General features: G+C 31.9%; 8 protein-coding genes and 2 long non-coding RNA genes across 19 annotated transcripts in view; 7 read left to right on the forward strand and 3 right to left on the reverse strand.

Annotated features, from left to right (window-relative positions):
- Positions 1 to 2,793: 2,793 nt before the first annotated feature.
- Positions 2,794 to 7,267, forward strand: LOC123909546 (LRR receptor-like serine/threonine-protein kinase HSL2). The gene is made up of 2 exons (XM_045960407.1): positions 2,794 to 6,353; positions 6,567 to 7,267. Exons 1-2 carry the CDS (start codon positions 3,632 to 3,634, stop codon positions 6,944 to 6,946), a joined length of 3,102 nt encoding a protein of 1,033 aa, XP_045816363.1. The 5' UTR covers positions 2,794 to 3,631; the 3' UTR covers positions 6,947 to 7,267.
- Positions 7,268 to 16,502: 9,235 nt separating this feature from the next.
- LOC123905241 lies at positions 16,503 to 17,513 on the forward strand. The gene is made up of 2 exons (XM_045954863.1): positions 16,503 to 17,263; positions 17,390 to 17,513. Exons 1-2 carry the CDS (start codon positions 16,503 to 16,505, stop codon positions 17,511 to 17,513), a joined length of 885 nt encoding a protein of 294 aa, XP_045810819.1.
- A 3,154-nt stretch (positions 17,514 to 20,667) lies between these two features.
- Positions 20,668 to 24,649, forward strand: LOC123908511 (cysteine desulfurase, mitochondrial-like). Its single transcript, XM_045959166.1, has 2 exons — positions 20,668 to 22,234; positions 24,256 to 24,649. Exon 1 carries the CDS (start codon positions 20,852 to 20,854, stop codon positions 22,226 to 22,228), a length of 1,377 nt encoding a protein of 458 aa, XP_045815122.1. The 5' UTR covers positions 20,668 to 20,851; the 3' UTR covers positions 22,229 to 22,234; positions 24,256 to 24,649.
- Positions 24,650 to 31,641: 6,992 nt separating this feature from the next.
- Positions 31,642 to 32,621, reverse strand: LOC123909516 (EPIDERMAL PATTERNING FACTOR-like protein 2). The gene is made up of 3 exons (XM_045960358.1): positions 32,260 to 32,621; positions 32,129 to 32,163; positions 31,642 to 31,887 (listed from the first exon to the last, which is right to left on the reverse strand). The coding sequence occupies exons 1-3, from the start codon at positions 32,369 to 32,371 to the stop codon at positions 31,642 to 31,644; spliced, it is 393 nt and encodes a 130-aa protein (XP_045816314.1). The 5' UTR covers positions 32,372 to 32,621.
- Positions 32,622 to 46,276: 13,655 nt separating this feature from the next.
- LOC123910070 (homeobox-leucine zipper protein HAT22-like) lies at positions 46,277 to 48,110 on the reverse strand. Its single transcript, XM_045961106.1, has 3 exons — positions 47,532 to 48,110; positions 47,331 to 47,410; positions 46,277 to 46,742 (listed from the first exon to the last, which is right to left on the reverse strand). The coding sequence occupies exons 1-3, from the start codon at positions 48,096 to 48,098 to the stop codon at positions 46,451 to 46,453; spliced, it is 939 nt and encodes a 312-aa protein (XP_045817062.1). The 5' UTR covers positions 48,099 to 48,110; the 3' UTR covers positions 46,277 to 46,450.
- Positions 48,111 to 66,565: 18,455 nt separating this feature from the next.
- LOC123908051 (branched-chain amino acid aminotransferase 2, chloroplastic-like) lies at positions 66,566 to 73,015 on the forward strand. The gene is made up of 9 exons (XM_045958555.1): positions 66,566 to 66,943; positions 67,023 to 67,274; positions 67,839 to 68,015; positions 68,100 to 68,231; positions 69,703 to 69,801; positions 70,297 to 70,413; positions 71,588 to 71,683; positions 72,289 to 72,401; positions 72,506 to 73,015. Exons 1-9 carry the CDS (start codon positions 66,647 to 66,649, stop codon positions 72,618 to 72,620), a joined length of 1,398 nt encoding a protein of 465 aa, XP_045814511.1. The 5' UTR covers positions 66,566 to 66,646; the 3' UTR covers positions 72,621 to 73,015.
- A 6,202-nt stretch (positions 73,016 to 79,217) lies between these two features.
- On the forward strand, positions 79,218 to 81,060 carry LOC123908703. The gene is made up of 3 exons (XR_006809667.1): positions 79,218 to 79,744; positions 80,141 to 80,222; positions 80,760 to 81,060. It is a non-coding gene; the product is annotated as an uncharacterized LOC123908703 (long non-coding RNA).
- A 4,394-nt stretch (positions 81,061 to 85,454) lies between these two features.
- LOC123908612 (transcription factor RAX3-like) lies at positions 85,455 to 87,313 on the forward strand. Its single transcript, XM_045959298.1, has 3 exons — positions 85,455 to 85,946; positions 86,105 to 86,234; positions 86,403 to 87,313. Exons 1-3 carry the CDS (start codon positions 85,811 to 85,813, stop codon positions 87,121 to 87,123), a joined length of 987 nt encoding a protein of 328 aa, XP_045815254.1. The 5' UTR covers positions 85,455 to 85,810; the 3' UTR covers positions 87,124 to 87,313.
- A 25,541-nt stretch (positions 87,314 to 112,854) lies between these two features.
- Positions 112,855 to 115,527, reverse strand: LOC123908533 (1-aminocyclopropane-1-carboxylate synthase 3-like). Its single transcript, XM_045959200.1, has 3 exons — positions 115,244 to 115,527; positions 114,559 to 114,851; positions 112,855 to 114,160 (listed from the first exon to the last, which is right to left on the reverse strand). Exons 1-3 carry the CDS (start codon positions 115,388 to 115,390, stop codon positions 113,164 to 113,166), a joined length of 1,437 nt encoding a protein of 478 aa, XP_045815156.1. The 5' UTR covers positions 115,391 to 115,527; the 3' UTR covers positions 112,855 to 113,163.
- A 27,121-nt stretch (positions 115,528 to 142,648) lies between these two features.
- Positions 142,649 to 144,179, forward strand: part of LOC123909519 — a 6,008-nt gene continuing 4,477 nt past the window's right edge. For 6 of the 10 annotated variants that reach the window (XR_006809944.1, XR_006809948.1, XR_006809949.1 and 3 more), the window contains exons 1-5: positions 142,659 to 143,093; positions 143,172 to 143,216; positions 143,329 to 143,380; positions 143,510 to 143,562; positions 143,676 to 143,734. This is a non-coding gene — a long non-coding RNA (uncharacterized LOC123909519). Of the gene's footprint in view, positions 143,094 to 143,171; positions 143,217 to 143,328; positions 143,563 to 143,675; positions 143,735 to 144,179 lie in introns of all 10 variants that reach the window. The other 4 variants (XR_006809942.1, XR_006809946.1, XR_006809950.1 and 1 more) reach the window with 2 other exon arrangements.

A 144,179-nucleotide genomic window follows, 5' to 3' on the forward strand; every position in this document is an offset into this window, starting at 1 on the left:
TCTCCAACTCTTAGCATAGAAATGAATGTCATCAAAATTATCAGAAAAACATAAACTTTGTGAAAACATTATGTAAGTTCCGCATTTGCCTTTTGGCATGAAACCTCACAAAAATCCTCCCCAATGAAATAAATAAGAAGAAGCCTTACGATTTCTTAAGAGGTTCACATTGAGTATAAAAAAATAATCAACTACGTAGTATTAATAAAGTTATGAGATTTTCTGTTAATAGACTAGTCTTTTAAATTGAACTCTTTTTATTAGTTTAAATCGTAAACACAACCAATTTTATTTTCTCATCACCTCTACCAAATTTAATAGAATCCCACATCCTAGTTTCCCAACACCACTAATCTTGTGGGCTAGCCTCTTCAAGAGATAAAGAATATTCCCTTCCTTTTACTATGCATAGAACTAATAGGGTTTGACGCAAGATCATTCCAATTAACTCAGAAAGAAGTGGATGACACACATAAGAAAACAATATAAATTAAATTTGTTTCATCTTAACATTTATACATGACGTACATAGGCACCACAGTGCTGCTAGTTTTCTATCACCAACTTAATATAAAAAAAAAAACATTTAATTTTGGACGATTATTTGACTAAGGAGTCCAATCCAATGACCAAATGACATAGTATTCTCACTCTACGATATTCAAGTCAAAAAAGTTATGTCTTTGAATAAAAGACTAATATGACTTGATCTTTAGGGACTCCATTGCCCCCACAGGTGACTAGTGAGTGAGGCTCTTATCTTAACACAATAATGATAGCAGGGGGAGTTGAACTCATGTCTCACGGTAGGATAACGAGATGCACTGCGGTAACTAAATCACACAATACGTAGTAGATTTCAGCCATCTATTTTAAATCGGTCGATTCGATCAAATAACATCTTTAGAATATTTTTGTCAACTAGACCAATCTACATATATTGATTCAATGTTTTTTATTTAAAAGAAAATCAAAACATTCATTGAAATCAGGATCATCGAATCTCGATCCAACGATCACGAATATGTTGAATGTGCGAACATATCAAATTATTCACCGCAGACAATCCAATTTCCTTCTTTAGATGCTAACTAGGTTTTATTGATTGGCAGTGGCAAAAGTGAATATGCCAACTTAGTTATAGTACTCATTTTAAAACTACTAGCAGTCACAATTAGGAATCACATCATAAACCAAATGGATGAATTAGTTAACCTAATTCTTCCTTTATGCTTTGATTAAAAATTATTTTATGCTAAGTTTAACTATAGTGAGCTATAAAATAAAACTAGTGCTTAATGATACAAAACAATAGGATTGTCGTTTACCACATTCAAATCAATAACCAAATGATGAACTATCTGGACCCATATCAATGCTTATCACAACTTTCAATTATTTTACCTTATCAAATTCAATGGGGGAAAAGATCACCGACAAAATTCAATAGTAGTGGAGTATTCAGTAGTAGTACAACGTTAAAGTCAACAAAATGCATGTTTTTTCTATGGGTTTCATTCTTTTAGGTGCTGTATTTATTTGTTGCTAAAGGGGTCCAATGATGAAACCTCCGTTAAATTCATAAGACTTCATTCCAATAATTTCATTGATGTTTCAAAAGAGTTACTATAGATTGTAGGAGGAGTGCTACCAACACACTCTTTAACAAACACACTCTATTTTATTGGTTAAAATTTATATGGGTCCCATAAAAGTTATATGGATCCACATTTTTTTATGGGACCCATGTGAATTTCAACCAATAAAAGAGAGTGTGTTGCTAGCATTATTCTAGATTGTAGTAAGTAGTAACAATGTCTGAATTTTTTTTTTACCATATTTCAGGTACATTTGAACTATAGAGTCGAACATCGAACCTCCGCCAACTTGCACAAAATGTTCAAATTTTTTACCATTTGGACTAATCAAATTGTTGATAACAATTAGCCAATTAAAGCATTAGCTCAAGTGATTAATTGAGATGATAATTTGACTAATCCCTAGTGGGCATCCGCAAAAAATACCCACAACGGGTAAGATAAAAATCTGCATTTCGAATACGGGCACGAATATGGATAATTGCCCATAAAAATGAGTGGGTATGAGTGCGGGTACGAGTATCTTAGTACCAACTCGCCCCATACCCATATAATATATATATATATATATATATATATATATATATATATATATATATATATTTTATTTATATTATTATATAATATAATATAATATATTTATATCAGTTTAAAAAAATAAAACTCTATTAAACTCCTATACATTTTTAATAAAAATGTTTATTTATAAGATAATGCAAACACAATGTGAATATGTCAACAAAGATATAAACTTTAGCATGAGGTTAGTAATGATTTTGTTTATAGTTTTCATTAGACAACATTAAAATCTTTGATTTTTTTTTTAATTATATTAAAATGATATGATTTTTATAATTGAACGATTTATTTTTCGAAAAAATGCGGGTAATCAAGTTTGATTTATGGCTGAAACAATTATTGGTCTGAATATGATAAAGAAAGAGAATATGAATTGAAAATTATGAATACACGAGCATGAATGGCTAGAATTGAGCAAATGAGCGTTTGTTTAATTTGAACCCTCGGGAACATTGTAAAGCAAAGTGGAGAGACAGCTGATTCTTCACGGCAATGCAGAGCCAGCAGGAACAGATTCTTCCCAACCATTTAACTTTTGTTTTTTTCTTTCAAAATAGTGTTTGGAAATTGAACTAAGATTATAGTACATACATAAATAAATGTCATTTTCCTTACTAAGCAAAATATTCTCCATCTACACTATACTGTATCTCTCTATAACAAAAAAACAGAAAACAATACTATATTACGGATCAAGATTCCCTGCTGTCCAAAAATACGAAATTTTCCAAGCAATAGATCTCAGCCATTTGTTTCTGACCGAACTACTAATATTATATTTTTAAAAATTAGTACTAAACAATCTCGACCTTAATTCAAGACCAGACAACTGAAAATCATTACAGCAACACGCACTAAGTAACTGCGTGCAATCCTTTTCCATATATTACTAGTACTAGAATTTAAGTAAGGGACAATAAGAGGAAAGAGTATTAGGTTCCTAGATTCAAAAATCTTAAACCACACAAAACATTATTACATTATTAACATGTTTAGCAAATTATCTCCAAAATGTTTAACACAGAAAATTTTTCATAGGTAGTCCCAAATTTCTCCTATCCCCAAGAATGATTCATTCTTGTTCTAGAAGTATTACTATGTTATCCCTCTTACACTCTCTCCCTTTGCCTCTGTCATGTTCTCTGCTTTTAGTTTTTCATGCAAAATTCTCATTACTTTAATCTAAGTCCTTTTTCCACTTTTCAAAACAATCCAAATCCTAATCACGTTTCCCTCTCCACTTTCAAACCTCCCTCACCACATCATCAAAACCGCTGAGAATTAAATGCACACTTTTCCCCCTAATAATCCCAAAAAACATCACCCTTTTTTGTTGCTACACACAACAATTAAAGTAAAGTGAATCTTGTGAGAACTGTCCCTATTTTCATGCATGAAAATCAGAAACTCACTCACGAGGAATATCACTAACTAAGATTCTAAGAAGTGTATGTATGACTCAAATTCAAACTACTATTAACACCTTCAAAACTTCATCATTCTCATCATTTCTCACTCTACCAAAATTCTACAACATGGAAAAAATACTCATTCTTATTCTTCTCTTTTCATTACTATGTTCAAGTGGAAGCACTTTTTCACTTTCAAGAGACTATGAAATTCTGCTTCATGTCAAGAACACTCAAATTGATGACCAAAACAAGAGTCTCAACAATTGGCTTCCAAACACAGAACACAATCCTTGTAACTGGACCGGTATAACCTGTGATTCACGAAACAAATCAGTTATATCCATCGACCTCTCAGAAATCGGCATTTATGGCGATTTTCCCTTTAATTTCTGTCGAATTCCAACTCTCCAAAACCTATCACTTGCTGTCAATTATCTTGGCAATGAAATTTCCTCACATTCCATGCTACCATGTTCACACCTTCGTGTCTTGAACATCTCCGATAACTTATTTGTCGGAACCTTACCGGAATTCAACGCAGAAATCTTTCAATTAAGAGTACTCGACGCCTCAACCAACAACTTCTCCGGTGATATTCCGGCTAGTTTTGGCCGGTTTCCACACCTGAAAGTACTCATTTTGTCTAACAACCTTTTCACCGGTGACATTCCGGCAAGTTTTGGCCTATTTCCGCAACTGAATGTACTAAGTTTGTCCGGTAACTTTTTCACCGGAACAATTCCTTCATTTTTAGGTAATCTCAGTGAATTAACTCAATTTGAACTTGCTTATACAGAAACAATGAAACCAGGTCCTTTACCTTCTCAACTAGGAAATCTTACAAAGCTAGAAATTCTCTACCTTGCCAATATCAACCTCATAGGTAACATACCAGATTCTATTGGAAACCTTATTTCCATAAAAAACTTTGATTTGTCTCAAAATTCCTTGTCTGGTAAAATCCCAGAAACCATTTCTGGTATGAAAAATGTTGAAAAAATTGTACTATTTGATAACAATCTTTCTGGTGAAATTCCACAAGGTTTAACAAATCTTACAAATTTGTTTCTATTAGACCTCTCTCAGAACACTCTCACCGGAAAATTGTCGAAAGAACTCGTTTCAATGAATCTTTCTGTTATTCACTTGAATGACAATTTTCTCAGTGGAGAAGTTCCAGAAAGTTTAGCTTTGAATCCAAATTTGCAGGATTTGTGTCTTTTCAACAATAGCTTTTCAGGGAAACTACCACAAGATCTTGGAAAATACTCTGCCATTGAAGAAATCGATGTTTCAACAAATAACTTCATTGGAGAGTTACCAAAGTTTCTCTGTCAAAAGAAGAAGCTTCAAAGACTTCTCACATTCAAAAACCGATTTTCCGGTTCTCTTCCTGATGAGTATGGTGATTGTGATTCTCTTCATTATGTAAGAATTGAGAACAATGAACTTTCTGGTTCAGTTCCAGCAAGATTCTGGAACCTGCCCAATTTTTCTCTTCTGAAAATGGATCATAACAGGTTTGAAGGTTCAGTCTCAGGTTCAATCAGAGCAAAGGGATTAATCAAACTAGTTTTAGCCGGTAATAGGTTTTCCGGTGAGTTTCCGGTAGGTGTCTGCAAACTTGTTGAGCTTGTGCAAATTGACATTGGAAACAACAGGTTTACCGGTGAAGTTCCTACCTGCATAACCGGTTTGAAAAAGTTGCAGAAACTGAATATGCAGGGGAACATGTTCACCGGTAAAATTCCTGGTAATGTATCTTCATGGACTGAATTAACCGAGTTAAACTTGTCGAATAACCGGTTCACTGGTTCAATTCCACCGGAACTTGGTAATTTGCCTGGTTTAATATACCTTGATCTCTCCGTTAATTCTTTAACGGGGAAGATTCCGGTGGAGTTAACAAGCTTAAGGTTGAATCAGTTCAATGTTTCTGATAACAAATTGTCTGGTGAGGTTCCTTCGGATTTTAACCGCGAAGTTTACTTATCGGGACTAATGGGTAACCCGGGTTTGTGTAGCAATGTAATGAAAAACTTTCATTCTTGTTCAAAACATAGACCCTTTTCAGTTGTTGCAATAATTGTTTTATCTGCTTCTGTTGTGTTGATTTTTGTATCTGGTTTATGGTTCATGAAGAAAAAGTCGAAATCTTTCGTTGGAAAATCTAAACGGGCTTTTATGACAACTGCATTTCAGAGAGTTGGGTTCAATGAGGAAGATATAGTTCCTTTTTTAACCAATGAGAATTTGATTGGAAGAGGTGGGTCGGGTCAGGTTTATAAAGTGAAAGTGAAAACGGGTCAAATAGTTGCTGTGAAGAAACTTTGGGGTTGTGGAACACAGAAACCTGATATAGAATCTGTGTTCAAGTCAGAGATTGAAACATTGGGTAGAATTAGACATGCTAATATAGTGAAACTGTTGTTTTGTTGTAGTGCTGATGATTTCAGAATTTTGGTTTATGAGTACATGGAAAATGGAAGTTTAGGTGATGTTTTGCATGAGGGGAAGTTTGAGGAATTGTTGGATTGGTCTAAGAGATTTGGAATTGCTTTAGGTGCTGCTAAAGGGTTAGCTTATTTACACCATGATTGTGTTCCTCCTATTGTTCATAGGGATGTTAAGAGTAATAACATATTGCTTGATCATGATTGTGTGCCTCGTGTCGCTGATTTTGGACTTGCTAAGACGTTGCAGCGCGACGCAAGTGAAGCTGCTATGTCTAGAGTTGCTGGTTCATATGGTTACATTGCTCCAGGTTAGTTTTCATTTTACTTGTTTATTATTATGAATGAAATTTTTTGTATCTGAAGCACAAATACTTCTGATTAAAAGTGTGTCTGGTGTCCGACACATGATTATCAATGATTAATTCATTTTCATAAATTATTACTTGTGTTGATGTGCCCGTGTTGTGTTTGATATTTGTGTCTGTGTGATAATATCTAATACCTAATTGATTGAATTGCAGAATATGGTTATACATTGAAAGTGACTGAGAAGAGTGATGTGTATAGTTTTGGTGTGGTGTTGATGGAATTGATAACTGGGAAGAGGCCAAATGACTCATATTTTGGTGAGAACAAAGATATTGTGAAGTGGATAACTGAGATTGCTATATCAACATCTCATGAAGTAGGAGGAAGTGACAACATTAGAGGAGGCCTAAATTGTGTTGTGACAAAGATTGTGGACCCAAGATTGAACTTGGATACTTGTGATTATGAAGAGGTTGAAAAGGTTTTGAATGTGGCTCTACTTTGTACTTCAGCATTTCCAATTAATAGACCTTCAATGAGAAAAGTGGTTGAATTGCTTAAGGACCAGAAATTAGCTCGTCTCAAGTCATGAAATTCCATTGGACTTTCTAAGTGAAAGTGATTGATGTCTTTAGTATGTTGGAAAATTTTCAAATTTTGAAGGAAGTTTTCAACTTATATTTATTGAGGACTTAATTAGCTATTATGAGTGATGGTTTACTCACTCTAAGTATGTAAATCTTCTTGTAAAGATGGGGCATGAGAATCTTGCCTCGATCAAAGTTAAGAATTTGAGAACTAAAAAATTTACAACTATATTATTTAGTATATTATAAGTGAGTATTATATTGTGTAAAAAATGTACAAATTGTGTGATTATTTTTATCTTAATGTGATGATCTGTGGTACTTTAACCGAACAAAAATAAGTTTATGCAATTCTTAGCATGTCTTTGATATGTATAATGTGAAGACAACTAGTAGACACAAGAATTGCAAAAATGTAGAGTATAGTTATTTAATATGACTGTTAAGAATTCCCTCTTAACAAGCTAGCATTCCCTCTTACTTGTGTAAATAGCAAGTGAAGATGGGGTTACGAAGTCATCAAATTATTTCGTTAAAAAGAAAGAAAATTAAAGTCATCAAATTCAAGTTTCAAAACCTTATATCAATTAGAATTTTACTTTTTGCACCCTCGGCATACATGCGCGTCACCTGGTATTCCGAAATTATTCACTCGCTACTTAGAAAGCGAGTGTGTAAATAGCAAAAATTGGGGGGGGGGGGGTAGATAGCAAATTGCAAAATGAGTTCGCTTTCTAGAATGCGAACTCCTTTTTTCATGATTTTTTTTCATTCTATGGGCCACATACGTTGGGGTTGAGTTAAAAATATTGTCACTCGCTACTTTGAGTGCGAAAAAGTGCTCGCATCCTAGAAAGTGAGAGGGTTAGTTTGGTCATTTCGGAGGGTGCGAAAAGATAGATTCTATCAATTATTACTACTGTGTCATTTTTCTTGATGGGCTCAAGCTCTACAATATCTTCTTTCTAAATGGGCTAGTCTCACCTTTGGTCTAATAAGACAGTTTCTCTTCTCACCCTCACGTTTCTTTTCCACCTCCAAAATATTCATAAGAAATTCGAAAAACGTTTTTCAAAATTTTCTGCGTGTTTTGCAATAGAAAATAAATGTGGGGGGTGGGAAGAGAAAATTTTGTCTAATAACAACTATAGAATGAGCTAACAACGACTATAGAAGTGAGTGATCTTTTTACTATAGAGGTGAGTTAGTAAAAAAAAATATAAACTACGTTACCCGACTGAGAAGGAGACAGAAAGGGATCACCTGACCTTATCTTGAGTGAGATCCCTGAGCCTCACATGCACCTCACCGGTTTTTCAATACCATCCCCTTGTAACGTAGGATGCGAGTGTGTAAATAATAAAAATTAGGGAAAAAACAATTTGCATCTTAGAATGTGAACCTTATAAACATGATTATTATCATTTCATCTATTTGTTTCAAACATAATTGATCATCGTGTCATTCCTAATCTTTTTTTTTTATGAAAGGCCTAATCGTTAATATCGTGTCTTTATAGTTTATACTATTTTTTTTTTTGGTTTTCACTATCATTATTCGGCTCACCGTACCGTCTAATCTGGTTCAATATTCAGTTCTAACATCAAATAGTTCTAATCCCCTCCCAATTGCAATTGCGGAGGATCGAACCGTGATACTATTTTTTTTTTGTTAAATAGGTTAATGGTTATAAATTAACATCTTAAAATAAATAAATGATCTCGAATTCAAATTCCTTTTTTTTTTGGTACAATCCTTTTTTCAATTTCTAACCCTATATATAAAATACAATATATTCAATAAACAGCAAAAAAAAAAAAAATTAAATAAAAAACCCTAAAATGGTAGTAGTAATGTGACGTTACAAGCTTTTCCGGTATGAGTCAAAATCCAAATCAACCCTTTTTTGAGTACCGAGTGAGAATAGTCAGTCACATCACAGCAACACTCCGTTTTTTTCGTTTCATGTGTTGATTGATCAGAAATTAGAGCAGAGAAGACATTGCATTCTAGGCTTCTTCTAGCTGTAACACACTAGCAACTTAGTATTACTAGTAACCAGTATTTCCCTCACTGTGATAAATGTTTCAAGCAGCACTACAATCCATGGAGAACAAGAACAAGAATAACAAACATTCATCTTTTGAACCCCAGGTATGAAATTTAACTCATTTCTTGTCTATTTTTTTTACTATGCTCAATCTTTCCTTATTTCTTGGTATTATACTTTGATTACTAGTTTGAAGTGATGAGAGGGAAAAAAAAATTAAAAAATAGGAAGGAACAAGTGAAAGATTAGAGGAGTTTAAATATGAGGACTTTAGAGGTTTTTTTTTTTTTTTTTTTTTATAATTTGTGAAACTCAAAAATTGAATTGGAGGTTCGTTTTGGAGGATTTATATGAATTCTTCAAATTCAATTTAAGTTGTTATAATATTCTCAAAATTAAAAATATATACTCCTCCCGGTCCGGTCTAGATACATCAATTCTACCCAGAATCTAAAAGGTAAACTTTTTCATGTATAAAATGTGAAAAATTTCTTTATTTCTATTCTATTTTCCTCCATCCAAAGTCCTCCCTCCCCTCCAAACTCACAAACAGAGGGGTTCCGGAGGGTGTTTGGAAGGAGGGAAAGGCACCCAAAATTTCGGGGACGGCCCTGCTCGCAAACAATTGCATATATTGCAATTTGATTTGTGTAACCACTCTTTTTCATTTTATTAACAGAACAATCAGGACAAAGCTGAGGCAAATATGACTCTTGGACAAAGTAATGCTTCACATGACAATGTGCCTAACTCAAATCAACAACAACAAACATCAATGTATCAGTGGCCTTATTATACTTCTCAAAATTCCACACAAGCACCATGGCAGCAGTTTCCACTTCCACAACAAAGTCATGTGTTTTGGCCACAATTGTTTGTGACAAATATCCCTCCTTTTTTTCAGTCATTCAATGCTAATGGCTTGCAAGCTATTCCTATTGTACCTGAAGCTACTTCCTCAACAACCCAACATTTGGTTCCAAATATGTCTTATCATGTTGGATACACATTTCCTGGCTCTTTAGGTATGTATGTAATTGTTGATTTTTGTATGACTTGTAGTTACTTAAGAATTTTTGCATTATATTTTGATACCTATTTTACCAAATATTACGGAACTAGTAGTTTTTTTCCTATATATAGCGTTGACACTTTAGATTGAATGTGTGCCATGTGTTCAACATTGATGCATTATTGGTGTCGACATGTTTTTCTCAGAGTCAGAAAAAAACATTATGGAACTAGTAGTTTTTTCCTATGTATGGAACTAGTAGTTTTTTCCCATATTGACACTTCAGATTGAATGTGTGTCTGGTGTTCAACATTGATACATTATTGGTGTCGACATGCTAGCGTCAATGTCCTACTTTTACCAAATATTATGGAACTAGTAGTTTTTTCCTATACATAGCATTGACACTTCAGATTGAATGTGTGTCATGTGTTCAACATTGATATATTATTGGTGTCAACATGTTAGTGTCAGTGTCCTACTTTTTCCATTGTAACTGATATACTACCATTTTATATTTTTATGCTACATTATTGTAAGCAACTCAACTGTGAAAAATAAACATGTAACTTAATTAAGATGTAAAGTTTGATACTTTCTTTACAGTTCCTTGGAATCAATCTTCTTGTTTGGCTCAGATGAACCAATTACAACATCCGTATGTTCCCAATGTTGTTGAAGCTCAGGTGAATACCTCTTCCCAATTCTCGCAATCAAATTATGTTCATTATTTTGGTTTCTAGTTCCTTGATGAGAAATATGAACAAGTTTATTAATTCTTGCAGTCAACGGAGACTGCTAAGTTATGGAGTATGGTAAATAAATTGCAAGCTGAAGTTTCTGATTACAAGGCTAGACTAACTAAGCTTGAAGAAGAAGTTTCATCACTCAAAAAACATAAAGTGGAAAAGCCTATCAATGAAATTCTGAGCACTATTCCGGTAGGAACAGCTCAACCGCGAAAGAGAGGGAGGCCTTCTAAGAAATCATCGAACTCAATCAATGCATTACACGGATCTCAACTAGCTCACGGAAGAAAACCGGCACCAAGTCAACCTCAGCTTGTGATGAAATCACCCATCTTTAAAACAGTTGTCCTTGAAAAGGTGGAAAATAAAGAAATATCAACTCATTCTGCTAAACATATTGGGAATACTGGTAATGTGAATCTTGATTGGACTTATCGAACACCTTCTCAGGACTCTGCAAGACATGTGTTAAATGCAACACATCAACAAGGAGTGAACATAACTCATGGACATAATTTTGAAAACGCTTCTAAAGAGCAGAAAGATGGTAACGTAGGATCAACTGAAGATGAAAATGAGGAAGAAACGGGAGATGAAGAGGGCACTAGTTCTTCTGCATAAGATATTGGTGTAACAAAAGGGGACGGCTGCACTATGAGTAATGCCAAAGCAACTAGTTCAAAATGTTTATCTCCCTTTAATATGTGATCGTACTTTTTTGTATTAAGTAACTTAGCATGTAATTTCTTGACAATAGATTTGCTGGATTATGGGATCACTCAGCTTAATGTTGATAGCTTGATGAAAGGTTATCCTGAATTTTTTGGTCATATTGTGACTTGTTCCTTCAAATGAGAGGGCACTTGATAGTCAAATTAGAGGTCCCTTTGATTGACCATATATACTTTTTTTTTTGTGAATATATTTTTTGGGTGGTTTTTAAATGGGTCTTGAACTCTTGATAACGAGGCACGTGTTAAGAAATACCAAAGTGAAATTTAACATTAAGGAAAACATGCTTAGTTTAACTCTACTTAACATAAGAGAAATGTTATTTAGACATTTGAGACAAAAATACAATATTTAGGGACAATTATATCATTTCATATCATTCCCCATTCCACCATTATTATTTCTTCTCTACCAATTTCTACCTTTTTATTAGGGAAATAACATAATTGCCCCTAGTAGATGTTGTATTTTTATCTAAAAGTTGTGTCTAAATAACATTTCTCTTAACCTAAAAGTTTGTTAACCAATGCCCCCAACATTAATTAAGGTGACAAAAAAAGTAATTTTATATTGAAAATAATACTTTATATACTTTTAAAACTTTGACTACACAAATTTTATAACATTTCTTCTAGACATCAGGTAAACAATACTATGTGAATATCTAGTTATATAATCACATCGGAAATTGATGTTTTAATAACAATGTAATGTCAATGGGTCGAGTAAACCCATTTCATCTTAACCTCCATCATTTTCTCTCGTTTTCAAACAATTCAATGGAAAATAGGAATTACCAGCAACCCCGACAACAACCTCGAGTATTGAACATACATGTATTCCTTCTACGAATGTATGAATATTTCTTCGATCTTACCGGAACACCTCAAATTCACTTCAACCTCGATTCAGTCAACTTCATAGCATGAGTCGCATGCATCGTCATCAGGTAAATAATACTGTAAGTCTCACATGATGCAATTTAAAAAGAATACCATGACACATAATTTTATTACCCAAGGCTGCGCAGACTTCTTCTTTTAAAAAGAATAAAAAATAAAAGCGCCGCCTAGTCTTACTCCTTCTCAAACCCTCGCCACTGATCCCTACACCCACCACCGATCCTAGCTCTTCATCTCCCTCTCTAAATGAAACTAATCCAACCATATGGAAACCTCTTGATGCCATAGTTCTGCGGTGGATTTATGGTACCATATCCACTGACCTTCTCCATGTGACTCTACCACACAAACAGCTTGGAAACGTCTCTTCAACATCTTCTTTGACAACAAGAATTCCCTCGCGTCACCATGGAGCAATTTTGTGATACCATAACAGAATTATGTCTCCGGTGTTTCATTATACAATAATGACATGATATTGAATGGGCCTAATTATTCTCTAACTAAGGATATGTTTGGATTCAACTTATTTTTGAGCTTATTCAAATAAATAAAGTTTTATGTTAATTTATAAGTTTTCACTAATAAAAATTGTATTTTTATAAGTTATTTTCTCATAAACTACCTTAAAAAGTTTATAATAATTCATAAAAACTTATTTAATTACATTAGCTATTTTGCATAAGCTTAAAAATAACACAATCCAAACGTACCCTAAATATAGAAAATACTCATAATTTATACGATGAATATTTTATATTCTCTTTTTCTTTTTTGGTACAAGAATATTTTATATTCTTTTTTTTTTTGAAGCATTTATATTCTTTTTTTTAATCAAACAAACTTAATGCATTTCATTAACTATTATATGTTCGATACATAACAGAGGCATAAGTTATGGTGCATAAGCAAGGTTTATGCACACCATGCATAAACACCCCAGATTGCTTAGCGCGCCCCCAGTTTGCTTAATGTGCCCCCCAGTTTGCTTAGCGCGCCCCCCAGATTGCTTACCGCCCCCCAAATTACTTAGCGCGCCCCCCAAATTGTTAAGCGCGCCCCCCACCCCCAACATAAATAACACAAAACCATTCCACAAGCAGAATGGTTTTGAATTACAACCCTCTAAAACCATTCGACAATAAAAATGGTTTTGACATTATAAGTACATCTAATTTGAAACCATTCCACAACAAAAATGGTTTTGGGGGACGCGCGAGAAAATTTGGGAGGTGCGTAAGAAAATTTGAGGGGCGCGCGAGAAAATTTGGTGGGCGCTAAGTAAATGGGGGCGCGCTAAGCAATTTGGGGGTGCGTTAAGCAATTTTCATTATTTATGCATGGTGCATAAGGAAAAAGCTTTTGCACCATAACCACTGAATAATATCAAATCTATGGAAGCTATCCCAAGAATTGACCACCCTAACAAGAGTATGAGCAACCAAATTCGCTTGCCTCCTAACAAACTTCACCTCAAAGTTTAGAAAAGACGACATAAAAATAATAATATCATGAACGATCTAATAATTCTAAAACTAGAAGAAACTAAAACTTGCATTTTATGTATGTGTAAGAGTCGGGCATATATATCAATAAACCTAAATTAAAAATTTGTGGAGTTGATCTACTCAATGAGATCTTTGAATTCAACGATTGGATTGAAGAAATATAATGTCGATATCGAGTTATTAAGCGGAGTAAGTCAATGGAGACTTACTCTTGGAGTCAACAGATCCCTCGTCATATATATATATATATATATATATATATATATAGGGTTTGTTAATTTATACCCACCTAAAAACATGAAGGTCTAAATTAGCAAGGTGCACTATCAAATGTTAGTTGGTTCAGTGGTGATTGACGCTGAACTTGGTAGGGAGGACCACGGTTCGATCCCCGCAACTGCATTTGGGAGGGGATTGGAACCAATTGACACCAGAACTTGCCCCGAACTCTCGACTACTAGGACCCCCTTCCCCTAAGAACCAGAGGGTTAAAACAAAAAAAAATTAGCAAGGTGCACATTTTCACTTTGGACAAAAAAAATCTTGACACGTAGTTATTTTACACTAAAATATTAAGGGTTAGTTGGATAAATATTACTAAATGTTTATGCACTCATTTACTAATTTAGACCCACTTAATTATAAATATAAACAACCTAAATAAGCAACCTAAAAAATAAAAAATACGATTTTACACAAACCAAACATAATAGCTTATTAAGTATGTGAAAGTGATTCAATGGCTACAGTGAACAATTCTTATTCCCAATCTTCAATTTCCTGCATTCATTCATACTAAATTGTTCAATTTCCTGCATTCATTCATACTAAATTGTTTAGACAACAACAAATAGTATATTAGAATGAATAAATAAGAAAATATAGATACTGACGCAGTAGGAGAAAGATGAGCGAAAACGAGACGATCACTGTCGTTGATATCAAGCAAATACGCTGCAACCTTCCCATGTCATTCTCGATTTATTATTTTTACAAGACATTTTTCTCAATTTTAAATTCTTCAATACAATATGTAACAATAAAAAAAAAAAAAAACATGTTTAATGTCTTTTAAAACATAAAGGGATTTATAAATAAAGTGGGTGTAAATTAAGGAACATTTTAAATGAAAGTTATAAAACTATCCCTCAAGTTACTAGTTTTAAATAATAAATACCAATGATTTTTTTTTGTCTAAAGTGAAAAGGTGCATGTTGCTAATTTAGACCTTCATATTTAAGTGGGTCTAAATTAACAATAAAACAACTCATTAAAAAAACCAAGGCTTAAATATCATATTAGTCACTATATGTTCCCGTTTTTTTGGTTTTAGTCCCTGTATTTTTTTTTTTTAAAACAGTCCCTACATGTCCAATTCATTTTGGTTTTCGTCCCTCCCCTATCAAAAATACTGATGTGACTAATGACATGACATGTGGCATGTTGACGTGGCAAATGAAGGACTAAAACAAAAAAAAAGTTATTATCGAAGGACCAAAACCAAAAAATAAAGTTTAAAATCCCTAATATTAAAAAAAAATTGTTTTTAGTTTAACGTTTTTTAATTTTAAAAATAAATAAAAAAACAATTTTTTTTACGTAAGACAAATTATATTATTAACAACTTGTTAGTGCCTTGATGGTCACTTGTTATTAGTTTATGCAATATTAAGGCTCCGTTTAGATTAACTTATTTTTGAGCTTATTCAAACAACTTATACAATATAAATTAGGCTTTATGCTATTTTATATGTTCACACTAGTGAAAATTGTATTTTATAAGCTATTTTATCATAAACTACCTTGACAAACTTATAATACTCCCTATTGGTGAATTAAAATAAAGATATAATAGGAAAATAAGGTGCAAAAATACACTTTCTTAATATTTTTTTTTCTAAAATGTCAAGTAATTTGAAACGAAGGAAGTAATACATAAAAATTTGGTTTTGGTCCTTCATTTGCCACGTCAGCATGTCATATGTTATGCCGTTAGCCACATTATCATTTTTGAGAAGGGAGGGACGAAAACCAAAATGAATTGGACATTTAGGGACTGTTTTAAAAAAAAAACATACAGGAACTAAAACCGAAAAAACAGGAAAATACAGGGACCAATGTGATATTTAAGAAAAAACAATTTGAAATTTCCTTATATAATTTGAAACAATAAAACAATTTTTTTTCTAATACGAATGGAGTAACATTTTTTTTTTTCTAATACGAATGAACTAATACGAATGGAGTAACATTTTTTTCTTATATAATTTGAAACAATAAAACAATTGTTTTTTCTTTTATAAATGGATTGAATATTTCCTTTTAAACTTTCTTTTACTATCCAAACAAATCATTGAAAAAAACAAACACTACCATATAATTTTTTTTATTTTATCATATTGTTTTATCAATCAGATATGAGTAACAATCCTATTCAAAGTCAAACACATAATAAACACACACATTCTCTCTCTAAATCTAAATCTTAATTACAAGTACACAACAAACACCTCATTATTCTCTCTCCCAAACACACATTACTAATGTGAGATGTGATTACTATACGTAACGTAACTAGTAACGCCATCACTCATCTCATCTTTCAACAATGACCACCACCACCACCTTCAATCACAATCAAACAACAACAACAACAACAACAAAATCATCATCAATTTCGTCAAAACCACCTAGACCAAAACGAAGAATATGTTTCTCATTCACAACATATGCAAACAACCTAATCCAACATCTCAAATCATCCAACATCATAATCGAAAAAGGACTCACCGAATCAGAATTTTCACTTCTCAAATCAAAATTCAATCTCAATTTCCCACCTGACCTTCGAACAATTCTCCAACAAGGTCTTCCAATCTCACCAGGTTTTCCCAATTGGCGTTCTTCATCAAAACAACAAATCAAAATTCTTCTTAATCTTCCAGTTTCATCCATCCTAAGACGTGTTAAAAATAACCGTTTTTGGCATCCTTCCTGGGGTCCACTCCCGAAAGATCCAGTGTCAGCTGCGGAGAAGATTTTATCTGATGCTCCGCAGCTTGTTCCGGTCTTTCGGCATTGTTATATATGTTGTTCTCCTAATATTGCTGGTAATCCTGTTTTTTACGTTGATCATGGTGGTGATGTTAGGTTGGTGAGTAATGATGTTGTTGGATTTTTTCGGGATTCGGGTTTTTTGAAAAGCATTGAGAATGAGGATGAGATGGATCCGGTTTGGGCAGCGAGGGAGGCGAGGAGGATTGAGGTATGGTCGGAGGTGGCGGATGGGAGAGGGGAGAGAGGGTGGAAGTGGTGGTGGGATGATCGGAAGAGAGAATTTGGTGGGTGTATGGATGGTGTTTTGCGGAGGTTGAGGGAAGGTGGTTGGAAAGAAGAAGAGATACGTGAAATGATGATGATGAATGAAGAAAAAGAGAAGCGTGAGGAGCACGTGAGTGTTTTGGCATTGACATTATTGCGTGCGGGATGGAGCAGGGAAGATGTGGTGTACTCTCTTGGGGTTGATGTAGGAAAATCATGGTTGGATTTGGATTTTGAATCGGAAGAAGAAGATGTCGCCGCCACCGCCGTTGTCGGCGTCAATAAGAATAAGCGATGAGCGTGTGGCATTTTGTGACTTGTTAGACAAATTAGAGGTCACCATACTTTATTTATTTATTTTGTGAATATTTTTTTTTGTAATTAAACTAATAGTAGTAGTAGTAGTAGTAATAGTATATTAGTAGTAGAATATAAAAAGATGATATTCGATTTTGGTAGAAAACAAAATTGTGGGGCAAAATGGATTGGTGTTTGGCTTTGGCAACGCATATTTTGTAGTTTTTTTTTTATATGACTACATTCATACAATAAATTGATTATTATTTTAATTTATATAATTAATGGTTGAGTTGAATTTTTTAATTTGGTAAAAAATGTCAATTTTTTTAATTGTATTTGTTTATCTTTGGGTGGAACTTATTAAAATCATTAAAAAAGGTAAATAATATGAGGTGAATTCATGAATTTTGTTGAATGAATCAAAGTTTTAGTGTAACTAGCGGTTGTGTGAGTTGGTATTCAATAAAAAAAAAATATGTGCAAACTTTGAAGATTTGTTGGGAAATTTGTTTGTATTGATTAGATTTTATTACTGCTTTCTCTATTATTAGATCATGTTTATAATTTAGTGGACAAAGTTTTGTGGAATATATATGGAGGAAGAAAAGTTCAATTTAATTTGGGTGGTTTGTGTTTAAGCTATTTGGAGATTATGCAATGACATTAGATTTCATCAACAATAGTTGAATGTATTTTTGTCTCAAAAATAGTTCATTGTATTTATTACTATTTATTTCCTTTTGGAAACGGAATTCCTCATTTTCTGCCATGAAAAGAGAATGGAATCAAAGCAATTTACATGGATGTATGAGTTTCAGTTTCTAACTTGTCAAACTTGTTGAACCATATATAATTGTACAGTACAATGTAATGTAACTCGTTTAGTTTTGCCTTACGTTAATTACCGAAGCAGTTTAGAGGGGTTATTAAGTTTAGTCCAATTTGGGGTTATTAAGTTTATTTCTAGAAGATCGATTTTGTGCAAATTCAGTCATGCAAAACATGGAGTTTGACTACCGACCAACAGAAAATGGTGCCCAATTTATGCTAAGTGACAACTGCTGACACACTTGGCTTAAATGTATAATTTTTGTTTCACTATTTTATTTAGTTCTTTTACTTTTTTTTTTTTTTTTTACAAACATAAACTCTTACTATCATTTTTTTATATACTGTAATAAGTTTTCAATAGAAAGAGGTACGTAGTCCCTTCGTCCTAATTTGATTGATATAGTTGACTGTTTCACGCATGCCGAATACTTATCGAGACGAATCAAACAACATCTTATATGCTAATATATGTTCACTTTCCATTTAAATTTATTATAATTTTACATTTATACAACTTCTTTCCATTTCAATTTTTCCTTTTTTTTTTTTTCTGACTGACTGATGTTCAATTTTTCCTTTTATGATTTTTTTTTGTTAAATATGTTTTTGGTGGGATAACATCATATTTGAAATCATATTTGAAAGTGATTCACAAATTTTGGTTGATTTTTTTTTTCTTTTCTGTTTTTGGTACATGAAGAGGATCTTGGTTGATTTTATTCATGCTAATTAAGTAATAGTTTTATATCATCATTAATAGAATTACAAAGAAATCAAAAGGAGAACAAAAATTCCCATAACACAAGCTACTAACAAATGACTAAACTGATGCAGACAAACCTCAAAAAACATGTTTTCATCTAAAGAAACTCCATAATTAGCCAATGGTGATATGGAAATGTTACTATTTTTCAAGAGACATCCAATGATAAATGGAAAGATTACTATTTTTACCACCAATTCCAATCCAAAGTCAAGAGACATCTAATCTTTGCTATCAATGATCTTCCCATCAGACTCCGGTCTCTGCCGCTATTAAGCACCATTCACCACCTAAAGATAATCCACTCCAAACCCCCTTTTTTTTTTTTTGTTGTATAAATTGGATTTTCTACGCGTGTAATTGTAAAAACTAATTTATTTAACATTATGATCCTCAAAAACACAATTAGATGATGTTAGCTTCTTTTAATTTATAAAAAAAAATCCTAAATATGATATCTGTCTTAGGCTTTGTTTCGTAAAAAAAAAAAAAAACTTATAAGCTCATATGACAAAAAAACACTGTTTATTAAACATATACAGAAAGAGTTTATAGCTTATTTTACTAATTTATAGCTTATTTTCAAACGCTGTTTCAAGTTGCTTCTGAGCTTATAGCTGATCATTTTTCATTTCAATTTTACCTCTGACATCTTACTTGAAAAAAATTAAATATTAATTAAACATATTTGTTATGTCAATTCATACTAATAAAATAATTCAACCGTTAATTTTACCAAACATTACAAATTTAATAAGTTAACTTATCCGCTATAAAATAAAAACTAACTTATAAACTATTCATTATAAATTCATGGTTTTTTCTAATCTACACTTTCATAAATTGAGGGTATATACTCATCAACCAATGAGAACAAGCTATATGTAAATCCACATGTGCAAATTCAAAAATTTGTTACAAGTTTATTGTAGGTACCATATGTAAATCCACTCGTTTGGTTTGTTCTTATTGGTTTTTTCTCATGTAAATTCATTCGTTATAAACTAACTTATCAACTATCCGCTATTTTTTATGAAATGCTTAAACAAAACATTAGTGTTAATTTCATTTATACGATAGAGCTAGAAAGAATGAGTATATCTCATGTCCACAAGTCCAAGTTCAGCTGACAGAAATGCCGAAATTATTAGTATCGAACATTGGGTTCGGTGTTCGAATTCCGGTCACTACATTTTTTTTTTTTGGTGAATCGATCACTACATTTTATATGTGTGACTTTCAATGACTTTTTCATTTTGTTTATTAAAAAAAATATATATATATCTCACGGTTTTAAGTCCATAGACGCTGCAGATCTGGGGGCATGAACATTCCAGACACTTCAATATAGTCATATATGTAGGCTTATGTAATTTGCCGTTTTATGCTATTAACATGGATGCTGTGAGTTTGTTTGCAGATTCATCCTTTTTATTTTTAGCAAATTTGAATTTGTATTACATGTACTCTATCAGTTTGAATGAATGAATATCCTTTATTTTTAGTAAAAAAAAAAAAAAAAAGTCCATAGACGCGTCGAAAAATTATCCATCAATTTAATTTTGTTGGTCATAAGTACGACAACAACACAACTGATTTTATTAAAAAAACTAAAACCTAATTTAATCAAAATCCCTCAAACTTGGGAAACCCTTGTTCCTCATTGCTCATTCTTCTTCTTCAACCAAAAAAATCCACTCTTTCTCACTTCCAATTTCCCAAATCAAACCTAACTTTCTCAAATGACTTCAAAGTTACTCACTTCAATCCTCCGTAACCACCTCACCAAAAAACCCAATCTCCTCCGCCGCCAACCGTTTTCCACAGCGGCGGCAGAAGCCTTATCAGACCCCCCTCAAAACCATGAAGAAACCACCTCCGGAATCACCATGAAAGGTGTCAAAATCGCCGGCAGACCACTTTACCTCGATGTTCAAGCAACATCACCTGTCGACCCACGTGTCCTCGACGCTATGCTCCCTTTCTATCTCTCACGGTACGGAAACCCTCACTCTCGTACCCATTTTTACGGTTGGGAATCCGATAACGCCGTCGAACACGCTCGTTCGCAGGTTGCTTCGTTGATCAATGCTTCCCCTAAAGAAATTGTTTTTACATCTGGTGCTACTGAATCGAATAATATTTCAATTAAGGGTGTTATGCATTTTTATAAGGAGAAGAAAAAACATGTGATAACTTTGCAAACTGAGCATAAGTGTGTGCTTGATTCGTGTCGGCATCTTCAACAAGAGGGTTTTGATGTTACTTATCTTCCTGTTGAGAAGGATGGGTTGGTTGATTTGGAGAAGTTGAAATCGGCTATTAGGCCGGATACTGGACTTGTTTCTATTATGGCTGTGAATAATGAGATTGGTGTTGTTCAACCTATGGAAGAAATTGGGAAAATTTGTAAGGAGTTTAATGTTCCTTTTCATACTGATGCAGCTCAGGCTTTAGGGAAGATTGTTATTGATGTTGATAAGTGGAATGTGAGTTTGATGTCATTGAGTGGTCATAAGATTTATGCGCCGAAAGGGATTGGAGCGTTGTATCTTAGACGGAGGCCTAGGATTCGTGTTGAGCCGCAGATGAATGGTGGTGGACAAGAGAGAGGGATTAGGAGTGGGACTTTGCCTACTCCTTTGGTTGTTGGGATGGGTGCTGCTTGTGAGGTTGCTATGAAGGAGATGGAATATGATGAGAAGAGGATTTCGGCGTTGCAACAGAGGTTACTTAATGGGATTAGAAGTAAGCTTGATGGGGTTGAGGTGAATGGGAGTATGGAAAGTCGATATGTTGGGAATCTTAATTTGTCGTTTGCTTATGTTGAAGGGGAGAGTTTGCTTATGGGATTGAAGGAGGTTGCTGTTTCTAGTGGTAGTGCTTGTACTAGTGCTAGTTTAGAGCCTTCTTATGTTTTGAGGGCGTTGGGAGTGGAAGAGGATATGGCTCATACTTCTATTAGGTTTGGTATTGGGAGGTTCACTACTGAGGAGGAAATTGACAGGGCGATTCATCTCACAGTTCATCAAGTCGAGAAGTTGAGGGAAATGAGTCCACTTTATGAAATGGTGAAGGAAGGTATCAACATCAAGGATATTCAATGGTCGCAGCACTGATTATTGGTCAGTTTTTGGCTGCCTTTTTGAGTTGTTTTGAAATTACCTGTAGTAGTATTTTAGGATGAAGCATGCTCATATATGGTTATGTATAATAATAAGTTACCTAAATTAAGTTGTGATGACAGAACTGAATAAAAACTCATGTTAATAACCTATTGTCAAGTTTTCTTTTAGTTTGTTTGCTTTGTGCCTTGCTGAATTTGGAAGATGTATTCCCCATTACATATGGTGTATTCTTGTTTTCTCGTTAATTCAATTTTTCATTCTGTTCAATTGTTATCTACATATCAGATAAAATAAGTGAACAAATCAGTGAATTATAAATAAATACCCTGCTGTTCGGCTCATTTTAGTCAATATCTACGAAATGTTTTCTGTATTTTGAAACTCTTCAATGCACCGTGAATTGTTTTCTGTGTGTGAGAGAGTGCAGTTTCTAGAGTTTTTATTTTTCCTTTCTGTGAGGCATGTATAAAAAATGGTGGCATGTTGATAGTGTAAAAGCTTTTAGGTAATATATTTGTTGTCTTTGGCATAGACCGTAGTTGGTGGACATTGACAGACAGAAGTTTGAGTGTGTGATGATATAGAATATAGGGGAACTAGAGCAGTAAGAGTGTAAGACTAGTTAGAGCAGTTAGTTAGTTAGTTAGAGGAGTATTTTGTATAAATAGGTGGATACAAAGATAGAGAGGAAGCATTTAGTATTGTAAACATTTAGTAATAGAGAAGTGACTGTGTTGTAGAAGGCAAACCCTCGGAGGAGATTGTAAGGGCCCATGTACTTCCCTTGTTTCATGTTTTTATTTTCACTTCAACTAATAATCGTAAGAAATACTTTCCTCACTATCTTCTTTTACAATTTTTGAAAACAGATAAAGCATTTATTTTGAAAATGCCAAAACATTGTTTTTCATTATTTTTGAAAATGCATTCTTCCTAGTTTGCTTTCTACCTTCTCTATATCTCATGTATTCACTACACGAGTCTTTTGACAATTTAAAATGAACATGCATTTTATAAAATGAAAACTTTAGATGTGTTCATATTGTAAATGAGACCTAAACATTTAGTAATAGAGCAGTGGCTATGTTGTAGAAAGGGGAAACCCTTGGAGGAGAGTATATCTCTCTTCGAAATAGGGATATGCAAAAAAACTGGTCCACAAGAACCATTTTACAAAACCCGGTGCACCTATTTAAAAAGCCCAAATTGTTTTTCATATAAACTGGCCCAGTCTCTTTCCATTTAAACCACAAATAACCAGTACGCAGATTAAAAACCAATACCCAAAAGACAAAACCTACTGTACTCTCCAAAAGGCACATAATATGCTCTCAGCCGCCATCATGTCACTCCCACCTGCGCCAGTGCTTCATCTAATTTGTTCCCTTTCGCGCAGTTTTGTTAAATAGTGGCACTATTGCACAGAGGAATTTGAACAAATCGTTGTTGTCACACGAGGCACTATTTAGTACAAAACATTGTGAAATAGCAGCTACAACGGTGCTATAGCACTGTTGCACAGTGGAATTTGAATAAACCGCTGTTTTCCGCCATCTGGAAATGACAGCATCCCTTTCTTGTCATTTCTCTTTTAGAAGAAATCTGCAGTTGCCGGGAAATTGGAAACAAAGGCAGTGTCATAGATACTTAGTTCCGAACCGTTGATGGAGTCTGAAAGTAACAGAGAAATCATTGGATTGGAAACCATGTTTTAATCAAAAACTGGTTCTGAACTGGGTCCAAACCGGTTTGAAGCTGTTTCACACATCGAGTATGGTTTTCTATAATACCGATTCGGTTTATCAAACCTGAACCAAAAAGTTGATTGATTTCTGTGGTTTGGTTAACCATGCACAGTCCTACCTCCAAGGGTTTCCTCTTCACTGCTCTATTACTAGATGTTTACAACACTAAACGTTTTCTCTCTATCTTTGTATCTTACTATTTATACAACATATTCCTCTAACTAACTAACTGCTCTAATTACTTTAATTACTCTTTATTCTACATCCTAACAGAGTGCAGCAAGCGCGGAAGCTAACTGGGAATGCTTTGGTGTTATGGGACAGTATGGTATTTTGGAGAATGTTATTCCTTCATCTATGAAGTCTCCAATCAATGATGTTTATGAAGTACAAGAATAGCATTGGGCTTTTGTTTGTTGAGGAGGATTAAAAAAATGGTGCAAGTGGGAGCTTGAGTGATTTGGTGAAAATAGTGCAAGTGAATCTGAGGCCAAAATTTTCTGTTCTCTGTTACTCTCTACTGTATTTTAAATTAATGAAACAACTTAAAGCAGCTTGTGAACACATGTCGCCATTTTCTAGTAGGAATGAAATCAAATAAAAACAGAATTTGTATTAACAAAGTGAATGTGAAAGATAAATCAAAGCAGTCTGACATTACCATTCATTTCTTGTTCTTGCTTCTTTACATTGTCAATCTGGTTATGATTATTCTGTGTTTTGTATATTATAAAGATGAATGGCCAAATGGATTGTTAGTGGTTTATAGGTAAAACTACTTAGAATTCTCTCCTTTTGGAATTCCTTGACTACTTAGGAAAAAACAATTTAAATCCAGGAAGCTTGTTTAAGTGTAGTCCCCTTTCCACATGGAAACGCCAATGCACGATCAATAATTCCAAAGTAATCATGCTTCTTTTGTATTGGCATGCATTGCCTATGCTTATGTGTCTTATTGCATGCAAACCCTTGTAGAGTCTCTTAGTAAATGCATCATTCTCCCGTAATAAATTGCAGGAAGTTAAGCCGGGTAGACCTTACAAGAAGGTTTTAGGTGTTATATGTGATACGAAAGTACCGCTCAAGTTAACGAGAAAATTTTATTGGACAACTTTAAGACTGGTGTTGTATAGTATGGGATAGTGTTGGGATGTAAAAAATCAACGCGAAAATAAATTAAGCGTAGCAAAGATGAAGATGTTGTGTTGGTCTGTTGTAAAACTAGACGAGATTGGATTAGAAATGACAATATTAGAGTTGGCGTAGCACTTATAGTAGAAAAGATGTGTGGTAATGAGAGTAGAATGGATGGAGGATAGTCAAATCGCTAGTGGTAGAGGAAGATCCAGAAAAAACTATACGAGAAACTATTAAGAAATATCTAGAAATTAATGTGGTATACGATTGAACATTATGACGTTTGATCCATGTAGATGTCTCCACTCAGTGCGATAAAGTTTGGTTGTTGTTTGAGTCCAATTTCACAATTAGCTATGAGGATAAGGTTTCAAAAGTGCTTTAGAATCAATGTGTCTGATGGATATTGAAGTTAGATCTTCCTGTACTAATTTTTACCGGTGCTATACCTCCTAGTCTTATTGAGTTGTGCTGCCCTTATTAAGTTATTATAGTTTAGTGCTTCAAACTCTGAGCTCAAACCATATAAAATCAAAATAAAATGTGAACGAGGCTACATTAGAGCGTTTAGATGAGATAACACGAGTCTTTTCTAACTTAACTAAGGTTTTGGGTTCGATCCCTAGCTTGGGCATGCGGCAACGTTAAAACTCTTAGGGAGAGTTTGCCGCCCATTTTGGGTCCCACTAGGCTCGAGAGATTAGTCTCTGCAGTTGCACGCATATGATACTTGATTTACGTCCAAAAAATGTGAACAAGGCTGGATAATGGATATCTAGGGCAAACTTAGGCACATTAAAAAATGTACAAAGAAATATCAGAGTTGGCCAACATGGTTCTGTTAAGATTTATAGAAGACTTTGAAGATTGTAAATAAAATAAATAATGGAATAACTTGGGATAGTAAATGATATCTGTCTACAAGAGTTTCAGTGTGATTGGAGATCACAGCCCTGATTCATTGAGTTAGTCTTTTGTAAATGTCTACAATAAATTCATAATGGATTCAGGCCTTTTCTGAGATTCCCTATGGTGGATGAAGTTACATCATACCCCTGCTGTAGTTTCTTTAAGTAAATGAAATAGGCCACTTTTCATCCCTTTATACTTCTAAAAAATAACACATTTTTGGAAGTACACTTTCGAACGGCACAAAGTATGTGTTCTATGGATATTATATCCGAAATCAGGATTGAGATCTCCTGTCATAGATTATCACGTAGTTTAACGAAGTACTTAGTCTCACTTGTTGATTTGGGATCGGACGGTCTTAATTGAACATCATTTTCAACACATTAACACAATCTCTACCATTTGATTGGGATTGGACCACAGAGAATAGTAACTGCGCTAACGCAGTTATTGCACCAAATCCGATTCCTCGAAATCATATTGAGGGTGAGAAAAGTGTCTCCTTTGAATTATAAAGCCCAAGTTGTATTTGGTAAAGGGTTTATTTGGATGATCATAGGCTAAGTGTGTTATAGTAAATCTGCAGAGTGAGAATAATGCCTGAAGATATAGTGTCTCGATGCTATTAGCATAATCACAATGCGCGATTTTGACAAAAGTTACATTTTGAACCTTCAACAAAATCACGGTGTTACTCTGATTTAGCCAAACTTACCGTCTATCTAAATGTACATACAGTATTGCTATTTGGTGGTGAAAACGTGCACAAACAAATATGTTATAAAACCATTTGCTTTATAACTTAGTGGAGGTTCAGTAGTGCCATCAGCATCTGATAGGAACTTGAGTATGAGTGCTGTGTAGTTCAGACAGAGCCCACCACAGAGGGATGGGGCAATTTCAAAACCATGTTACTGATATATACAGCACACAAAAAGTTTATGGGAATTGGAATCACAGTTCCCTTTCTTCCACAGTTCCTTTTCTTCATTTGGTCCCTAATAAAGCTTTTCAGTTCTGTTCTGTGTCTATCTTGACCTTTGCACCAAAACATTCTCTTTTATCAAATGATTCAAATCTAGTTTATCTCTTAAGATAGATATGGTGTTCGTGTGGTTCATTGTTTCATACCTCACGTGACTGCTAGTGCTAGCTACAATGTACATTCTTCTTCCCCTTGATATTAACTTCTCTAAGATTGTTTAGATCAATGCATATTCACTTTTAATCTTAAGGTTCTGTTGTTTCTGTTATCTTTTTGAGTTAATTATTTGTTCTTTCTGCATTCACTTTAATAATGATTTTGTCATCATAAAACTGTTCAAATACCATACAATAGGTGTCATAGAATTAGCTTTATTTTAACCTTATGTTGTGTCTTAAACAAGATCAATTTATGGTGATACTTTGATGATCTATGTACATTTGTTTCTAGTTTGCTTCACGACAAATGGATTTTTGAAAAGGCAATACTGTTGCAACTTACATTTATATAAAATAAAAAGATGCCTGTGTGCAAATCAATCAGTCCTGAAATCAATTGACATTACTAAACCATTATTGTACTGATGATGGATATTCAATAAAGAACATGTAGGAGTATAGTATGGTCCCAAAAAAACATTGATCTATAATGGACCAACCTTCATTGATATATTCAAAATGATATCCATTTAATTTTCTAATATACTCCACACGAGCGCGCGCACACACGGGGATTTGTTAGAATACATTCGTTGGTATTTATGAAGGTGTGTTTTAACTAGCAACATACTCTTAAGGTGTATTTAACCATATTTTAGTTGTAATTTGCTAAAACACACCTTCGGCGGGTGTATACTAGCAAATCTCAGACACACACGATGACCAATTCTATAGGATATATGTTGACATGTCTAAATGTCTTGCATTATGCTATCAATAAATTTCATCACTCAAATCAAATATGATGAGATTTATTGATTCAATGGTGAAAAACAAACTCATACATGGTGCAAGTCTATTTCATTTATGTGTCTTAGATAACTTATCAGTGAGTGAACCTAGTTATCCCGATCGACAATTTCTTGATATATCAAGTGTGATAAAGTTTAAGTGATTAATGAGCTTTGGGAATGACCAATCAATTGGAAGTACTCGAGTTTGAATCCATGTTGACACAATTCATTTTTCAGGTTTTATTTATCTTTTAGTCGAACTCTAAAAATTAGGATTCATTTCCCCTTTAAATTGAAGGATTAACACAAAATGTTTCTAATTTCTCTAGATACTAAAATTAAACTTCTAATCACATACTTTAAAGGTCCTACCATTGACCAATTTATTTGTCAATAACTGAGATTCATTTAAGGGATTGACCTCTTTTCCCGCACTTTAAATCATACTATACTTACACCTCATAATAAATTATTGATCATCTACCAACTTTGTCACAAGTTTTCTTTCTTTTTTTTTTTTTTAATTTGAGAAAAGAATTCAAGGAATATATGATGAGTATAGAAGTCTATGACTATATATGTTCTCTTCCATCGTTTCAAACTCCTAAAATGAAGAAGGTAAATCCTGTAAAACTCCCCCGCAGATTTTGCTATACTCAAAACAGCTCCTGCCTTCTTAACTATTGAATGGAAAGTGTGTTGCATCAATGTGACTCCTATGGTCTTGTCATGTTGAATACAAATCACAAAACTTCAGTTTTCTTCATTTAAACAGTAGTAGTTCACTTCAAATTCAATAGCATGATTTTGGCAAAAAATGTGAAGGCAATTTTCTAGTGGCAATGAAATAAGTTTAGCCATGCGCATGCCATTGATATCAATTATCATATCATCCACCAGTTCCCTTCAGTGACTAGTTATCAGTGCCAATTTCCATTTGACTACACAATGTATATAGTGTGATATTCTGGCGTGTAGCTCACAGTATAGAGAGTCAAACAGTCATTGCCATTCATAACTAATCTTTTTTTTTTCAACCCTCAAAAGTTGTAACTCAAATGTGACCTTCAACATTGTGTTAGTATTTTATTTGGTCTACAATACCAAGAGTATCACAACATGTGTAAATCCAAACACATAGCAACTTTTCTACGGACACAATTTCAAATTAATTATATTTAAGGGCGCACACATAAATAAATAAAAATTAAATCATAAGTTCAGTCAGAACATTTGATATCAATAATCCTTTTATATTTTTTAGATTCGGTATGCGTGGCCAAATATTTAGTTTGTGCTTTGTCTATCTAAGTACCGGTGCGCTCCCAAACACATTATAAAACTTTTGAAGTTGTTATTTATGGAAATGGATTAGGAGCAGTCATGTTTCTTGTAGTCAAGGTGCAGTCACTGAATCATAGCCGTTTGATTAAAATTTGACCGCTCAAATTTAAATGCAACTTTAATTTTTTAAAACATAAAATTCTGACCTTAGATCTAAACTATCCGATCTTGATTAAATAGCAATGATTATACTTAATGCATATAGTTATGGGTGCTGACTGCACCTAATCCAGGTCCGTTATTTATCGCTATTCATGTAAAAAGTAGTTATTCCTTAAAAAAATAATGTCAAAAGTAGTTATAGATATTCACAAAAGATACTATTTTTTCTTATCTTATTAGTACTTGCTAAATTTAGTCTAATATATGAAGCCAAATCGGATATGATTGATAGACTAACGGGAGTGGCGATAGGTCTAAATTTTCTTGGCTTAAATGCAATTTTATCGTTCTTATTTTGAATAAATCAGAATTTTACCTCCTTATTTCACTAAAACGGTAATTAATCTCTCTCTGTAACTATAAATTTAGTGGAGTTTGATTATGTGGAAATTTAACTCAATTACGGTCATTTTGGTATCAGTTTGGTGGATTATTGATCAAAATTGAGTTACCAAAATTGAGATACCAGTTTGCTTCTGAGCCTCAACTTCAAAGCTTTGCACAGAACTAAATTTTGATCAACAATTCACCAAACTGATACCAAAATGATCGTAATCGAGTTAGCTTTCCACAAAATCAAACTCCATTAAATTTGGAGTTACAGAGAGAAATTAATTACTGTTTTAGTGAAATAGGGGGTAGAATTTTGATTTATTCAAAATAGGGGATAAAACTGCATTTAAGCCTTTTAGTTCATACTAAGTGATAAGTGATTATGCTTTTGTTGTAAAATATTTTTAGTGGAGATTGATATTTTAGGGGTAGGGTATGGGATGGGACAAAGCATATGAAACATCTAATTGAAGCAACTTAATACTCCCTCATGCCTCAGGACAAATAGAAGAGAATCAATCTCTTTTCATATTTTGGAGTGATACCAATACAATAAAATATTTAAAAACTAGAATATTCAGAGGCTAGCATAGCATTTCAAGATTATTTGTTGTTTCCTCTGGATTTCATGTTGCAGGCTTTTGCTCTCTAGCTAAATACTACTTGTTAACAGTATGTCTCAATCAAAAAATTCTAAAAAGATTATTCTTAGGTGAAATCCTTTTCAACAAATAATGTAATCTTCAATTATACACTTCTACTGTCATTTGAGCAGTTTTTTTTTTTTAATGAATTTGGATTCCTTTGTAGTCTGATCATGTATTTACGCATTCGACACATTAATGATCGTTCGGTTGTGATCAAAATCGGGCAATCCAAAAAGTATTGGCAATTTAAATTTAGTGATTCAAAATGTCAAGCGTAAATTTGGACTCTCCAATATTCGATCGAACAATCACCAATACTCCAAAGGTGGAGTTCTAATTGCAAGGGAGCTAAGTTCGTTTCTTAATAGGTTAGCGTGGGAAATAAATTCCCTACAAATAAATAGTGACTGCAAGAAAATCTCAATTATCTAATCAAATTTTTTATTGACCGAATTTTAAATTTCGAGTGTTCGATTTCAATCAAATGACCTTGAACACACTAAGAGTGTGACTCTCCGATTGAATCGATTTCGCATTAGCATTATGTATGATTTTTTTAACGACAATGCTGAATGCAGCGAAAAATATTTTCACGTATACTTTCACGACATGAAGTGCAAACTAGTTATTGGCTAATTATCACAAATACGCCCCATGATTTCCGTCAAAGACAAAGGGAAAAGCAGTTTAGAAAATTTAGCATGCTCATAACGTACTTCACGATGTGTTTCGTGAATGAAAATTTCGCTGGATATAGCACTACTCTTTTTTAGTCACGTAGATATATCATAAAAGAAATTGAAAAAAAGAAAAGTTTCAGATACAGGGACCCCAAGAAATTTAAAGGTAACACACTTGTTTTATTTTTTTAAGCTGGCAGAATCTGTTTAGAGCAACAAAAGAACTAACTCAACTACCAAACTGCAAGTTACATGTTGGTCAATAATGATTAGCCGCCGCAATTCATACAACTAAATATATTTGACATTTTTACTTATATTTAAGATCGGATAAGGTGTAGAAATTTTATGTGGTTACTCAAACAAAGGACATTGATAGCTAGGTAAAAACTAAAAATAGAAAAACACTTAAAAAAAGAAAGATACTATATTGATATACAGAGTTAACAAATTGATTAACATCCTCTTAATTATATAAATGAACTACATTAAGGAACAAATTTGAAATCATGGGTTGAAAATAATGTTCCCACATTTGCATTTCCAACTCATGGGCTTGTAGTTTGAATTATCTTGTCTTCTAGAATAAGCAATTGTAGACAGAGTTGAAGGGTTAATCTTTCCATTAAGTGCTCTAGGATTGGTTGGAACTTGAATAGCCTCACAATGTCCACAGAATCTGCATCTTGTTTCACATCTTGGTGGCCTTGAACCTATCTGTTTCCTCACCATCACCTTGTTATCACCTAATGTCTGCACAAATTAACATAAATTAAATTCTTTCTACATCAATAAAGTGCGGTTCGGTAGTAAGAATTTGACTTTGTAGTATTACTTTAATTAATAAAATTAGAAGTACATAAATATTTTTAAATGTAATTAGTGTATATGTGGATGAGTGGTGACTTTGACAAATTTACGGTAGCACTGTGAAAACTACGCTGAATTATCGTGATTCTGAATCTAAACATGAACTATACTAAACCAAATTTACCTGGTGAAAACCATTCTGATTCAAAGTCTTTCTACCTGTTAGAACAAAAGAAACAAAAAAGAAAATGTTAGTTGAAGATGGAATTTCTTTAGTTTGTACATTTTGGAAGATTAAAAAATTGTTCATGTTACCTTCAGCAACAAGTCCCTTTTGGGGGAAGCTTGAAATTATGAGAAAGAAAAGAGAAATGGTAATGAAACAAAGTCTTTGACCAAAAATGACATGTTGATATTGAATCCTCATTTGGAGGAGAAGTCTATAGATTAGAAAGGGTGAAGTGAAGGGAGTGATAATAAATGATGAAGCAAATAGCACAAAGTGAATATGACACCATACAAAAGAAGGAAGCTATATATTGGTGAAAAAAAGAAGAGGCTTTTATTTATGTTTGAAGTGATGGAACATAGAAAGACAAAAGAGAAAAATGCAGAGGGGCAAGAAAAGGAGGAGCCACGAAAAGGGAAACACACCTCTCCTTCGATTTACGAGCCTCTCTCTATCCAAACAATAATCCAAGAGCAAAATAAATCAATTTTTACTCCTCAATAAATTTCATCCTTAAATTTTCGAAATGTTAAAGACGCACCACATAAATTGTGAGATGATATGAATATGTCTTTATAAGTGAGAGTAGTTTTGTTTTACAAACCGGTTTTGTAGAGTTGAATTAGGTACAACTCCCAATATTATAATGGTATCAGAGCCTCCTCGCCCTGAATATGTGTTTATAAGTGTTATTAAATTCGTAAAGGTTACATCAAATTAATCCTCCATCAACGTGGACCATTAATGATGACATGGACATTAATTGCTTATGTGTCCTTCCACGTTAACAATCACTTTTTCAAAACTACTTTGATTAATTTTGAAAATGGGATGTCAAATTTTTTCACTATCCACAATGGTTCAAATTTCATTGTTTCCATAAAACGACTATATCAAGTCAATCTATGGATTTTTACAATTAATGTCAAATCGGTCCTTCTGTCCAAATTACTATAAGCAAAACATAACACTTCATTTTGGTCCTGAGTTCGATCCCTGGTTGGTGCGTATGGAGAAACATTTGTTGAGAGAGGTCAACCCCTTAAATGGATCTGAGTTACCACGATGAGATTAGTCTCTGCAGTTGCGCACAGAGGATACCTTCGGTTTAAAAAAAAAAATAACACTTCATTTAAAGTGTAACTTTTTGTGAACTTCATTTAAACAAAATTCTTACTTTAGAAAAATCAACTTTTTCCGAAACTATACTTTGACAATTCATATGGTTTATAGGGGGTAGGAAATAAAAGTAGGGGATAGGACAATATTTTGGACCTTTTACATCACTGAACTCTAAACTTTTGTTTCTCAAAATTTGGGCCTTTTACATCACTGATCTTTTTTTTCTCAAATATGTAAATGATAATAAGACCCAGTTATTGCTGCCTACCACCCTACATTTTACAAACCGCATCCTCCTCATATTCTCAACAGTATTCTCAGTACTTTGGTCTTCTTAAAACCACATAATATATTTTATTTTCTTAACTTTCCAGATATAAATATTTAATTTTTTTTTTAGATTTCACCACCAGTTTAATTTGGTTCGATGGTCAATTCTGATATCAAGTGGTTCCAGCACCCTTTCGATCACAGTTGCGGGGGATCGAACTGTGGTCCCCCCTATCAAGTTCAGCGTCAATCACCATTGAATCAACTAACGATTGATAATATTTTAAAACTTTAAAACTCAATTATTTTTACCTTTAAAAAGAGAGTAGACAATGTAGAGATAGGAAATAATACACACAAAATGAGCAGCGAGGAAAAATGCATGGATTAAGTACGAGAGATATTCTACGCATCCCAGTGGGATAAGTACATGTAGTACTCGACCCAAAATCCAAATTAGAAAAGAAGGAAAACCCACAAACAAAAATACAATGAATGGCATGTTAATCCAAGAATAACATATAGTGAAAATTATCCATCAGCATACGCACATTTGCATGAGTGATGTGAGGGTCGCGTAGTTGTCAAAGAAAAATAGTAGCGCGAAACATTATCCATGTTGGAAGTCTTGTGAACTAGAGCTGTCAAAGGGGCTAGCTCGAATGGGCCGGCCTGCCAAATCCAATTTTTTCCGGGCTCGGGTCTTGAAAATCCTAACCCAAATTATTTCTAGGTTTTTTAGCCCGGCCCGACAAAGTCCGATTAAAATATGGGCTAGCCCGAATGGGCCGCGGGCGGCCCGAAAAAATTAAAAATTAAAATATAAATATAAATAATTTGTTTTAGATGGTTTGAAATTAGTTTGTAATATAAATTATAAAACACCGTCCGCTACTTAAGTAGCAGATGAGTAAAAATAGGGCACCCAAGAAACTCGTAGGTAGCGGATGAGTAAAAATAGGACGTGCGAGAAACTCGTACGTAGTGGATGAATAAAAATAGGGCGCGCGAGAAACTCGTGCGTAGCGGATGAGTAAAAATAGGGCGCGCGAGAAAGTCGTAGGTAGCAGATGAGTAAAAATATGACGCACGAAAACTCGTAAGTAGCGGATGCGTAAAAATAGGACGCGAGAAACTCGTAGGTAGTGGATGAGTAAAAATAGGGTGCGCGAGAAACTCGTACGTAGTTGATGAATAAAAATAGGGCGCGTGGGAAACTCGTACGTAGCGGATGAGTAAAAATAGGGCGCGCGAGAAAGTCGTAGGTAGCAGATGAGTAAAAATATGACACGCGAGAAACTCGTAGGTAGTGGAGGAGTAAAAATACGGCGCGCGAGAATTATTATATAGCGGATGAGTAAAAAATAGGACGCGCGAGAATTATTAATGCTATTTATATGGTTGAGTTTTTTAGCACTAGAAGTAAAAAAAAAAAAAAAAAAAAAAAAACCGGGCCCGCCCAAAAGCCCGACTACCCTTACCGGGTCGGGCTCGGACACTAATTTTGGTAGCCCTTTTTTATCCGGGCTTTTTAGCCTGGCCCGACGAAACCCGAAGCCCGACTGGCCCGAAGCCCGAAATTGGCCGGACTACCCGTTTTGACAGCTCTATTGTGAACAATAGAATTTGTTACCTATGAGAATGATCAATAGTGCTATGACAATCTCACAGTGAATTTGTTACCTATATAAGATTGTCTTTTTTTTTTTAGCTATTGGGATGAATCAATAGTTGTTCACGAGTTTGAACTGAGCCCAGTTCAAGCTAAAAATTAAAAAAATTCGTCGAATTCAAGTTACATTTTTGAGTCAATTTAATTTTTATCAAATCGAGTCAAGTTAGATCCAATTTGACTCGAGTCATTTCCAATTTATCCGTATACTATACTTCTACGTGATGTCTTTATCATAGTGTAAATACTAAATAGTTTTAATGTACTATGCACATGCTTGCTTGTGTTGTGCTCATATTGTGTGTGTTTTTTTTTATGTGTGTTATTAATAACCAATAATGAATTGGTTCAAGTGGTAAGCGTTTTTGTTCTTTTAAGAATGTAGTTAAGGGTTTAATTTCTAACTCATGAGTATGAATTCAGTTGAGATGACAAAAGCTACCTTGTGTGTCTATGGATATGTGAATCCAACTAATTCTTTCAATCACGGATACCAATCACCTTTTTCATCTATTTAAAGATTCATCAACAAAAGTGATATTGATATCATCTAGAACTTAGTGAAGTTGTATTCATTCATTGGAAATGTCGCAATGAAGGGTGGATCAAGTTTATTTGTGACGGAGCTCTTAAGAAATATGTGGATCTTGTTGGATGTGTGGTAGTTTACTGTGGGATTCAGATGGTCAATGGATACAAGGATATGACTCTTCAAATGCCGAAATGTGAGGCATGTATGCTGGAATGGAGTTGGATAGAAGAAAAGGTGTTACACACCTTATTGTGGAAAGTGACTTCAAACTACTAATTGACATGGTTACAAGGAGATGCAATCTTAATGGAGTCACCCCATTCTGATTAGACGAATTCAGGAGCTTATCAACATGGATTGGCTGGCAAACTCACTTTCAAGAAATTGATTCAAATCGCGTCTCATTGGAGCTTAAAAACGCTTAACCAAACATATACAAAATGCCACCACAATTCCAAGCATTTCTGACCTAATATGAGATGATGAGACAGAGTGGGGTTATATGTTTATTGTTTACATTGATATAACTGAATCATTAAAACATTTAACTAATCATACAAAACTTCCATTTATTGTGCATGGAAAAGAGACATTAACATAAGTTAAAAAAAAATCAATTTATGATAAGCATGCAAATAAGCAAATGCAAGACATCCATTAGCTGTTATCAAACAAAGAGACAGCTCATGCACAAACATGTCAGATCACAACACTCAAAAGAATCCATATTTTACAACAATTCTTATAATGTTCGATACTTTTTCCCTTCTTTCTCATAACATCCAAACAAGAACAAAAGGAATATCAGATTCCTTTTAGCCCTTTAGAGCTCCTGAAGTTAATACTCTCAGAACATCTCTGTTTTCTATGGTCCCCACATGTTGTTGCTTGTCTATGTGTCTGCGAAGCACATACACTGATACGTCAACAACACCGACAATAATTTTGAAAAATAACATAATTCAACGAAATCACACATGTGTCGGTGTCATGTTGATCACCGAGACATGTCTGCTCCAGAATACGTCTAATCTGAAGAATGTCCGTACTTCATAGCTCTCTGTGCATGTTTGTATTGAAGGTGAAATTGCTAGATTCAACATGAGCCACAGCAATGACAAAAGTTATACTTTAGAATTAGAGCTTCGATAAAACCACGGTGACATTGTGATTTGCTTACCCCCACCGTCAATTCAAACATACACCTTGTCTCTACCGATTATGCAGTGGATTAGCTCCTGATGGCACACCTCTCTTGTCTTCCAACTCTGTATTGCTACTTCTTGATAAATTTTTACGAGACGAAGCAGAACTTGTGAAATTCAATAAACCACCCGCAATACAAAGAAATCCAGAATTGCAGAAGATTAGTAGAATCAGTAGCACAGAAAAAGCACTCATTTCACTTGTTAGCATCACAGAATTTGAATCAATTATACTAAAAAAAACTATACAGCTACTATTGTCCCTTAACAGTGACAAGCAAGAAACAAAAACTTCCAACAATGGATAATATAAAGCGGTTCTGGTTATGCTGTAAACCTTTATATTGGGGCAAAATGCGGAAATATGTCAATTGCCTTTGTGATACTGTTGCAGAGACTACAAAATCTCTTATAAATTGCAGTTGCAATTGCGGTTACAATACTGATGTGAAGACTTCAAAATCTCTTATATTGCGCTCGAAATAGCAGATATGATACTTTTGCAGGTAGACTTCAAATTCCTTTATATTGTGGTCGCAATTGTGGTTGCAGACAACAATTTAAGACCTTGTCTAGCAGAAATGAAAGAAAAGAAACTGCAAAGACTTGGAAGATCCAGCACAAAATTTCAACAGTTTAGAAAGAAGAATATGCAAATTGGAATGAAATAAGGAGAGAAAGTAACAGGACAGGATATTATTTTTGTCTCTTAAAAAGAACTAATTTTGCTTAAGAGTGATGATGATAACTTTATGAAAAAGAATGCCAAAAACAAACAATAGAAGGATTTTATAACTCTCTACCTATGTAGTCACTACAGTAAATTGGTACTTGAGTGAGGGAGGGCAGGTTCAAAGGACAATTATCAATATCTTATACTCGCTCCCTTTCCATCGGACCAGGATTGCCTACGGTCCAATATTCACGTTGTTTCACATAATAATAAATTTGGACTGTTTATTTGAGATCAGACGATTCAGAACACTGACATAGTAAAACAACCTCAATTGTCGTCTATTTAGATTGGACGGTTTAGAGCTATAACTGCGTCACACAGTTAGAAATTAGTATAGTATGTGATATTTTAAGAAGTGTGCATGATCTTGAAAAAACAGTATTAAAATATTTAATTGGGCGAGTGATGGGCATCTTGGAAGTTGGTGGCAGCTAGTTATTTTGGAGAAAGCATATGAATCACACGCCGGTGAGAGTTTGTCCAGCATGACAATATAGGATTGAAACTTTCTATTTGTTTTCTTCATGTTAAGACAGTATGATGTCTTATAATATGATCACATGCACCTGCTTTTTGTAACCACTTGATTTTAATATTTTATTTAACAGTAAACTACAAACAATAGCTCCCATTAGAAAGTAACGTACTAACTACATTTGTTGAATAGCTGCCGGGTACACTATGCATTTGTGTCACCAATGGAACTTATAGATAATTAAACTATACTCATTAATTATTGAGTGCATAAATTTAGGCAAAATTACACTACAAGTCCTTTATCTTATTTTTTTGTAACAGTTTGGTTCTTTATCTTTTTTTTGTAACAATTTGGTCCTTTATCTTTTTTTTTGTAACATTTTGGTCCTTATCTTATTTATTTATAAAATATAAAGGACCAACGTGTTACAAATAACAAAAGATAAAGGACCAAACTGTTACAAAAAAGGGGACTAAAGTGTTACAAATAAAAAACATAAAGGACTAAAGTGTTACAAATAAAAGATAAAGGACCAAAGTGTTACAAAAAAAAGATAAAGGACCAAAATGTTACAAAAAAATAAGATAAAGGACCTGTAGTGTAATTTTGCCATAAATTTATTATTATTGTATTTAGTGTTTTTTGTCTTACACAAAGCAATAAGCTCGTGCTTAGATGATATGACGCATATCTTTTCTAACTCAAGTAAGATTTTGGGTTTGACTCATAACTTGAGCATGCAGACTTTGCAGTTGCATGCAGAAAATATCTGGTTTACGCCCAAAAAAAATAGTAAGCATTCATTGAAAACTCACACATAACAGTGAAAGGTTTCGATTTTGAATTCGGCATTTGCTCTTGTTTAATGTAAATTAGTGACAAAAAAAAGTAATGTTTCGTACCGGATTTCCTTGTTCACTATGAAATGTGAATTCGATAGAGTCTGTTGCGTTAAAAACACACTTAGAGCAAGTGTACTCTAGCGCAGAAGTAGTATAAAAGATTATCGTATCCACAGGGATTAATTAACAAACACCAAACTAGTTAAGATTATTTATTATTTAAACTAACGAGTAGTTGAATTGTCATGATAAGTAAAGAGAAAATAATGACGTGTAAGAGTAAGAACAAGAATAAAAACGTGAAGTTTGTAAACCAGTAGAGAGAGGTCTAGGGTCATGGTTTCACTTGCAATATTCGGTTCCCTATGTCTAGTTCCATTTGAATTCCTTTATTTTAATTCAATTACCAATCCCTTTACTAAAACTATTAATCCGTTTGGTCATTCGTGATTAATATTCTTTTTCCTAAATTAACCTTTGTTTGGTCATGCAAAGAGTTGAAATTTAAGAAAAGCATAAAGTGCAAAAAGGTTGAATGATTGGAAGACTAAAATCAAAGTTTGGTCATGCAATAATTATAGTCTCATTTATCGTATAGGTCCATCAATTAACTGCAACGGTCGCTGATCAATCAATTGATTATAAACATTCATAGGTTGATCATTCCTACTTATGTGATCAAATCAATAGGATAAAATTAATTGAACAAAATACTGAAATTCAAATTAGAAACTAGAACATATAGCTAAGACATAGCAAAAGGAATTTTAATTGCAAGATTCACCATAAACCCTAGAATAGTATTTAGCTATCCATAATAAAAAAGAACACTAACATAGAAATTGAATTCATGAAATTAAGAGTAAGAAATAACCCTAGAATAAAGAAAATATGTTGCTCCAAAGTTCCAATCTTCAATCCAAAGCTTCTCCAATTTTCCCCTCTCAGCCGTGTATAGAAGAAAGCATGATTTTCAATTGAAACCAAGAAGCAGTATTTATAGCTTCCAATTGCCGCCTCTGTTCCAATTTTTCCTTCTACAGTAAGTCTCCTTTTTCACTTTAATTCCCTCATGGCCAATTCAACTTGTGCTGCCTGTGTTGTTGTTGCCAGTGACAAAATTTCCTTCTGCATTAAGTCTTTTCCCCTTTGATCTTCACCGCCTCGGTAACTTGTGTTAGCCACTTGACGAAAAAGACAAGATCCTAGCATTGGGCCATCGTGTGCTTCATCTTTTGGGCCTGAAACATTGTTTTGTTTTTATTTAGTTTAATAATAATAATAATAATAATAATAATAATAATAATAATAATAATAATATAATGTATATCATATTATTTTAAGTGATTCAAAAATTAGATTTGCATCTTTTTATCTTTTCTTCTCTTTTGTATAATATAGAGCAAATCAAGTGAGTTACTTATATAATAATAAATAATTACTTTAAATTAACACAAAAAATATCTACATATAATTCACTAAATCAGAGTTTATCAGAGTCCAATCAATAATATGATGCATGGAAAAATTGTCATGGCAACCAATAACCAAAGGAACACACTAATAATCGCGAACAAGATAAACAAAGTGAAGCAGGAAGAACAAGAAGAGAAAATACACGCAATATTGTTTACCGAGTTTGGTTCAACAATAACCTACGTCTAGGGAAAATAGCAGCTATCCGTTCCAATAATTCAAAAGAGTAACGTTACACAAAAGATTCCAAAGTAATTACAAGATTCAGTCTTAAAACTTAATTCTACCATTTCCCTGAATTTCTTCTCATGATCAAGAGACTCAATTTAATATAGAGTTCTTCAAGGTGAATCGAATGATGATTCAATTAACCCTAGTATTTTTGTCAAGAGAAGTTTCTATAAACAGTTTGAGTGCTCTCAATATAATAGAAAAATAAAAGTCTTAAAATATATAAGACTACTCCCTAATTTTCATGGAACTAATTATATATTCCATCATGCATTTATGACAGTTTGTTAATAGTCAATCGGGTTTTTTTTCATTAATATCTAATTCTTGATTAGAAAGAATGGGAGGATCTTGTTTCTTGGTGGTTAATCCCACAACAAATAACAGTTTCAATGTCTTTGATTGGAGATTGGCCATTATGCTAAAGAGTGTTTCAAAACAGCCACTCAAAAAAAGAGAGGGAGTTGCAACAGGGACGGATGCATTAAGGGGCATCGTGTGGCTAAAGCCACACCAAATTTTTTGATATTTTTTTTATAAACATATATATAGATATATATTGTATTAAATATTGTCTTCGGATACTAATTAAATATATTAATAAGGAAATTTTATCTTGTATTTTGTGTATTTAATACTTTAAAAATAAACTACTACAAAGTTATCTTATCAATATTAATTTTATCTTTGATTTCATCTTTTAATATGTTTAACAAGTGCCCCCAAGTACTGTTTAGCATGACTCATAAAAAAAAGGTTAAATTGGACAATTGGTCCCTTAACTATTTATGGGTTTTATATTGGGGCATTAACTAATTAACGTTACAAATCGTCCCTTAACACGCCTACCAATATTACTCATAAATAAATCATTGTCATTTGGAGCTTTAGATGTAAAAAATTATCACCGTATTTCTTAACATCGCCCACCCTCCCCATAGCCACCACTCACCAAATTTGAGTCCCTTATTATCATTTGAATCTGTAGATGTGAAAAATTATTGAGAATAGTTGAGCTTAATTTATCCAAGTGATTTTGTAGATGAGCCAAAAATGATGGTGCGACATCAACTTCAAAATTATATTAGAAATGTTTAATTTCTGGATCCATCCCTGAGTTGCAACCTAATTAACGGTTACCATCTCAAACTAAAAATGATTTTGGATATGAAAATCATCACACAAGACCTACATATAAGTTGGATGTGAAATTTTGCGTATGTCTTTTGTAAAAAAATTTAAAACTTGAAAGCCCCAAATATTGCTTAACAGATTATGGGGGGGTTCCATTATTGATATGAAATATTCTATTGGGCCCAACCGTAAATGTTTGCCAAATATTACTATTGAGATTTACTTTTGTCACCCTATTCATTTTTTCGCACGCTCTACGAAATTATAAAAATACTTATATCTATTATTTACGTAGCGGAATACCCTACCAATTTTTTTTTTTTTTTCACGTCCACTACTTAAATAACGAATGACATTTTTAACAAATTTCTATAACGTAAGACTCGCGAGAAATCAATAGAGTAACAAAAGTAATTTTCATTGCAATTTCCTCTCGAGAGTTAGTTTACCTGAAGATGGGTAATTTAATTGGAGATTATGGAGTGGTCCTATCCGGAGATTATGTAGTGGTCCTATCCGGTCACCTTTAACTAGTAGATTTAAAATATTTTGGCCCAACATCATTTTATCATTTGGGTTGTCATAACTACAAACCACCTAATATTTTAATTTTGAGTGTTTCATTTTGTGCTCTCTAAAACAACACAATTCGTATTTTAAGAACGAATTTTATAAAATCTAATATTTGTTTCCACCTCACCATTCCTTCATCCCCTGTGAAAATATTTATAAAATTTACTAGTTAAAGTGTGAATTTAGTTCGCTACTTAAATATCGAATTGTGTTTTTCGAATTTTGCAGCCTTTGATACTTGTAAGTTATGTTGTAAAGGGGGTACTTTTGAAATTTAAGAGGGTGCAAAAAAAAATACACTCTTTAATTTTATTCTTTCTAAAGTAGCCAACCCTCATATGATGATGGTGATGATGAGAGGCATATTAGCAGTTTCTTGGAAAGTCTCCTCTTTCTCCTGAAGGTCTCTATCACAAAATAATTTATTGGTCCACAGTATAATGAGTGATTTGTGGAACTAATTCAAATTCAATGCATATAGTATTGTACTAGTATTATCCTAAATGAAATCCATCGTTTTTTTTTTGTGGTTATTAGTAATGAAATCCATCGTATTGATCAATTGTTTTGAAATTATTTTGGAACACAAAAGCATACACCTTGTATATATTTGGTACTATTTATTGTATTTATATGGTAAACAATAGAAAAGGATTATCTGCAGTGACATTATGGTCCAGTTAAATCTTAGTCTTCCAACTTTTTGTTTTTAAGCAGTCAAAGTCAATTATCACAATTTTGAATGGTAAAGATTAAAACTGGATTTTCTCATGTGATATTTTCACCGGAGAGAATCCTGATCCGGTAAACAATATCACCGTATTTATATGATGAACAAGTACCATTTTTTTATCAATTTCTTTTATTTTTATTTTATAAGTATAGGGATTTAGTTTTGTAACACAAAAATTAAGTTATTTCATTAATCAATTTAATTATTTCATTAACCGTAAAAAAAAAATTGAAGGAAACAAATATATAGCATTTTATTACTTATTAAGTGTTCAAAAATGTATGATGAAAAATGTATCTTGTTACCACTTTTTTTAATATACATCTCACTAAACCGTTTCATAACTTCACTAAATTGTTTCATTTTTTTAACATGGAAGTCGTTGGGGGATATATGCTCCTCTCATATAGTGGTTAAATATATTTTATCCTTTTCTGAAAATTTTACTTCATACTCACGCAAACTTGAATGTCGAAGCACTTGCTGATACACAACCCCACTCTCATTCACCAGAATGAAAAATAAGCATCACCGACGAAGTCATCCAGGTAAGTCACTTCTATATACCGTATATCTGATCCATCCACCTACATGTACGATAAAAACAGTTAGATGTTAGGAACGTCTCTCACAGTTCGTATAATCGTATTGAATGGTCTAGTGTCCATTCAAAGTTGGAAATCCAATCATGATAGCGTGGGGAACACGTCTACGGTGTGTGGGTAATTAAGGAGAGTGGGTGGAATAGATCAGCACCGTTGAAATTGGGTATAAGGGAACCTGAGATGACGTGTGAGGCGGAATTTATGGGTCCAGGTTTATATTTGCTAAAGAGGGTGGGTCACTGAAATCCCATGTTAAGATTTTGAGAAAGACTCATTCCCATTGGGCCATCACGTGGGGGTGTGGCCCATTAGTTCCCTTAAAGCCAAAGCATCTCATCAGAGGCTACCACATACACATGTTTATTCATCTATCTAATTTACCTCAAGTATCAACTAATTTAAAAGATAGTATTCTCTTATCTTATGTGCTTAAATGGTATTCCCTCCGTCTCAAAATATAAGCAAAAGTTAGTCAACAAAAGTGAATGTATTTGGTCCAAATCTTTAACCAAATACATCAAGTTTCTTTGACTCATTTTTGCTTATATTTTGGGACGGAGGGAGTACTTACTAGAGATATTATTGGAGTGTTTGAAGTTCGAACCCCGGATTTTACATTTCTCCACATTTACATGTGTGAGTCTAGCCACTAAGCTATTTGAGAAAAGAAAAAAAAAACTCTCTTTAGTCTTTTTGTCAAGTACTAGCTATTAGAATTTCATCTTTTTAAAATGAATAAGTGAAAGTATCACATTTTTTACCTTTCAGATATATTAAATAACTGATGTAACTTATCTACGTTATAGATAAAATACATTAACTATTTAATGTAATTAAAATATAATATTTTTTTTTCGAACTAGATGTAATTTTTATTTTTTTCAAAGAGTGATTCACCATCAGTCCCTTTCTATGTAGACAGCACTTTCCCCTCTCTCTCTCCCTCTCATTGAGCAACTGATTTGCAGACAAAAACACGTGAGCTAACTTCCCCAATATCCACACCACACCTTGGACCTTTCTCTAACTTATTGCATGTTTGTTTCAGATTTTTTGAAATTCTTTTTTATTGTTCTTCAAAAAAAAATATTTTATTTTTGTTTGTTTCAGATTTTTTCAAAAAATATTTTAGTAAATTTTTTTTTTCATCAAAATGAAAATTTATTTTCAATAGCTTTTATCAAAATTTATTTTTTTATTATTCATCATTTTTCACCATCTTAAAAAAATAGATTTTAATGATTGTAAACAAACGGCAAATATCTTTATATTTTTTTTCAAAATCTCTGCAAAAAAAATAATTTTCTTGAAAATGATTTTCTTCACAATTTTTTTTTTTTAAAATCTCAAACAAAACATGTCCTTAATCTCAAGTCTCAACATCCCGTCCAACTCATGTATTATACTAATCAACATTTATCATTTAATATCTTGTGTACGCAACATCAGAAGAAACCTTTATAAGCGATATCCATCGTTAGTTGGTTGGTTCAACTATGATTGAAAGAGGTTGAAATTACTTAATGTCAGAATTGATTCCCGAACCAGATTAAATCGGTGGTAAAAGTAAAAAAAAAAAACTTTATAAACAATATTTTTGTTATCAAATAATATAGTGGTTAATATTCCACCTTAAGCTGAACATATAAAATTTTTAAGATTTAAACTTTTCGACTTCTATATATATAGGGTATGGGTTGTCTCCGGTGAAATTTTCACTGGATTCCCTTATGTGTGCATCTATGCCCTCAATTATCTTTTTTTGGTTGACCAACTTGTAAAAAAAAAAAAAATGGATGATCAGAATTTCATGGGAGAGAAAATTAATGGGAGACGATCAATCCCATATATATATATATATATACATAGACGATTGGTTAACCGGCTAAGCAATGTAAAGAATATAAGTGATATTTGTTATATATTCCACAAAATCATATATTATAGAAGAATATAAGTGATATATTCAACCGAACTCAAATTATCGGAAACTTCTTCTCAAATAATATTCAATGTTTCATACTATAAAGCACGCAATAAATTAATTTCAACGAATTCTTAATAAATTATGATTCTTCTGCTTTTGTTGGTATGTGACATTGTTAATTTAGATCAAACAAATGTAAGCACGTGGGGAGAAGTTAGTTTCAAAAATGTGTCACTACTAATTAATCATTATTTTTTAATTAAACTATACTACTTATTTTATTTTATTTTGACAAGAACTATACTATCACTATTTTTACATGCACTATTACACGCGTCTGGATCAACTTATACGTACGTGTGTGTCACATATAAATATAAATAAATAATAATATGAAGTGAATTTATTTTAATAAAATTGGTAGAAGTCCCAAAAATGAAGCTACCATAGAAATCTAAAAATAATTAAGGGGAAATTTTTAATAGAATTTGGAACAAGGTATATATATTCTATGATATGATGATATATAATATAAAAATATAAAAATACATACAACAGGAAAAAAAATGCAAAAAAGTAATTATCATTAGCAGTTACTATAATTTTCTACAGTATTATATAGCTAATTAACTAATTACAACGTACGTACGTTTCCCTAGCTTAATTAGCTAGACGTATCAATCCCTCAACCAAAAAAATACAATGATTGTAGGGAGAAAATACTACATGTATTTAATTTCTTTAACAAGCTGCGGAAGGATTATTGAAAGGATTATAGAAGTGAGTATTGGGAGCCATGGTGAAGGCAGTGATCTTCTTATTCGAACCGCCACCATCCGCGACGCGGCCGAGCCGGTCGCAAGAGGGGCACATGGAGAGTGTAGCTGCAGGCATGGGCATGTATAAAGGTTGTGCTTGCTTCAATGATTTCAGCTCTTGTAACTCTTTCTTTAATCTCCTATTTTCGTCCGTTAACGTTTCACAACATTTCTTCAAAAATTCGCAATCAACCTCCGTTTGTTTCAGCTTTGTTCTGCAATATCCAAACCAAAATCTTGTTTAATAGTCTCTTTGTAAATTATTTTACAGATACATCCGATTAAATCATGACATGTAGACATTTGAAGCAATATTTTATGTACAAATCTATAAAAGCAACACTAAGATATGATTTCATTAGATATGTGTAAAAATATTTTACACTGTCGGTGTATAGTAATTAATCCCTTAATGATTATATGGGTATTTTTTGCGCATATAATCTAAAAATATTTACATTTAAAATTTCAGATTAGTTGCAAGAGTTTTTTTTTTTGTTACAGTCGTAAAGAGTTTAATCTTAATATACAAAATCTATAAATGTAAAATGATATATTAATTAATTAATAAAATTTCTACCTTTTCCAATATTTTTTTTAAAAAAATCTCAATATAAAAATTAATGGAACCGCTGATTTTTTATATTTAAATAAAAAAAATTGTCCTCTTCGCATAGCTCAGTTAGAAATATCACATATAATATACAAGGACCGGATTTAAACCTAATACTCTACTTATTCACCTTAATTAAAAAGTTAAAATTATAGTCACTAAATTATTTTAAAAGAAAAAAGTTGAATACCTTGCTCTCCGATTCTGGAACCACACTTCAACTTGTCGAGGCCTTAGATTCAACTGCTTTGCTAAAGCTTGTTTTTCTTTCTGAAAATCCAATAGAAAAGAAGAAGAATATTATTAATAACAAATTAATTAAATTGATATATTACTCACTGATAATTAATTTATTAGATGCTAGAAAATAAGGAGAAGGATATATAATTACCGGATTAAGAGTGCTTTGCAATTTGAAGCTTTCTTCCAAAAGTAAAGATTGTTCTTTGGTAAGCCTAAGTTTCTTTCTAGCATTAGTAGCATCTTCATCTTCATCACTAACTCTTGAAGAAACTCTCTCTTCTTCTACCTCTTGATCTTCTTCTTCCTCTCTTTCTCTCTTCACTTGCAAGACTCTCCCATTTGAGAAAGATGAAACAACAACACTATGAGGTGAAGAAGTTTGGTTAATTCTATGGATGTTAGGACTCTCTGGGGAGAGTCCTAACGTTAAGGATGGCTCGGTGGAGGAATAGGGATTCTTTACGGTGGTGGTGGTGGTGGTGGTGGTGGTGGTGGTTATTTGTTTTGGAGTAGTAGAAGTATTCAAAGATAAGCCTAGAACAAGATGAAGGGAATTTTGATCATTAAACCCCATTTGATAATTGAGAAAAAAAAAATAACTATGAAGGAGGTGTTTTAAGGTTGAAATGTTTTGTATGAAAAAATGGATATAAGGTATGGTTTTAAAGAGAGGGGGGAGGTGGAGAATGAGTACAAGACTTTTCTGTGGGGGCATTGGGTGGGTGAGTGGGTGGGTGGTTATGATTATTATTAATCATAATAATAATAATCATAATAATAATCAAAGGGAGGAATAAGTAGGGAAATAATAATGAAGAAAAGTCTTTTCTATATTCTTATACAAAGGTTGACCATTTGAAAATCTATCACTAGTGTTACTATTGTGACATTATTATACTCCATCATTCCCATGATAATTGATAGTAATTCCATGTTTACTAAGAAAATATCATGATAAATAAAATTAAGAGAACGTTAATTTTACTCAATTATCTTTATTAATCATCATTGATATACTTTTATTATTATAAATATAAAATATCACACTTATATATTATGGAAAGTTATTGTTCCCACAATACATGTCACACTTATTTATCTTACACATATATGAAAAAAAAAATATAAAAGAATAAATAAATAAATAAATAGCAAGTTTATGAAATTATCGTAATTACTTAAGTGATGTAGTATTCATAAATTTTATTATAAAAATTCAATATAATTAATTATAATGACTTTATAGTGTGTATAACTAAAAATGAAAAAAAAAATTATATTAAAAAAATTATTTTTAAAAGTAAATGTTACACTTATTATAGAATTGAGGTAGTAATTATTTTATTTGAAAGAATTGAGGTAGTGATTATAATAAGAGAAAACTTGGAAAATGCTCTGTTTTTTTTTTCAGTAATAGGAAAATGCTCTCTATATAGCTATTTCCCCTCACTCACATTGTACCCATTATTACTACCACACTTTCTTAAGTAGTAGCTTCACTTAACATTAATTGTACCAATTATTGCCCTCCTTTACTTGTGTCACTGCTACTTTAATCCTTCTAGGCTTTGTATTTATGGACTTTGTAATATATCATTGAATACTTTATTAATTTAATAGATGAGATGAGTAGCTTAATTCGTTGAAGAGTTAAGCGTTAAAGGTATTGGAGGTCTATAATTCAAGTTATAGCAAAGGTAAAAAAATTAATATAATAATTAATATACTAACAATTTAATTTTTATTTAACAAATTGTTAATTTAATATATAGTTAAATATTGGTCTGTTAGATTTGTCTAATATGAACCTTTGTTAAAGATTGGATTTTGTAATGATAAAATTAAAAATATTATGAACTAAATAAATCAATTTTTTTTTTGAAAAGGCAAAAATGGCATTAGAAGCATCAAATATTCTAAAAGTGAGTTGCTTTTTTTTTTTTATAAAAATAACCAAAGAAAATAATTTTTACATTTGCCCTAAACTAAAATACATCAAATATTTAATAAACCTAAAGTGTGAGTTGATTTTTTTTATAAAAATAACCAAACAGAATAATTTTTACATTTGCTTCTTTAATATAAGCTTTATTATTCTCCTAGTATCCATTTTCCTCAACAAAAAAAAAAAAAAAAACCATCTAGCTATATGCATTAACTTGGGTCATAAAATATCTATCTATATCTATATGCATTAACTCATCCAAACATTGCTTCATAAGTTATTTCCGAAAATAAATATAGCAATAAAAAAAATCAAAAGCATGATTAGAAATAGGTGTATACATAAATGTAAACATGTGTGTTTGTGACAAAGTTATGTAACAAACCCACATGCCCTGTCTCCCACTCCATACATGTCTGATTGAACTAGCTAGTTAGAGATGGGTGTCATGTCACTTTGCTTACCAATATATTGCATTACTTTTCTAATGAATAATGTGGAAATTGAGGGATGGTGTTATTATTATTGGACATTTTAATTTCTTCTAGCTTATTATGAAGATGTGTAGGATTAGAAAGTGATGTGCACTGTTTGTTTGTTTTCAATAGGAAATATGATTAAAGAAAGTAGGTGCAACACACAATTGGAGTTTCAATGAGTTATAATGGTGCCAGAATATGATTTATCAACAAGAATTCGGATCTTTGCTTAACTAGAAAGTTGATGTGGAGTGTTTGGGACCTACGTAATTTTGTATTAGTACTATATCTCTATAAGAAGTTCAAATAATGCATTGCATGTCGGCTATGTTAAGCCAAAGTTAGGTATGTCACTCATACTTAATGATAAACCTAAAATAATTTATCAGCAACAAATAATTATATACAAGAGGACATCAAGATATCATTGTGGCTTAAATCTTTTGAATCCATTGTGCAATTAAGAGATTTTTTATGAAAGTATCTAACTGAATTTATTGAAAGATTAATTTGTTTTTTTTTTGTTTTTTCTCTATGGTGGAGACACTTAACATGAATATGATAAAAATTGTAGAAATAGTTTAAATAAAGTATAGTATAATATTAATTAATGTTTGCTTCTATAGTAAGATATCATATATCATCATTAATATAAAATACTTTATATTTTACTTTTAAGAAAAAAATAATTTTACATTGATAGATCACATAAATTAAACTCTAACTCAAAATAGTTTTCTTAAGAATGTGGTTGATCTTCTAAAATATAATGAACTGGATGGGACAACTCCAGTTATATTGTGTAATTGTCTTTGATCGTAAAATTATTTTAACGACTGAGCAAATTAGGAGGCAAAGGGACAAAATACAAACATAAAAATTGTTCAATCATAAAAGTTTGTCATGTTCTATTCTACTATGTATTGTGGTGTTCTATCGAATACTTATTTTTCAATAAATCAAATACAACCTAAAATAAAACATTAAAAATGATATAATACTTGAGTTGCTTCAATTCTCAACCACTTGGTGTCCCAACTTATACGTACGTGTACGTTTATGAATTATTTGTCCCATTTGATAAAACAAATTGTTTGTTAATGAATTTAACTAGCAGGACACCCGTGCGTCCGCACGGGTGTCGCGGCGTTGTCGCTCCTCACTTGGTAAGATGAAAGGATATAATATTTGGTAAAAAAAATAGAAAAAGAACAATGGTAAAACCATCACAAAAAAACTTTAGGTCTCCGTATTAATTTTGGAATATAAATATAGATAATGTAGAAATTATGAAGAAAAAAAATAGGCTGTCTTATTAATATATTAGTAAAAACATAGGTGTTGAAAAATCACAAAAAAAACTTATGTCCATGTATTAATATATGAGTATAAATATAGTCCCGTAAAAATTATTAAAAAATAGGCAATCATATTAAAATGTTAGTGAAAATATAGGATAGGTCTCGCAACAGTCATCAAAATAATTAGGTCATCGTATTAAATATGAGTATAACCAGAAAAATTGTAAAAAAAAATAGACAACGTAATTTTTATTTTATTTTTGTTTCAAACAACTTAATTAATATATAATTAAAAGTATAAGTCCCGTAGAAACCACACAAACAAAAAAGTTTCCATATTAATATATGAGTTTAAATATAGGTCCCGCAGATGTTATAAAAGAATGGGCAAACTTATTAATATGAGTAAAACACATAGGTCCCCATGTACCAAAAAAAAAAACACATAGGTCCCCAGAAATCACACAAAAGATTAGGATCTCGTATTAATATATAATTATAAATATAGGTCTAAAAAATAGTAAAAAATTGAAAACTTCACTTAATAACATAAAATAGTAATTTATTGGGAAGTAGATTAAAAGATTAAAAAAATAGAAAGATATAATATTTGGTAAAAAAAATAGAAAAAGAACAATGGTAAAACTATCACAAAAAAACCTTATGTCTCCGTATTAATATTTGAATATAAATGATAATGTAGAAATTATGGAAAAATAGGTTACCTCATTAATATATTAGTAAAAACATAGGCCTTGTAAAAACCACCAAAAAATTAGGTCCCTGTATTAAATATATGAGTATAAATATATCCTTTTAAAATTATTAAAAAATAGGTAACCTTGTTAATATGTTAGTGAAAATATAGGTCTCACAAAAATCATCAAAATAATTAGGTCACCGTATTAAATATCAGTATAATCCGTAAAATTGTAAAACAAAATAGGCAACTTAATTAATATATAAATAAAAGTATAAGCTCCGTAGAAATCACAAAAAAAAAGTTTCTATATTACTATATGAGTATTTTATAGGTTCCGTATATGTTATAAAAGAACGGACAAACGTATTAATCGTATTAATGAGTAAAAAACATAGGTCCCGCATAAACCACGCAGAAGATCAGGTTATCGTATATTAATATATGAGTATAAATATAAGTTCACAAAAAATAGTTAAAAAATGTAAATTTTATTAATAAGAGTAAAAACATAGGCCCTGCGTACGTGTATGATATAAACTGTTGTTGTTTTGTTTGGCACACCTTGTGCCAATCAGGACTCATTATTAATAATAAAATTCATTTTAGTTTGTTCAAAAAAAAAACACAAGCACCGCAGAAATCACACAAAAGATTATATCTTCTGTTAATGCATGAGTATAAATATATGTCAAGAATGAGCAACCTTATTAATATATTAATAAAAAAAAATATATGGCTCGTAAAAATGAACAAAATAATTAGGTCCTTGTATTAATATTTGATCTAGTATAACCCGTAAAATTATAAAAAAATAAACAACTTTATTAATATATGATTAAAATTATAAGTCTCGTACAAATAAAAAAAAAGGTTATCTTATTAATTGATGAGTATAAATATATATAATCCTACATAAATTATTAAAGAACATGAAATCTTATTAATAAGAGGAAAAACATATGCCACTTTTTGCTTTTTCATAGCCGCCCCACAACAACAACATAGTAAACCCTACTTTTTGCTTTTTATTCTTGTTCATCTTTCAAAGAGGGGTGATTTTGGATCAATTTTGATCTAAAATCACCCCTTTTTGATTGTTTTATATTTTTTTTATTTAAAGGCTTTAATGCAGTTTTTGTCCCCCTATTTTCAATTTCTTGAAGTTTTGATCCCTCTATTTTAAAAACCAACTTTTTGGTCCCCCTATTTTAATTTTTCTTGAGTTTTGATCCCCACTCCATTTTAGGGTCAATTTTGATGACATGTCAAGGTCATTAATGACATGACATTGCACACTTGGCAAAAACATTATTTATGTCATCAATTTGGTATTTATCTTGTTTTCTGGATTAATGTTTGTTCTTCATTTATTTTCTGTAACTCAATATTAAAAATATGATCTTCCACTCTTTGGGTTTTCTGGTTTGTTGTTGTGGATGAAACTTATTTTGAAGGAAGGGTTAATAGTAATGGAGTGAATGATGGTGTTGATATAAACATATGACGAAGGATGGCGATGGCGTTGAAGATATGATTAAAGAGAGGGATAAAAATTATCAATCACTAATTAATATATTTAACTTTTTTTTATAGATTCTTTTAATTTTCTTAATATTTAAAATATATTTATTGAAATGGAAGAAAAAGTTTAATGACATGAATATTGTTTTGGCCAAGTATGTCATGTCATTAATAATCTTGACATGTTATCAAAATTGACCATAAAATGGAGTGGGGGACCAAAACTCAAGAAAAATTAAAATAGTGGGACTAAAAAGTTAGTTTTTAAAATAGGGGATCAAAACTTCAAAAAATTGAAAATAGGGGGACCAAAACTCCATTTAAGCCTTATTTAAATAAGTGATTTTTCACACATTCTTATGTTTCATTTGAGTTTTCTTTTGTTGTTCTTGTCTGATGTTGTTTTAATCCCGTCTTAGTGCAGAGTTTTTTGTCTTGAGTTCGCGTCTTGGTACGGTGTCCGGTTAATTCCGTTGTAGTACAATGTTTGTTTTGTTCAGATTTGCAGATTTGCTCCGATTCAGATTCAGTGCAGATTCACACGTACTCTACTTACTTGAATAAATGAATATTGTTTCTTGTTAGTCTAAAAAAAAAGAAAAACATAGGTCCCGTAGAATTCACACGAAAGATTATGTCCCCATATTAATATATGACTATAACTCGTAAAATTATAAAAAAATAAAATAAACAACTTTACTAATATATGAGTAAAAATATAAGACCCGTAGATATATCCATAAAAATTAGGTTCCCGTATTAATTTGAATATAACCCGTAAAATTATTTAAAAAAAATAGGCAACATAATATTTTAGTCCTTTTTTTTCCCCAATAATTTTCTTCCGCATAGAAAAATCTCATAAGAACGAAAGTCATATCTTTCTTATTATATCTTTCTTGTGTGATTTGTTTATGGTTTTGTTTCTCTGACTCTTTGTAAACTTTTGTAGTTTACCTCGGTACGTCTTGTGTTGGGGAGGTTTTCTATGTTACTATATCTCATTTTGGTTTGTTAAAAAAAATATTAGTCCTTATATCAAAAACAAAAAATCTTTAAAAAAAAAAAATTTCTAAAAAATGTCATTTATTTTTCAACTATTTTCAACTTTGTATTTAATTTTTACTGTTTTTTTTAAGCTAAATGTACCATTCACGCGCAACTGTAGAGAATAATTCTCTTGAGGTAACTGACAATTTTTATTGTTTTTGTCTCACCATTTTTTTACGGGAGTTTTTCAGTTTTTCTCCCACCATATTCTTGTATTAAATTAATTAAATTTATTGAGTTGAACTACAAATTGAAAATTAACTTAATTAAATATTGGATTGAAGTCCATAAATAGTGAATCTAAAATAACGAAACATAAACAATAAATGATAAAATTACACTAAAGAAATGGTTGGACTCAAATAAAATATCATAAATAAATGGAAACAACACCATGTACCTCTATATTGTAAAAAAAAAAACCATACATTTGTTGTCTTATTTGGTATAATGCACTTATGACGTTGAAATAAAGAATTTCATTGAATCTCTCATTTTATTTGTACATGAATTTTACTCTCTTATTATAAAAATAAATACTCTCTTATATTGGTTCCAAAAATATAACAAATTAATTCATATGACTTAGTGGTAAATCTAATAAGAAGTGTAACTAAAAGGTTAAGGGTTCGATTCCTACTAAGAAATTTTTTAGCATTTTTCTACTAACTTTTTTTAATAAAGACACAAAATAACCCTGAATTGATTATGTGTCAAAAAATGAAAAGGGGCAAATTAGGAATTTCATATGTACCTTATTTTCTTATATAGTAGAAGTTATTTTTTTTAAAAAAATTAAATGGATTTAATTTATATGAATTATTAGTGTAATTGATTTTACACTTGCATTCAAAAAACACATCGTAGATATTTGTAAATTATTAGTCATAAAATACAGCGGTTCTTTTTGGTCTCTTTTTTAGTAGAAAGAGATGAATTTTCGTGATGAAATTCAACACTAAAAAATCAACCGACTAAATATATAGTTACTAGAGAGTCACACAAAGAGCTAATTAAATGAAATTAGCTCAAATTTTAAGCTGCTGAATGTAAAACCGGAATCGAATAATTCGTTTTTATGGAGGCACAAAAAAAGTGATCGAGTTACTAGTAATTGAATGAGCAGTATGTTAGATGGGAATAAGGCCACGCATCTCTGGATTTAAGTTCAACGGGATGCATCATCATGGGTACACTAAAAGTGGGCAGGTACGTACAAATGATTATTTTGAAAATAAGAATGCAACTTGTTTATCTTTTAGAACCTGAATCTAATTCCAATCTCATCTTTATATTCTTAATAACAAGGTCAAAAAGTAGACATATTAAACACCTTTATTATTATTATTTTTATGCCAGAAACAACACCTTAATTTCAAACCACGTACAATTATTCGCTCTATCTCTTAATAATTGATGGTATTTACATAATAAAAAATTGTTTAACAAAATGTCAATTAACTCTGTAGTTTTAGACTTTAGTTGATTCTGTTTGTAACAATGTTATGTACATCACTTTTAAACTATTATTTATTTTACTTTTTATCTATGATAATGAATTATACCATTAGTAAATAAGAGTAACTTATTAAAATCATAATTCTTGTTTCCATTTCCTTTATCACATTTTGTTAATATGTGTAAAATAATACAATAATTATTTCATCTATGTTGTTTGAGCGAATTTTGGCTTTCATTCCTATAATTTGTGTTAATTTTGATTTTCATCCCTATAATTTGTAAAGTCGGCATCCTATGGATACATGGCGGTGGTCCAGTCAATATTCTTGCCACATCACCATTTTTGTGGGATAGGATCATGTTAAGAACTAAAACCAAAATAATTTAAAATTGTAGGGTAAAAATGGAAGGATTTTTGTTTACAAAGACTAAAACTCAAATTTCTTTAATTTTACAGGAATAAAAATACATTTTACCCATTGAATTTATTTCTTACCTCATGGATGAGTGTTTATGACGTCAGATATATGTTTCCATCGATTAGTATTTATTTGATTTTCACAATGTTTTAAAGAAGAGTCGACAGTCTATATACCCGGCTTCATTTGAATGGAATTTTTTGCTTAATAAAATAATCTCCATAGATTAAAGGTATTAAAAAGGCCATAAATCAAAATTTGTTAATGATTGAACGAGTAAGATAGTCAGTCACGTAGCAAATAATTTAGAACAAGATTATGTGGAGCTTTTGTCAGCAAGTGGATGAATACTAAAAAGAAAAGTAGAAGGGTATAACCGTTGCTTTTGTTTTCATTTGGGACCCAACCCCAGGTAGATAGAATTTGACTTTGAAATAGTGAAGAAATTATTAAAATTTTAAGAATAAAATTGAAATGGTTTCATACATATATATATATGGACGTGTGAGCATGAGATTGATATATTAATTTTATATTACATAAAGGAGTATATAGTATATATCAGGTATATATTATTCTACAGACAAAATAATGGGATGATTGGGTATAATCACAATATTCATATGATAGACTAATTATATGACTAAATACATCCGTAGTGTTGGCATTAATCAAATCACTAATTTAAGCAACCTGATTCCACACACACACACACAACAAAATGACATAAAACCAAACAAACAGGTGGTGGTTCTCATGTCATCTCCACTCTTAATTATCACTAAATAATATATGTTTGAAAATATATACCGTTATATTATGTGTATGTGTAAGTTTTTTTTGTTTTGTGTTAACCCTCCAAGTTGTCAATTATTTCCATCAAGAATTGAACTCGAATTGTTTGATTAATTTTATTTAGGAGGAACTCATTAATCATTTGAGTTTATTATCTTAATTTGTGTAAGTTTTATTTCAGTAAAATAATTTTGTGATTATTTTTTATAGATCTTAAGAAGAGCATGTTATTTTTGTGTTTATTAAAATTATGAAAGGGTTTATGTTGATCTCTTTCATTAAAAATGTTTTTCTTCAGAAAATAATCTGAATATTTTTTCGCTTTAATATACAAATTATTTTTTATAAAAAACTTAGACACTAACTAACGTAGCTAAAACAAATAGTCCTAATTTGTAACAAATATCAGTGTAAAATTATAAGAGTATATATAATTAATAATTAGCGGACCATCTTAAAAATTGAAAATTGAGTCTAACTCAATCATATTCATATCTGATATGAGACTTCTGAAGACACTCCCTCACATCTAGTACTATAGGCTTGATGCGTGGACATAATGTCCAAATAACAGGTGGCTCAACAGACCTTTAAAATAATTTAATACTATCATCTTAAAAATTAGGATTTGAGTCTAATCCAACTAACTTATAAATTGAAAATTGCATCTTATAAACTTTATTCAGAACAATTCACATCCGATCGATGTGAGAATTCTTAATATATTTTTACACCGAGTGACCATAAAGTTAACTATGACCATTCAAAATATTTATCGTTCTTCTATTAATTAATGTGTTACAACTCGTTGAATCTTACACACAGCACACAAACAGTGTCTAAATCTGTTGAAACGCATGAAAATTTAAATGCAGACAATGTAGAGAGATTCTATAAATGAAACCTAATTTAAACTGTGACCATAAAAACAAGTGGCGTGTAAAGATGGAGGGCACGAGGAAGGGATGATGGTATGTATGAAGAGTCCTAAACACATGGGACCACCAATGATTTGGTATGATGGGTATTTGATTCCGTGGGGAGGTAGATGATTATGGAACGTAGAATTTGGGATCAAGTGATGAGAATTTGTCTTTGAAAGATAAGGTTTTGTTGATCATGTTTTTGTTTTGTTTGTTCCTCACTTTAAGGTCAGCCGACCATGTTGCTTTCTTGCTCTTTCATCCATTCTTTAATTTCGTTTTTTCTTATTTTTTACCTCTAATTAAGTGTGTACTTATATTAATATATATTAAGAAAGTTGTTTAATTTTTTTAATCTTTTCCTTCTTTGAATGTTGTATGTCACAGCTTATCGTTCGTACCAAATGTCTTATTCAAGGAAACATTGTCCATGCCTAACTCAGTCGGCAGGCTGTACTACAAGGCTCCACTTACAATATTAATATATGTTAGCCCACAAAAAAAATATTTCAATTTAATTTAAATGCACTAATATAAAGTTGAATAAATATTAAGATATATGTATGCGGGTTGGTTCGATTTTGAAAAATCAATCCAAAATTCGATCCAGCAGTTTTCACAAAAGAAAATCCAAACAATTTAAAATATTCAATTTTTTACATGTTTACGTTTTTTTTAACAGGTTTACTAATTTTATTTGGATCGATTTGAATTTAAACACCCATAATCTCTGACATACCGGTGTTCAGATGAGATTTTGCACTTCCATAGCAAAAAAAAAAAAGCAAATAAAGAAACAATCCGATAAAATTACACAACAAACATTGTAAAAAAATAGAATATTTAAAGAAAAAATATATAGATGAGAGATAAAATTTACTCCATTTTGACTAAATACACCATTCATTTATCTTGCTTTAACCATATTTTTTTAATAATATATAGATGTAAATATTAGCATGTAAAATCTTGTTTGATTTGTTTTGATGAGTATATCAAATTTTTATAATTTTTACTAATAGAAAATTAAAGATATTAATGATTAAAATTGTACATTACCATACGTGCGGTGGTCAAATAGGTCTCATATTTTGGGTTGGAAGGAGTAACTTTTAGATTAAAAATTAACTACCAAAGAATTAGTTGGTAATTGAATTAAAATAAAACTAAAAGCTTTAAATGGAGCAACCAAATGATTTATTTGTTGTCAATTGAGTTGAATTGGAATTATAAAAAAGGAGTGTAACAGTATCTTTAAATGAGGTTTTTTGGTTTTTTTTTAATGTTATGTTATTATGCAAAAGTGGAAACCGAAGGGTTGGAGCCTTTGAGGTATTACAAAGTGTTAGACAGGATAATTGAAAGATTTGGGCGCCTAAATATGTTGCTTATTGTATTTTGTTTTAATATATTAAGGATAAGGATTGTTACAATTAATTTATTAATTAGTAGTATTTCGTGACATAATTTTTTAATATGTTGAAAACTCTCATGCATGCAGACAATAGAAATGAGCCAAGGAATATATTATTTCATAATGTGTGAACTTTAATTTGTTTAATGGATGTGCTAGTTTTAACTGCATGTGTTGGAACATGATGTGAAATTGAAGAAAGAAACTTGGTAGAGTATAAACACAAGCTATGAACTAATGGAGTGTGAATTTGAAAAAAGGAGTTTTAAGTCCCACATTGGACGGAACACAACACTTAGTAGTGTTTATATATTGAAAAATTGCACCTTGGGGTGTGCCTCAAGGGATACCCAGTTTTGTAAACGGGTGACCACGCACTCCTTGTCAAATATCACACACACGCGCGCCGCTGCCGTCCGGCTGGCTCGGGCCGGGCTTGGGTCTTGGTGATATATTAATTTTTTTAAGAAAAAGAAAAATTTATTTTTTCTTTAAGTGCGTGAGCTTTTAATTTTCGCAAATGTTAATTGTGCGTGAGACCAAGTCATCGATGCTGTGTCAGCGCATATCCGTTGCTCAGTCAAAAGTTAAAAATTCGTTCCTACAAATCTGGTCACGTTTTGATCAAATTTGAAATTCAACTTATTCCTAAAATTTAGAAAATCAGTTCCCCACTATCTCAATTTCGGTATTATAAATAGCAGCCTTGTTCATTGTTATTATTCAGTTTATACAAGTCTCTGATAATAATTTTTCTTTCTTCTCTCTGCTTGCTTTCTTTCACGCAAAATTTCTTTCTTTCTTTGTTGGTTCATCGAGTGGCTTTGCAGCCATAGAGAATTGATACTCTTGTATCAATTATTGAATTGATTCATCGAATCAATAGAGAATGGTGTATCTCTGCCCGAATTCTACAGTGCAGTAGCAATTCAGTATTAAAAGTGTGAAAGCTGTTTTATCCTGGAGACTTCAAGGTTGATAGTCTACTCTGCACAATTTTGAGTAGTACCGTGAAACGTCTTAAAGAAAGCGTATTCACCCGAGACTCAGCTGATAATATTTTTAGAGTAGTTGCTTTTTTCAAAAAAAATTCAAAATAAAAAACAACAGCATGTCATTAACTTGTTATACATAATCTTCACAAACATAATGCTACTAAATCATTAGACTAAAAGTAATTACAAAGTTATACTAATCTGGGACTAACTATAATAGTGAGCAAAACAGACCTCCACCGCCAACAACGACGGGCAACACAGCCGGAATCACACCATTTTGCACAGCAGCACCATTTTTGACTGCTGCGGCAGCACCATTCAAAGATATACATAATATTCACAAATATAATGCTACTAAATCATTAGACTAAGAGTAATTACAAAGTTATACTAATATGGGACTAACTATAATAGTGAGCAAAACAGACCTCCACCGCCAACAACGACGGGCAACACAGCCGGAATCACGTCATTTTGCACAGCAGCACCATTTTCGACAGCTGCTGCAGCACCATTCAAAGTTATACATAATCTTCACAAACATAATGCTACTAAATCATTAGACTAAAAGTAATTACAAAGTTATACTAATCTGAGACTAACTATAATAGTGAGCAAAACAGACCTCCACCGCCAACAACGACGGGCAACACAGCCGGAATCACGCCATTTTGCAAAGCAGCACCATTTTCGACAGCTGCGGCAGCACCATTCAAAGTTATACATAATCTTCATAAACATAATGCTACTAAATCATTAGACTAAAAGTAATTACAAAGTTATACTAATCTGGGACTAACTATAATAGTGAGCAAAACAGACCTCCACCGCCTACAACGACGGGCAACACAGCCGGAATCACGCCATTTTGCACAGCAGCACCATTTTCGACAGCTGCGGCAGCACCATTCAAAGTTATACATAATCTTCACAAACATAATGCTACTAAATCATTAGACTAAAAGTAATTACAAAGTTATACTAATCTGGGACTAATTAAATAGTGAGCAAAACAGACCTCCACCGCCAACAACGACGAGCAACACAGCCAGAATCACGCCATTTTGCACAGCAGCACCATTTTCGACAACTGCGGCAGCACCATTCAAAGTTATACATAATCTTCACAAACATAATGCTACTAAATCATTAGACTAAAAGTAATTACAAAGTTATACTAATATGGGAATAACTATAATAGTGAGCAAAACAGACCTCCACCGCCAACAACGACGGGCAACACAGCCGAAATCACGCCATTTTGCACAGCAGCACCATTTTCGACAGCTACGGCAGCACCATTCAAAGTTATACATAATCTTCACAAACATAATGCTACTAAATCATTAGACTAAAAGTAATTACAAAGTTATACTAATCTGGGACTAACTATAATAGTGAGCAAAACAGACCTCCACCGCCAACAACGACAGGCAACACTGCCGAAATCACGCCATTTTGCACAGCAGCACCATTTTCGACAGCTGCGGCAGCACCATTTTCGACAGCTGCGGCAGCACCATTCAAAGTTATACATAATTTTCACAAACATAATGCTACTAAATCATTAGACTAAAAGTAATTACAAAGTTATACTAATCTGTGACTAACTATAATAGTGAGCAAAACAGACCTCCACCGCTAACAACGACGGGCAACACAGCCGGAATCACGCCATTTTGCACAGCAGCACCATTTTCGACAGCTGCGGTAGCACCATTCAAAGTTATACATAATCTCCACAAACATAATGCTACTAAATCATTAGACTAAAAGTAATTACAAAGTTATACTAATATGGGACTAACTATAATAGTGAGCAAAACAGACCTCCACCGCCAACAACGACGGGCAACACAGCCGGAATCACGCTATTTTGCACAACAGCACCATTTTTGACAGCTGCGGCAGCACCATTCAAAGTTATACATAATCTTCACAAACATAATGCTACTAAATCATTAGACTAAAAGTAATTACAAAGTTATACTAATCTGGGACTAACTATAATAGTGAGCAACACAGATCTCCACCGCCAACAACTACGGGCAACACTGCCGGAATCACGCCATTTTGCACAGCAGCACCATTTTCGACAGCTGCGACAGCACCATTCAAAGTTATACATAATCTTCACAAACATAATGGTACTAAATCATTAGACTAAAAGTAATTACAAAGTTATACTAATCTGGGACTAACTATAATAGTGAGCAAAACAGACCTCCACCGCCAACAACGACGGGCAACACAGCCGGAATCACGCCATTTTGCACAGCAGCACAATTTTCGACAGCTGCAGCAGCACCATCCAAAATCATTTTTAACAATGCCATTTATTGTTGGGTCTTTGGGTATTAAACAATCAAAATAAAGGGGTCTTTGGGTATTAAACAATCAAAATAAAATAATGAGAATTTTTTTCGGTTAGGTTGAGGGAAAATGAAATCCGGAAGAAAGAAGAAAGCAAGAACTTGGATAATATAAGAATGAGGATTATGAGAACTTTGGGAGAGGAAGAGAAACGGCGGCAGACTAGGAACTGTTGTTGTATAGAGATAGTTTAAATAAATAGTTACTTTACTCTTTTAATATGATCTCTTAGATTGTTTGTTGCCACATGTTATCCATCCAATGGTTGGACTGGACTAAATGGAGGTAGGCTTAAATAGAGCATAGTAGTACATGAACTAACTCCATCAATAAAGGTGTTGGGTCGGAACAATGGAAGGGTAAATATGGAACAAAGTAAAAAAAATTACTCTCAGATGTCATTTTATTCTAACTTCCTATATGCCAACAAAATTTAACCAGCAGTACAGAAGAAACGGATAATGGTAAATATTTTTATCCTATAATAAGTATCTCTCTCATAAGCGTAATTTTATTTTTAAAATGACAAAAGTAGTCATCAATAAAGGTGTTGGGCCCACATAATTTTAGAGGAACAATGCATCCTATTCCTATCTCTCGTTCCAAAATCACTCGGTCGGTGCCTCAATGTGAGTGACTTCAAGTCACACATAAAAATCCCTTGCGATTGGGCCCAAAATTGGGCTTAGAAAATAAATCTGCTATTTACACCATATATATGACATAAAAACCTACCTACCATGAGAAGAAGAAAAAGGCCCGCTAAATAAAACTGGGCCGCCACGAAAAATATGTACCATAAAAAAATAGTTATGGATGGATCTAAACAAAAAATTCTGAAACTTATTTGTAAAATCATAGATTTACCTGAAAATTCTTCTCTCTCATAGGATTTAGTTACCTCGAAGAAATTCTTCTTATTCCCCGGAGAAAGCTCTTTCTTATCAAGATTGATGAGATTCAATCACAGAAACCGCATCTTGCCATCTGATTCTTTACCCAAGTTTGGGCTATCTATAGATGCACACAATCTCACATACATAACAAAATTACTTGATATAATAAAAAAATAATAGGACTACCCAGAACAAAAAAAGAAATTACATATTTTATTTCTTTCTTTAAGAAATTAAATACCAGGTCATCACATAGAACCATCTCAGTGTGGTGTTTGGTGGATTTTGCATGACGAACTATCCATAAATCCTTCACTCTTACATCAACTCTCCATAGTGATTTGCTATTGTCAATGTCCCTTATTTTCTCAAAAGGCCTTTGTAGGACAATCATTTTGTTCTTCATTTTTTCCTGTTTTTTTTTTCCATGGTCGCAGTTCTAACATGACAACATATAACATCAAATATACACACACAAATAACATGGGTAAACAACTTGAAAATTTTAAACAAATAAACAGCTACAATCATTCAGATCTATCAATAAATGACAACATCATTAAACAAAAAACAAATAAGCAAAAGAAAATAACTTAGATCTTTTCATAAATATACACCAACATGACGAAATAGTTTTTAAAAAAGTTGGTTGGTTTTTTGTAGAGCATGCATGGTTTTAGATTCATCTTTTACGAGAACAACATGGTCTAATATTTTTTTAAAAAAAATTGTGCTTTTTTTTTTATAGAGAATCCATGGTTTTAGATCTAACATTTGAAGACAACTTGGTATAAGTGTAGCTTAAAAAATTACTACTCATTTAAATAGGTTGCATGCATTTAGATCTAAAAGTAATACAACAACAGTTCAAAAAAAAAAATAGAAAAAGCTACACTAACAATGCAAAGAAACCAACTTTTGATGGATAAATATTTACATATTTAACAAAATTTACCTCAAATCCAGTAGATAATATCACCTACATAAACACAAAAGATTTGAACAGTACCGTAATCAGTCAGACAAAAATTTATAAGAACATCAACAACCAAAACGAAAAAAAATGAAATTGGTGTATATTCAAATCTGGGAAGAGAGGAAGAGTGAACAAAGATTGAAGAAGAGGAGGAATGGAAAGAAGAATGAGTGAATATGATGAAATTAGGAGGGAGGGAAAGATAGTGTAAAGATTTGGTTGAAGTAAAAGTGATGTGATGTTGTTAAGTGTTGTTGCTATCGAGGAAGAATATACACTGTTTACAAAAGTTTTTCCCTCTTTTCCAAAGCAACATCACAGTTACATGTGTATAGAATAGAAGAGCAAATGAACAAAATTGGAAGAAGGGTAAAATGGTAAAGTGTTGACACATGACAGCAAGATAAGCCATCAGGGCAGAATTGTCTTTTACACAAAATCTTCTTTTCTAATTTTAGTATTGATTGATATCGTTATAACGAATACGAATTTTATAAAATCTACCGTTGGATTGAAAGTTTGTATCATATAGATTATCCATGTTAAATTTTAAAGAAATTGAAAATCATATGATATGTTATTGAGACCCATCAAAATTAATGGTATTTAATAAAAAATCATAAACTGTTAATCTTAATGGATCTCAATGACATATCATATGGTTTTTGATTTATTTAAAATTTGACATGGATGATCTATATGATACAAACTATCAATCTAATGGTAGATTTTGTAAAATTCGTATTCGTTATAATTATATTAATATTATTAACTTGTGCACCATGTACGATTTGCATCACTTGTGCATGTTAGAATTGTCCTTCATTCATAATGATTTACTAATCTTATAAATTAATGTTGAATGAGTTTAATTTTAGTGGTTAAAAATAAATTGGACTTCAAGTTAATTGTTTGTAATTGGTGTAAAGTAAAGTTTGTCTCGATGAGCTTAACTCAGTTGGTATGAACATCACATATATTATGCAGGAGCCGATGTTTGAATCTCGGACACTCCACTTATCCACCTTTAAGGTGAGATTTCCACCCACTAGGCTACTAGACAAAATAAAAAGTCTTGCTAACGAACGTCTCCGAGACACTCTTTAAGCATTCAATTTAAATAATTTTTTAAACACTACAATTTTCAATTCATTGATTTTACGTATTTTCATAAAAATTCAATAAAGAATTTAAGGTTTTAAAGTGTGTCCGGGGACACTAGTTAACATTTACCTTGTTTATTTTTTTTTATTTTTTTTTTCACTAAGCCTTGTTTAAATTTAAATACACGTTTAAGTTTAGAATTTACCATGGAAGTCGTTCGCTTCCTAGATAGTGAACAAAGATCCATTTTCACTGTGTAAAAGACGAACGTTGTGTTTTCAAGATACATTATAGGGGTGAAACTACTTCCAAATGGTCACTTATTTTCATCCTCGCGATCCAGGAAGCGTGCATCTCCTCGCGGGATAAATAGCGAGAAGGGTATTATAGTAATTTCAGGAGGTGACTGAGTCAATCTAAGGGGTGCGAAAAGTACAAATCTTATCCCATACCCTACAAATTGTACTTTTTACTCTGTAAAACTCAAATGATGTCCAATAATTTTAACAAGAATAACCTATTTTACCCTACACCTCCACTTTCTACCTACAAACGCAAATTTTGAATTTGTGCATTTACACTATTTTTGTGTGCTTGAAAAGCCTAAATTTCTTAAAAAAAAAAACAAAGACAACATTATTTATATTTCAAAAATATTAAATGTATTTTTTATTTTTGGTTTATTTAACTAGTACCCCAAAAACATTAGTTAACATTTTTCATATTTTTTTAATATATATTTTTCAACAAATTAGAATTTGTTTAATAAATAATTGTTTTGTTGACCAGGTTTAATAAATAGGTTAACCAGTCACCCCAGCAACATTAAAAAACAAAATACTATATGATTTAGTTTCAAAAATAAATATTAGAAAAACCTTTAAAAACCCAATCGGGCCACCGGCATGGTCGAGATTCAGCAACCCTTGATAGATCTGACGGGTCAAAACGAGGAAGGTTACCCTAACTTTCCCGCAATAAAGTTAGAGAATCTCTTTCATTTTCTTAGTTCGTACAAAGAAAAGAGAGAGATTCATAGAATAGAATATCATCGTGTCTGTCTGAGAAGGAAGATTGAACGAAAAATGGAAAGCAGCGCCGCACTTACGAGCAGCATTCGACTAACTTCTTCGATCTGCGTCTCTCGTCATTCTTCCCCTTTTCTTTCTCCACCCAAACGTTCTCCCTCCTTTTCCCTCAAGGTATTTTCTTTTTTTCCATTTCCCCTTCTTTCCATTCTTATTCCTTCCTCACGTTTTTTCTCTCTCTCCCTTTTTACAGCTCCAAAACCACTTTCCTTCCAATTCCCAGAATGTTCTCCAAGCTTCTTCTTCTTCCCTCAGACCTTCCGCTACTGTTTCCGCGATTGAGTTGGCAGACATAGATTGGGACAACCTTGGATTTGGTCTTCAACCTACTGATTACATGTATTTCATGAAATGTGATCAAGGTGGAACCTTTACTAAGGGTCAATTAAAGCGTTTTGGGAATATTGAATTGAATCCTTCTGCTGGTGTTTTAAACTATGGACAGGTTCTATTATTATTAGTTGACTTTATGTACTTTTGCTTTTGACCTTAAACAATAGTAGTTTGTTCAAATTCCGCTATGCAACAGTGCCTATAGCTCCATTATAGTTTCTACTTGACAAGAATTTGTGCTAAATAATATATGCCAAACAATAGCTACCGGTTTAAATTCAGTTACACTATAGCGCATTATAGCCTCTATTTAACAACACGAGATCTATATTTGGTTTTGAATTTGTTTTAAAGGAAACTTGTTGGCTTGGATTGAGTAGATATCATATTGTAACTGTAATAGTGTTTGTTTTCTTTTTAATTTAGTTGGGCCGTAACATTTTGAAAAGTCAGATAGATATATGATATATGATGATAGAACATTGTGGCGTTGTTTGATCCTTGTAGGTGACCCTATTTAGTGGGATACGGCTAGGTTGTTGTTGTGACATTTTGACAAGATCGATCTATTTTAATTAGAGTTGAAATCTGATTTGTGTACTTTACATTTGGATTGAGTTTGTTTTGTGTGTTCATTTGGTAAAGAATGTGTTTTTCTGGTTCACAAATATTGTAGGGATTATTTGAGGGTTTGAAAGCGTATCGTAAAGAAGATGGGAATATACTACTCTTTCGCCCGGAAGAAAATGCTTTACGGATGAAGATGGGCGCCGAGCGGATGTGCATGCCATCACCTAGTGTAGAACAGTTTGTGGAAGCTGTGAAAGATACAGTTTTAGCAAACAAACGTTGGGTACTATTGAACTTATCAATTTGGTAGACAAATTTTAGAGTTGTTTTGATTTCTTAAGCTTGATTAGGTGAATTTTTGTTTCAGATCCCCCCTCAGGGTAAAGGTTCCTTGTACATTAGACCTTTGCTAATGGGAAGTGGAGCTGTACTTGGGCTTGCACCTGCTCCAGAATACACTTTTCTAATATATGTTTCACCAGTTGGGAACTACTTCAAGGTAATGCATCTGTATTGCTACATTAGAATATGAAATCTTCATGATGTACTAAGTTTATATATGAATCTTTTTCATTCTTTTCTTTAAAAAATAGCACAATTGGAGGCTAGTTCAAATTTTTAAAAAAGAACACAATGGGTTTTGGGTCAAAAGAGCAAAGGCTGGGTTCGAATCAAAAATTTCAAAACAGAATGAAATCAGAATTTTGGATGGAAGTAGAGCAAACAGAATGCTGGGTCCAAAATATATGTGGAGTTTGTGCTTGGTTGATGCACTTGTTGTGATGGATGGATATTGGGTTTAGGCTGGGTTTATGTTGATGTTTGAACCTGGGTTCATCACAGGATTTGTTTTTTCTCTTATTTAGCTGCATGGGGGCAGGGGTTGTCTCCAGTGAAATTTTCACTGGATTCCCTCATGTGTGCATCTATGCCCTCAATTGCCTTTTTTTGGTTCACCAACTTGTAGAAAAAAAAAAGTGGATGGTCACGATTTCATGGGAGAGAAAATAAATGGGAGAGGATCCATCCCCGCTGCATGGTTTTGTCACGTCAGTTGGGTAATTTAGTTGTAAATACTACTCCCTCTAGTTCTTAATATAAGAAAAAAATTTACTTTTTAAATTCATAGAATGATTGATGTATTTGGTATAAAAAATGGACCAAATACATCAATCATTGTACGAATCTAAAAAGCAAAACTTTTCTCATATCAGGACTAGAGGTAGTATATATTAGATCTTCTTTCAGATTTGTCAACTTGCAGCTGGACTTGTTGTGATTTTGTGTGTTTGACTATGCTCGAGTCCACCCCTATGAAGAAATGAGTTTGTATGCTGTTAACCCAATTGCCTTACCTAGAATTATTAACTTGTACAGTTCCCGTGTCCATTCGCAATTTTGACATTGTTGAATAGCTTAGAGTTAGGGACTTGTAAAGTTTTATAACAACTGGGATGCAGCACTGATAGTGATACTATGATAGTGATGTGAATCCACACAGAATTTGAGAAGACTTTATTTATCATTTATTCAATGATCAAAATCAACTAAATGAAAACATTACACTACATACATATATACCAATGGACTATGACTACCAGCTGTCATAATTGCTCTAACTGATTCTAACAGAATTGAAACTGACTTTAACTGACTTAATAATGTTAAATACCTATTCTCACTCTCACTTATAATAAATGTTAACAGAAATTTAATATTTATATATTTTTTTGTGACTGAATGGCTTGAACTTTCACTTTGATGGAAACCTGTAGAAGCATTTAGGGGTCTATATCTATATTCCATAATTTTTCTTCTTTGTAGACTTACACCTTAGGATTTTCTGTAAGATGTTATCATAATAATAATTGTCTTTAATAACATAACCAATCACACTCATCTCTTTCTAAATCTTGTAAGGTTGTAATGTTATCTTTTCAAAAGTTTATGGAGTATCAATTTAATTACAGGAAGGTTTGGCTCCAATCAATCTGATTGTGGAGAGTGAACTACATCGTGCAACTCCTGGTGGCACTGGAGGTGTGAAGACCATTGGAAACTATGCCGCTGTAAGATAGATTGCATTCCCTTATAATTTTCAATTTGTTTGTCTCTGACATGTGGTTGTAGTTGTTCTCTCTGGCTGCCTTAAATTTAAAACCAACCGATATAAATGCATCTCATTGGACTTGATGAATTAGTCATTTGTTTCTTTAAAAAGGACTAGAGGTAGAAGATTTCAGTATGATTGTCTTCCTCATTTCTTTTTAATTTCAATTAGCACTTTGTTTTCAACTAAATGCCAACAAAATTGCTTTCTTGTACTGACTAAATGAGCATATGCATGGAAATTGATAATTTTCTTGTGCCACATTTTTTTTTCCACTTTTTATGAGTTTTACATTTTTTTATTGACAGAACTGACCTTTATGAGAAAAATTTAAGAGGTGGCTTGAGTTAATCTGTTTGATTTCTTAATTCTCATTTCTTGACACTGACATAGCTCGCCTTTTGTAAGATCCTGAATTTCTCTCACTCTGCCCATGTGTGATTATTCTTCTTAGGTTCTTAAGGCACAGTCTGCAGCTAAAGCTAAAGGTTACTCTGATGTTTTGTACCTTGACTGTGTGCAGAAAAGATATTTGGAGGAGGTTTCTTCCTGCAATATATTTGTTGTTAAGGTATTATATTTAAAGAACCAACTAGCATAAATGTACAATTCATATTTTAGTTTTTGCCATTGTTAATTTACACGACTTTTACACTTGCACACATGATATTACTTTCCACCTTCTCATTTCTCTCGCAATACAAAAAACAATTTACCTGGACGTATAACTGCCGTAATAGTAAAATCATTACCTCACAGTAATCAGTATGGCAGCCTCTTCAGCACCCTTACTACTTTTCTATCGTTTTCCAGAATGAGCTTCATCACTTGATGTTTTGGTACTGTACTTGCAAAATCAGTATGGCAGCCTCTTGGCCCATGGTGCTCCCTTATTTTTTTAATTTTTTTTATAAGCAATCATGGTTCTCCCGTATAGCTTGTACCAGTTGATGCCTCTGCAAATTGTTTATTTTTAACTTATCACCTTCGTGAAATTAGAATTCCACGACTTGTAAGTTGTATAACTCATTTTTGCTACGATGCTAAGAGCATTATTTTGAGTGAGTTTTCCACAGAATTCTACAAACATATTATCTTATTGCTGACCTGGTAGGTTTTATCTTTGGCTCTTTCACACTAATCTGAATAGATTTGTTAATCTTACATCATCATCTGTCCAAATGATGATTGATCATCTGTACAGATGATGATTGAGTTTCTAAATCTTGTATTTGTTAGAAGTCCCACATTGGCTAGAGATATGGCATAGATAGCATTTATAAGTGTAGTGCAAACCTCAATTCTCAAGCTAGCTTTTGTGGTTGAGTATAGGCCTCCCAAATTCTAATATGGTATCGGAGCCTATCCTAGATCCATTTGTTGTTTGTTGTGGAGACCTCCCATATTTGGGCCACCCGTTGTTGATTCCACGTTCCAACTTGTTCAGTCCTGGACGTGAGGGGTGTGTTAGAAGTCCCACATTGGCTAGAGATATGACATAAATAGCCTTTATAAGTGTAGTGCAAACCTCGACTCTCAAGCTAGCTTTTGTGGTTGAGACGTTGAGTATAGGCCTCCCAAATTCTAATAGTATTCTCACATGTTTTCCTTATCCTGTATTCTGGTGTAACTTCATTGTTACTATTGTGTATATAATAACTTCCTTTGCTCCCAATTATTGTTTTGGAATACTATTTCATTAGAGCTTAATGCATTATGCTGTCCTAATTTCCATATGCTTTCAGGGTAACGTTATTTCAACTCCATCTATCAAAGGAACTATCCTGCCTGGCATTACTCGAAAAAGTATAATTGATGTTGCTCGAAGCCAAGGATTCGAGGTACTAGATTTTCAGTCGAGGATGAATATTGTATCTGATATCTGACGTTCTTTACATTGCATTTCTTCCTAACCTATGCTTTTGAAATTAAACTTAAAAAAAGAAGGCAACGAAGAATCTTTTCATAAAATGAAATTTATAATGAAGAATATCAATCTCAATCTTCATATGATTTTGTTCTTTTTCTGTCCAGTCCTTCGTTGAAAATATTGATTTGTTTGATATGATCGCAGTTAACAATTCAACACTTTGCCAATATGATGTGTATGAACAAATTTGTCATGTAAAATAGCTTCTCAAACTTCCGAAGTTAGATTGCTCTTTGTTCAAGTATTTTTCACCTCTATGTCTTAGTCTCTGTTTATTTGGTTCACAATTAATCAATGATTGTTACTTTTCTTCAATTTCATTTTTATTAACAACAATCTTGCTATTCAGTCCAAAAAAAATAAAAATAATCTTGCTATGCATTTTCCCAGAAAACACTAACGAGACGGGGCTTACATTTTTGTATTCATATACAGTAAACTTTGCTTCATGTTTCTATTGGTTTTAGGACAAAGTACACAAACATGTTCACATGTTCATCTAATGTGTGTGTACAGGTTGAGGAGCGATTAGTGTCGGTGGACGAATTGGTAGAGGCCGACGAGGTCTTCTGCACAGGAACAGCTGTGGTTGTATCACCTGTTGGCAGTGTTACTTATCATGGCAAGAAGTAAGTCATAGTAATTTCAGAAGACAATCTGTACTTGGTGCATTAGCAAAGGACAAGGTTATTTTGAATTAATGGTTGACATTTACTTTTCAATGTTTCTGTAGGGTATCTTATGGAGATGGTATCGGAGCGGTTTCACAGCAACTTTATACCGTCCTTACTAGACTACAGATGGGTCTTGCAGAGGATAACATGAATTGGACTGTTGAGCTGAGATAAGAACATTGAGAATAGCCTGCCTGCACTGCATCTTTTTCTGAAATCATTTTCTTAAATTTTGCTTTTATATTTGATGAGGTTCTGTAGATATACTTTTGTGTGTATTGCTATTTATTTAGTGAACTATAGCAAGCAGCACGTAAAAAAATAATTCTGCATGTTTATTTTCTTGCCAGCTGGGGCAGTCATTATCGGCAGGTTAGTTAACCTATTTTGCTTGAAAATTAGACATTCTAGAAGCTGTAATTGTGTACCCTAGATATTAGTTGATGTTTTTGTTGTTTTGACTATTTTTTTATGGGAAGTAGAGGGGTAAAAAATGACCACACCAAAAGCTTGCTCTACTTACGTGCCTAATGTTTGCGAAATAAAATCAGTTAGTCGAGTGGCTGCAATGGTGTTGGATTTGAATTACAATTATGTGAAGGAACAATGCATTGTGGAGTATGACTTTTTCGCTTTTAGTTAGCTTCTGATATTTGAAGAGATTCATGTGATATTACAAAGAACATTATGGCATACATTGACAATGAGTAACTCGAAACATTTGAACATTTCTATTACTCATTTTACATGCAGTTTAAGGGGAATGATAGCATCATTTTACGTTATACTTGTATTCATGTAATATAAAGACAATTAATATAAACACAATTGCGATTGAAGGGACAAAATCAACACCACTGAAACAAACTGATGCAGAATGTTGTGATTATAAGCAAAAGAACGTTACTATTTGTTGCGAATGACATAGTTACAATGCTCCTGTATTTGTTATAAGCAGCATTTCTCTAATAAAAAGCAATTGATGTGCAAGTGGTAATGCTGGTTTAGGACCTAACCACAACCGATATTTTTCTCTCTTTTGTATTAAAGTTATGGTTTTCTCATACTATTATAGCAATTTTTTGTTCCTTTGGTTTAAGATTGTTTTTGGCTTTTAACTTTGCTGCTAGACGCTATAGGGTTCTTGTCTGACTCTGATTGTTTGGTGGATATGAAATATAAAATTTTTTGTTCTTTCTTGGAGTTGATTAATGGATAAAAAACCTCAACTTGCAATCTATTTTTAATTAATGGATAAAAAAGTCAATCTTTTGAAAATGTATTGCTAATGATCACATTGTCGTAATGGTAGATAACATTTGGTGGTCTTATTTTTGGGTAGCAGAAGGTTTTGTTCATATTATAATTTCTAGGTCTAGCTGTATTGCTCTTTGTTCCATGAAATTGTAGTTAGTTACCGGTAGCTCTTTGTTACATGTATAAAATTAGTGAGCTTGAATATAGTGAAAGAGACTAGTCTTCTCTAGCATAATAAACTAATGATCGATTTTTTTGTCTAGTAATCTAATGACTAAAATTTTAACTTTTTAAGATGAATAAGTGAAGTGTACGGTGGTTCGAATCACAGTCTCTACATATATAATGTGATGTCATGTATACATTTAGTGACTTAAATAATTTCAATTAGAATTACCTACATATAAACACATTTAATGAATTTGTTTTATCCTGTTCCACCCTAATGATATAACTAATTATTCTCGAGAATTCGATTCAAAATATAATTTATGAACTAGGATTTTCCGCTGACTAAAAAGTACACAGTTTCGCACAAATACAACAAATTTTAGCCATTAATTTAAAATCGGTTAGTTTACAATATAATTTATTACAGTAGCAGTCTATCTAATTCAGAGAACCAAAAATCAGTTTCACATTTATAAATTCAACAAAGACAATTGACACGTGTCTGCTGGGCCGCAGAGTATGCCACTAACAATATGGATAAAATTTTGATTAATTAATAGTAGTAGTAACTTGGAATATCTAAGGCTGTCTCATATGCCCTTATCTTTTTGACCTATGCTCCTTCATTTTTAATTTTTACACTTTCTGACTCCCACAAAAGCAACCAGAAAGAAGAAGGAAAAGTATAAACCGCGTAGCTGACCCGTGAGTGACAACAACCTTTTTCTTTGGAAGTGGATCCTTCCTGATATGACACACAAGATTCACCCCTTTTCTTCTTTCGATCAATGAATTCTATTAGTCAACTAAAGTATATTATGGCCACTTCTTCTCATAGAGTAACCCAACCTTCTCTTCTCAATCTCAACAGCATCCTTTGGTTTGCTACGATCACCTTTTGTCATGCTTACATAATTTGGAAAATTTCTCTTAAGTCCTTAAATATGAGCTAAAATCCTTTATACATTCTTTCATAACCTCACAATGTATGTTTCAGTCAACTTCGACTTCCACCTCAAGTTTATACTGACTTTAACGTTAGAGTGTTTTTTTGCAAGAGTCTCTTTTCTCGTCATCGGTCACCTCCAACGATTGGATTCAGACCTATAGCTCAAAACAATCCTCCCATTAATCCACCAATGAGAACATCTCTTTTATCCTCTTTGGATAATTCTAAATTCTATGTAAAACACCTCTCTTCAATATATTTTTTAAAAATTCCCACAATATTCCTTCAAGATGAAAACTCATTCGTAGATTTACTCATTTTTATGTTTTTATACTACTTTGATATAATAGTTTCTCACAATTATATATTTTTGGGATATGATTGGATATAAGTGTGTAATTTTTTATATTAACATCGAATACTACTGTAATAACTAAAATTTTATTCATCCAACCGAACAAAATTACTAATTTATAAACTTTAAAATTTTAAAGTTTAAGTTGAATGTATATATTTAAATATATTTTTATTAATAAATTTTAAATAGAAGATATTTTTAAATATAATTTTTTTAATATATTTTTATTTTAATATAATTTTTTAAATATATTTTATTGATCGTGGGCTGACTCGAAGTCTAATGACTACCACACTGACCCAATTTTAAATAAACTAGGGTTAAAAATGTCCGATTATCTTTGGGCTTATTTTTTAACAGGTTAGTCCATATAAATTTAGGGATTAATAGATTGATCCGACTGTCCCAACCCATTTTAACAACTCTAATTGTAGTTTAAAAATTACTAAATTCTAATTAGACATTTACTAATTTGACAATTCATTGAAATTAGTTAAATTTAATAAGAAATTTATTCATAGTCTTCAAATCAGATTAAACTGGTGGTGAAAAATAAAAAAATAATAATTTAATTACTTGAAAATACATAAAAATATAATATGGGAGTTTTGCTACTAAAAGTCTAAAACATGAACTTCATTAATTTGCTAGTGAATTGACATAAAGCTTTAGTAGCACACTTATAGAAATATTCATAGGTAGAAACTTCGTTGGATTCCACTAATTATGTGACTTTACTAACCTTTCCATGCATTTGGATTAATTTTCAGCTTCACACTTGATCGTACATGTTTGACAAAGTTAATTTCCAAATTGACATAAAACAAAGAGCGACACATATATTCTAGAAACTTAACTAAGACAGCGACGCTGCAAGTTAGAGTTGAAAATTTACAAGCAAGAAAAGAAACTAGAAAAATTGGACGGGGAAGAATAAGTACATTGTGGTGTACTAGTTGATTGATTCATCACTTTGTGAAAAATTAATATACCCTTAAAGACCTATTACTCTTACTATTATTTTGTTGACTAATTTTAAGATGATTGTCTCTAAGAGACATGTTAACTTCATATCCTAGCTTGTTCAAACTTGACTTACGAGTTTCTTCAAATATGAACTTTTTTTTTTTTTTTTTTTTAATTTGTTGATAGAGTAACAAACACTACATGAAAATATTTTTGAGTTCGGAACCGGGTAATAGAAAATTTTAACTCTATCAATTTCAATATTATTCGTTGAACTAAGTTTTTCAGATTTATCAAACACATTTTTTTTTAAACAGTCAAACACATTTCAAAAGTTAGTATTTTAGTCATTTTGTTTCACAAATTTTAGATTTTTTCTTTCACAATTCAATTTGAGGCTTATTTATTACGACATATCATATTCATTACCGAACTAAAAATACATTTTCTTTTTGTACAAAAAAAAAATACATTTTAATTTATAGGTAAAAATACATTTGATGATTCCATATTGTTAATTTGAATTGAAAACATTGGATTTCTAGAAAAAGAAGTTTTATTTGATTAATTAAACTAAAAGAAGTTTTTTTTTATTGGTGTTTCTAGTTCAAATCAACATTGCAACATCATCGAATGTAATTCTTTATCATTAAAAATATGACAGTCATAATAAACAACCCATAAACTTAAACTTATTTTTTAGGTAAAATCCTTAACGTTGTGAAAATGAAGAATACAATTATACTTCATTTTAAATATAGTGACTATAAAATTATACCTATAGGAAAAAGAGTACAAAGGGGATAACCCATAACAAAGGGGACAAACCCTAAATCAAAGCAACAAAAAAAATAATCTCACAGGTGAATGTAAACACAATACAAACGGAGGCAAAGCAAATGACCACGATAAAATAAGGGTGACTGTCCAAACGAGGAATCAACCCAATGTACTTACCTAATACATTAACCATAGTAAGAAACCACTAAACCAGACTCGATCCAAGATTTGTAGTTTAAACATAAGGAAGGTTTCACCATCCACTCATAAGATACATGAGTGCCCCGAGGTCTTACCTAAAAGTCACTTCCACGAGGCGAGATCAATTTTATCTGCCTATATAATTGGTTCAATAGTCATCGTCTTTACCAAAAAAAAATTACAAGACTTCCAAATGAATCACGCAACCGTATGTTTGGCCATACAAAATCCAACCTTAAACCTTCTACGGAGAAGGTTGTGAAGAGTAGGTGCTCCGTCAAGAAGCAACTTTTGGAAGAAAACAATAATCTTAACAGGGGTTCAACTCTTTCAAATTTTAGACGTAGTCCTGAAGCATCTCTACCCCAAAGCCGAAGTGAATTGAAAACAAGCCCTCAAACACTAGTAGAAATATGACATATTACATAAGCATTTTACATCTGCTGAACATATGTCAGATGTGAAAAGCTATATGTAGTAGTCTTTTCATCTGGTTTCAATATCCACAGAAGTGAAAAATATATAGACAAGACTTTTTACATCTGGTTTCAATGTACCAGAAGCATAACTGAACGCGGTGGCAATCTTGTAATTATGATAAAATTATCTAAAATATATATATATCTGGCCATATTTAGCCACAGATGTAAAAAGTCAGGTTGAATAAAAAAAAAAAATTAATATTTTTGGAACCAACAAGTGAATGAGGTAGATAGACTAAAAAAACGCAATCTGAATACCAAAAAATAAAACAAAACGCAATATTTCTCTCTCGACCCAAATCAACTCGCGATGAACAAACCCTCAGCGCCGTCCTCTACCGCCGACAACGATTGAACCCTCAGCAACCTAAAATCAACTCACCACCACCGCCTTATCTCAGTTGTCCTCTCTCTCTCTCTCTGTCACTCGTCAAATCGAAGCTTCTCACTTGAACCCTAACTCCAAATCGAAGCTATAAGGGAAACGAATTGAAAATTCTCTCCGCTCTCACTATTGTCCTTCTTTTTCCGGCCTCTACTCTCACGAATCGAAGCTTGTCTTTCTCTTTCACTATTGTCAAACCTTCTTCGATTCAGGTACTCTTCTTTCTTTTTTATTCTTTTTTAAATTTTTTTTTTCTGTATATTCATTAATTCTGGAATACTTGTAGAACTATTTCTAGTAATGTTGCTCTTTTACGGGATTCCTTTTTTTTTCCTACTTGTTTCTACTGTTTCTACTTGATTCCAGTTAATGTAGAATTCAGTTAATTTACAAGTATATGGAATTCAGTCCTGTCCTTCTAACTTTTGTAATTTTCTTTTTAGTTTATTAGTTTAGTAGCAATCTATATGAACTGTAATTGATGATGAGATATAGGAATGCTAGAGTGGATGAGATGGTTGCAAATTTCCACCAAGAAAAACATGAGAAGATTTCACAAAAGATAAACTAAATTGCATTTTAGGTCTCTCAAATGTTCTAAGCAGTAAAATTTTCAGTTTTAGTTGAAAATTATGTCTTTGTATTTTGTTGTTCAGTTTACTCACAAATGTTTATGACCTGGCAAACGGTTTATATACATAGCATGAAAATAACACATTTAAATAAATTAAAAACATTAGTGGATCCATGAAGATTATTTTCTTAATTAGTAAAAACATGTATGTAAATATTGCTGGTTACATCACTAGTTTCTACATGTAAATTGGATGCCAGAACAACATAAGGACCTAAACTTTCGATATAAATTGATCATTTTTCATTACAGGATTTCATTACATGATACACTTACAATTAAGTTACTTAAAAAAGTTGTTTATTATGTTAAGCATATGATTCACCTATGGGTAGTAGATTCTATATTCATTACAAATTGTGAATGAAAATGAACATAAATGCTCCTGGGTTCTATGTATTTGTTCCTATTTACTCTAGTCTTTAGAACATTGATAGAATAGTAGAATATACTATTTTCTATTCTAACAATTATTGTTTTTGGGGGGTGGGAGTCAGAAGTTCAGCCATGGAGTGGAGTTTGTTCTTTTGTTATCATTTAATGCGGGTGCCTTAGATAACCAAGTGGAACATGCATTAGTGTCTCTAGCAACGGTGATGCCGGAATCTCCTTCCTTGATTGTACAATGTACACAAGGTATGTTTTCAGTTTGACTAACACTTATTCAGATGTTGCCTTGTTAGCCATTTTGTTACTGGATCTTTTAGCATAATCAGTTGTCATATAATTCTAGTTTATATCAGAATAATCAGTTGTCATATTTTCCTAATCCTTTATGTTTGAACTTTTAAGCTTAAGTAAAATGAATTTCTATCCTACCATAATATGTTCAATATCAGAGACCTTTAGGGGGTCTTTCCTCAAGTGGCACGAACCGAGACATGTGATGATATTCTTCAACAGGTCATTTTTCTATTTGGTTATACCGGGTTAGTGTATAACTATTTTGATTTGGTGACTATTTTGATTTATTTCTCATTTAGTTTCATTTGGATTTGTGGGTTTCGTGCAGGTTGATGACCCTCGACTTATTCAAAGAATTTCAATTGCAGCATCAGGCAGGCGGTAGCTACAAAGACTAAGACGCCTCATGATGCATGTGATAGACTGATGTGGTTTTGCTACCTATTCTCTTTATCTCCGTTTTCCTTTTCTTGTTTTTCTTTTGTTTTGCCTGGAATGATTGTGAAAGTTACTGTGGCCTGTGGGTAATGGTTGCCCTTTGAATGTACTCTCTTGTTACTTTAATAATTGGTCAAATTATGTATATGTTGAACTAGTAAATTAAATTAGAAAACTGGTAATTAGTGGTAGTGGAGATTTTTGGTTCCTTTACTGCATTTCCCTTTATGCATAGTTGCAAATATTAGTATAATCGAGTTACATGAAACACATTTTGTTGGATCTGTTATTTGTTTTTGTACTCAATGACTTGAATTTTTTCTTCGGCTGAAACTATGGATTTGCTTACATTTTGTTGGATCTGTTATTTGTGTTTGTTCCTATTACAGGTACAAGAGAAGCAAAGATTGATTGATTTTGCAGAAGCACTTCGTAGTAATGTAGTATCACTCATAGTTTTCTTATAAGTGGGTACATTTCACTAGAATATTGTAATCTGCATCGTATAATTTAAATATAAGTTATACTCCATAAAGGTAAGTTTTCAGTAATAACAGAAAGATACTGCATTCTGATAAGTAGGTACAATTGGCCATGCATAGAGTAGACTATATTGCCTATTATTCCATTGACAAGTATGCTAATTTATGAAATATAGTATGCATGACTTGAATTGGTTACTTTTTATGTTGTAGATTAGTTGAACGAGGTCCCTTATCACATCTTGGTTTAAGTCTGCTACTTGTATTGAAACTGATTGTTAAAGAAGAACAACACATTGATGATGAATTTGGTTGTTGAAAATTTATGCCTAAGTGGGATTTTTGTTGGATAGAATGTTACAGTACCTTATTTTATAGATTTAGGCATTTTAAAATGAGTAGCTTAGATGTTATTCATGGTTGCTCTGACATGGTATGTTTATTATATATATGAATAAGTTGATAATGTATATGTAATGGATTTGAGCCATGTATGTATAAGTAATTATATATTTATATATTGTAGGTGTTCAATGATCCCACAACATTAACAGAGGAGGAGCTGTATGATTTGCGAAACCGCTGGGCAACTTGTTTCCTTGACCTATATAATCTTGAGGTAGATTATGATGATGCCGATGAGAAAGCTTAGGAGCTAGCTAGGTTTGTGTGAAGTTACAATGAATTAGTATTAATTATGATGATGTTTTGATTTGTATTTTGGATGGATTAGTATTAATTATGATGATGTTTTGATTTGTATTTTGGATTTCAATGATTGTACTTCAATGACATTATTACTATATATATGTTGAATGTTGAATTTGGCTATGGATGTTGAATGTTGAATTTAAGTATTATGTAGTTATGTTATATTGTTGGCATTGTGGGTTGGATTTTTTTAATAAAAATAAAAGATTTAAAATATAAAAAAAAAAAACGCAGGTTTTTGAAAAAAAAAATTAAATAAAGTTAAGATATCACATCTGGTGGACTTGGTCAGATGTAAAAGGTCCAATTTAATTTTTAAAAAATAATATTTGATTTTCGCCTTGGTCAGAGGTAAAAAATGTTTTTTTACATCTGACTACGCCAGATGTAAAACGTGTATACTTACTAAGTCTCGTGCGCCTACATCTGACATTTTTCAGATGTAAAAAGTGTTTTTCGCCAGATGTAAAAAAGCTTTTTTCTACTAGTGAAAAAAGAGATATGTTGATTTAACTGAGTATACTCCACTGAGATCATAATCGCACAACCACCTATACATCAATCCTCATTCGAAGTAATGGAGACTGTTACAATGTCCAAATATCCAAAAGATCTTACTATGCGAAAATATAACATAGTATTATAAAAACAATAGTGATTAAAATTAGCTAAAAAATATAATCTATCTCAAAGTTTTTCAATTTCACTAAAGTACTATTGTAATTAGATATTAATTAGAGAATAGAGACGAATTTCAAACTTTTCTCTTTAAATTTTAATTGCTCATTAAGTGTCCATATAATTGTGTTTTTAGCCTATAAATCATATAATTGGAGGATATCACATTGTACAGGTTTTCTTCACAATCTGATTGCTCTAAAGAATAATTTCTGTACTAATTAAAGAAACGTTACTTTTTCTACTAAAAGAAACATTACTTTACTTGGTACTTGGTGGCATATTCTTTACACACTACTAGTATTTACTGCTACACTTTCATAAAAAGTATTGGAAGACATGTTCAACTTCAACATTATTCTGTTAGAAAGCACAAAAGAACTAGGTAAGAAATATACCTTAGTGCTAGTTTTCGTATAGATCTGTTACATTTTCATAGGACCTTGTCAAAAAGACACTTTCATACTTATTTACTAGGTCCACCATTACGTAATCAGAACATGGAAAAAAATGTCCCTCAATTTCATTAATTTCTAGTATTTTTTTTTTCACCTTACTATAAAAAGTTTGTTAACTATGGTTAGTTTATTATCATGGAAAGACAATGTAAAAGAGTGAGAACTAAGAAGAGACGGTGGCCTAACGCTAATACTATGTCCTTACTTTTGTTGAAATATTTGTCTACTTTATATAATTTCTTCTACAAACCTTAATTTTATAACATATAGTATAAAAATTCAACAATTCTTGCTTTAAATAAATGTTTTATTTGACTTCTATACATGTAATTTGTAGTGAATGATCACCAATTGAACATACTTAAGCTGCCACTAAATTGGATCGAGATCAGATTATTAAAATTTATAACTCGATATTTTAAATATTTTGTTAGATTAAAATTTAGATCATCTGATCACAATTCAACAACTACTCATTCGTTGCATGCATTCAGTAGTTATAAAAACCCTACGAGCCTCTGCCCCTTCTATGAATTGAAGGTACAACCTCGATTGTGCTAGCTGGATTCGATAGGGCGAGGTGAGGATGTGATGTCTGAGTGTTTTAGGTTGAGGATAAGTTGTACCTCTTGGAGTTTTCTCTCTTTATTGGTTTCTACTCTCTTTTTTTTAGGTGGTTACTCTGAATGGTGAGGGGTTTCGATTTTTTAGAACTTTTTCGTATGTTTGCAATTTTCTTGGGTTTTTTCTTTTGAGTACTCGCTTTTTGTACTTTGAGATTTATTTTATTTATAATATATATTTTATTTGTCATTCAAAAAATATTATAAAAAACCAAATTCGTAATTGTTTTTTTTATCATAAAATCCATTGGTATATAATTATAATTTTATGACGAGAAAAAAACACTAATTAATTAACTAGTGTCTTATGTCAAAAAAAAAATGAAAATTAACTAGTGTCTTATTCGTACACAAGTTTCTCTATGTGGTCCTTACAAATGAAATAATTTTTCTCTGTTTCTTTCATTTTCTGATTTCTATAAATTCTTCTTTCTATAGGCAATATGAGGTTGGTCCATTTAAACAAAAACTTCTCCCTGATTAAGACAAGTTCATGAATTTTGTTCAAGTCTATCCTGACAAGAAATAGTAGCCTAACTAGATGTGATAAAAATGGCATTCTTGCATAAGAGTATGTAATATGGCAGGACCATTATAATATTTATATAGATGCATAGAACAAAAGTCAAAAACATGCTTAAATATATTACTCTTGCAAAATTAGTGCTTGTTATACATTAATGTGTTTTGAAATAAATAGATATATAGCATAAATTGAAAAAACCACAAGTCTCATTGAAAATAGTTAACTATGAAAGTTTTAAAAATGTAGCACCAACCCATTATCTTACATATCGATTTTATGAGAAAGAGTTAAACTCATAAAAATCTAATTTGATATTAAAGTTTTTCATTCGAGACATCCATATAATTAATCATGAACAAATAAGCCAAATAGTATTTGATGTGATCAGAAGTTTCTTGAATTTGGAAAACATTTGACCAAGTTTCAAATTTACATATCAGTAATTTATTTTCGGTATTAATTCTTCGGTTTATAAGGGAAAGGAACCGGTTAATGCAGAATTCGACCGTGAAGTAATATATATTTTAATATTTAAAAGTTAAAACCCAATTTTTTAATAACAAATTTTGTAGGTACGTACATTTTTAATCTTCTACGCGTCACATAGCTCACCACCGAGTGGTCATCACCCTTAATTTTTTATTTTTTTTTTAAAACAAAATATATTGGTCATGTGTTCAAACTTTGCTTCATATTAATATTTCCTTTTGCCTATAAAAAATCTGAAAATTAGTCTATAATTATAGTGGAAATCCTATTTGTTGACTATCATATTCAGAAGAGTATTTCATTAATGTTTTCTTTTCTTTGACAGAATTTATTTATGTTGTCTCGATCTTGTCCTTTTCCAAATAAAGTATGGTAAGATATGATCCTAGTTGCATATGTTTTACTACATTTTTCTTTTTTAAGCAGCAAAAAGATATGATCTTAATTTGAATATAAGGAATATTCTAACTCAAATACAACAATTTTTTTTCTCTTACCGAAGATAAACGTAAATGAAAAAGATAAAAGCCTCACGAACCCCACTAAAATGTTAAGCTCTTAGCCTATAATTCAATGTAACAACTAACAACACACCATCTATAAAATAAACATAAATTGTCTTTTATCTTTGTCATGAAGCATTTTTAAGATATAATTATAATCTTTTTCACGATATCTATTTTTGAATTACAAATATATAAGAAATTGAATAGAAAAAATCATAAAAAAAACTGAACAGAGAAGATTAAAAATACAAAAAGTATTTTTTATGATGTCGTCGGTGACCACCGCCGGACATAAGACGGTAGTCAAGTGTCTAGGATCAATTTAGTTTTAAGTGAAATTCATTAACCAACTATTTGAATCCCACCCCAATAACATGATTCAAATTGGACGTTTTCAAACAGCGAAAAATCATATTTTACTACTATGAAAAATCATGCAAAAACCTCTAAAATTGAAGAGTAATGATATTTGTTCACCCACTTAATTTCTTAACAAAGTTAATAACTCATTTTTTCTTTTCTCTCTCAATCCACTACATCTCCAACATATCACATCGCCCTCACTATTTTTTGCTATCTCAAAGGGGTTAATTTAGTGGTCTTTGTTTATCTTATTTGAGTGATTACTTCTTTTTAGTGTATGAATGTTCATATGAAATATTTCCCAAAATATAATACCAACATTTTTCTTTGTAAATAAGTGTAATTAAGAAGAATATTTTTAAAACAAGCATATGAATTCATTAACACATTTACAAACAGAGACATTAATAAAAAAAGGTTAAGAATAAATATACAAATCAATGTAATTGTATAAAACAAAAAAGATAGAACGCATGTCGAAATTGTTAGACCGGACATCATGAACAGGATTCGAACCCCAACTCCCTCACTTATGTGTGTGTAAGTTTATAATAATTTTATCATTTCGTCTATTAAAAAAAATAGAACACTATTAAAAAAAATCAATCTATATAATATTATAAAATGTAAAAGAAAAGACAATTAATAATAATTTGTTAATAAGTCTCAATTTTCACCTTCCAATGTAGATGACACAACCTCATGCGTAACAAAAGAGATTCCTCCTCTAGGCATTATTATGCATGTTATATATCAAAGAACCATTCAAACAAATGAGGTGATCACACACTTTAACCTTCCACTACATTTGGTCCCACACTATACTTTCACCATGCATAAAAGGTTCATCATCTCCATTCCCCATCCACAACAATAATTCACAATCTCCCTATTTTTAAAAAATAATATAAGAGAGAGATGATAGATATATATTGATATAATAGATTCTAGACTAAGAAGGACACAATTAGAAAAACAATGGTCTATTGAACTGGCATTTTAAATTTTTCTATTATTTTAGTCATAAAGTAACATCTTTTTTCTTTCCTTCACCTTTTTCTCTAAACCAAATTTCTCTCTCATTCTCAAGGTTATTTCTCTCTACCCCTCCTACCACACTTTTCTTTATATATAAACACATCATTATTATCATCATTATCATTATCATCAACACTTATAATAAACATTGGCTTTACTTGTAACTCATAACAACAAACACAAACATGGGAAGAGCTCCTTGTTGTGACAAAGCTAATGTCAAAAAAGGTCCATGGTCACCTGAAGAAGATGCAAAACTCAAATCTTACATAGAACAAAATGGTACTGGTGGAAATTGGATTGCTCTGCCTCAAAAGATAGGTATGCTATACATGGAATATTTCATATCATTTTCTTCTAATTTCTCTACACATAATTAATGATTAATTTAATTAATACAAATATATATTAAGAACATTAAATTTTATTTATTGAAATATTTTTATTCTTATTTTTTTCTGTGGATGTTTGTGGTCTAGGACTTAAGAGATGTGGGAAAAGTTGTCGTCTAAGATGGCTAAATTATCTTCGACCAAATATTAAACATGGCGGTTTCTCGGAGGAAGAAGATGATATTATTTGCAGCCTCTATGTTAGTATTGGAAGCAGGTAATTCCTTAATTAATTTTTTGTTATAGATAAATAATATTAGTAAATTAGTAGTTATATTAGTTTTGAGAATTTGAATTATAACCTTTATAATTAATTAGAATTTGTTCTTCGTCTTCTGCTCACCAACTGAGTTATCTGATTGAAAATAATAAAATTAATTTGTAGGTGGTCTATCATAGCGGCACAACTACCAGGACGAACAGACAATGATATAAAGAACTACTGGAACACTAGGCTGAAGAAGAAGCTCCTTGGGAAACAAAGGAAGGAGCAACAAGCCCAAGCTCAAGCACAAGCTCGCCGAGTTAACATCATGAAACAAGAGATGAAAAGAGAAACAGATCATCATAATTTGATGGTAGCCGCGGCTTCCGGTGTTAATAATATGAGTACTCAAGCTCCTTATTGGCCAGCTGAGTATTCTATTAATCCCATGCCGGTTTCAAATTCATCCATAACTGACTATGATCTGAGCAATCAAACATCCTTCACAAGCTTGCTTCATCCAACCATAATGAACATGACAAACCCTTTGGCCATGGAGAGTAATGCAATTACAAACAATGGTGGAAATTGTCAACCATCACAAATATTTCAAGGGTTTGAAAATTTTCCAAGTGATTTAAGTGATTTTCTATGTGTGAACCAACAACAAATAATGGATAAAACAATTGATGGTTTTTATGGAATGGAATCTATAGACATAAGCAATGGTGGTAGCACAATCACAACAACATCAACAGAAAGCACTAGTTGGGGAGATATGAACTCTTTGGTTTACTCACCTTTGGTTTCTGACTATGATGGTTGTTGCCAACAAGGTTCAATTCCTCAAGATGTTGTTGCTTTTGAGGAATCTAGGTATTTTGGAATGCAAATGCAATAACAAATTTGTATCATTTGGGTGGGGGTGTAAATTTCAAACAGCTATAGAAGTTTTGTGTTAGTGTCAAAACCCTAATGAGTTCACTTTCTTTCACATATATTTGTTATTTTTATGGTTTCTTTTTCATTCCATTGTTTTGAACTTCTTCATTTGCTTGATTATTGATATATATTATATATATTGAGTTCAATACTCTCTTTTGTTTTTTATTTTTTATTTTTTAGCTATATAATCTTATATGTATGGAAGCTATAGAACAAGGAATCTTAATAGTAGTGTGATGAGGCCCTAGAAATTCTAAACATGTCGGTTCTACAACTCGAAAAATCTAAAATAGCAACGAAAAATTAGAGACATATATGTCTATAATTCATCTCTAAGTGTTAGAGACGCATACTTTGGTGATCAAATTTATTTTTTTCATCTTTAATTTATGTCGTTATTTCAACTTTTTTTCAGATAGTACTTTGATTTGTAGTGGAATTTTTAAGAGTGTTATCTTGAAGAATTTAATTATGATGAATTATATTATGTACTTGAAAAGTTGTGTTGAAAATCAGTTTCTCCCTGAAACACATGATTGGTATCTCTTGCAAAGTTGTTATGAAACATGAAAGCAATAAAGGCTGTTGAAAATATGAAAGGTGCTTTAAGTTTTGGCCTTGACTTCTTAACTTTATAGTACCAAAGGTATCAAAATATGGCTGCATTAATTGTTTTATACTCCCTCCGTCCCGAATTATAAGAGAAAATAAAAAAATCACACTTATTAAGAAAAAGTAAAACATGAGAATTTGAAATATGTTTTTGTGAGTTTTTCTTGGAATAAGTTGCATAGGAAGATGTAAAAACAATTTTTATTGGTTGTTGTTTATTGAGAAAAGGGTAGAGAGAGAAAATTAAATGCAATTTGCATTTAATTTTATGAGAATAAGGGAAAAACATTCTTGAAAATGACTTTCTCCCTTATAATTTGGGACAAAAAAAATTGATTTTTTTCCCTTATAATTTGGGACGGAGGGAGTAGTTTTCTTAATAATGTACAATATATATCATGTGAGTCCAAATAGAAACATTAGAACATTTAAGTCTCGTTTTCTGTCAACTAGAATCAAGGTGATAACAACAATACATTACACATACTCCATGTTTTGCAGCTTCAAATGTGCATATATAGTAGGAAATGACCACTTCTCTTTGTACATATATAGAAACTGAAAATAGTGTTCTTTGTCAAATGTTTTTTTTTTTTTTTTTTTAACAACAAAAGAATATAGTATATATTGGATAGGTAAATAAGTACAAATAGTACTATCCTCACAATTTGGGATTAAGTACAAGAGATACTAGATCCAAGCCACACTAATGGAAATTAGAATTAAAACTCTAAAGATGACAATCGAAACTAGAATTATTGCCTTTCTTTTGGAGTAGATGCATCCATCATTTTTCCACTTATAATTTTTTGGTACTTAATTATAAGTTATAACTTGTCTATAAACATACACAACTACTTTTATTTTTTAATTTAATTTAGATATATTGTCATTGTAAATATTTTTACACTTCTTGTTAATAATAAATTTGGTCTAGTGGTGAGGTACGCTAAAGGTCATATAGATTTGATCATTGGGTTCATTGTAAACCAAAAAATAAAAAATAAATTAAGAGTTGGAGTTGAAGAGAAGGTTAAACTCTTAATTAGGTCGAAGTGAGCTTCCTCTCTCAAGCATTGAAGGGTAACCTAATTAAAGTGAGCTTCCTCTCTCAAGAGAAGGTTGCGATTAAGAGCAAACAAGGCTCTTGCTGGTATTTTGGGCTCCTTAGAATTACAAATTTGAAAATCTTTCAAAGATCGAGAGAGACGTGGCTTCAAGAAAGATATGCCAATATTGCCTACTTTCATTCTAGGGTTAAGATGAATAATATTTTGGCATTGACAGTGGGTAATAATTGGGTCGAAGAAGTAGTGGATGTACGAATACTACTCAAGAACGATCTACTTTAGATGATATTGTTTTTCTGGTTATTTCTTCGGATGATAGGTCCTCCTTGTCGGCCCTGTTCTATCCTTCCTAGCTAGATGCAACAATTGTTGATTGTGATGGTGATAAGAGCCTAGGCTCAAATGTGTTTAACGTCTCTTCCGTAAAGTGGTTTTAGTTGCTCCTCAGGAAAGAAGTTGGAGTTATGTTCGATCGGTTCTTCACTACTAAATTCCAACAAAGTATGTCACCCAATATTTTCTCGATTTTCAAGCGGGTCATCTTCATCGTCACAGATATAACTAACCCCTTAGCCTATTTGATGCCATTTTACTTAAGAAAAAAACTAGTTGACTTCATCGTGTCGTGAACTATATACATCCGTATACCAACACTACGAGAGAGTGATGTGATATGCGCTACTTGAAGAGAAAGATTATAATAAAAAAAAATAGAGTACTATACAAATGAAAATTTAATAAATTTAAATGAATGACATTCATTTTAAAACCCATGTTTTGTTAAAGTGAGTGAGAGTGATAAATTATGAAAAGCATTTTCCTTTAAAATTCATTGTTATCTGACCTAGCTCTTAATTATTGCAAGCTTTACCAATAGGTCAAAGTAGGCCAACTCAATATTTGTATGATTGTAATTCACAGCTAGCTCACAAAGGAGTTGTTGTAACTTTCAAAGTTGAATCGAATTACCTATATTTAATCTTGACTTATGCAAAATTTCTTGAGGATTTTTTATTGTTTAATTATTGTTGTTACTTTTGTCACATAATCTAAGAAATGATTTGATTTTGATAGTTGATTTGTCAACATTGGAAACACGAGGCCCAACAGTTAATCCATAAACCTGAATTTTTTCCTTCAATCTCTTCTATATTTCCTCTCAGTTATTTCTATCTCTTTTTTAATCTTACTCTAAATTTTTGCCATGTAGGAATTTTATGGCAAATCAAACACAGACAGAGACTTAAGAACTAATAATAATATATACATTAACCTCCAAATTTTATGTAACTCATGGACACACACATATTCAATATTTTTAACAAAAAATTATCAATTACATATGCAATATTAGGAAATGAGATATATGAAATTGAAGTTACTTTAGTAAAAAATAAATAAATTGAAGTTACATGTATAATTTATCTTATCAAATGCAAACTAAACAAGGACATTCATTATTGTTTGTTTTCTAAAATGTCATACCAAACAAAAAAATATTTCATGTGGCAAGATAGGCAACTTCATATTTTAAATACTCGTAACAAACAGCAAGAAGACAAACAAATTGAGCAAATGAGGCGGCTATCACGTCACGTAGTAGTACATTTAAGCTAATCCAAACAGACCCTAAGAAATGTCAACATGTGTCTTAACAATTTGTTATTAAATAAATATCTTAGTCTGTTTGTAATAAATTTCAACTTAAAGAGTTGATCAACCCTTTTCCAAAAAAAGAGTTGATCAAACCCTTCATCGAACAAGCTCTTATAAGTTATAGCTTCTGAAGGGGAAAAATACTTAAGCCTACACCCATATAAAATATATTTGAACACACTCACAAGAAAAAAAAAATTAAAGAGAAAAGAATCAAGTGATGTTACTAAATTTTTTTTAAAAAAAATTCTTTATTATTCTTGTTTGTACGCCCAAACATTTTTTTTTATTTGAGATTATAACCCATGTAAAATTTGCTTTCTAAAAAGTGTCCTTAACAAACTAATTATTGTTAAGAAATCAAATACTTATAAAATTTTGACTGTATCCAATTATTTTGTTTGCCAATTTGACAACATTTAAAGGGTGGACAATGGACTCAAATCGCAGAATTGAATAATAAAAACAATATAAATAGAATGTTTTTGAATTGATAATTGCAAATCATTTGCAAGTGGTAAAGAAATATTTATGTCATGTTTACAAGCAACACATTAATTCTTTATTATATATAAAAGAATGCAATGAATTGATTGTCAAAAAAATGTTAAGTAATTAACTCTTGGCCGCCAGTACTCTGTTTCTACTTTCTACCTATAATTCAAAGAATTCAGATATGGATGCTGTATGGTAGAAACTAGAAAGTGCATGGAATCATCAAGAGAAAAACAATGTGTATTGGACATTATAGTCTACACACACAAAGTACCTTTATAATTGGTCAGGTAAATAAATGAGTTTAAAAGATACCCATACTTGATATAAATTAATTTTACACTGATAATCAATAAAAAAAATTGAATTTTCTATGTCATAAAAAAGTGGAGTTAAGTAGAGTGACGCGACGATAAACTTCTTAATTGTGATTGGTTGACAGTATATTACATTTCTTATAATTGCGTATTGGGCCTAATTCAACCATTTAAAATCGGTTTATAAAGTGAAGATTGTTGTACTTATAAACACAACAAATTCCATCTCACAACCGATGTGAGACTTCTTAATACAACCCCTCACATTCAACACTATTGAGCTTGGTGCGTGGATATAAACGGTGGGTGGCCCAATAGCAGAAACCTGATAACGGATGGCCTAACCACGGATCGAGGAAAGATTCTGATACCATATTAGAATTGCGTATTAGACTTAACTCAACCTTCAAAACTAGCTTATAAGATGAAGATTACTGTAACTTATAAACACACGTTCAGATCATCTTGCAACCGATGTGAGCCTTCTTAACGACAGTGTAGTACATATTCTTTTTTCTTAATAAATATTTAGAAGAAATGTTCAATAAAGTTGTTTGAAACAAACTTGGATCATAATTATCCCTTGACAAGTGCTACCATTCAGAAACAGGTTCAAAGCATAACAACAAAGATTTTAGAATTTTTTTCCCTCGTCTACTTGAAATTAAGATAATATTAAAATTTATTTAGAGGGTACATTCTGTCAATACCGTGACATAATTATAAATGATTAAAATAAACACAAAGCAAAACCTTGATTGAAGCCTTCATTCATTCAAGTCTGCTCATGCAAAGACAAAAGCACCCCGACGACTATTCTTGCAAGCATTTCACCTTTTAATGGATATTGTTATGACTCTTATGATTTTTTTATTTCATGAAATTGACACTCACTACCATAAGAATTTATGTGTTTATTTACTTGTTTATTTTAATGTATTCATTTCATCATTAAAGTTAGTGATTTTGTCTAGTAGGAAAAATAATTTAAAAATTTTGTATTTATTGTATTAAAAAAGGAAAAACATTACCCAGCCTAGACGTGTCAGCTGTCCCAATTGTTTTGGCTAATAATACTAGTTTTGAAATATTTTATATCACATATTGTCATTTCAATTAGCATATAACATATTTATTTTTATTTTTTAATTATAATATTATAGGTACGAAGTTTCCACAATGTATAGCGTAGTGATTAATTTCTATTAAGAAATCTATAAGGCACATAAAGTAGTTTGAAGTTTGAACTGCTTAATTACCACATATTTAATGAGTTCAAATTTTTTACCACTTAACTCAATTCATTGTTGCTAGTATATAACACATTTAATAAAATATATAATCGTTTGATTAAAAATCTTATATAGTTAGAAATATCTTTTGAAGGCCGAGGCTAGATTCAATGATTTCAAGCAATCAAGCTTATAGCATGTGATTTCTTTTCTTCTTATTTTTATCCTTATGATTTTAACTACTGTATCACTGTCACAAATTTAGATCAAAAAACCAATATACGATTTCTCAATTCTTCCCCTTACACGCTCAAATTTGTGAAAATACACTACTAAAAATGTTCTTCAGATAATAGTCCCACGTTTTAGGGGGGTTGAAAAACAATCAACCTAATATCATGAGATCAAGTTGACCCATTAAATTTATTAAGCTAAGTCTGAACCGAACTTTTTAATTTTGGGCTTGGGTTCTTTAATTGGTACAATTATATAGGCCCATTATAGGCATACACTAGAAAATTGCTTTTTTCCCCCCATTGTTTCCTCCAAGGCCCCCCAAAGTGACCATTTTGACCCTATAAATGCGTTTGGACTCTAGAATTCGAAATTTGTTTGTTATGGTCCATACAATCCAAAATCAGTTTAAACAAGCAATTGGCTGGTTATGCCTGCCTTGTACGTGATGTTTTGCCCAGGAAAACCTGGGTTTGGACTGTACAATTCGAACGTCCTTATTTTTAACGGTTTTGGAGTATGGAAGCCGAAACTTGTTTGTTATGGACCATACAATCCGAAACCAGTTTAAACAAGTCATTGGCTGGCTATGCCTGACTTGTACATCGTTGATTGCCCAAGAAAACTTGATTTTGGACTGTACAATCCGAAATGCTTTGATTTTTAAAATTTTGCATCATTTCGGATTCTACCAACCGGAAACGCTCATATTCGGTGTGTAGGGTCCGAATAGAGTCTATATAGCCTATATTTCAGAAGTTGCACTTTCATAACCACTTGTACACTCAATTGGGAGCTTTGGAGCTAGGGCGATTTTTTTGGCGTATCAGAGACTTGAAAGCAACGTTTATTCACTCAAAGAGGGGCGCAATACTCAATCGGAGTCATACAAGAGGTAATAAACACTTTAAACCGTTAATTTTTTTCAATTTTCATGGTTTTATGATCGCAGTCGCGTTTGGCTCATACAATCCGAACCCATTTCGGATCCCACATGCCAAACTGGACAGCTTTTTAAAATTTTGAAATTTATTGTGATAGGTAGGGTTTGTGATGGCCGAACCTCCGTTTGAAATGAAATTGAACATCGATGAACCCGACATTGCACAACCTAATGTAGTTGAACCCGCAAATATTTTGGTTAACACTGCCAATTATTTTTTTAAGTGTGAAAAGTATAACGTCCAAGATGAGATGATCGAATGGTGCAAAAAAGAGGCTATAATAAAAGCTGGATTTACTATGGTGATTGTGAAATCAGATATGGGGCATATTCTTGCAACGGCCTACAACCGCGTTGTAGTTTTATTAACTAAACACAAGATTGGTTATTGTGAAACCTATTTTCCACCGCGCGGTCGTCCACCGTTGGATCCATCTGCACGCATTATGTGTGTTGGTATGGTTCCAAACCATTTTGTGTATGTTAAATTGAAGGTTGGGTGTCCACTGCCTCCAACTTGTAAGGAATGGAAAAATCATAGGGCGCCAGAGGCTGAGACTTGGGAGGATACATTTATGGATCGGATGGTTGAGTTTGACGAACTCATGAAGAATGAAAAAGGTGACATGAAGATGGAAACAAATGAAGATGATCCTGTAGTTGTGAGAGACAAATGAAGATGGAGCCAAATGAAGACGAACTCATTTTTCTTGAATTGTTTTTAAGTTTGAAGTTGTGATTTATTTGATTATGTTTGAAGTTATCATATGTAATGACAATGGTTATTTTTAACTTTTAATTTAGTGCAAAAGAGCAAATTCCGAACATGCATAATGTTGGCCTGCAAACTGTAAAAAAAATTCTGCAGAAAACTTGATTTTGGACCGTACACTCCAAACCTGTAATTTTAGTGACCATTTCGGTTCGCATGATCCAAACCTGTGATTTTCATGACCATTTCGGTTCGCAGGATCCAAACCTGTGATTTTCGTGACCATTTCGGTTCGCAGAATCCGAACATAATTGGTTTTGGATTGTAGACTTCAAACCAACGTATAAGCACAATTTTCGCCCCCCCCCCCCCCAAAACGTGTTCCCATCTATAATTGGCTTGTTTTGGATCCCACGAACCACACATAATATATTTCGGATCCTAGGATCCATAGCTTCCTAAAGCCCCCAAATTCAAGGTTATTTTGGGATTTTTGGGGGGTTTAAGAGGAACATTGGGGGCGATAAAAGCAATTTTCCATACACTAACATCTATTTAATTTACTCCTTTTTCTCCTCAGATTCCACACCCTCTCATTTATCATAAAATGTAGTTTACAATGGACAATATATATATATATATATTTTATTTCCTCATTGTGAACACATAGTTAAAATTCGGGTAAACTATTATTTTAATTGCTAAAAGTATAAAGCGTTCTCATATTGATTACCAACTCGGACAAAAATCCTATTAAATCTTTCGGGCTTCATTTTGTTAGTCATTTTAGTACTCGATATTAACCAAAACCTTAATTCAGTCAAACATAGTAATGTGACAACCGAAATTGACCAAATGATATGTTGAAGTGTACTCTAAGGACCAAAATGAAAGAAAATCTCCATCTTCTTCATCATTTCCCAATATCTCCTTTCATTTCCCTTTTGTGAGTGTGCGGATTTTTTGTTAAATATGATGTGTTCAAATCCATAGGGTGAAAGATTTAAGACATTGCACCCCCAAATTTTTCTTTTCGTGCAAAACTTGCAGAAAACTTCGAAATTTATTTTCCAAAATTTTCTGCGCGAAAAGAGAAATTTGGGGGTGGAAAGAGAAATCATCGAAGAAAAATATTCTACCTTCTACATTAAAAAAGAATTGTGGACTTGCATGGACAATGCAGTAGAGTGAAGTGGGTTATATCCCGCTTATAAGGCCATTCGTTGGTCTTTTGGGCCTTTGCTTATGCCGACTATCATGACCAAAAAGGTACCTTTATTTTATTATTTTTTTTGGTATTGAAAGATACTGATAGAAATTTTGCAAGTGTACAAAATAATTACTAGTAGTAAAAATTATCGATCCTCAGGGATTGAGATTAATATAAAGCAAAACAATTAAACTATTACTTAAGAGGAAATTAAAATACATTTGGGGGGTTTGCATTGCAAGTTGTTTAACAATTTGAAAGTAAAAATATTGAATTCAACAATTAAAGAAAGAGATTGGGTTTGTTTCGAATCCCTCATATTTCACTATGGATGTTAGCGTCTAATACCCTTATGATGATCAATTCAATTATCACGACGGTTCAACTAAGCCACTATACCCATTCTCATGGTGTATAACTCACTATTTTACACTATAATCCTTTAATCTCTTAGGCCAATTAAATAGTTAAAATAGGCAAACATTGAACGTTAAACCATAAGTCACAACCCCTAATTCCCTATCTCTAGATCAATTACAAGGTTGAACAATCAATTTAGGTCCAATTCATACAATTAATCTCTTAATCAATATGAATCTCAAATCATACATGAACATTCATCAATGCAATAAACATTAAACACAAATATTGATTGAATAGAAAATTGAATTAATCAAAAGAGTATCAATACAAAACTAACATGTGAAACTCATAGATTCATACAAGTTCATCTTACAAAACCCAATTGAAGACAATTTAGCTACACATTAAACTAAATAAACAGTGAAAGAAAATAGAACCAAGAACTTGCATCATGGTGTCACCCACGTCAATCTCTCTTATATCGCGCTGTTCCTCTGTTTCTTCTTTTCTTTCCCAGCGTAACTCCCTCTTGTTCATCTGTTCTTCATCCTTCTTCTAGCAACAAGCCACTATGTTGTTGTTAATTCCTTTTTCACGTGTCCTTCAATTTCAAGACCTAAAGGCTTTTTCTATTGGGCCAAGTGTCAATATAAGCAAATGTCTTTATCTTTTAATTTACTATTCACACCACACTCAACCATAAACATATTATTAAGTTGAATCAAGAAAATAAAAACTACACAAAATATTATTTTAATAGAGAAAAATATTTATTTGACTCAATAAATCAAAACTTGCAATTTATTTAAAATGACTTTAAATTAAACACTAAACTAATAAAATTTTATTAAAACTTAATTAAAAAGACTCTAAAATAGCGACTGATGAGGATCTCATCACAACCCCAAACTTAGTCTGTTACTTGTCCTCAAGGAACAAATTTATCAAATGAACAATCACAAAGGGTTGACAACTTCCTTACACAACATCAAATACAATCAACTTGGAAATTCCTCTAAGCACTTCAATTATCAAACCTTCAATGCAACTTCTCTTCACAATGATCTCAATCCAAACAAGACTAAAAAATTATTCACAATATTTGACCAAGCTCAATAATCACTTCACTCACTCGCTTTCTCTCAATTGTTTACTCGGGCAATCACTCAATCAACACAAACCAAACTATTCTACCATAGGCTTGCAAGAATTCTAACAATCAATCGATAAGCAAATTAAATACACACTTTTGAGGTCTTAAAGGTCATAATTTGGCTTAGGTAAGGTTGGATTTTTTTTGGGAAGTGAGTTAAAAACTTGGAGTTAAGGACATACCCAATTCCACTTTATCTTTCAATCTCAACACATAAAAACATCAAGCAACCACAAACTATTATTCGTTCTTTTCATTCTTTTCTCTTCATATTTTTTTTTTGAAGTAGTCACCTTTTTTTTTCTTTTCAAAATTACAAACATTTGACTTCTTGATTTTTCAACATTTTTCATTTTCATTTTTTTTCACAATTCAAGTTCTTTAGTATACTCACCCCAAACTTATTTGGTTGCTAATTCCAAAAGCAACCCCAAACTTAAGCATTTGCAATATGTAATGAAAATCAACTTAACTCCAAGAAAATGTTTTTTTTTTAACAAAAATATGGGTTAAGTGATCAATCAACAAAGAAATGTAAAGCTCAAAGGGGCTAAGCAAAGGATATAAGCATGCAAGGGTAGGCAACAAAGGCTCAAGATACCAACAAAAGTTGCCTCGGTGTGTAATCATTGCAGTCAATCAATTAAAAGAACACAAGCAAGTTCTAGAGAATAAGTAAAGTAGTGGACTCACATAGCGAGAAACAATCCAAGTGTTTAGGCTCAAAATCTCACGGTTTAAACGGCCGGATTATCGAACGGTTAAAATTGTGAATGTTCATCAGCTTGTCTTTCAATCCATCAATCGCAAAAATCCGTTGCACTGCAAGAAATTTCATTTCAGATGCTCAAATTAAAAACCAAGATAATTGTATATAGAAGTGAATGAAAAGATGGTGTCAAACAAATGGGACTTTCCAAAAGATAAAGGTGCTCATTAAGAACAAAGTAAAATGTGCAAGTGATCATCACAGTCATCCAAGATCAGTCAATTATTATAGACACTAAAAAGAAAAGATAAAAGTACTTAAATAAAAAGGGAGAGAAAAAGGATATAAATGGACCATAGAGATCCCATGGGTTGCCTCCCATGAAGCGCGTGTTTAACGTCCCAAGCTCGACACATCATCATCCACGTTAGGGAGGATACTTCAAATTTGATTCCACTCGGCTCCTCTTTTCCTCCTTCTTCAAAGGGGTGAGCAACCTACTAACGATCACCGGTTGCTTATAATCATCTCCCAAAAATACAAATTTCCCATTAGAAGGGATTGCTTTCAAATCCGGAGAAATTGACTTTGTTGCTTCTTTCTTTGAGTTCTCACTCTCATCTTCAATGACATTCGCTTTAAAGCATTGTGGAATCTCATCTTGATTTCTCATACCTTCAAAGATGTTGAAGTTAACTTTCTCATCATTGAACCTCAACATTAAATCACCCATCTCCACATCAATTAGAGCTCTCCCGGTTGCCACAAAGGGTCTTCCCAATAAAAGAGGCACTTCGGCATTTTCCTCCATATCGAGAATTACAAAATCCGCCGGAAAGACAAATTCGGCCACTCTTACCAAAACATCTTGTAAGATTCCATAGGGGTACATGATTGACCGATCCGCAAGAGATAATTGCATCTTGGTGGGTTTAGCTATGGCACCGGGTATTTTTTTCATCATAGAGAGGGGCATCAAGTTGATGCTTGCTCCTAAGTCACAAAGTGCTCTCCCAACATGTAAATTCCCAATAGAACAAGGTATAGTGAAACTACCAGGATCTTTCTTCTTTTGTGGGAGTTTTCTTTGAAGAATTGCACTACACTCTTCCGTCAACAACACGGTTTCATCCTCTTTAGGCTTCCTCTTCTTAGTCAACAACTCCTTCATGAACTTGGCATACATAGGCATTTGCTCCAAAGCTTCCATAAACGGAATTGTGACTTGAAGGCTATTAAACATCTCCATGAACTTCTTAAAGTCAATATCTTTTCTCTTACTCTTCTTTTTGTGAGGGTAGGGTAGCTTTTCATGAGGTAGAACTACTTGAGCTTTTTCTCCATCTTTCAAAATTTTACTCTTAATTTTCTTCAAATTTGAGTCGTTATCGACAAATCTTGCATCATTTTTTTTCTTCTCTTCCACCTTTATCTCATTTTCAACTCCTCCCTCTTTTTCTTTTCTTTCTCACTTTTTTCTATTTTTTTATTTTCACTCTTATTTTCGACTTCTTTCTCAAGCTCATCATTTCTCTCATTTTCAACTTCTCCCTCGTGATATTTTTCCTTTCCACTCCTTCCTTTTACCACCTCATCCTCAACTTCATTTGACATATTTTCCTTGGAACATGACTCACTTACCGGTGTAGGCACCACTCTACTTCGCAAATGAATTGCATTACAACTCTCCTTTTTAGGATTATTGCATGTGTTTCCTTCAAATCCGCCATTAGATGACGACGCAACTTGCCTAGACAATTGGCCCATTTTCGTTTCCAAATTCTTGATGTAGGCTTCATGATTTTTATTTGTTGATTCTTGACTTATCCTCATAGCTTCTTGACTTGTCTTCATAGCCTCGAAATTTACTTGTATCATCTTCATGACTTGAGAAAGAGTTTCTTCCAATGGTGAAGGTCTACTTGGTGGAAGTTGAGCTTGTGATGTTGACACTTGTTGTACTTGAGCATGAACAAGCTTGTTGGTGGTCAAATGTTTTATAAAAGTCTCCATGTGAACATTCATGAGCTTGAAATTTGCTAACAAAGCCCTTTGAGTGTCAAGCTCCAACGTACTCACTTTATTCTTAGCTCCTTTCTCATTAAGAGCTCTATATTCATTTTGCGCCATGGCTTCCACAAGCTCTTTAGCCTCATTTGCAACCTTGTTATTAATGGAACCACCCGCAGATACATCAAGTAACATGCGAGTTTGTGCTCTTAAACCTTGAGTAAAATATTGCATTTGAGCCAAATTATCCACACCATGATCGGGACACTTCTTCAAGAGGAGTTTGAACCTTTCCCATCCGTCATAAAGAGACTCGGAATCTCCTTGTTCGAAGTTTGTGATCTCGGCTTTTTTTTTCTAGGAACTTGTAAATTGGGAAAAAGCGGTCCGAAAATTTGACTCTCAATTCGTTCCATGTTTTAATTGTCCCATTAGGCAAGGTATCCAGCCAATCTCTGGCTCTTCCGGTAAGAGAAAATTTGAATAGTCTCAACCTTTTGGCACATTCTTAGACACCCGGAGGGTCGGTGTAATCACACACATCTAAGAAGTTACTCAAATGCAGATTTGGACACTCTGAGTCGGCCCCAGAAAACTTGTTCTCCTTTAAAGCTTTTATGACGGAACTTCTGATATCAAAAGCTACCGGGTTTGCCGGTTGAAACCCTCTAAGATCTTGATCTCCATTTGCTCCTCTACCATAATCTCCCAACGTTCTCCTTGGTGGTGGCGGTGGTTGCACCTCCGCCATTTCAATTGCACCTAAGCAAACACAAACAAACAAATACCCAAGCAGCACAACAATATAAAAGAAAGACTAATAAGGCTAAATAATAGAAAGAAAAAAAAATAATTATGTACTAAAATCCTAATTAAAGCTAAATTGCCTTGTCAAAATTAATCAACAATCCCCGGCAACGGCGCCAAAAACTTGATAGAAATTTTGCAAGTGTACAAAATAATTACTAGTAGTAAAAATTATCGATCCTCAGGGATTGAGATTAATATAAAGCAAAACAATTAAACTATTACTTAAGAGGAAATTAAAATACATTTGGGGGGTTTGCATTGCAAGTTGTTTGACAATTTGAAAGTAAAAATATTGAATTCAACAATTAAAGAAAGAGATTGGGTTTGTTTCGAATCCCTCATATTTCACTATGGATGTTAGCGTCTAATACCCTTATGATGATCAATTCAATTATCACGACGGTTCAACTAAGCCACTATACCCATTCTCATGGTGTATAACTCACTATTTTACACTATAATCCTCTAATCTCTTAGGCCAATTAAATAGTTAAAATAGGCAAACATTGAACGTTAAACCATAAGTCAAAACCCCTAATTCCCTATCTCTAGATCAATTACAAGATTGAACAATCAATTTAGGTCCAATTCATACAATTAATCTCTTAATCAATATGAATCTCAAATCATACATGAACATTCATCAATGCAATAAACATTAAACACAAATATTGATTGAATAGAAAATTGAATTAATCAAAAGAGTATCAATACAAAACTAACATGTGAAACCCATAGATTCATACAAGTTCATCTTACAAAACCCAATCGAAGACAATTTAGCTACACATTAAACTAAATAAACAGTGAAAGAAAGAAAATAGAACCAAGAACTTGCATCATGGTGTCACCCACGTCAATCTCTCTTCTATCGCGCTGTTCCTCTGTTTCTTCTTTTCTTTCCCAGCGTAACTCCCTCTTGTTCATCTGTTCTTCATCCTTCTTCTAGCAACAAGCCACTATGTTGTTGTTAATTCCTTTTTCACGTGTCCTTCAATTTCAAGACCTAAAGGCTTTTTCTACTGGGCCAAGTGTCAATATAAGCAAATGTCTTTATCTTTTAATTTACTATTCACACCACACTCAACCATAAACATATTATTAAGTTGAATCAAGAAAATAAAAACTACACAAAATATTATTTTAATAGAGAAAAATATTTATTTGACTCAATAAATCAAAACTTGCAATTTATTTAAAATGACTTTAAATTAAACACTAAACTAATTAAATTTTATTAAAACTTAATTAAAAAGACTCTAAAATAGCGACTGATGAGAATCTCATCAGATACCTTTATAAACTTAATAAAGAAATAGAAAATATTCACACCTCATAAAATTGGACAATAATGATAAAATTGTTACAAAAATATTTTAGAAGTCATAGTCAAACTCCTCATTAGGGGATTGGGATGTCGACTTGACCCATATATTTCGTGAAGGAAATTTCACAGCATATTATTTAGCTAAGTTAGGGGCTCAACCCCTTTCAAGACTCGTTATTTTATAGGATATTCTTCGTAATTTTGTCTTCAATTTTCCTTGCAGATGTTTTAGATGCGACGTTTACTCGTCGTTAATTTATTTTGCTTTTTGTTTTTTTATTTTTTCCTCTATGTAAACAAATAAAAAAACTCCTCACTCAATGCTAGAACAAATCTAATTATCACAAATAATAATAATAAGGCATATCCAAACTCCTCATTTATAGATCAAATTTAATTACTTTCAATTTCGAATTTTAACTACAAATAAGTAGTAGTCAAATGCTATAAAAAATAAATAAATAAGTAGTAGTCAAATACTTATTATTAGGGGTGTTTAAATCCAAATCGATCTAAATAAAATTGTAAATTAATCCAAAAAAATTGAAAATCGTCAAAAATTGATTCTCTAATGTGTTTGAATGTCTTTTTGTAAAAACTATTGGATCAAATCAGATTGTGGTTTGATTTCTTAAAACCGATTCAAACTGAAAACATACATAGATTTTTTATATTAATATCATATATTGCATTAAGCTATTATTTATAGTGTTTTTATAATATTAATATTCAATAAAAAAAATTAAACTTTTTAATTTTGATATTAAAAAACCAATCTAAATTAAACAACATAAAATTAAATCCTATCAGATCAATTTTTTTAAATTTGTCATCCAAAACCAAACCGTAATTTTTTTTTATTGAATAAATTTTTTGTCTCAAAACCATCCAAACCCCAAACACTCCTTTAGGTTTGGAGGGTGAAACAAATAAAAATGAGGGAGAGTAATATATATTGGATACTTCTTTAGGTTTAATCCCATAATTTCTTTGTGTATAGAGAATCAGGAAACCGCCGTACAATTAACATAACCCACACCAATTCATTTAAAAGAACATTAACTCCGACAATAATCTTTCATGAGACCAAAATGTGTTCTGATTTTGACTGTCACTAGCTTTTGGTTTTAGGAAACCGCCCATAGCATGCTACAATAACATTTGGTTGCGGAATATGGGGGATATATCTATCACTATTGGGGTCATAAAGAAAGTTTGTTCCATAAAAGGCAAATCAAGTTTCAAAAGATTGTCCCAATAGTCATGGTAAAGACATGAAAAAAACCCCGTGGCATGAACTACAAATCCTGCCAGCTCCCTTACTGCCTATGAAGTTTCTTCGAAGCTTTCATTAATATATACAGACTATTATAGTACAGGTTGCCCCAATTTATACAATATATTTATTTACAATATATTTATTTTCGGTGTTACACGTTGTTCTGGACTATACTAGAATTAGTCCAGCATTACACCCTCTAGGCCCTAATATGGCTTGTCCCACCACATCCATGTCAGCAGAACATGATGGAACCTCTCCACCAGGATATGAGCAGAATACTGTTCCACCCACTATCTAAGAGTAATATCTAGGCAGTCTCTCTTATTAGGTCCAAACAGATCCAACCCAATAAAATGACATTTGACCCAGCGTTGGGGGCTATATAAACTCTCATATTCAGGAGAGCAAGGTAACACTATTGCTTCACTCATTTACTTTCTCTCTCTTGTAACTGAATGCTCTCATTATCTCTCTAACTTTGGTATCATAGCGCCTGTAGGTACAACCCCCACCTCCGTGGATCAGCTGTTCGACCCGCCGTCAACCACCTGCTCAACGGACTGTAGCTGCCCATCTACCTGTTCTGATCATCAGTTAAGATCGCACATATATACGACCCTTTTATTTTTATTATGTAGTTTCTTTTTTATGGTCTCCATTTGTCTTGTGCAGATATGTTTTGGTTATACAAAATTGGTTTATAACTTACAAGATTTATGATGTATCTCATTTATAAACTCTTTTTGGATTTTATCCTTTTTCAAACGTAAGAATTTTAAGGGATAGTAGAACTTCCGATTAATGTTTTTTAGTGTTGCTATTATTTCTAAGACTTTGAATTTAATTATCACTTTAAGCTGACAAAACTTTACCATATGTTGTTTTCTAAGTATATCTAATATGCAACTGTGAATCCTTCAAAATAATTGATTTTAATTAATTAAAGAATTTGATATCATCCAACATATATTTTTTCATATATAATTATCAATCAAGATATCAAACACTGAATTAAATAATTAAGAGACAAAAACAATTATCACGCTGATATACTTATTTTTAATATAATCATCTGATTTTCAAGAAAAATGTTATGGTATTTTGGAGTTCCGTGGCAAGAAAAATAAAGGGTCTGTTTGGTAAAAATAAATTATAAGCTAGCTGATAGCTGAAAAGCTAGCTAATTGAAATTAAATTATTTGGTAAAATTGGCTTTTAAAGTGATTAATAAATATAAAATGACATAATTGATAGTAGATATATAGTTGCTTTTTTAGAGTGGATAGTTATTAAATTAAAGGGTAAAAATTGAATAAAGTGTAAAAAGTTGTAAGCTATAAGCTCAAACGCTACTTAAAATAACATCTAAACAAAAGCTATAAGCTAGTAAAAAAAACTTGTTACCAAACAAATCTAATTTTTTGAAACAAACTTATAAGCTCATATATTTGTGTTACCAATACACCCAAAGTCTAATTATGAATTCGAAATTTTCAGGACAATTCATTCTAAAAAAATCTCATAACTACTTGAACTCAAACATTACTATTCAAACAAAAAAAAAAAAACTTGAACTCAAACATTTCTACCACACACTTTGTTGATTCTATATATTTTCAACCGTATAATAAAACAACATTGAAATGAAACAAACAATGAATACCCGCAAAGGAAACATGCATGATGTCACCTATGGCAACCAACTGACCCACGTTTTTCCATTTTTGTTTGGATTTGGAAATGACAATACAAGATAAGAGTCAAAATGTTGAATTATATAGTCCTTTCCTTGAATATATTTCCCTTTGCAAAGTACAAACATAAATGAGAAAGCCAAATATTGGAATGGTAGTGTACTGTTTAGAAATGGTAATGCCGGTTCATAGATACGAAGAGAAGACTTTATATGCATGCATTTTTCCGCATGCGATTAGACAGTAGTATACCCATATAATTTGGCATTCAACTTAAATGAACTTCAATGTTGATGAGACACTCCTAGTTGAATTACTCAAGAGACAAATTCTGCATGCATCATGACATATATAGAAAGCTATATATTCAATTTCAAGGTCATGGATAACTGCATGCGCAAAAGGAAATATTCGATCGAATAAATTACTATATACTATACTTTATTTTTGTCTTAGTTAAAGTATACTTTATGCACAATTAAGGGCAACCAACCAATAAAATTGTGAGTTAACAATGTACTAGTATATGCTTTATTGCTACTTTTAGGTTTTTAGGTTTGTTTTAAAATAAGTAAAACTTTTGCAATAAGTCATTCGTTCGGCCATTTTTTTAATTTTCCTTCTTTTCAAAGCAAAGATTAATAATGGTTTTATAATGGTGTTTACACCTAAAATTGGCTAAAAATAAATAAAATCCACCAGGTCAAGAAAGAAAAACAATCGAATTTAGGGTTAGTCAAATTCTCTTATGTTTAATGAGTGTTCGATGAGTGCAAAAATAGCCAAATTCTGTTCATTTTTTTTTTTACTTTAATCACCAGTTTAATTTGGTTCGGGAGATTTCAGCCATCTCTTGATCGCAGTTGTGAGGATCGAAATTCTCTTCATTTTAAGTCCACAGAGATTTATAGAGGTCATGAGAGCGTTAGAACCAGTCAGAGTTTTGTAAAACTTGAAATTTTGACTCATCCACCATTATTGACATAACTATTGGCACGGATCAATCAAACAAGTTATTTATGCATTTTCTTAGTTTCAGTGACTCGAAAATATCAAACTCTAAACTTAACACTCTTTACAGAATTGTTAAGAAACTTAAAAGTGATCGAGTGGTAGGATACCTTCCTCAATAGGGAGAAATCTCGGCTAACTTTCAAGTTAAACAATGTTAACGACCAAATAAATTTTTTAAATCTGTCACTGCGGTGCCATGTAATGTTGTGTTTAGTCGCGTAAAGCTGTGAGTAACATAGTAAACCTTATTGAGGCGATGGAGAGCTAGAGCAAGATGACAACCCAATTTTGATAAAAGTCCATTGATCAAATTATTATTGTTCAATGTCATAAATACTAAATTATGTGTCTGGGCTTGCAGAGTGTTTATTAGTGTGGTGAGAAATTAAGGACAGAGGAAAAAACAGAGCAGTTGCAGTGAAGAATAAAAGTCTAAATGAAATTTAATAAAAGAAAACGAAATGGTGGTGAAGTAATAATACAAGAATACGATGAATTAATATCCAAGTACAATCCCAAGCCTGTGTCTATAATTCAAATATACGTGAGATTTAGTTATTGGACTAAATTTAGTTTTTTTTTTTCTCTTCTCAATTCAAGATCGAAGATATAGAATACTTTGATTTATCTTTTTTTACGGTTTTATTAATTTTATCATTTTTTTTAAGCAAAAAGGTGGACACAAATATATATATATATCTTAAGAGCAAATGTTAATGAATTAAAAGTGGAAATTTCATCTTATGTGTATTTAATTTCTTAAAAATGTAAATATTTTCAACTGTTATAAATTATCATAAGTTTAAATTTTCATCCATGTGTAGCATATATGCATTTATTGTGTCAGATTAATTATATTCCAACTATTACAAATATTGTCGATCTGTTAAATTACTCGTATCATTTAATTTTGTTGACTATCTTACTTATTCACAATTTTTAAGCTACAATTAAAATATCCAATTTATAAGTCATTAGGTTTGGTCTAATGATTAAGTATTTTGATCTATCCTAAAAATCATAGGTTTGATTCTCAATTTCATCATAAAAAAATATAAAAAATCCAACTCATACAATTTTTGAGACAAAATAATGATTTACTTTTTTCTTTTTTACAATAATAATGATTTACTTCTAATATTCCAAGGGAGTATAGTATTTCATAGTGGCCAAAATAAAGACAATTCTAATTGATCAATGATTCATTGAGAAATTTCTACATCGTAATGTGTCTATCCTAGCAGACCTATGGGACCCAAAATTAGGGTACCAAAAATTTCTTGTATGGCATATGGGTGAAATGGCATAATTATACGTAGCAAAGAGCCATGTTCATGTGACCCTTCTTGTCCCCATCAACAAAAGAAATGGCTTCACTTGCAACTTGCTAGCTAATTAAGCTCTCCTTCCATGGGAGGAGACGTACTATTCTACTTGCTAGCTGAGTAGATTAACTATTTATAGCTAAGGAAATCTATAATATTTAATTCAAATTGTGCAGGTGTTCTATGTTCCCTTGCATGTGCTACATCATGTGAAACCCACATGTCACCCATGCCACGTAATCAAAAATGTCATATTTTGATGTATAAGATTTGAGTGCCAATTGCAATGAGCTATCTCTTCTTTTTTTTGTTGACAAAATGGTTAATGTTACTAATTAGTTTGTTAGGTTAGTATTTATTCATTATACGAATTTTCGAAAGTAGTTAACACAAATTACCGTGATATAGTGGAAATGAATTAGATGCAGTTATGTTTTCTATATAATCACGTAGTTATGTTGTTTGTGACAGTTCAAACAAGATCAAACAGTCTGAAAAATGCATATATTATATTTTTATTTAATAGTTCTACAAATATACTATTTAAATTAATACAATTCAATTTTGATTGAACGATCATTAACATCTGACTACATGACTATAGGCATAGAGACAAAAGTCTTGACCTGATTATCATGTGTTTGGTTTACTTGTTGAAAAAAAAATCAGAAAATAGAGACAAAAATAAAATAATTATGTATTTTTTGATTGGTGGATTATAGTCTTTTATCTTGTCTTCATAGTATGTAATACTATCTTTGTAATGGGGTTTTAAATATCCCTTGTACCTACGTGAATAAATTTTTCTTTTAAAGAAAAAAGTTAAATAATTTTTTATGAATACAAATAAGTATTCAGGGTATTAGTAAAAATTTAAATTTCTTTTTTCGGACCGGACAAAAGCCGAATATACTTAAAGTTCATAGGCATAAAATCTCAATGCAAGTTAACAAGTATAAAAGGACAATTATGTTCTCCTAGCACATGTCTTTAACCAATAAGAATTCAGCACAGGCCCGACCCGACCTGAGTATAGGCAATGAATGCCATGGCCTAGTACCCATGATATTAAGGGGCCCAATTTTTTTTATACCTACCTATTATTATAAAACAAAAAAAATCTTAGTCGAAAAAAATGTTGGCGGACATTGATGTTGATGCACTTATCAATGATTTTGCATCTGAAAATACTTGGAGAAATCGTTTCTTATGAATCTTCGTGTAATTTTTTTTTTATATTTTGTAAGATTACTATTATATATATTAATACTATTATATTAAATGAAAGAAGTTTTTTTCTTATGTTTGGCCTAGGGCCCATGAAATGTCAGGAATAGGGCTGATTCAGCATAGTATTAAAATTGTATAGCTTCACGCATATAGTGGAATGACCACTCTATATGCATACTCATACAAGGTTTGACCTATAAATATACCCACATTTAATTCCAACTTCCAACTTCCAATGCAGGTTAAATAATTTTTTTGCATTATTTGACATTGGATTTTTCTTATCTTCTCATTTTGCTCTAAATTCTTTTTTCTTTTACCAAATTTTATCTCTTTGGGATTTTACCGGTATGTTTTTAATGAGGCAACTATTGTCGATAATTTACTTGTATTCTTGGATATTGGTCTGATCCCTCCAAAACTCTTGTTTCTTTCATATTTAATAATATTTATCAAGGTGCTGTAAATCATAGGTTGTGATTGCAAGTGTCAAAATGGTTGAGATATCATATTGCACCTTGATTTCAACTTAAAAAAGGAAAATAATAAAGACACATATTAAGATATCAAATGTAAATACTTCTTAAAAATTTTAATTTTAACATTTATAATATACTATTTTTTACATCCTTAAAAAATCTCTCATAACATGAAATGGTGTGAATGAATATCATGAAAAGTGACTTGACTAAGCCAAAAGATGTTTAATAAGAGTTCGAGTGATTCGTGGAGAGGGCCATTAGCCAGTACCTATACACCAGGGTATCTTTTTAAACAAAACAACTTTATGAGCCATATGATTGCCACTAGAAAGTTTAATAAAACCAATTGTTTAGTACATACAATACATTATTACAACTTTTTTTGGTTATACTACTTTATTACAACATTTGCTTTTTGGTTGTTTACAACTTTGCTTTTTTAGTTGAAAACACCTCTTGCACGATTTTGAGCTTGCCTATACGCACTTAGTGACGAATTTAAAATGGTCTTTCAAGTTCAAAATTCAACACTACTGTCTCTTGATTTAAATATAAACAAAAAATAAATCATGTTTAATATACTTAAATTTAAGTAAACTTTACCTAACTTGGTCATATATTTAATGTTAATATGAACAAGTATATTTTATTTGGATTTTAAAATGCAATGAAATGTGTTCTAAACTCAAATCACATTTTTAAAATAAGGAGGATCATGTCTCATAAGGGTTTGAATGTAGAATTTTTATATTTAACTAGTTTAAAGACTCGTGCATTCGCAAACAACGGAAGGGGCACCTAGAGAGAATCAAAGTCGTTGATTCAACGAATGGTTAAACCGGCTCATTATATCGAAAGTTTTCTTGACAAAGGTGGTTAGACGGCGAGTTTTGTGGAGTGCAGCAACGACGGTGGAAGTCTATGGATGAAAAAAACCTTAAGGAGAGCATAATGAATTCAATGACTCGGACTTAAGGATGGATTGTTGTGACAAGTGTGAGGTGTGTTAAGTCACACATTGCTTAGGAAAGTAGATGTTGAACACTTTATAAGTGGGAGAACTCATCATAAACCAACACCTTATAAGGTTTTGGATAAAAGTGTGGCGTCCACGCCTTAAGATTTTGGATAAAAGTGTGGTGTCCAACTCACTTTTATAATTGTTTCGAGCCTAATGTAGACGATTCCCGACTGCCCCCTCGTGACCCAACTGCATATAGTGGCTAGAATTTTATATTTAAGTGTGAACATGAGTCGATATATACGTGGATTCGAACTCTAGTCATACTTACTCCCTTCGGTCCTTATAAGAAAAACTTTGTTTTTTAGGTTCATAGAATGTTTGATGTATTTAATTCATAATGTGGTCTAAATAAATCAAATATTCTATGAATCTAAAAAATAAATTTTTTCTTATAATAAAAATCGGATGAAGTATTATACACAGAGGCGTATCCGAGTTTTTGGAGGCTCTGTGCAAAATATAAAAGTGGCCCTTTAATAAAAAAAACGTAAACTTTTTTTTAAAAAAAAAACCATCGTTGATTTAAATTACAAATAACATAAAAATATAATCATTCTTGTAATTAACATAAAAAAGATTCATAGTCTAACAACAGGGGCGTCTCCAAAAAGTTGAAGACCATGTGAGATTATTAAAAATAGGTCGTAATAAAAGAAACAATGCAAAATTAGCTATAAAACGTCTAAGAAACAAGACAATCTCTATTTCATGCCTCTTCATTTGATAAAACTATAGTATAACAATTAGCTATAAAGCGTCTAAAAAATCTATTCACAATAGACAAATCTCTTTTAGGACATTTTGTAACTAATAAATCAATCATTTTAGAATAAAGAAAATCTCAAGCATTTGAACTTCACAATCTCTCATTTGGAAGTCTGTCATCCTTAGTTTTATATATATCTCTCATTTAATAATACTACTACCCTATAAAAAAATTAGAGGCCTCTATTTTTATGAGGCATTATGCCGTCGCACATGTGGCACACCCCAAAAGACGCCTCTTATTATACACAATGTCTCTAACAACTAAATTGAGGCACGGTTTATTAGTATTTTTCTTATTTTATCTATCATCTATTTCATTCGGTCCTTATTATAAGAGAAGTTTTCCTGTTTAGATTCATTGTAAAACTAATGTATTTGAACAATATTATAGTTTAGATATATTAGTTTTACAATAAATCTAAAAAACAAACTTCTCTTATAATAAGGACCCGATGGAATATGAGAAACAACATGATACCATCCATGTTTGGGCACCCAAAAGTTTCGATAAGGAAATCATAGGAGCAAGAAATGTAAATATTGTTGACTTTGATCCTCCGACACAGCACTACGTGTTTTCCTATCTTCTGTGATTGGACACCAGTCAGTGGATAATCCATAAAAAAGTCGGTACAATCTTACAACCGCCAACGTCGGCAGTATAACCCGCGGCGTATGGCCGCTTATCTCGCCGGCGTTCTTATTTATATACACGTGACCAATTATCATGTTCACACAATTGCCATTAGCAATTATTTATTATTAATTACCTACAATTGTGCTATAAAATATTGTAACACGATTTATTTGCTAGCTATATTGTATTTCCTTTGGGGAAAAATATATTATAAATGAAAATTTTTATATCTATTTTTACCAAAAAATAATAATATAAACATGAAATGAATCCATTAATTAAACGGTACTTCCTGCATTTCTTTGTAGTTGTGACTATAAGATTATTTTTTTTCTTTAACTATTCAGTTTTTAGAGGAAGAGGCTGGTTGAGTTTTATGTTGAAGTAAATAAATTTTGACTAATAATATTCAATTTTTTCTAAATGATTTGTCTTTTAGTACTTCAATTAATTGTTTAAATTATTTATACACGACAAAAGAAAATTGATAAATTTTCTTATTTTTTTATTTGATTATTTGTATAGGATTTTTGTCACTGCTTATGCACCCGAACTTGGGTGATCTATTCATATCTTTGGAAGTGTTTTTCATTTTTATTTTCCTTGGACTGCTAGATAAAAGGGAAAATAAATTGATTTTAATTGCCATTATTCTATTGTTTCGGAGATTTGAACTACTTTATTCGTTCCGAAATATAAGAGAAAATTGATTAAACAAAATTGATATTTTTAGTCCAAATTTATAACCAAATACATCAATTTTCTTTGACTAATTTTCCCTTATATTTTGGGTCGGAGGAAGTATGAGGATATTTTTGGCGTTGGCATCAGAGGTATCAAATTTGATCCATATTATTAAATTAATTCCTCTCTTGAAAATGATTTTTGACAAAGACAAAGGGGAACATTGTATGTTTTATGAGTGGTCTATTCATCCTATAGATTTTTCCTTCTTATGCCTTAACTTCTTTCTATTTTGTTGGAGGAGAAGTCACATTCTCTTTATTTTATTTGTTAATTATTATTCTTTTAGTATGTGGAATTAGTTCCCCTTATACTCATATTTTAATTGAAATACTTCTTTTCAGGTTAAAAAACATCTAAATTATTTATTATCACATTCCACTTAATATTTTCCTCTCTTCCATAAATAGTTAAGGTGGGAAAAAAAAAACTTAAGGTAACATATTATTGACAAAATCGTAATTAATTTTAAAAATGACAAATAAAATATTATGTAAATGCTTAAGGTAAAAAAAAATAAAATTGAAGAATAAGGTAAAAAATTATTAACAACATATATGTAGTAATTAATTTTAAAAACAACAAATAAATAGAAATGATTTTCTTTTCTACAAATTAAAAGCAACAAATAAAATATATGTAATAGAGACTATTTGATAATTATATACCTCAAACTTTTCATTTGATCACACACATCAACAACATTTTTCATGCATACTTTAAAATTAACATATCATAATCCTACAGCTCACACTTCACATCCAAATGGATAGAGTGCGTTTTTCTTAATTTCACCATTATAAATAAAAATAAAATAAAAGTGGGATCCTAACTCCACCAAAAAAATATTTGGCCGTGGAGTAAAAACAATAAATAAAAGTTAATTAATAATAATATATAATTGTGAGCACATCATGCATGGCTAGTTCACACCATAACCAGGCTATCTTTCTTCTTGTTCATGACGATCACGAGAAGATAACCGGAAGACCCAATTGGAAAGTGATTTCCTTGAAAAACTTCTAGAAGCTTGGGTACTTCTAGTTCTTTTATTACTACTACACTCTTCACCATTGTTGTTTGCAACAAAATCCTTTAACCTTTTCATAGCTAGGTTTAATGTATCTTCCGACATGTTAGCGAAACAAACACGAAACCACCCCGGTTCGGTGCAATGACACGATGCACCCGGGGAAATGTTCAACTTAACATTGTATAATATCTTTTTCCATAATTCCATTTCAGCTTCAAATGTGTTGGAACTAAGAAGATTTCTCATATCAACCCAACAAAACAAACCAGCATTATTTGTTTTGAGACAACTAATGCCAGCTTTTTGTAACCCTAATACAAGCATTCTTTGTCTTTTTTTAAGTCTCTTTTGATTTTCAGAAATATAGTTTCTTGTGAATTTTTTGTCACCTAGCATAGCTGAGAGGAGATATTGAGTTTGTGATGAAACCAAACCAAAGCTCGACATTTTTGTTGCAGCTGCAACGACCATGTCGTTTTCAGAGTATATAGCGCCAACACGAAAACCTGGTAAACCCAAGTCTTTGGAGAGACTATAAACAATGTGAACTCTTTCTGAAACGTTAGCGTCGAAATCCTTAAGGTCATTTCTTTCTTTAAGGATTTCCATGACGCTGACAAAGTTTGGAGAGGTGAAAACTGTACCGGAATAAATTTCATCACTTATTAAATGCATGTCTTTGTCTTTGATAAAGTCAATGAGAAGGTTTAATTCACTCTTTGACATTGTAGTGCCTAGTGGGTTTGATGGATTTGTGACTAAGACACCTTTGACTCTTAGGTTCTTTTTCTTTGCTTCTTCATGAGCTTGTTGCAAAGCTGATTCTGTGATTTGGAAATTGTTTGAGCTTGTGCATTGTATTGGAACTATCTCCACCCCAGTTCTCCACTTCAAGTCTCTATCAAATCTGCATATATAAAAATTTGGAATATGAATGGGTTAGTAGCTATATACAGAGTAAAAAAAAAAATTGTGATAGGAGAGTGAGTTAATGATTGGTTAATCATTTTCTCTCTCTAATTTTGGTCACTATATTTCTATTTTGGAAATAAGGTTACTATTTTTTTTATAATTAATGAGAACAAAATACTGACTCCGATTTTAAATATAAGCAAAAAATAATTTTTTATATTTATTGGATAATCAATGAATTTGGTCTATAATTTAGATCAGTATCATTGATTACTCGTGAATTTGAAAAATTGTATTTTGCTTATATTTGAAGCCGATGGGAGTATATTTAACATGCATGCATGCATATGTATATGAAAATAAAATAGAGAAGGTAAACTAATTAATACTTACCCAGGATAATAAGGAGTGGGAAGAAGAAAAGCTTCTCCTTGTTCAGCAAGGCAAAACATGAGTGTCTCATTTGCAGAAGTAGCACCAGCAGTTAGAACAATGTGATTTGGATCAAAAGTGATTTTGTTTCCTCTAATCTCAGCCATGAAATCTACCAATGCTTTCTTGAAAGAAGGGAGACCATGGTAATCTTGAAAGAGAGCAAGCTCTCTAAATATTGATTTTCCATCACGTTTAAATCCAGCTACATCTGGGTTCTTAGCAAGCCATGACTCTAAAAGATCAAAAGATAGCTGCAAATAGAGACAAAAAAATTGTTAACCCACTACCTTAATTATTTAGACATTATATGATGGCTTTGTCTAGTTAGATTGTGACATAAAAACATATAGTTAATTTAATTTGTTTTTCTCTATTTTTGTCTTTTCTAATTTTTATTTTTTGTTTTCTTAAAAAATGTTGATCAGTCACAAGAGTTTTTAGGTCGGCCATTATAGTACTATTTTCGCTCAGATAAATTTAACCGCAGAATTTTGATATATCTGATGTATTGATATTTAGTAGTATTATTTTCGCTCAAACAAATTTGATGTTGAAATAACATCACTCTATAGGATATTTAAGCATTGAATGAAAATATGGTTGGTAGAATTATTGATATTAATTAAAAACATAAGTAGTTAACCTGATTTTCTGCAAGACCCATTTGAATAATTCCTTTAGGATTTTGAACTACATCATAAGGGTTTTTCTCATATTCTTCCCATCCTAGGAAATATGAAGAATCTTGGCCATGAGAGTTGCATGTGGCTTTTGTAGATAGCAACTTCATTTTTCTTTTTATGTGGTAGGGGATTACTAAGAAGTAAGAAATGAAAGAAAGAATGTATGAGAGGGACTATAGCTATTAGCTAGGGAGAGAGAGAATTGATATTTTGGACTTAGAAGAATGAAGATTGTTTGGTGTGTGATGTGTTATAGTGAGGTATATTTATATATGAAAAATGAACCACATAGGCAAAGGTAACCACGTGATAATGAAAACAACACTTTTGACCAAAGTAATAGTCTCACTCTCGCCAACGCGGAAAGATAAAGTGATATATATGGTGGAAAGTTGCAAAACCTTATTGTAAAATGAATTAATGAATGAATGTGTTATTTTGTATTCTACGCACTTTACCCACCGTCCCATAAACTTCACGCAATTTTCCATCTTAATCTTACAAACAAAAATTATGTATTACTCCATATGTTGGTAATTAATTTTGTTGGTAAATAATTATTTTTGGGATATAACTATGTAGTATAATGATGGTTAATTTTTAGAAAATAAAAAATGGATTAGTAACTTGTGATGGGAGGGATATAGTAGACTTTTTGTAGTGGCACCATACCGACAGCAAATCTTAAGGGGAATGGGTCAGTGGTGACCCACAATGCTCCTAAGCTATTCCTACAACATGGTCCATAATGCTCCCTCTTGTACTAACCTTCATCAAATTTTTGTCGGCCATTTTCTTTTAATCATGTTTTAACTTCCTCAAATAAGCCCAACTTGAACTTCCAATCTTTGTTTCCATTTTCCTTTAGCTTTGTGTATAATGTTTCCCTCAATATTTTGGTACTAGCTAGCAGCAATTAGACACTGGGTTTGTACATGTCTCTTTTTGCCCCATTTTTATATCCTTAGTAAAAACATTACATGATAATAGAACAATTAAATAACTAAAGAGTGAAAATGCTGTTTTAGAGAGCGATTTTTTAACCTACGTGATATATGTTTCTATTGAAATTTTACTAAAGAAGAGAATATAAAAAGAGGGTGTGTGTTATTATTTTCAATGTGCTAACGTACTCATTCAGCCGCAAATTGCAACGTAAGCCTATAATGAAAAAGAGAGTACAATATTGTTAAGAAAATAATAATAAAATGTGTTAAGAAAGTGGTTAATTCATGTTTGAATTGCAAACAACCAGTCCTAAACTCCTCCTCAAAAATTCAAACCTGTCAAGTTTCACAGTCTTTGTAAAACCATCTGCAAGCTGTACCTCAGTTGGACAATATTGCACTTCAATCATACCATTAGTCACTTGTTCTCTAATGAAATGAAATCTGGTAGCAATGTGTTTGTTCCTGCCATGAGAGATTAGATTTATAGCAAGACTTATAGCAGACTTGTTATCAATCCTTAGGATTAGAGGCTTCACTGGTTCACACTTGATTTCTATCATCACTGAATTCAACCAAATTGTTTGACATGCTGCAAATGTGTCTGCTATATACTCAGCTTCACAAGATGAGAGGGCAGTCACAGCTTGTTTCTTTGTACACCAAGATATTGCAGCATTGTTGAACTTGAAAACATAACCTGATGTACTCCTCCTATCAGTTATGTCTCCACACCAATCACTATCAGAATACCCTATCAAAGTACTCCCTGCACTGTTTGTACCAATAGGGAATAGCAAGCCAATTTCCAAAGTACCCTTGAGATATCTGAGGATTCTCTTAGCAGCTATCATGTGTGACTTCCTTGGATCATGCATAAATCTGTTGATAACACTCACAGCATAGCATATATCAGGCCTACTGTTGCACACATACCTCAATGAGCCAACTATTTGTCTGAACACAGTTGGATCAACCTTCTCTTCATCTGAGCACTCATCAATTTTTGTATTTGTCTCTGATGGATTTGACAATGGATTGCAGCTTTCCATTTCAAATTTTCCAAGCAATTCATCAATATACTTCTGCTGGTGCATTACTATACCATCTCCTCTTCTCATAAATTCCATTCCTAGAAAGAATGAAAGTTCACCAAGATCAGACATTTCAAATTCACTTTTGAGCTTATCTTTCACTTTTGCAATTTCTGCAATTCTACTTCCAGTTATGAGCAAATCATCAACATACAAGCAGATTATGACAATATCTTCATCTTTAGGGCAATGTACATATACACCAAACTCAGCAGCACACTTTTTAAACCCTATCTGAATCAGAAAGTCATCAATCCTTTTGTTCTATGCTCTAGGAGCCTGTTTCAAGCCATATAGTGCCTTATACAACTTATACACCATTGATTCTTTTCCTTTTATTTCAAAACCTGGAGGCTGTGACACATACACTTCCTCATCAAGTGGACCATTCAGAAATGCTGATTTCACATCCAGATGGTACAGGCTCCATTTGTTCTTACAGGTCAATGCTACAACCAACCTCACAGTCTCTATTCTAGCAACTGGTGCAAACACTTCATTGTAGTCAATTCCATGTTTCTGTAAGAATCCTCTAGCAACTAACCTTGCTTTATGCTTTGAAATTGTGCCATCAGGGTTCAATTTCACTTTGAACACCCATTTCACATCAATCTTCTTTTTCTTGTCTGGCAAGTCAACTAGCTTCCAAGTCTGGTTTTTTCTCAATTGACCTTAGCTCTTCTTCCATTGCCTTCTTCCACACATTACTTTTCAAAGCATCTCTGCAGTTCAATGGTTCAGAATCAGCTAGTAATGCAAAGTGAATGAGATCACCCTCATCATTCACTGCATTGTCTTGAGTAACTTCACAATCATTCAATCTAGCTGGTACACGTTTGGTTCTTTGAGTCCTTGCAATCATATGAATTCTATCATCATCATCACTTGATAAATTCATATTACCATCACTATCAGTACCTTGATTCTGAGTAGTTTCAACAGCAGGTTCACCTTCATCACCTCCATCAGATTCATCACTTGAACTTGGATAGATGAAGGTTGACTGCAATTCACTATTGTACACTGGTTCCTTCTCCCATTTCCATTTCTCTTCTTCATTCACAATTACATCTCTGCTAATGTGAACCTTCTGAGTAACTGGATTGTATAGCTTGTAGGCACCAGTTGGATGATATCCTATGAGTATCATTATTTCACTTTTATCCTCAAGTTTGGTTCTTCTAGCATCTGGTACATGCTTCTTTGTAGGACATTTGTTCAGAATGTAGGCTGCAGTAAGTACTGCTTCACCCCAGAACTTGTGTGGCAAATTCTTCTGCTTAATCATGCTCCTTGCCATATCTAACAATGTTCTGTTTCTTCTTTCAGCTAGTCCATTGTGCTGTGGTGTGTATGGAGCAGTAACTTCATGTGTAATGCCTTGATTAGTACAGAAGTTCTCAAATTCTCTTGAGGTATACTCTCCACCACCATCTGTTCTCAAGATCTTAATTGATTTCTCACTTTCTTTTTCAATTAAGACTTTAAACTTCTTGAACACTTCTAAAGCTTCACTCTTTAACTTCAAAGTGTATAACCAGATCATTCTGCTATATTCATCAACAAATGTGATGAAATACTTGCTTCCCCCTAATGAAGCAGCTTCAAATGGACCACAGATGTCACTATGAATAACTTGCAATACAGCACTAGCTCTCTTAGGCATTTCAGCTACAAAAGGTTTTCTACTGTGCTTACTCTTCACACATATCTCACATATGGACACTTAAACTATAGAAGCCTCAGTGATTTAAATTCTAAGGAACTGGTTGTTTGCAATTCAAGCATGAATTAAGGAGGAGTGTTAAGAAAGTAGTTAATTCATCTTGAAAATTAGTTTGTTTAGATGTTGTTAGAGTTAGTTACAACCAACTTGTTAGTTAAAAGTTTGTTAGTAACTAACTAGGTAGTTAGGGAATTTGTTTAGGCCTAAGGGATGAGCTTGCTTGTTACACAAGCCACTCTATATAAAGTGCAACTAGTGCATTATATTGTAATCAATCTTGTGTGGCCCAATAAGGAAGAATAAAATTCTCTATTTTCCCTAAGTTTCATAATCAGTTCTTAATCAATTTCATCAAGAAACTAGTTCATCTTGCATATTGCAGTTTTTGCAAAACTGCTAGTGCGCTCAAGCTCAAGCATGCGTGCCTGCTGAACTTGCCTGCAATCCTGCGCGTGCCTGTGCCTACAATCCATCCTCTGAAGCACTTCAGAGTCAGAGGCAACACAACCTCTGAGCTTTGCATCCTCTGAACAAAGCAAATCCTTGCTTCTGCTGCGCCAACAAAATGGACAAGAAAATATCAAAAGCTCTATATATTTAGGAGTAAGTCTTCTATATAAGCACAATTTTAAATAATAAGCTGAAATTTTTATTTTGGAAGTGGTTTCTAGCTAGGTAAAAATCATGACTCCTCCTATTCCTTTTACGAGTAGGGCATTCACCCTACTTTATGCTGAAATCGGTAGAGTTTGTTTGGGTGTCCTGTTGGGTGTCGATTGGCAAGGGGTTTGGAGGTCATCTTGTTGTTTTGTCCTACTTGTGGTTGTTCCTTGTCTCTCTCTTTTTGATGAGTGCTCTTCTCGTGGTGGTGCATTTTAGGGATTCTAATTTTTTTGGTGGTGTGTCACTTTGTTTTCCTTGTATCTTTTTTCTGTTTGTTTTCCTTTGAGAAGATTAAGTTTGGGTGGAGTGTACTACTGGTACCTCTTAATTTTCTGAACTTTCACTTGTATTTTTCTCGTTATTATATTTATTAATATTAATATATTATATTTGCCATTCAAAACAAAAAAGAAAAAATATTTGGACACACAAAAAGAGAGAGAAATAATTTAGTCACTTTATTTAATATATTTTTTTATTTGTGTATCTATTTCTAAATATAGTAGTTGAAGTGTTTAGTAAAATTAACGGTTCATGGACAAATTTAGGTTTTATTGGTAAAAATAGCGGATTATTTATAAATTAGCTTATAGTTGATGATTGTGGCTGATAGATGAAGTGTTTAATAAAATTAGCGGTTCAACTATCTAATAAATATAAAATAACATAAAAAGACTTTTTTTTTACACATAAAACGACATTCTGAATTAATATAAAAAATTATATTTAAGATAGTAATTTAATTTTATTAATGTGCTATATTTTTTACATATTATTATTAAATTAGTTTTTATATTCCTTAAATATTATTTTAAACTTATTTTTACTTTTAATATAAAGTGGATATATACGTACACTAGTTAACTTAAGATACTTAAAATTAAGCATAATAATAAAATATATTCGCTATAATTATGTAAATTTTGCAATAAACATATAATATATTAAAAATAAAGGTAATTTTAACTATGCTAGCTTGCTCAAAAAAGTTAACCATACTTTAAATTAAAATAAATTATAAAAAATAAAAGTGGGTTTTAGTCAAAATAATAACTTAATAAGGATAAAATTTGTCACAGTTCAAATATTAACACTCCACTTATTAATAACTTTAGGGTGTAATTTCTGACTACTAAATTACTTAACCAAAAATAAAAATAAAAGTAAAAGAAAAGTAATAAGTATTATAAGCTTAAATACTATTTAAAATATATAGTACTATAAATTAACAAAATAAACTATAGCTCGTATTAAAAAAATTTTACCAAACATATCTTTTAACTTATAGAAATTATTTTTGTCAAAAAAAAAAAAACTTATAGAAATTATAAAAGATTACTAACTATAAACTAACTTTACCAATCATATCCTTAATATTAAACGACTAAATTTAATATTACCAATATACTAGTAGTATGTAGCTACGCTTTCATCAACAAGTGCTGTTTTCCAATTATTTTTTCCTCTTTCTTCCTAATCGGAATCTTAACAAATATCAAATTGATTGGTCAAAATTAGCCACCTATATCATGATCATAGTGGAAACTGAACCATCATACAACAGATTACTCACAAGCTGTTATGCTTACAAGCTGTACCCGTGTACATACTAATTACTTAATAATTGTTGCAGTTTTCTATTTATTTTTGTTGATATAAATTAAGTATATTCTATGCGTAACTGCAGAAATTAATCATTTGAATCGCTTAGAATTCAAATAAGTGACGTTCTCGGATTTGCATTTTTTAATGCCATAATTTCCTGCATTTAGATAAAACTTTAGGGTATTTTTTTCTTTACAACACATATAAACGCGCTTATATATACTTCCTCCGGATACAATTATAAGAAAAAAAATCACTTTTTAGGTTCATTGAAAAAATAATGCATCTAGTTAATAATATAGACTGAATACATTATTTTTTCAATGAATCTAAAAAGTGTTTTTTTGCTTATAATTGTGTCTGGAGAGGGTACAATATTTTCTCTTTCTTACTTAATTTTTATTTGAAAGTATGTGAATTTAGGAAGATCAAATGAAAAGGATCCAAATCTCAAATCCTCTATAAGAATTTTAATGTTGTTGATTATATGCCTAGGTCAGAAATCAAACTCAAACTTTTTATTAAATTACAAGAGACTCACCATTTCGTTTAAGCGTTTTTGAATAAGTTTGTACTATTTGATAAAATGAATGGATGAATTAATAAAAATATTAATTCACAAATAATTCTTGCAAGATACACTTTTTTTTTTTAATTTAGTTATACTCCGCGCAACTGTATTGATTAATCGATCCTTTAAAATAACTGAAATTTATTTAAAAAATTAACATCTTTCAATAAATATTTTTTATATGCACATGCTAAAGATGAAGTCAAAACCAAATAATTTAAAAATTCATGTTTAAGATTGATGGATGGATAGCACCCTATTAAATAACATAGATACACTTACTGAAAGCATTGATATTTTTGGTGATAAAGTTGTTAATTAAGTTGATAAAGTAACCGTTTTGGGTAATGCTGGGGGACTTACTTACTACTTACTACACTGCTTGCATCGCCGCATATCTATTTTTTCTTTTTTATTTTGTTATCTTTATACAACATTGTTATTGTTATGACCATATCAAAAGACAGCTAACAAAGAAGTAACCCCTATGTCCAATCTAAAATCATATACTGTTAGAAAATATTCGTATAATGTTTATATACTATAGTTTGATGATTTGGGTCGGGTGCATGACGGGGGGCCTATTTTAATTTTTAATTACCACTTCAAAGATGTTCTCACTAAGCAGATCTTTACCTCCTCCTACTACTAGTACTTCCTTTTACTCACGTGCAAATTTTTTTTTTCAAATAGTTTAGTGGTTAAAAATTTCATCCTTAAAGTGAATAAGTGAGATGATTGGGGTTTGAACCACGACCCTCTGGATATAAAATGCAATGTTGCTACTGACTGAGTTAAGCTCACGAGACACTCCCGTGCAAACTTATTCATAATAAAAATAAATAAATAAAATGTTATAATTTCTTATATATATTTTTTTAATATCTCTCGGATTCAAATTGTACTATAAAACTTGTTTTAGAGTTGTAAACATGTTTGATCATCTTTGTCCAAAGCTCAAGAAAGATCCAATTTAAATGTACAATTGTTAAAGTCATCCAAATAATCGAGGGCACTAATAAAGTTAGCTAGCTCGTGTATATATGGATTCGTATAATAATTATTACATAAAAATGCATTATTAATATAAGCCTAAGGACATTTATAATGCATGTTGGCTGCATTTCTTTATGAGTTAAACTCTGCTTTAGTTCTGCATTAAATAACTCTGCTTTCTGTTTGAAATTTAGAGTACCAATTATATTTATGTTACATTTATCTGGGTACTCTTTATAGCCATTTCTAATAAATTTAATATGGGTCATGTTAATTTGTGCTCTAAGGGCACATGTTAAACTACCTAAAAATAAAAATATAGCATTTAATGATACAAATAATTTAATGTTTAGATAATTGAATACACCACAAGTTAAATAAATTTTTTCCACATTTATCTTCTTAACATGTGCCCTTAAAGGTACAAGTTAACATTCTCCATTTAATATTTAATTTTTTAAAAGATCATTTTGTTTATTTATTACATTGAGCTCGGGTTTATCGCATTGAGTAAAATAACTAAAGACATTAAATATATCGACCTCGAGTTTATCACTAATAGAGAGTAAAATAACTAAAGACATTGAGCTTAGGTTGACTACATGTTTTCACTAATTTTCATTCATATTATTGCTAATAAAAATGAATATATAATGATGTCATCATATATATTGAGTTTAGGATAGAGGTGTTACCAAGTTTAAAAAATTTAATTAAAAAAGACTAGTGTTTGGCTTGGGGAATAAAGTGATAACATTATAGCTTGTTGAAGTGATATTGAATTGATTGGTTGTCTATGGTAGTATTATGCAGTTTATACGGTGAATTCCTAGCTACTATAGTTTGTTGTTTTTTTAACAAGTAGTTACTTATTTATGTATAGGGATTTCAATTTGATCCACTAATCGATCCACTAATCAAAGAAAGTATGGTTGCAATGAGATTCCAAAGCAGTACAAGAATTTCTCAAGGTTAATTGAATAACCTTTTGTCAAACTCTAGAATTATACTATGAGAAATCTTCTAATGTTTCTCTCTAAAACCTAAAACTCTAGCCATTATATGTTGGTGGCAATTCCTTATAAAAAAAAACAAAATATACCTAAATAATAGAAATAAATATACTTTAAAATAAAACAGAATCCAAGTCAGATATCCTTAAAAAATTCAGCAGCAAGCCAAGACTGGCCATGCACGCACACACACCGCGCCCAGGGTCTTGCGCCCCGCGCAGCTCACAGTGGCAAACCAATAGAAACGCGTAGGCAATGCGCCTGGCACCCAAGCAATTGTGCGTCGCGCGCCCAGACCAACATGCACTCAGGATTTTTCTGACTCCGCAACTTAAATTTCAAGGCATACTCAACAATTCTCTGTACATTCTCTGCCCCGTGGAGATCCCTAATTATGCATGGTTTTCGACATCGTATATATAAAATATAATTTAGAACCAATGTGATCAGGAGAAAAAAAAACAATATTATAAAAAGTAAAAAACTATATATCCATAATGTGGTGTTAATGTTGAATTTTGTGACGGAGAAACATTTGTGTTATGTGTTGGCTTTGGAAATTTCTTGTACTCAAATCTCCTATTATGTTCATATATTCTCTTTACTTTTAAAAACACTACAAGCTTTTATGTAGTGATTTTATTATATAAATTTGTTAAACAAACATCCATGTTTATTATTAAGAAAATGTGCATATTTTTTTTATGGGAAAACAAAAATGTGCATATTGTAGCTAGTCAAATTTCCTTATAAACTAGTAGTATTTTGGGAATAAACGTGAGTAATAAAAATGACTCGCTTTAGATAAAAATGTGCCTTGATCTTCTTATTTTTTGGAAAAATTTAATTTTTCCTGGAATAAAGTTTTGAGTGAAAATTTAATATTTGAACCACTTATATAATTTCTCACCGTCCAATATAATAATAATCCAGTGTTTTTGAACCTAACTTTAAACAAATTATTTCAAATCAAGGAAAATAACTCGTTTGCTTTAAACATAGCTTTTAAATTGCTAGAACAAAGAAAGAAAGCAAAGACAGATGTCAAGACAAAAGAGGTTAATTTCAAGTCATCATCTCTTAATTAATCCCACCTTAACGATTGATTAATAGTGCCAATTAATTTAATGGCGTGGTCCAATTTCAAGGACAAGCTAGGAAAGAGGGTGCCCCATATATTCCCATCCGAGCAAACAACATCAAATTTGGTCTATAATTAGGGTAGAACTTTCTGATTGATGCAATTGTTGGTTTTTTAGCACTAGGGAACATGACTCAAAGTAATCACTATTAAGGGAGCATAATACTAAAACCATGAAATGAAAGCCCTAAAGTTTGTATGTGCTAATATTGTAACCCCAATCATTGTTTGTAATATTCCCTAAGCATACTCTTCTTTGTTAATTTTAGTCGAGCATATTACAACTGTCCCTAATAATGAGATTTGAATTTGGCACTTTAAAATTAGAAAGCTAAACTGAATTAACACTTCAAGTGTCAATAATCGAAGATTTATGAAAAGTGAATAATTTGGCATATATCTTATTTGAATATGTATACCGCTGAGACAGATAAAATTTTATAGATTGGTAAATAGTATTTATTAACTTTTAGATCTATTATTAATACATTAATCATGTGCCGATATATATCTAAATAAAATGTTTATTAGAGTATTCATATTTAAGAAATAGATGGATAACTAAACTAGATGAAGGTCTCAAGTTTAATCCAAGACCAAAAATAAATAAAATTTATAAACTAATAACTAAATTCACCATTTAAAAAAATAAAATAAAATCAAAGACTTGTTTAAACCAAAAATTTATACTCTTATGTGATTGAAGTTACCCTAGAGTTAGTTAAACATTGAAGTGTTTAAGATGAAGGGGCAAAAGTATGGAAACTCATCGAATTAGACATGTTTCGGTATTGTACATGCGTCGTTGTCGTACACCAACATAATACTGACACTTATAATTATATTAAATTGTGTCATTTTTTCAGATTATTATCGGTGTCGACATGCATGTGTCTATGTTGCTAGGGCAAAAAATAGAATAGGCCACGTGGTCTGTAGTAAAGAAAGGGTTATTATGGCATGTGAAATGCTCGTTTAAGTGTCCCCAAACGTCATCTAATAGACTTAGAGGCATTTGTCACCGGGACCATTATGACACCTGACATGATTTTCACGTTAGTCCATTCTTTACTCTCAAAGAGAGTCTCGTACGAGTAGTAAAATATGGTGTAACGGATGAAATCACACTCTATTGGTAATATTTGATGCATACGCACATTTATCAGAATCAAGAAGGAAAAAAAATTGTTATATAGTGAATGAAACAGAATATATAAAAAATTATAAATAAATAAATAAAAGCCCACAATTAATTTTTGAATTGAATTGAATGTCATAGTATGTCCCATGTGGATCCACTCATTCTCTCGATTCTGTCTTTCTCACTTCCTAGGGTGAAAAGAATAAGGATCAGTATATATCTAACCCATAACCCATTAATTAGTGATCAACATCAACGAAAATTACGTATACTGACTCCTTCTAATATGTCAAAACAAGTGAATCCAAGACTTAATTTTGAACAACAAAATATTAAGCATGCACGTGTAGTTGGTTGATCAAGTTTGTTCTCTTTGAGTTTGAACAATTGACTTTGGTACAAGTGGCACTAGTAACGTATATTGGAATATAATGTGTCGAAAATCAACTTGAAATCTCATGCTAGCTATTCAACTAAGTAGTTAACACTAATATACAATATAGTATATATCCATCCAAACTATTCAACAAGCTAGGTGTTAACACCTAAGTTTTTCAAATCATATTGATCGTTTGTTTAAGAATTTAAAAAATTTGAGAATTTAAAAAATTTGATCAAAGGATACTATGATATATGGTAATATAATAACTCAATCACACTTCATTCATTTTTAAAAACATTTTATATCTTTTATGGAATAATGCTAGGAACACTGTTAGACATATGTTAGTAGTGAGCTTGATCTAGTTTGTACAGGCTTGATGGTGTGTGCAGCAGGCCTAAGCTGGCAGGCCTGGCTTGGCTGGCCTGAGGAACGAGCGCGCACGTGGCTTGCTTGAGGCCCAAGTCAGTTAGTTAGTTTGTTATTTGTTTGTTGTAACCGTTTTGTACCCTTTGTTCTTTGGCTATATAATGCCTTAGACTATTCTAATAAGATCAGAGATTCCATTTGCCTCCACATTTGGTATCAGTTACCGGTTTAAACGATCCAAAAGATTCATCGCTCGTTTTCTTTCTTGCTTGAAGCATCCATGGCGGATTCAAGCAACTACCTGCAACCATCAATCCCGCGATTTGATGGTCATTACGATCACTGGTCAATGCTTATGGAGAACTTACTGAGATCCAAAGAGTATTGGAGTCTCATAGAAGATGGCATTATTGTAGCTCCTGCAGGAGCATCGCAAGAACAAATTCAACTTGCAAATGAAAGCAAATTGAAAGATTTGAAAGCTAAAAACTTTTTGTTTCAAGCAATTGACAGATCCATACTTGAAACAATTCTTGCTAGAGGAACGGCCAAAGAGATTTGGGAATCAATGAGACAAAAGTATCAAGGATCCACCAAGGTGAAGAGAGCACAGCTTCAAGCATTGAGGAAGGATTTTGAAACCCTCAATATGAAAATTGGTGAGTCCATTGAAGAGTATTTTTCAAGAACTTTGTCTATTGCTAATAAGATGAGCAGTCATGGTGAGACTGTGACACAGAGCATGATTGTTGAAAAGATCTTAAGATCTTTGACATCAAGATTCAACTATGTTGCTTGTTCAATAGAGGAATCTAATGATACAACTAGTATGACAGTTAATGAACTGCAAAGCAGCTTGCTAGTTCAAGAACAGAGAATGAAAAGTCAGAAAGAGGAACAAGAACAAATTCTAAAGGTGTCTAATGGGGGAAGAGGTTATGGTGGTAGAGGAGACAATTCCAATACCAGAGGTCGTGGCAGAGGTAGGGGAAGAGGTGGAAGAGGTGCTAAGATCAATAAAGAATCAGTAGAATGTTTTAAATGTCACAAGCTTGGGCATTATCAGTCTGATTGTCCAAGTTGGGATGAAGACAATGTCAATTATGCTGAGTTTGATGAAGGGCAAGAAATTCTTCTGATGGCACAAGATACAATGGTCAATGAGTCTCAAGATTCTAATGAAAAGCTTGAACTGTGGTTTTTGGATTCAGGCTGTAGCAATCACATGGTGGGAAACAAGAATTGGCTGTTTGACTATGATGATTCATTCAAGGACTCAGTGAAATTAGGTGATGATTCAAAGATGAGTGTTGAAGGAAAAGGTAATCTGAAATTGTATATTGAAGGTTTTACTCAGATTCTTACAAATGTATATTTCTTGCCTGGTTTAAAGAACAATTTATTGAGCATTGGTCAATTACAACAGAAGAATCTGACTGTCATCTTCAAGAATGATACTTGCAAGGTGTATCATGAAGAAAAGGGCTTAATCATGGCCACACACATGACTCAGAATAGAATGTTTGTAATCAAAGCACCTGTAATAGTTCCCCATTGTATGAAAGCCTCAAAAGCAAGTGACACTATTCTATGGCACCAGAGGTATGGTCACTTAAGCTTCAAAGGTATGAATGCTTTACATCAGAAAGAAATGGTTATTGGCCTACCAAAATTGAAAGAACCAGATGATAAATGTTCAAACTGTATGAAAGGCAAGCAGCAGAAACTATCAGCACCTAAGAAAAGTTCATGGAGAGCTAGCTCAAAATTGCAATTGGTTCACTCTGACATATGTGGACCAATCAGTCCTGAGTCAAATGGAAAGAAAAGGTACTTCATTACTTTCACAGATGACTTGAGCAGGAAGACATGGACCTATTTTATGAATGAAAAATCTGAGGCCTTGAGCATGTTCAAAAAGTTCAAAGCATTGGTTGAAAATGAGTCAAAACAAGTGATTCAATGCTTTAGAACTGATAGAGGAGGAGAGTATACTTCTAATGAGTTCAATGAATTCTGTGATCTCCATGGCATAAAGAGACAACTTACAGCAGCATACACTCCACATCAGAATGGTGTTTCTGAGAGGAAGAATGGAACTATTTTGAATATGGTTAGATGTATGATTAGTGAAAAGAATATTCCAAAGACTTTTTGGCCTGAAGCAGTGAATTGGTTTGTGCACATACTCAACAGATGCCCTACCTTTGCAGTGAAAGATATAACACCTGAAGAAGCTTGGAGTGGAATCAAACCATCTGTAAGTCACTTCAGAATATTTGGTTGTATTGCTTATGCACATGTACCAGATAACTTGAGGAAAAAGCTAGATGACAAGAGTGCAGTATGTGTACACTTAGGGCTCAGTGAAGAGTCTAAAGCATATAAACTCTATGATCCAATCAAAAGAAGAATTGTTGTCAGCAAGGATGTGATGTTTGATGAATTTAAACAATGGAACTGGGAGAGTAAAATTGCTGAGAAAACTAATCTGATAGTTGACTGTGATGAGATAGAGACTTCTGCAGCTTCAGCTGGAAATGAAACTATCAGTGAGGATCTGAATGAGGATCAAGCAAGTAATTCACACAGTGAAGAGATGGATCTTACTGTACCAGATTCAGAAGATGAAGAATACCACATTAGCAATCATTTAGGTAAAAGAGTGTCTAAGAGACCTAATTATCTAAATGATTATGAAACAGGAGATGTTGAGGTTGGAGAGAGCAGTGCCAGTCAAGCTTTCTTTAGCCCTAGTGATGATCCCATTTCATACAATGAGGCAGCCAAACATGATGTATGGAAGCAAGCCATGGACACTGAAATTGCAGCCATTGAGAGCAATGACACTTGGGAGCTTACTAGTCTTCCTCCTGGAGCCAAGAAAATAGGTGTCAAATGGATTTATAAAACAAAATACAATGAACAGGGAAAGATAGATAAATACAAAGCAAGATTAGTTGCTAAGGGATATTCTCAGCAGTATGGAATTGATTATAATGAGGTATATGCTCCTGTGGCCAGATGGGACACCATAAGAACCATGTTAGCAATAGCTGCAGCTAGAAGCTGGTATGTTTATCAGCTTGATGTGAAAAGTGCTTTCTTACATGGTGAATTGGAAGAGGAAGTCTATGTGGAACAACCATTAGGTTACCAGAAGGAAGGGAAAGATATGGTGTATAGATTGAAGAAATCTCTCTATGGTTTGAAGCAAGCTCCCAGAGCTTGGTATAGCAAAATAGAAGCATACTTCTGCAGTGAAGGCTTCATGAAATGTGCTCATGAACATACATTGTTTGTAAAGAAGGAAGCAGGAAACAAAGTGATCATTGTAAGTCTATATGTTGATGATCTGATATTCACAGGTAATGATCAAGAGTTGTTTGAAAGATTTAAGACTTCAATGGAAAACAATTTTGCTATGACTGATCTAGGCAAAATGAGGTTCTTCCTTGGAGTAGAAGTAAAGCAGACAAAGGAAGGTATTTTTATGTTTCAGCAAAAGTATGCTAGTGAAATTCTGAAAAGATTCAAGATGGAAAACTGCAATAGTGTGTGTAATCCAATTGTACCTGGCAACAAACTAAAGAAAGATGAAAATGGAATAGCCTGTGATGCAACTAACTATAAGCAGATGGTTGGTTGTCTGATGTACTTACTTGCCACTAGGCCTGATCTAGCCTTCTCAGTGTGCTTGGTTGCTAGATTCATGGAGAGGCCTACAGATATACATGTTGCTGCAGTCAAAAGGATCCTCAGATACTTGAAAGGCACTATTAGTTATGGATTGTGGTACAAGAAACAAGAGAAAGATGAACTCATTGGTTGGTCAGATTCAGACTATGCAGGAGATCTTGATGACAGGAAGAGCACATCAGGCTATGTTTTTATGATTGGATCAAAAGCTGTGTCATGGTCCTCTAAGAAACAGCCTATTGTTACCCTGTCCACAACTGAAGCTGAGTTCATAGCAGCAGCTAATTGTGCTTGCCAAGCTATCTGGTTGTCAAGGTTAATTGCTCACATCAGTTCAGATATGAATGAATGCATCACCATCTTTTGTGATAACAGCTCATCAATTAAGCTGTCAAGAAATCCAGTTATGCATGGAAGAAGCAAACATATAGATGTTAGGTTTCATTTCCTCAGAGATCTAACCAAAGATGGTAAGATACAGCTGCAGCATTGCTCATCCTATGAGCAGATTGGAGACATCATGACCAAAGCATTAAGCCTTGACAATTTCTGCAGAATTAGGGAGCTACTTGGACTGTGCAAACTTGAGGATATAAACTGAAGTTGATTGTGTGTTTGTGTTGAGTAAGTTCAGTTTAGGAGAGGCAATGTTAGACATATGTTAGTAGTGAGCTTGATCTAGTTTGTACAGGCTTGATGGTGTGTGCAGCAGGCCTAAGCTGGCAGGCCTGGCTTGGCTGGCCTGAGGAACGAGCGCGCACGTGGCTTGCTTGAGGCCCAAGTCAGTTAGTTAGTTTGTTATTTGTTTGTTGTAACCGTTTTGTACCCTTTGTTCTTTGGCTATATAATGCCTTAGACTATTCTAATAAGATCAGAGATTCCATTTGCCTCCACAAACACACTCTTTAACAAACACACTCCAACACACTCTCTTTTATTGGTTGAAATTCACATGGGTCCCATAAAAAAAATGTGGACCCATATAACTTTTATGGGACCCATATAAATTTTAACCAATAGAAGAGAGTGTGTTAGAGTGTGTTTGTTAAAGAGTGTGTTGCTAGCACTCCTCATCTTTCATGTTTTTACCCTAAAAATAGAGCAAGTACATTTCATCCACACTAATTTTATATATATTTAAGATCGAATGAAATACATTTTATGCCGTTGGAAATTACATTGTATTTTCATTAAAAATATATGTGTATATTGTACAGAAATGTGTAGTGAAAAGTAGGATTTGGATCCTCTTTTTAATCGAAGGGTTGGTTTTCTCTCCTTTTTATTCTTTGTAATTTATTAACTCTTAGATTAAAAAAAAAAAAAAAAAACATAACGGGGATGATCCAAATCCGTAAAAAGTATCCCCTAATATAAAAATCAAGTTGATGATATAGATATACCATGAAAGCTCGAAAATCACCACCAACCTATAATAAAGTCAGATGCTAATGATAATTTCTCCATCCTCCCCCACCCCTCACATTTCTTTTTCACGCGTAAAATTTCGGAAATTATTTACCGAAATTTTTTTGGTGTAAATTAAACTAAAATTTCAAAAAAAAATTTTTGAAATTTTTTTAGCGAGAAAAAAAAAATTAGAGGGAAAGAATTTTTCGACGCTAATAATGAATTGAACGGTAAGGACCATGAAGAAGGGTCCTAGCCCGACAAAGCTCTTTCAATCCAATTGTAATATTGTCTTATTATAGTCCACATGGGCCATCAAAAAATAACCAACATCAAGACAAAAATACAAAGTCAGTGTGGCCTAATATACACATCAAAGGGTCTCCTTCCAAATCCAACTCTTCCAGAAAATTATGAGCTCATAGTTTTGGATTTTTTAAAAATTATTTTTAATATAAAAAAATTAGTGATTATTTTATAAAGACTTTTAGAAAAAATATAAATCATATATAGTTGAAAACTATATATATGTTTAAATAGTTGTTCATTAATACAGTCAAAAAAGCGTAGACACCATATGTTATAATTTTCTCTTCTGTTTACTAAAAATTATTTTTAAAAAAATATTATTGAAAATAACGTACACAAAACTACATAAGCATAACATAATTAAAACAGTGAAAATGATTTTTTAAAAAATCTAAAACAAAGGTCATTTATCTTGCCTGTCCAAATCAACAAGAGAAGACTCTTACGGCCCAACTTGAAAGCGAATGCATGTACTTCTTAGGCCCACATTCAACTTGATCTTTATCTAGATAGATCTACCTTATTCTAATGTATGTTTCAATTTTTCAATTCATCATTATTATATCTTACCTAGATTTTAATTTTGTGCAATGTACGAGAATCTTCATTTAAAAATTAATCAAATTTTCATTAATTTTAATTGGGGAATGATTACATGGTTTTCTTCAAACAAATTGATAAGTCAATGAGTGTGAGAGAACAATTTTGGATTTTTGGCATCATATGTTGAACTAAAAATTGATAAATAAAAAATCAGTGAGTCAACATTGTCAATTACTATTAGACTGTTCCATAAACGACCACTTCTCCATGAATTTGTTTTCACTATTTTTTGACTCAATTATTCTCTTTTATTTTTTCTTCAAGAATTTATATGCTAGCTAGGCTAATTTATGGGTGGAGATTTTGTCCACATACATGTTTTAAAACATTTTGAATTAAGGTGGAGGAATATCAATGGGATATAGTGTGTAGGTTCCCAATGATATGGATGATAATGTCGTGGAGAAGTGGTTGGGTCAAGTCTTTGCCTTATGCTTTGAAAGCTCACTTTGGCAAAGATTATAATTTGGAGGCAAGAGTGTTTGAATACTTTAAAATTAGTAGAGTAGGATAGGATAAAATGAAATGGAGTAAAGTGGATCAAAGTGAAATAAAGTTTTTATTTTATTGTTTGGATATTTTGTGACGAGTGGACTAAATTTGTATTCTATTGTTTGATGGAATCACATGGATTTATATCAGTTTATCCTATTCTTGTTCTTAATTTAAAATGATAAGTAATAAAAAAAAAATTATACTACTATTGACTTTTCCTTTTATGAATAAAAATAAATAATATTCATTCAAATTGATAGAATATATTGATGTAATATAAATTGAAATCGCTAAAATTAAAAATAATGAATTGTATATGGATATGTAGCATTAGCGACACCAAAACTATTCATACAAAAGAGTTGCTAGGAATCGAATTTTGACTACCTACTTAAAGAGTTCAACACTTTTACCACTTAGATCAATTTATTGTTAGTGTTTGTTTTTGACACGTTTTATTGTTAGTTATACTTCGCTATACTACTACAAACTTAAAAAGCATGTTAATATCCAATATTTAACAACATTAAATAACTATTTGAGGCCCTATTTCCTTTTTATTTGTTAAAAAACTCATATTTTCAACTATGTGGATTATATACTCAACTGGTAGGAATATTACATTTTATAGGTATGGCCGAAATTCAAATATGAAATCTTCCACTTATTCATCTTGAGAAGTGAATTTCTAACCATAAAATTACTTTAAAAAAAATTCAAACAATGAAACACCTCGACATTCCACTCCATATACACCCTAAAGAGTATATACTACAAAGTCATTGAATCTTGGACTTTCATTGGATCTATGCAATGAAATTATAGTAAAATAAGTGAAAATAATACCATTTAATAATCTTGGTTTTTTTATTTGTTTTTTCACGAGGGGTATGACAAATTGTTTACTGGGCCTAAAAGATCTCTTAGATTTTATTAGGCCCTTTATTTTGATGTAGATTGTTTATGTCTTATTGAGTATATGTTGTGCTTTTTAAAAAAAAAAACCAAGATATTCTGTCAAAAAAAAACTAAGATATTATTAAATAAAGTTAAGGAAAAGGTGTCTAACTAAAAGAAAGGCGCAACAACATTACAAAAAATATTCCTTCCTTAAAAAAAAAACATTACAAAAAGTAAAACAATGCCAAAACTTCTTTGCCCAAATCTTAATCCAAACAAGACAAAGGATTATACCACCACAAGTTCAAATAAAAAATAAATTCTTTCTTTCTACTATTCAACCATCACGACGACAATAATTTCATCTTGTCAAACAACACCTTCATTGATGTATCTTTGCACGCGAAAATCTTATTATTTCTTTCTTTCCATATACTATTACAGCAAGTCAACTTAACAGTTTGTAAACATGTCCTAACTTCTTTACTAAAATCATAAGCATTACAAAATTGTAAAGCATGATCGGTAGCTAAATTTGATAACATATCATAAACGTCTAACCAATTAAGAAATTTGTACCACAAATATGTTGGAAAAATATGACATAGAATTATTTCATTACAATAAATCAAAGAAATATTACAACAAATAAATATGATACATAATAAAATAAAGGAGAATGTTAACTTGTGCCCTTAAGGGCACATGTTAAGAAGATAAATATGGAAAAAATTTATTGAACTTGTGATGTATTCAATTATCTAAACATTAAATTCTTTGTATCATTAAATGCTATATTTCTATTTTAAGGTAGCTTAACATGTGCCCTTAGGGCACAAGTTAACATGACCCTAAAATAAAATATAGAATGAGAAGAACTTATCGAATTTGACTGAGGCGTGCAAATGCATTGGGCTTAAGAGTATTTCGCCACCACAGGTAAGTTACCCGGTGCAGTTGGTCTCATAGCTAATATCCTCCAGAATACAACAGTCACTTCTTGCTAGCACTACACGTGAATTAACAAGGTCTCATAGAACTACTTTTGGATGCTCATGAGAACTTAGTATTATATTATATATTTTACTCGTGTTACTTATTTTCATCTCCTTACTTTTTCCTGTGTCTATATGCTTCTTTATATATATATATATATATGCAATATACCCGTTGCTAATCAAAGTCATAAGACAAAATCATAATACCTATTTATTTTATTAGAATTGTAACCGATGGTAGTAAAGCAATAACAACGGGTAATTGACTAAGCAATAACAACGGCTAATAATAATGTTAATGATAAATATATATAAATTAACTTTAAAATAAATTAAAGATAAAAAATCCAACAATCCCTCACAATTTATTTTAAAGTTTTAAGTTTTTTTTTAAGTGTTCTCAAGAGCATAAAAAATCAACGCATAAGCACTAGTGTCTTTTGGACTATGAACTAGCACATAGAGCAAATGAAATTTGATCCACTAGCATGTCGGTGAGATTATAACCTCTATGAACCTCATTCCGTATGTGAAACAGTGACTTCATCACTCACATTGATCTTTCGTCCAAAGTTGTTCAACGCGGTGTGGTGCATTTTGACCTTGCACCTATTCCTGGATTTCATGAGTGGCTCTAGAAAGTCTGCCCAAGCTTTCATAGAGGCGGCCCCACCTCAACACTCATATAGGTGAATCTATCAAGTGTACACCACAGTCAAGCACACCACTCATTCATGAGCTATAAATTCATTAAGAGAAAAACTCAACCTTCATCGTTGTAGTATACACTATCCTACACCATAGGGATGAACTCAAATAGAAATTGGATAGTGTCCCCTCAAATTGACAAGTGACTTGTTCTTACCCATATGAACATAGCCTTGCGAATTTTCACAATCTATGTTGGGTTACCATCACTCTCAATTTTTGTATTGGACATAAATCCATCCCCCTCGATGTATATATCATCCACTAGTTTCTTGCTCAGTGGGATTATCACAGGATCCTTTATATATATCACTCAACAACGCGTTGTTTCACAAAATCACAATACATTGACTAAGACGTCTCTTAATCAATATTTCATCATTTATTTTCAAATGTACATCTATGATTTATTATCATAGGCTTACTTAGATAAATTCTAAGCAACAACATCTCCACTTAAGAGAGAAATTAAATCTATATTTAGATTTATTGGTACAGGTCTACTTGGAGATTTTCAAGTGACAACACCCCCACATTTGGTAGAATTAAGTTTCCAAAGAAATTATTTATCCAAGTCTACTTGAAAAAATTCCAAGCGACAAACCCCCACATTGAAAAAACTAATCCACACAAATATTTATTTTCTTGTCGAAAATTTTATTAATCATCATTGTATTATTCTAATACAATGGATAATCCACAATATACCATATTATAGTTTATGGTATCTCTCAAATATTTCATGAGTCACAATCATAAGTCTACTTAGAATATTTCTAAGCGACATCTTTTCTATCACATATTCAGGTCATGAAATTTCTCAATAAAATATCTCCTCAATTTTCCTCCGAGAAAGCACAACATTTTTCCGTGAGACAAAACCTTACTGCATCACTTGAATAACAACTAGAGGACAATATATATATATATATATATATATATATATATATATATATATATATATATATATATATATATATATATATATATATATATATATATATATATATATATATATATAAATGATGAACAATATAAGCACAACAAAATATTATTCACCGATTGGAGAAATCAGAGTTTGAAAGTACTAAAGCTTTAAAACCAATTCATTTTATATCACCCCCCAATTTATCACAACCGAGTGCAATCCAAAACATAGTATCTCCAATTTTTCTCAAATCTTGCAATTCACATATATAGAATAAACACTGTAATAAACCAAGACACAAGCTCACTATAGACAACAAATTCATAATTTATAAAGAGTACTACTCATACCAAAACTTGGTCACGTCAATATATAGGATAATTTTATTTTCACAAAAACATTAGAATAATTATATCTTTTATTCACACTTGTTTCATAAAAATATATAATATAAATCTTTTAGAAGTTCAAGTTCAGAATTACTACTAGTACGTCTTTCTCAAATAAACAAGTGCTAAATAATTTTATATCAATTTCTAAAACACATTTATCATCAAAACATTGAGACTACATATGTATTTCAAATCAAATCAACATGATTAAAATTATCACGCAAGCTCAAAAAATATTCAAGCCTCCTCAACAAGGTAAATGATGTTATCAAAATAATGCTCAATAAGAAAGAAAGCTAAACAGTACTGGTTTAAAAAATCATAGAGTTCCTATATTTCCAAACATGTTCAAAGGATACTCACAATATCAACACATTCAAAAAAATTAATACTTGTGAGGTTTATGGATTAGAATATGTGTACCTTGCCCCTTGTGGATGGTTTCAAGGGGAGAAAAGTTTAAAACTTAAGATAGACTTGATTACACCATGCTCTTGTGGATTGAACCGAGGAAATCAACAAATCATTTGTTCCTAGTGATAATTCTACATAATTCCATGTCAATAAAAATACTCTTAAGATTGTTGGAAAAATATGACATAGAATTATTTCATTACAATAAATCAAAGAAATATTACAATAAATATATAAATAATAAAATAAAATATAGAATGAGAAGAACTTATCGAATTTGACTGAGGCGTGCAAATGCACTGGGCTTAAGAGTATTTCGCCACCACAGGTAAGTTACCCGGTGCAGTTGGTCTCATAGCTAATACCCTCCAGAATACAACAGTCACTTCTTGCTAGCACTACACGTGAATTAACAAGGTCTCATAGAACTACTTTTGGATGCTCATGAGAACTTAATATTATATTATATATTTTACTCGTGTTACTTATTTTCATCTCCTTACTTTTTCCTGTGTCTATATGCTTCTTTTATATATATATATATATATATATATATATATATATATATATATATATATATATATATATATATATATATATATATACCTGTTTATTTTATTAGAATTGTAACCGATGGTAGTAAAGCAATAACAACGGGTAATTGACTAAGCAATAACAACGGCTAATAATAATGTTAATGATAAATATATATAAATTAACTTTAAAATAAATTAAAGATAAAAAAATCCAACAAAATATTCAAAGAAAGCACGTCCAAAAAATATGATTAAAATTTTCATTCTCACTACATCCTCCTACCATAATAATGAATCTAAATAAACAATTTCATGGGGAACTACCTTTTGTTGGTAGCCTATTATATAATAACCTCCAAGCAAATAAAGACACCTTCAAAAAACCTCAACCACCGCTATTTTGTTGTGTTATTTTGTTAGTAAAGAGATTTTCTTTCTTTTAATATATTTTGATTGCTTATGAAAAATATTAGACCTTTTTGGTATAATCATTTTTCTTATTTCGAATGTTGTGAAAATAATCCTAACAATGAACAAATGGTACCGGATATGATCAATTTTTCTCTTCCCACCCCGTATTTTTTTTCTATCATCCGTTTTTTCATTTTTGTCCTTGTATAAAAACTTCAGAACACGTTTTTGAAGTTTTTCTAGTTTAAATTGGGGAAAAATTCAAAAAACACATTATGAAATTTTTTTCAAGGCAAAGAAAAGTCAAAAAATGCATTTCAAAATATTTATTTAAGGGAAAAAATGGTAATTCAAGAGTAGAAAAGAAATACGAGGGGTGGAAAGAGAAAATTTCAGGTATGACATATTGGCTGTTAGGCCTTAAAGATCTTAAACTTTAGGCCCTTTATGTCTCATTGAGCATATATATGTTGTTTTTTTATTGGTAAAGATTTTTCTTTCTTTTAATATATTTTATTAGCTTATGAAAAATACTACACCATTTTGGTATATACTTTTTCCCTTATTTTTGGTCAGGAAAAAAGATTATAATTTTCGTCAAAAAAAAAATTAAAATTTAGTCGGTCTTTGTGTCAAATATCGAATTTTTTAATAAATAATTAATATGCGTAAAAAAAATCAATAAAATATTCAATATAAATGCGTTTTTGTTGGGTAATTTATAAAAATGTGTCTTAAAAAATATTAAATGGATTTTTGTTGGCTAAATTATTAAATACTTGTCACAAAAATCTACAGTATCATTCTTGGTCTGAAAATTAGGAGATCCTGTCACTAGGAAGTTTTCTCTCCCGACCCTCGCCTTTCTTTTATACCCCCCAAAATTTTTATTTTGCCCCTTGCGGTTTGATTGGCCAACTTATTTCGGTTTCTACGAATCGAAATTTGTAAGCATGAAAAAAAAATCGGTTTATATAACCCGAAATAACATAAATTTACCCCCCAAAAAGAAAAAAAAATTATGTGAAAATTAGTGTAGAGCTATCTGTGGTAAATTTAGCATATCTCTCTAAATATAAGTTGTATGCTAATGATTTTTAATCTAGTGTAAAGAAGACAAAATTTTTTACAATATTGACACCGGAATTGTTAAATTTCATTAAGTATAGTATGAGAAAATCTACCTACAAGTTTGAGAAAAATTTCTGCTATATTTATGTATAAGTACTCATTATTTGGTCAAACTGAACCAATTGGATAGTTAACCCTAAAAAAAAATTATATTTGTATTCTTGACACCCTAAGTTTCCAACGAGTGGTCGTTTACTCAAATCGGACATCGTTTAGTATTTCAAATAAATTGTGGAAGTTGAGGGTCTCATGTAGAATTTATGCAGGAAATCTGGAAAAAAAATTTGAGCACAATATTTCGGTTTATACTAACCTAAATTTTTTAGCATGACAAAAAAATTTGGTTCGTATAAACTACAGTACCCCCAAGGAAAAAAAAACGGAAATTCAGGAGGTAGAAAAAAAATGCGGAGGGTCGGGAGAGAAAACTTCCAATACTAGGCCGTCAATGTCATCACCTCTACTTGAATAATGGGCTCCATACTCCACTTATGATAACTAAAAAAACTTCCTTTTAACCCCTCCAATTAATTAATGCCCCTATTACCATATTTTCCCAACAAAAAAAACATTTTACCCTTTTGAGAGATGCCTTTTTTAAAAAAAAAATGATTTTTAATAATATTTAAGTTATTGAACATTAAATTTGTCAAAATAAGAAGTTATTGAACATTAAAATAAATGAACTTTTTTAAAAACTAAAACAAACACACCCATTATTTTATTAAAAAAAAATATTTTTATTACAATAAACAAACATAATGTTATTTCTGCTTTTCTATAAAATCTATATTGAATATGAAAATCACTATTGTTTTTAATTTGTAACAAACAGACCCTAAATAAGGAGGGTTGGTAATCTTAGTGCTGTCAATAGACCAGCCCATTCCGCCTTAGTCAGATGGGCCAACACATATAAAAGGTCATTAATGGGTCGGACCGTTTGCTTCGTGGACTGTTAAACTAAGTTCGACCCAATTAGCAATGAACTATGTGGCCTGATGGGTCATTCCGACTAATTTTCATATTATTTTTTATATATAAAAAAATGCAAAGGACAATAAAAACTACATATAACATAAATTATCATCCATCAAATAAGTGAGTATCATGATTTCACAAAATATGTCTTTATCCTTTTTTTTTCTTAGTATTTTTTTCATCAGGATCTTCCTCAATAACATTTTTCCTATTAACAATTGGAGGAGATTCTAACATTACTAAATCATCATAGTCATCCTCCGGCTCTTTGTCAATAACTTTCAAATTTGCATCAAAATATATCTGACGTTGAAGGTTGAGATACGAAACTTGTTGAAGCTTTGATGAAAAGTAGGGTTCTATTAACAAGGAGTAATAGGGAAAAAGGGGTTATCCGATACTAGTACTTAAAAATTATGGGAAATTTAAAACTTCTCATTGAAAATGGGAACCATTGATGATACAATATATTTTTCTAAAGCACTTTTTTTACAAAAATAAAACTATATTTTTTTTTTTTTTGGTTTTCTAGTGAGCGAACCCATAAATCCGACGGGCAGGGCCCATGAAAAATATAAGTTTAGTGGACCGGCCCAAAAAACCACAGTTTTTTTTTAAGTTCAGCCCATCTTAAAATACAGGACCAATAAATCGGCCCGATAATCCAGTCTGTTTTAACAACTCTAATTAATGATGTTTTCTCTTTAGACCCCCATGATTCTTTTTTTCTCTTGGATTTTACTTTTTTGCCCTTAAATAAAAACTTCAGTTTCTACGAATCAAAATTTTTTTGCCTTGAAAAAAATGTTTCTGTTAACTGAAATTTTCCTGAATTTGAACTAGAAAAAACTTCGATTTCTGCGAACCGAAATTTTTATCAAGGGCAAAGTTAGATTTTTTGGGTATAGAAGCTGCGGGCCAAGTAAAATTGCCACAAATCAAGAAGCTTTTTTTATCAAAAACAACCTATAATTAAAAGCACTTGCACTTTACTTGTGATGGTAGCAAATAGAAGAGGTCGAGGGGCATGAGGGAGCACAATGACAATCATGAGAAAAAATTTAGGTTTAACTACATATTTGGTCCCTTACGTTTATTTTAGGTTTCAATTTGGTCCCTTACGTTTAAAAAGTATCAATTTGGTCTCTTACGTTTATTTTAGGTTTCAAGTTAGTCCTTTCCGTTAGTTTTGTCACTTTCAACGTTTGAACAGTACACGTGTCACTGTGTCCAAGTGCCACGTGTCAGTCCACATATGCAAATTGACTGCCACATGTGACAAAATTGACGGAAAGGACCAAATTAAAACCTAAAATAAACGTAAGGGACCAAATATATAGTTAAGCCAAAAATTTACATTAGCCGGAAGAAACATGCCAAAACACACAAAAAAATCCTTTGTAACTTTATGATGCATGAGAGCATAAAACCAAATAACATGGGTGGGACAAAGGACCCAACTCCGTGATGACATGCATTCATGCCAATCTTGTAGAATCCATTAATCAACGGAATCCTTCCAACTACACACATCCAACACATCTAAATGGCAAAATTTGACAAGTGTCAAGCTCACAAGCAACCTTGGAAAAATCCTAGCTGGCATAAATGACAAATTTTTTACTTCTTTGGGTATGAATTTGAATTTTGTTTCCCTCCTTCAATTGTCTCAGCAAACGGGCCACAAAACATTAGATCCATTGCAATAGGCCCAATATAGTTCGGCCCAACTGAAACATTTCCTTTAGGGCGAAAAAAAAAATTTGAAGTAGGAACAGAGGGATCAGAAGCGTGTAGCAGCCGTCCCTTTCATTCTGTCTGATGCATCGGTCTTTGACTACCATTTTTGGCTAACCTCATGCTGTTCAATTTTCTTCAAATTTATAAACAAATAACACAATTACTGATTCATGAAACTTCATCTTCATCATTGTTTGGTACCAAGAAGCCCAAGCAGAAGAAAAAACAAAATTGCTGGCAGAAGAACAGTGTAACGTCACTTTCATCACCAACAAAAAATCTGATTGTTATCTTTTTAGGTACCAGCCTAGAGAAAAAGCAGTCAAAGCTCTACCACTTTCAAATTCAAATTTCAAACTCTCTTCCTCCTCTCTCTCTAAACCCCAAAGCTTTTGAGACTCTGATCAGAGATCGAACACGATGGATGAAGAGTATGATGTCATCGTTTTAGGTACTGGTCTTAAGGAATGCATTCTCAGTGGTCTTCTCTCCGTCGATGGCCTCAAAGTAAGTTGTCTTCCATTTTTCGATTATCATTCTGTTATTACTGTTATCGATCGTGTTTGATTCGTTTTTGCTGCTTAGGTTCTTCACATGGATATTGAAAACTGAGCTCCTCCCTCCCTCAAGGTATGTTCATTTATTTCTGCTTTTTTGAAATCCCTAATTTTCTTATATCTAATTTATAATCCCTACTTTTCTAATCCCTCTTTTTATTTTGTTTCTCTCATTCTTTTATCAGGAGGTAAACTTTTCATTCCTGAAACCTGAATCATGTTCTCCCATAAGTGTAGGTATCATTTTTTATTTTCTGGATCTATTTTCTTTGTTTTCAGTTTGTTCTTTTCCAAATCCCTAATTTTCTTCAGTTGCATTTCTAATCTCTTTCTGTTTCGTTTTTTCTTTTCATTCTCTCATTGGAGGTAAAATTTTCATACCTAATTGAAGGAATCACGCTCTCGCATGACACAATCAGGTGAGAGAGATCCAAAATATTTTCGCTTTCTTGCTTTTATCTTCTCATGATTTCTGGTTTTTTCTCGCCTCATTTATTGTTCTCTTTCTCTCTGTTTTTATCTTTCACAACAGGAAATAATGGTAGAAAGTTGGTATGAGAGGTGAAAAATTCTTGACTACATATACTTAAGGTAAACATGTTTTTTGGTGAATATATGTTTGGTCTCCACTTTTAGCTCTGGTTCTGAATATACTAATTGAACTTTTACAGTCTATATTTATTATTGTAATTTTGATTGTAACTGATATGTTGCTTTGTAGTTTATCAATTGGTTTTGCTACACCAATAACTATTGTTATACATGAAATAGTGAAGAGGATTGGTTGCATCCTCCAAAAAAAAATAGGTTTTGATATTTTATTGATTACAAATTAGTAGATCTAATGTTTATTTGTTTATCTTTTTGATCAGTTTATATGTATTGAGCACACTATTATTTAATTGTGAGATGCTAATTTGAATAGTTTGGGATCAAAGACGACTTTTTTTTTGTTTTGGTAAATTAGTTTGGATTATTGGAGAAACCAGTTCCTATTTTTCCTCAAGTTACCCATGTTGATAGCAACCTCTTTTTA

The sequence above is a fragment of the Trifolium pratense genome, linkage group LG2, assembly GCF_020283565.1.
Source record: "Trifolium pratense cultivar HEN17-A07 linkage group LG2, ARS_RC_1.1, whole genome shotgun sequence".
Taxonomy (NCBI): domain Eukaryota; kingdom Viridiplantae; phylum Streptophyta; class Magnoliopsida; order Fabales; family Fabaceae; genus Trifolium; species Trifolium pratense.

Bases quoted from the DNA above. Each gene is read 5' to 3' on its own strand.
- LOC123909546 (XM_045960407.1), top strand. From the start codon at position 3,632: ATGACTCAAATTCAAACTACTATTAACACCTTCAAAACTTCATCATTC. The intron at 6,354-6,566 runs GTTAGTTTTCAT...ATTGAATTGCAG, and splicing joins ATATGGTTACATTGCTCCAG to AATATGGTTATACATTGAAA.
- LOC123905241 (XM_045954863.1), top strand. From the start codon at position 16,503: ATGACCACCACCACCACCTTCAATCACAATCAAACAACAACAACAACA. The intron at 17,264-17,389 runs GTTGAGGGAAGG...GGGATGGAGCAG, and splicing joins ATGGATGGTGTTTTGCGGAG to GGAAGATGTGGTGTACTCTC.
- LOC123908511 (XM_045959166.1), top strand. From the start codon at position 20,852: ATGACTTCAAAGTTACTCACTTCAATCCTCCGTAACCACCTCACCAAA.
- LOC123909516 (XM_045960358.1), bottom strand. From the start codon at position 32,371: ATGAGGATTCAATATCAACATGTCATTTTTGGTCAAAGACTTTGTTTC. The intron at 32,164-32,259 runs GTAACATGAACA...TTGTTCTAACAG, and splicing joins AAAGGGACTTGTTGCTGAAG to GTAGAAAGACTTTGAATCAG. The intron at 31,888-32,128 runs GTAAATTTGGTT...TAATTTGTGCAG, and splicing joins ATCAGAATGGTTTTCACCAG to ACATTAGGTGATAACAAGGT.
- LOC123910070 (XM_045961106.1), bottom strand. From the start codon at position 48,098: ATGCCCCCACAGAAAAGTCTTGTACTCATTCTCCACCTCCCCCCTCTC. The intron at 47,411-47,531 runs GTAATTATATAT...TTGGATTTTCAG, and splicing joins TGCAAAGCACTCTTAATCCG to AAAGAAAAACAAGCTTTAGC. The intron at 46,743-47,330 runs GTATTCAACTTT...TGGATATTGCAG, and splicing joins TTCCAGAATCGGAGAGCAAG to AACAAAGCTGAAACAAACGG.
- LOC123908051 (XM_045958555.1), top strand. From the start codon at position 66,647: ATGGTCGAGATTCAGCAACCCTTGATAGATCTGACGGGTCAAAACGAG. The intron at 68,016-68,099 runs GTACTATTGAAC...TTTTTGTTTCAG, and splicing joins TTTTAGCAAACAAACGTTGG to ATCCCCCCTCAGGGTAAAGG. The intron at 71,684-72,288 runs GTACTAGATTTT...GTGTGTGTACAG, and splicing joins CTCGAAGCCAAGGATTCGAG to GTTGAGGAGCGATTAGTGTC.
- LOC123908612 (XM_045959298.1), top strand. From the start codon at position 85,811: ATGGGAAGAGCTCCTTGTTGTGACAAAGCTAATGTCAAAAAAGGTCCA. The intron at 85,947-86,104 runs GTATGCTATACA...TTTGTGGTCTAG, and splicing joins TGCTCTGCCTCAAAAGATAG to GACTTAAGAGATGTGGGAAA. The intron at 86,235-86,402 runs GTAATTCCTTAA...ATTAATTTGTAG, and splicing joins TATGTTAGTATTGGAAGCAG to GTGGTCTATCATAGCGGCAC.
- LOC123908533 (XM_045959200.1), bottom strand. From the start codon at position 115,390: ATGAAGTTGCTATCTACAAAAGCCACATGCAACTCTCATGGCCAAGAT. The intron at 114,852-115,243 runs GTTAACTACTTA...CTCTATTTGCAG, and splicing joins TGGGTCTTGCAGAAAATCAG to CTATCTTTTGATCTTTTAGA. The intron at 114,161-114,558 runs GTAAGTATTAAT...TTATATATGCAG, and splicing joins CCCACTCCTTATTATCCTGG to ATTTGATAGAGACTTGAAGT.